The following is a 128222-nucleotide window of genomic DNA, read 5'->3' on the forward strand; positions in this document are numbered from 1 at the left end:
AAATCTCCTTTCCCTGGAGATATTATGGGATGAATACTGTGGCTGTGTAGAGACGGCCTCCTCTGTCTAGTATCATGAGACAGAAGGCATTGTAAATCGGCCCTTCTGCCAACGTTGGTTGTCATGCTAAATGAGAATCAGTGTAATTACCAAAGCCCCTACCCCGGATGTTTATTTGAATCAGTATAAAATGTCATCAGTGAAACTAAAGGACATAAAACAGTCTTGAGTTTGAAATACCCATAATACATCTCAAGTGATGTTTCACAAAAGCTCTAATGATGGAGGCAGTGTCCAGACGTTTCACAAAAAGTAGAAATAGGGCGCAAAGCGCAAGGACCGGCGTAAGGATCCTGGTTCGAGTCCCCAACTCCGCACCTGCTGGGGAGTCGCTTCACAAACGGTGAAGCAGGTCTGCTGGTGTCTCTCCCCCTCTGTCTTTCCCTCCTCTCTCGATTTCTCTCTGTCCTATCCAACAATGACAACACAATAATAACTACAACAATAAAACAACAAGAGCAACAAAAGGGAATAAATAAATGTATTTTTTAAGTATAAATAGGGAGTCTGGCAGTAGTGCAGCTGGTTAAGCGCAAGGACAGGCAGAAACATCCCGGTTCAAGTCCCGGCTCCCCACCTGCAGCGGAGTAGCTTCACAGGTGGTGAAGTAGATCTGCAGGTGTCTTTCTCTCCCAGTCTGTCTTCCCCTCCTCTCTCCATTTCTCTTTGTCCAATCCAACAATGACGACATCAGTAACAACAACAGTAATAACTACAACAACAATAAAAAAAAAGGGGCAACAAAAGGGAAAATAAATAAATATAAAAAAATTTAAAAAATAATTAGAAATGGTTTATTTAAGAATATGCTGCTGCATGGGAGTCGGGCAGTAGTGCAGCTGGTTAAGCGCACATGGCAGGAAGCACAAGGACCTGCATAAGGATCCCCGGTCGAGCCTGGGCTCCCCACCTGCCCGGGAGTCTCCTTGCAGGCAGTGAAGCAGGTCTGCAGGTGTCTATTTCTCTCTTCCCCCTCTGTCTTCCCCGCCTCTCTCCATTTCTCTTTGTCCTATCCAACAACAACGACATCAATAACTACAACAATAAAAAAGGGCAACAAAAAGGGGAAAATAAATAAATATAAAAAATTTTTAAAAGATTATGCTGCTGCCTTGTGCCAGAACTCAGCAGTATTCAGGTGAGAATATTCAATAATAAGTACACAATAATAAGTAAATAAACATCTCATAATAAATAAATAAATAGGGGCTGGGGGCATAGCACAGTAGTTTGTGCAACAGACTTGCATGTCAGAGGCCTGGAAGTCCTGGTTTAATCTCCAGCACTATACTGTAAGACAGAATTGAGCAGGGCTCTGGTCAAAAGAATAATAAACGAATGAAGCTTTCTCCTCCTCCTCCTCCTCCATCTCCTCCTTTTCCTTTTTCTTCTTTGTATGATCATACTATTTTGTGGTATGCAAGGAGGGACTCACAGAAAACCCCTTTCCCCTAATGCCAACTTTGGAACTACCTAAAGAGCTCCTAGATTCTCTGATCACATGGTCACTTAAGCGTGCTGCCCTAAGAAGCACTCTCTGTTGGACAACAAAGAACTTCTCGGGTAATGGACTGTAGTCTCAAACTGAACAGACAGCATCTTGTTGGGAGGATCACGCTCTGGCTGAAGAAGGCACAATGCTATCAGTTCAGCAGGCTGAATTGCATGTTGTGTAGTGGAACATGTGTGGTGGCGGGAGATCTGGCCAGTGTCAGGCAAAAGGGCAATAGACAACTGGACGATGCAAGGAACTTGTCTGAGTTTATAGAATGTGCTAAAGTCAGACATGTTGGTGACCACCAGAAGAACTTCCTTCAAAGCTTGCAGTCCACCAGTGCTTGTCCTGGTGTGCTTGCTTGAGGTCACTGCCTAGGTTTGTGAAATGAATGGAAGTGGGTGCACTACAGCAGAACAGAGATGAGCAGAGGTTAGCATAAAATACCGACAAGAGCACTTCTAAATCTTGAGAGAGGGGCCCAGGCGGTAGCACCGTGAGTTAAGTGCATGTGGTGCAAAGTGCAAGGACCGACGTAAGGATCCTGGTTCGAGCCCCTGCTTCCTACTTGCAGGGGTGTCACTTCACAGGCAGTGAAGCAGGTCTGCAGGTGTCTGTCTTTCTCTCCCCTCTCTGTCTTCCCCTTTTCTCTCAATTTCTCTCTGTTCTAACAACAGCAATAACAACAACAACAAGGGCAACAAAATGGGAAAAATGCCTTCCAGAAACACAGTACCAAACCGGACCACTGAATCACATTTCTCTTCACCAGGGATCACATTTTCATCCTCATACTACTGCCTTGATGGGGGACTGGAACAAATAGTGGAAATGTCTGAAACAGGGAAGCCAAGGCATGATGGGCTGATTTCCACACCTTCACAGGTATGTGCTCACCTGCATTATTGGGGAGGGGGTTCCAGGGAGAAGTCCCACTTTTCTGGAGGGGGGTGTAGGGGTATGGGGAGGGTGAAGGAGGATGCTGGCACAATTAAAGTGTTTTTCCCACATCATGTAACTTTTTCTTTTCCTACCTCATTGCAGGGTCAGGTCTGTGACGGGGTGCCAGAAGAAGAGATGGTTCCGAAGCAGTGAACTGTGACTCTACCTCAAAATCTTTGTAGCTGCATCACCAAAGAACCAGTGGGTTGAGGAGTCAGGTGGTAGCACAGCGGGTTAAGCGCATGTGGCACAGAGCGCAGGGACCGGCGTAAGGATTCCAATTTGAGCCCCCAGCTCCCCACCTGCAGGGGGTCGCTTCACAGGCGGTGAAGCAGGTCTGCAGGTGTCTATCTTTCTCTCCCCCTCTCTGTCTTCCCCTCCTCTCTCCATTTCTCTCTGTCCTATCTAACAATGACACCATCAATAACAACAACAATAAAGCAACAAGGGCAACAAAAGGGAATAAATAAATAAACATTTTTTTTAACAAAAAGAGCCAGTGGGTTGTGTCCTCCCCTCATCTGGCAAAATCATGGCTAACTGTGCACAGGGTGGATTGCCTAATGGTTGAGGTAGCCCTCTGGTCCTGTATCTGCACAGTCCTGCTGCTATGCAGTGGGGGAGGGAGCATTTACTAGACTAACATAGAGAAGTGCACTCTAGATCGGCACAGCAGCCAAGCCTAGCATCCCTTCCAAAGGTGGAAAAGATGGAAAGTGTAGATAGCATAATGATTATGCAAAGAGACTCTTGTTCCTGAGGCTCAGAAGTCCCAGGTACAATATCCCTGCACCACTGCGAGCCAGAGCTATCAATGCCCTGGGTTAAAGGGGGTGGGGGGGCGCAGGCAGTGGCGAACCTGGTTAAGTGCACACATTGCAGTGCTCAAAGACCGGGGTTCAAGCCTCAGGTCCCCACCTGCAGGAGGAAAGCTTCATGAGTGGGGGAGCAGGGTTGCAGGTGTCTCTCTGTCTCTCTCCCTCTCTATCTTCCCCTCCCCTCTCAATTTCTCTTTGTCTCTATCCAATAATAATAATAATCCTACTTTAGGAACTAGGTAGTGGTGCACCTGGTTTAATGCACACATTACAGTACACAAGGAACTGGGTTCAAGCCCCTGGTCCCCACCTGCAGGGGGAAAGCTTCACAAGTGGTGAAGTAGGGCTGCAGGTGTCTCCTTGTCTTTTTATCTCTCCCTCTCCCTCCCTTCTTAATTTTTTTTGCCTCTATTCAATAATAAGTAAAATAAAAGTATTTTTAAAAATTAAAAAAAGAAAAGAGGGAAAAGAACACTAAATCAAATAAAAGAGAATTATATAAAAAAGAAAAGATTGGATATGAGTGGAGAAAAGGAGAAGATGTAACTGAGTGTAAGGAATGAATAAATGGGCTATGCAGTGAGGGAAATGCAGTTTACATGGATGCGTCAAGAGGCTTAGAGCAAATGGCTATGTTGTCTCTTAGCTCAGTGATGCAGGATGCCTGAATGGGTGAGCTGGGCATTATTGAGACAAGTTCTGCTTCTTGAACCCAGCAAAGTCAAATGAAAGCCTGCCAGTCTGAATAAACTTGATGTAAAATACATTGTAATAGGGGGCTGGGGAGACGGCTTAATGGTGATGCAAAAGGCTTTCATGCCTGAGAGTCTGAGGGCCCAGGTTCAGTTCCCAGCACCACCATAAGCCAGAGCTGAGCAGTGCTCATCTCTATCTCTGTCTCTATCTCCACCTCTCTCACTAAAATAAATAGATAAATATTTTTAAATGAATTTGAATAGGACTGGCAAAATAGCTCACACATAGTGAGTGCTGCTTCACCACTTGTGTAGCCCAAGTTCAAGTCCAGCCCCCACTACATTGAAGGAAGCTTCAGGGCTGTGGTCTCTTCTACTCTTTCTCTGCCTATGTCTCTATCTTCAAAACAAAAAAACAAACAACAAAAAGTTACTATGATTATATAGTATGATGATGGACTAGCCATTCATGGTTCAAGGTGATTTTTAATTTTTGACACCTGCAGACCTGCTTCACCACCTGTGAAGGGACTCCCCTGGGGAGCTGGGGGCTAGAACCGGGATCCTTTTTTTAAAAAATTTTTTAAATATTTATTTATTCCCTTTTGTTGCCCTGTTGTTTTATTGTTGTGGTTATTATTATTGTTGTCATCATTGTTGGATAGGACAGAGAGAAATGGAGAAAGGAGGGGAAGACAGAGAGGGGGAGTGAAAGATAGACACCTGCAGTTGGGGAGCCAGGGCTCAAACCGGGATCCTTACTCGGGTCCTTGCACTTTGCGCCACCTGTACTTAACCAGTGAGCTACAGCCTGACTCCCTCAAACCGGGATCTTTATGCAGGTCCTTGCGCTTTGGGCCACGTGCGCTTAACCGCTGTGCTACCGCCTGACTCCCTCAAGGTGATTTCTGTAGCCTGCCAATATGTTTTGATTCTTGCTCTTTAGGCTATGTCTAGTTTACTATGCAGAACTGTGTTGCCGTGTAACACTAAACTCCTTGCTAAAACTCAGCTACCTCGTGTAAGCAGGCCTTCTGATAATATTGCTACTATGAGGAACCCCAAGTTGCCTGGAAACTGCATGTAGGGCAGAGGTCCTCAACTGACAGCACAGCTGAGCTACCTAAAAACAGCAGCACCAGCTGCCCGCCACGCCCACGACCAGCTTAAATGACTCATTACATGTGTGGAGAGAGGATGGGCTGGCAACCAGCAGAACATGAAATTACAAATGGTTATTGCTTCCAACCACTGAACATTGAGGGTATCCTATTACCTAGCAATCAATAGACAGAACATCTGTTATTTAACCTCCCTTTCTTTCTTCCTCTCTCCTCCGTTTCTTTTTTCTTTCTTTGTCCTTTCCTTTCTCTCTCTCTCTTTCTTTCTTTTTTTAAAAAGAATTTATTTATTTGTTAATGAGAAACATAGGAGGAGAGAGAAAGAACCAGACATCACTCTGGTGCATGTGTGGCCAGGGATTGAACTGAGAACCTCATGCTTGAGAGTCCGATGCTTTATCCACTGTGCCATCTCCTGGACTTCCTCCCTTTCTTTCTTTCTCTCTTTCTTTCTCTCTTTCTCTCTTTCTTTCTTTCTGTTTCCAGACAGAGAGGCAGAAAGAAAGAGTGAGAGGGTGTAAGAGGCCACAGCACCAAAACTTCCTTCAGTGCAGCAGGGGTTGGGCTCTAGCCTGGGTTGTGCACTTGGCAAAGCAGCGCACTATCCAAATGAGCTATTTTGCTGGTCCAATGCCTGTTATTCAAATTCCTAAGACTTCCACAGTTCTGCTATTTTTTGTTATTCAAATTCTTAAGACTTCCACAGTTTTGCTCTTTATTTTTTTAAAAAGAATTTATTTATTTGATAGAGACAGAGGAGAAATTGAGAAGAGCAGGAGAGAGAGAGACAGACACCTGCAGCACTGCTTCATCACTTGTGAAGCTTTCCCCCTACAAGTGGGGACTGGAGACTTGAACCCAAATCCTTGAGCACTGTAGCATGTGCGCTCAACCCGGTGCCTGCCCCCTGGCTCTGCTCTTTTGATGTCCATTCTGCCAGCACTTGGTTTTGAGTCCTCTTTTCTCTGCTGAGTCAATTACTTGTTTTTCCCCTGCCTTTCCTTTCCTTTTCTTTTAAAACTTATTTAATTTTCATTAATGAGAGAGAACCAAAACATCATTCTGGCATTTGTGGTGTCAGGAGTTGAATGCAGGACCTCATGCTTGCAAGCCCTGTATTCTGCTGCTGAACCCTTTCCTCGGTTGGCAGTCACTGTGTTTTGATAGCCAGGCAATGATTCGGTCATAGGGCACCTGTCCTGTATGTGTGAGGCCTTGGGTTTGACTCCCAGCCCCACACAAGAGCAACAAAGAAAACTATCTCTGTGGATGGTGGTGTAGTGCTCTGCTCTGTTTTTGTGTCTCTCACTCTTCATATTCTGATTAAAAATGAATAAATAGGGAATTGGGCAGTAGCGCAGCTGGTTAAATGCACATGGTGCAAAGCGCAAGGACTGCAGTAAGGATCCTGGTTCAAGCCCCCAGCTCCCCACCTGCAGGGGAGTCACTTAACAGGCGGTGAAGCAGGTCTGCAGGTGTCTATCTTTCTCTCACCCTCTCTGTCTTCCCCTCCTCTCTCGATTTCTCTCTGTCCTATCCAAGAATGATGACAACAATAACTACAACAACAAGGGCAACAAAAGGGAATAAATAAATATTAAAAATAAATAAATAGCAACCTGGCAGGCTGCACAGTGGATAAAAAATTGTACTTGCAAGTTTGTGCAAGCTTGGTCCCATCCATCTCCCTGTGCTCTCACCAAGCTTTCTAAGCACTGTCCAGTGCCATTCCCCCAACTTCCAGGAACGGGGACTGTTTTGTCTGTTGACCCTCAACCCTCATGCCAGACTGGTCCTGTCCTCAGCCTCATGTGACCCAGTACTGCCAACCTATCACCTCCCCAAGTGACTTAGATGCTTAAGCACGGACTGAGCAAAGTCAATCTGATGAACACCAGGTGACCCAACTCAGACTTTCTTAAAGCTAAGGGGGCGGGGTGGGGGTGGGTAGGGTCTTTGCTTATTGGATTAAAGGACATAAGTCTGGAAAGATGGAAAGTCAGAACCACTATGGTCACTTTACCACTATAAGAGGAGGGTTCAGAACACATAAAATCAGAAAGGAGAGCAAAGGTGAACCCTGGGAAGTGGTGTGAAGGGGTAGGGGTTGTTCACTCCTTTTCCTAGCTGTGCTTAAAGTAAACCTTGTTCCTCATGCTTTCAATTCTCTTAAGAACTCCTACCTTGGGCTGTTTGGTCTCCTGGCCCTTACTGAATCACTGAAAATCTTGTTAAAAGGTGGTACAAAGAAAGAAACATCTCTTCATCTGTAGTCTATAGTGCCATCTGGTGGAGAACAGTTCTCTCAGCCATAGTATAGACCTTAATTTCAATACACCGTGTGTCTTCATAATTGTTACGCAGTTAGGCATTTAGAGTATCTTTTCTAGTTCAAAGAATACATACTTGCTGTTATTTATAGCCCTGATCACAGTCCCTGTCCTATAATATTTTGTAGTTCAGAGCTATAATCCTGAACAAAATTTGTCCCAAATCATGCCGTGATTTTAGAATGTTCCAGGTCATGACAGATCCACTTTTTTTTTCTTTATTGGGGGGATTAACGGTTTACAGTTGACAGTAATTGGTACATGTGTAACATTTCTTAGTTTTCCACATAACACTCAAACCCCATACCCAGGTCCTCTTCCGCCATCATGTTCCAGGACCTGAACGCCCCCCACCCCCCAACTCCAGAGTCCTTTACTTTGGTGCAACACACCAAACCCAGTCCAAATTCTGCTTTGTGTTTTCTCTTATGTTCTTATTTTTCTTTTTAAAAAATATTTTGTTTATTTATTAATGAGATGGCTAGGAGAGAAAGAACCAGACATCACTCTGGTACATGTGCTGCCGGGGATTGAACTCAGGACCTCTGCCTGAGAGACCAACGTTTTACCCACTGCACCACCTGCCAGACCACCTGTCTTTATTTTTCAACTTCTGTCTAGGAATGGGGAGAGATGCACTTTTACAAATATCAAAAAAGGGAGTCGGGCGGTGGCGCAGTGGGTTAAGCGCACGTGGCGCAAAGCGCAGGGACCGGCGTAAGAATCCCGGTTCGAGCCCCCGGCGCCCCACCTGCAGGGGAGTCGCTTCACGGGCGGTGAAGCAGGTCTGCAGGTGTCTATCTTTCTCTCCCCTCTCTCTCTGTCTTCCCCTCCTCTCTCCATTTCTCTCTGTCCTATCCAACAACAAAGCAACGTCAACAATGGCAATAATAACCGCAACGAGGCTGCAACAACTAGGGCAACAAAAAGGGGAAAAAATGGCCTCCAGGAGCGGTGGATTCATGGTGCAGGCACCGAGCCCAGCAATAACCCTGGAGGAGAAAAAAAAAAACAAAAAAACAAATATCAAAAAAGAGAAAAGGAAGAAGGAAGATAGAAAAAGAAAGGGCAAGAGAGGAGGAACAACAACAAAAAAACCCCTCTATTGTGGTAGAGTTTTAAAATCAAGTCAAGTAGGTCTAGAGAAATAAGTAGGTCACCAAATAGGACATGAGCATATTACCTCAGTTCACACCCAGCATCACATGGAATTACCATGGCATCACAGTGCCGTGTTATCTCTTTCTCTCTCTCTGTCTCTTCCCTGTCTCTATATCTAAATGTAAAAGTGGCCCAGGAGCAGTGAAACTGCATGTGTGAGGCCTTGTTCCACAAATATAATAAAGGCTAACATCACTGACTTCTGGTTTGGGGACTCCTCCACACATTCACCTCTCTCTTATCTCTATAGGCCTTGGAAACTATCAAAGAGAAAAATATAATAAGGTATTTTTAAAAAGTCATCTGTTCTGGCTTATTGCACCAAAGTAAAAGACTCTGGGATGTGTGTGTGGGGAGAATACAGGTCCAAGAAGGATGACAGAGGACCTAGTGGGGGTTGTATTGTTATATGGAAAACTGAGAAATGTTATGCATGTACAAACTATTGTATTTACTGTCGAATAGAAAACAATAATTCCCCCTCCCCCCAAAAATCAACTGTTCTAGGGTGCGGAGAGGTTATTCAGCAGGTAGAGCACATGTCTTCTGTGTGTGAAACGGTGGGTTCAGCTCTTTGCAACACATGAGAGCTCCAAGTTTGGGGATGAGCAAAATGCAGTCTTTCCTTTCCTTTCCTTTCCTTTCCTTTCCTTTCCTTTCCTTTCCTTTCCTTTCCTTTCCTTTCTTCCTTCCTCTCTTTATTTCTCTTTTTTTCATTTTTTCCTTTTTATAGAGACAAAAATTTCGGAAGTCCATCTCCCAACCTGTAAGGGGTGAAATGCTGCTTCAGGATATGACACAGGTGAGGCCCAGGAGGTGGCACAGAGGGTAGAGTGCTGAACTTGCACTCATGAGGTCCCAAGTGCCTATATCAGGTTGATGCTCTGACTCTCTCTTTCTGTTAACTTAACTTGTGCTAATAAATAAATGTTTGAAGAAAGATATGACACGTGTGAGCCCTTAAACATTATGCTAAGTGCAATAAGTCAGACACAAGACAGATATGGTATGAGTCTACCTCTCTGAGGTCCTGAGAATAGGCAATTTTATAGAGACAGAAAGTAGAAGTTATTTCTTTGTCTCTCTCTATCCCTATCTTCCCCCTTCACTCTCAATTTCTCTGTCTTTATATAAAATAAATAAAATTAAATTTAAAAAGAAATAACGTAGAACAGAGGTGGTCAGGAGTCGGGCGGTAGCACAGTGGGTTAAGCACACGCGGCGCAAAGTGCAAGGACCCGCGTAAGAATTCCGGTTCGAGCCCCCAACTCCCCACCTGCAGGGGAGTCACTTCACAAGCAGCGAAGCAGGTCTGCAGGTGTCTATCTTTCTCTCCTCCTCTCTGTCTTCCCCTCCTCTCTCCATTTTTCTCTGTCCTATCCAACAACAACAACAACAATAAAAAACAAGGGCAACTAAAGGGAAAATAAATATATAAAAAAGATTTAATAAAAAAATTAAAAAGAAGAATAGAGGTGGTCAGCAAACTTGAGGAAAAGGGAACTGTTGTTAGATGGGTATAGAGTTTTTGTTGGGAATGATGAAATTTTTGGAATATGTCAATAGTGACAATGATTACACAAAATTTTGAATGTACTTAATGTCACTGAATTGTACACTTAAAAATGGTGAGGGTTGGTGGTCTGGGAGATGGCATAGTAGATAAAGCATTAGACTCTCAAACCTGAGGTCCTGAGTTCAGTCCCTAGCAGCACATGTACCAGAGTGATGTCTAGTCCTTTCTCTCTCCTTCTATCTTTCTCACTAATAAATAATTAAAAAGTGACCATTAATTCCCTTAATAAATAAAAATGGTGAGGATTGTACATTCCATGTTATGACTATTTTACTACAAGAAAAGCACCCCTCCAAAATTTAATCTATTATAGAAAAAGAAGCAATCCGAGAAGAAAAGACTTTTTTATTGTTTAAAAAATAATTTTTATCTTTTTTATTTGCTGGCTAGAGACAGTCAGAAATTGAGAGGGAAGAGGGTGATAGAGAGGGAGAGAGACAGACACCTGCAGCACTGCGTCACCACTTGTGAAGCTTTCCCCCTGCAGGTGGGGCCTGGGGGCTTGAACCTGGGTCCTTGCACATTCTAACATGTGTGCTCAACCAGGTGCGCCACCACCCGGCTCCCTTTCTCCCTTTTTTTTTTTTTTTTTTTTTTTTTTTTAAGAAATTTAACCTATAGTAGCAAAAAGGAAAACCTCAGAAGAAGCATAGAATTAGGGAACAGAACAGATACCTCTTTTAAACTTGTGTAATTTAGAAGATCAGCCAAGGAATGTTTGTAGAACATCTGTGAGAACTCTTGGATTTATAATTATTTTCGCTCTTAGTCCTAGTTCCAAACAAGCCTGTGGTTCATTTTATCATCAGGCCTGAGCCAGAGAAACAGCATAGTGGTTTATACAACAGACTGTCATACCTGAGGCTCCAAGGTCCCAGATTCAATACCTGGCTGAGCCAGAGCTGAGCAGTGGTCTAGTTCAAACAAACAAACAAACAAAACCAGACCTATTAATGTTTATTCCACAGCCTAAGGAAACATTCCTTGCGCTGTACCTCAAGACTGAGTGAAGAGGCTTGGAGTTCCTGAGAACTCTAAGTGATGGGGGAGGGCTGGGGGAAGCTCCAGCTAAGAGTAAAGGCTTAACCTTGGGGTCAAGTAATGGTGCACACATGTTACCATGCTCGAAGGCCTGGGCTCAATCCCCTGGTCCTCACTTGCAGTGAAGAAGCTTAACAAGTAGTGGAGTAGTGCTGCAGGTCTCTCTCTCTTTCTTTCTGTCTCTCATTCTCTATCAAAAGAAGAAGGGGGGGGTGTTATCAATAACTGGTTAAAAGAAGGAAAAGAAGGAGGAGCAGAAGGAGAAGCTTAACCTCTTCTTCGAAGTGAGCAAAGTTCTGCTCTTTGGGCCCTGGGGTTTTGAGGAAGCCAGGCACACAAATGTTTCTTCTTCTTGGAATTCAGGGGCCCTGGTACAACACTCCTGTCAAGTGGGTACGGGGGAACTTATAAAGACAGACTGGGGGTCACTTCAAACTACGAGACACCCCTTTGGAATCCATGCCCCACAGGGATTTGCACAAGAGTATAGAAGAAGTAGAGGGAGGAGGGTGAAAGAAAGAGTCAGGAGATAAAACATTGGATTCTCAGCCATAAGGTCCCATGTCTGATTCCTGCTATGTGCCAAAATGATGTTCCAGTTCTCTCTTTCTCAGTAATAAAGAAATTGAAAAAAATAAAAGTGTGCTTACAGCTTCTGTTTTACTCAGCAAGGGGTGCATTGGATCGACCTTCTTGTGGTGCATCCCGTGAGTACCCATTCATTGGGGAAACTGACGATCCTTCCTAGCCGACTGAATCCACATGGATCCCAGTCACTTTCAAAGTCAGCAACAAGCAGCTCCTGACAGCTTTCAACCTGACGCTGTTGACTGGCTATGGAAGAAGGGCAAACGCTAGAACAAGAAGAAGCAAGGGGTGTGGATCATCTCTGCTGAGAAGACTACCTTGAAAACAACTGCATACTGATTCCAGAGAGGCGTTCTTCATCTTTTTAAAAAATTATTTTATTGGGGAGTAAATGTTTTACATGACAGTTGCTGACATATGGGTACAATTTCTCATCTCCCTATGACAGGTGTCTGCAAAACATTCTTACCCCCACCTGGGCCCTTTTTCACCATCATGCCCCATCCCCACCCCCGCCCAGCTCTCCTCCTTCCCTCCTTCCCGAGAGCCCTTTGCTTTGGTGCAATACAACAAACTCAATCCAAGTTTAACTTTGTGTTTTCCATTTTTGTCCCTGTTTCTTAAGTTCTGCTTGTAAGTGAGATCACTCGCTCTTCATCCTTCTCTTTTTTGGCTTATCTCACTTATCATGATTCCTCAAGTTCCATCCAAGATGAGAAGAGTTCTTATCTGAAGGGGACAGAGATTCCATTACCATCAAATAAATGTCCTTTCTTCTGCTGCCAGCATGAGAAAGGAAGGAAGAGCAGACCAGGCAGGGCATAAAGTGTCCCCATGGGCAGCATCTCCAGGATGTGAGCACATTTACATCATTCCTATACAAACACAGCTCAGAATTAGCAGCACAATAAAGGGTCAGATATGACAAACAAGAAACAATGGTGAGAAAGGAAACCATGAGACATGTGGCTAAGTCTTCACTGCTTTTCTTAAATATTTCAGGATTTAAGGCAACTAATCAGAAAGGATCAGGGAAATAGAATGGACAAGGCATTGCAAAAATAACAGACACTGTTAAAAAAAAATCAAAACTAGAATTCTAACATACAGAGTCTTTTTAAACTTTCTGATTGGAGGTGGGTAAGTACAGAGGTGGAAAACTTGCAAAAACAAGCCAAACCAACAAAACAAAAAACCAACAATGAGCTATCACTTCTTAGAAAAGCATATATATGAAATAGATAACTGGGAGATAGCTCAACCCATAGAATGCACTTTTACCATGCGCGAAGACTCAAGTTCAAGCCCCCAGCCACCACCTGGGAGCACCATAGGAAAGAGAAGCTTTACTAGTAGTGTGGCAGTGCTGTGGTGTCTCCCTTTCCCTTCCCTTCCCTTCCCTTCCCTTCCCTTCCCTTCCCTTCCCTTCCCTTCCCTTCCCTTCCCTTCCCTTCCCTTCCCTTCCCTTCCCTTCCCTTCCCTTCCCTCCCCTCCCCTCCCCTCCCCTCTCCTTCCCTTCCTTTCCCTTCCCTCCTCCTCCTCCTCTTCCTCTTCCTCCTCCTCCTCCACCTCTTCTTCTTCTTCTTCTTCTTCTTCTTCTTCTTCTTCTTCTTCTTCTTCTTCTTCTTCTTCTTCCTCCTCCTCTCTCTCTCTCTCCTTTTCTGTCTTTCTCCTGATAGTTATTGGGGGTTAGGGGGAAGCCCTCCAGGAGCAGTGGAATAATGTTAATTCCAGATTTGTTTATTTATTTATTTATTTATTTATTTTTGTCTCCAGGGTTATTGCCAGGGCTACAGAGGTCTGGTGGTGGGAATTGGGCGAAGTTGTACCCCTCTTACCCTATGGTTTTGTCAGTTTCCTTTTTATAAATAAAAAAAATTTTTTTTTAAAGAGGGCATTTTAAGGTTATGAACTGTCCTGTATTATAGGGTAGTGGTTACAGTGTCCTGTATTATAGGGGTAGTGTATATTTTGTCACAGTCCCATCAAATGTATATTTAACATAGATGCATTTACTGTTTGTGGATTAGACTTCAATAATTTTAATTAAAATATACAGAGAACGCTCCCCTTTGCTACACCTTTGTTCATGAAGACTCAGGTCTCTCCACTTGACCAGGCCTTTGGAACCATCCTCATAGTGACGTTTCCTCAGGGCAATCAGACCGCTTGCACGTGGCTCTATGAGCCAGGCTGAGGAGGCACCTAGCTTCACTTGTGCCAATAGTCACAAAGTCACCTGGATTCAAAGGGACAGACATAAACGTTGCTTCTTAAAGGGAAAAGTGTCAAGGTTTCAATGTGTGGCCATCTTTAGAAAATGCTATCTGTTGGCGCGAAGTGCAAGGACCAGCATAAGGATCCCGGTTCGAGCCCCCGGCTCCCCACCTGCAGGGGAGTCACTTCACAGGCGGTGAAGCAGGTCTGCAGGTGTCTATCTTTCTCTCTCCCCCTCTCTGTCTTCCCCTCCCCTCTTCATTTCTCTCTGTCCTATCTAACAACAATGACTACATCAATAACAACAACAACAATAATAACTACAACAATACAAAAAAAGGGCAACAAGAGGTAAAATGAATAAATAAGTAAATATAAAATGCTATCTGTTCCAGCCCATCTTCAATCCACATTCCTCTCGTTTACAAATTCACTTCTTGGGTTGACAGCTTCCCAACTTTTAAAAAATATTTATTTATTTATTTATTCCCTTTTGTTGCCCTTGTTGTTTTATTGTTGTAGTTATTGTTGTTGTTATGGATGTCATCGTTGTTGGATAGGACAGAGAGAAATGGAGAGAGGAGGGGAAGACAGATGGGGAGAAGAAGACAGACACCTGCAGACCTGCTTCACCACTTGTGAAGCGACTCCCCTGCAGGTGGGGAGCTGGGAGCTCGAACCGGATCCTTAGCCAGTCCTTGCACTTTGCACCCGTCTCCCCACATCCCAACTTTTTAATTTTAAGAATATTTATCTTGCTGGAGAAGTAACGAAATGTTTGAGCATAGGACTTGTATGCCAGACATCCCAGAGGTCTCAGGTTCAGTCCCCAGCATACTATATACCAGAGCAGAACCATACTCTGGCTGCTCTCATTCTGTATCCTTCACAAAATTACAGAAGTCCTTTTTTTTTAATATTCTTTTTAAAATTTTTTTTATTTATTTATTTATTTTCCCTTTTGTTGCCCTTGTTTTTTGTTGTTGTAGTCATCATTGTTAGATAGAACAGAGAGAAATGGAGAGAGGAGGGCAAGACAGAGGGGGGAGAGAAAGATAGACACCTGCAGACCTGCTTCACCACTTGTTAAGTGACTCCCCTGCAGGTGGGGAGCCGGGGACTCAAACTGGGATCCTTACACTGGTCCTTGTGCTTAACCAGCTGCGCTGTCGACGACTCCCCAGAAGACTTTTTAAAAAGAAGTGCAAGATTAAAAGCAAATTGTTTTATGGAAAATGGGAATGCTGAGAAGATAACTTTCATACATGTTTTATATGTGATAAATATAAAATATCTTTACCCACAAGAAGATGCTTATAAAATTTAAGATTTAAGATGGTTAGGCATGAGGTCCTAAGTTGAATATCTGGCATTGTATGTGCCAGAATGATGCTCTGGTTCTTTCTCATAAATAAAGACATAAAGAAATACAGAAATAAATTTATTAAAGATGGGGGCCTAGTGAACTGTATATGCAATTACTTTAAAAAGGAACAAAGTTCCAGAAATATGTTTGTCGGGCTAGCTTTGCGGGCGGGAGAGAGAGACGACCAGGGAAGGGGTCTTAGAAGCAGAATTTAGAAGCATACCAACATATGTTATTGGATATTGAGTCTAAAATACAATCTATTAAGACTTGCTAGCAAATATATTTGACAATATATTCTTTTGGGAGAGAACCTTTCTTATTGGCTAGAAGTCTAGTGTGTCCACAATAGACTCCATTCTAAGTTTTTAGTCCTGCCATATACAATAGTATCAAATGGTATGTAATAGTTTCCATGACTATCATAACAAAATTTACCATAGACTTTATGACTTAAAACAGCGTACATTTATTCTCTTACAGTACTGAATTTCAGAAGTCCAAAAGCAGTTTCAATGGGGTAAAATTAAGGTCCTGGTAGGACAGTGCTCTCTCCAGATACTTTGGGGAGAATCTATTTTTGGTATTTACTAGCTTCCAGAATTTCATTTCTTGTTTTCCTTGACCATTGACCCCTTTACCCACCTTCAAAGTCAGCAGCAAAGAATCTTGCTTCTGTTCTCACAAAGCCTTCTTCCTCTGTCTCAAATCACCCCTGATTCCCTCTTCTAAGAATAGCTGTGATGGCATTTAAGATCCTCCCAGGTAATCCAGGATAATCTTCCCATCACAAGTACCTTTCCTTTATGTACACTATAAGATGAGAAATACAGTTTAAGGAAACAAGGTAAACCTATATTCAAGAACCTAGGAAAAATGAGGAATATCTATCAACACATGCAAACACCCAGGGTATATTGTAAAAAGAAAAACAAAAAAGCGGGAGGGGGTGTCAAGCGGTGGTGCACTGGGTTACGCGCACATAGTACAAAGCACAAAGACTTGCTAAAGGATCCGGTTCGAGCCCACGGCTCAGCACCTGCAGGGTGGTTGCTTCACAAGTGTCAGAGCAGGCCTTCAGGTACCTATATCTTTCCCCCTTCCCTCTCTATTTCTCTCTGTCTTATCACATAAAATGGAAATTTAAAAAAAAAAAGGCCACCAGAAGCATTGGGTAAAGCATTAGTTGGAAAATAAAACAGAAGTCCAGCAAGCAATCAAGAGATAAAATACCCTCTAATAGGGAGTTCAGCGGTAGTGCAGCGGGTTAAGTGCAGGTGGCACAAAGCGCAAGGACCATTATAAGGATCCTGGTTTGAGCCCCCGGCTCCCCACCTGCAGGGTAGTCACTTCACAAGTGGTGAAGTAGGTCTGCAGGTGTCTATCTTTCTCTATCCCTCCTTTCTCCATTTCTCTCTATCCTATCCGACAATGACAACATCTACAACAGTAAAACAACAAGGGCAACAAAAGGGAATAAACAAAGAAATATTTTTTTAAAATACTCTCTAATAAAGAAAAGTTTAAACACTGCAGACACTAAAATTACACTTGAGCTAGTCAACATAAGGTCATATATATATTTTTTAATTTAAGAAAGTATTAATTAACAAAACCATAGGGTAGGAGGGGTACAATTCTACACAATTCCCACCACCCATTCTCCATATCCCATCCCCTCCCCTGATAGCTTTCCCATTCTCTATCCCTCTGGGAGCATGGACCCAGGGTCATTGAGGGTTGCAGAAGGTAGAAAGTCTGGCTTCTGTAATTGCTTCCCCGCTGAACATGGATGTTGACTGGTCGGTCCATACTCCCAGTCTGCCTCTCTCTTTCCCTAGTAGGGTGGGTCTCTGGGGAAGCGGAGCTCCAGGACACATTGGTGGGGTCTTCAGTCCAGGGAAGCCTGGCCGGCATCCTGATGACATCTGGAACCTGGTGACTGAAAAGAGAGTTAACATACGAAGCCAAACAAGTTGTTGAGCAATCATGGACCCAAAGCTTGGAATAGTGGAGAGGAAGTGTTAGGGAGGTACTAACTGCAAACTCTAGTGTACTTCTGCTTTCAGGTATATATTTTGCAGTAGTTTACGGATACATGTGAACATATGCTCTCTCTCACAGAAACTGGTGTATATCTAGGTTTTGGGACTTTGTTAGAAAGTGAACCACCTGAGATGGAATTAGAGTATACTATGAAAGGATATAAGGTCATATTCTTATGTAAAAGATTCAGCTGCATTAAATTTAAAATTTCCATAATTTTTCAGAGGGAGAGAGAGAGGGAGAGAAAGAGAATGAAGTGACTATAGCACCAAAACTTCCTTCACTGCAGTAGGGGTCAGGATCAAAGAATTTTACATCAATAAATTTGTGACTTTGAGTTGGGCAGATAGCACGGTAGTTACCAGACTTTCATGCTTGAGGCCTCAAGCTCCTAGGTTTAATCCTCAGTACCACCGTAAGCCACAGCTGAGCAATTCCCTGGTGAAAAAAATAAAACAAACAAAATTTGTAAATTTAGTGCAATAACAATGAAGGTGTGTATGTTTTAAGCAAAACTAAATTACAAAGACCACAAAACTTAATTTATAAGAATATCCAGGAAATTTCTAGAAAAGAAGACTAATGAATCAAAGGGTGGAGAGCAGTTCTATTGATATTAGTTATTTAAAAGTACAATATTTCAGCCTGGGAGGTGATACAGGGAATAAAGTGTTGCATCCTCACACATGAGGTGTCCAGTTTAATCCCTGTCAATACATATGCCAGTGTGATACTCTGGTTCTCTGTCCTCTCTTTCTCATAAGTAAATAAACAAATCTTTAATAAATAAATAAAAATAAAATTTACAATATTTCAGTAGTGAAAACAGTATGGTATTGTTCTACATTGGACAGACTGACCAATGCAAGAGGAAAGAAAGGTCAGAAATAGATGCAAATACTTTCAGGAGTGTCGTTGATGATGGATGGTGGGTAGGAGATAAATTATTGATAAATTATTCAATATATAGTAATAGGACACTGGCAGTCAGCCAGAAGTACTAAGGAGGACCCATATCCGATGCTTCGCAACAGGGTAAACCCCAAATGGCTCATAGAGTTAAATAAACACAAGCTATGAAACTTAGTCACTGAAGAAAACATTTTTATTTTTAATAAAAAAATTTCATCATAGCTGAGGTTTCACCTCTATGGGTAAACTTTCACACACACACACACACACACACACACACACACACACACACACACACACACACACACACACATAACAGCACTGAAGCTTTTCAAGTGTGGTGGGCAGCAGAGTTTGGACCAAAGAAAGCACTCCTACCAGATAAGCTATTTTGCTAGCCCATAATATTTTTTATAACCTTATCATGACAAAAGCTTTTAAAACAATGAATTAAAATAAAAAAATTAGGGGAGTCGGGCTGTAGTGCAGCGGGCTAAGCCCAGGTGGCGCAAAGCACAAGGACCGGCATAAGGATCCCGGTTCGAACCCCGGCTCCCCACCTGCAGGGGAGTCGCTTCACAGGCGGTGAAGCAGGTCTGCAGGTGTCTAGCTTTCTCTCCTCCTCTCTGTCTTCCCCTCCTCTCTCCATTTCTCTCTGTCCTATCCAACAACGATGACATCAGTAACAACAACAATAATAACTACAACAATAAAACAATAAGGGCCACAAAAGGGAATAAATAAATAAATAAATAAATAGTCCTAAATATTGCAAGAAAAGTACTTTGGTTGGAGATAACAGCATAAAGGTTATGCAAAAGACTTGCCTGCCAGAGGTGCTGAAGTCACAAGTTCAATCTCCTGCTCCACCAAGAGTGAGAGCTTTGGTTTTCGGGCAGAAAAAAAACACGAAATAAAAAGGAGCCAGGTTGGAGGAGGGCACCAAAGTAAAAACCCTGGGTGGAGGGTGAGAGTATGTGCAGCTTCATGGGGTGGGGGGAGGCACAGTCTTTTGGTGGTGGGAATGGTGTTTGTGTGCACTCCTATCAATTCGTAGTTTATAAATCACTATTTAATTAATATGAGAGGGGAAAAATTGAATGTCGCAAACTTTTTAAAGCACAGACTGAGTCTTTTTAATACATAGGCTGAGTCTTTGATATGTTGACTCTTAAAAGCTTAGTCCAGGGAGAACAAAAGCAACCGGTGGCACAGCTATATGCCAACAATGTCAAAGGACATAAAATATGGTGAGGGTGTGTGTGTGTGATACAGAAAATCCTAACAAAGGGATTCTTCAAAGCTAACCCAATTGCCAAACAATGTGATTATTGCAATAACTATCTATTGTCTTCTTAAACCCTAAGACAACAGAAATCTCCCACTTCGTCTATAGAGCCTATGTTTCTCCCAATCCTGGAACCTCTGGGGTGGGGTTCACTTCCCTGCATGCTTCTCTCAAGTCATAACAAGTGATATTGCATCCACCGATTCCAGCCTAATCAATGCAACGAGTACCATCTCAGCATGCTTCGCCTCAGACTGTGCACAGAGACGTCAGGCATGGAATGCCAACCCTTCACCCTCATCACTCGGGTGAGACCTTTCCTTTCATGGTATTCTCTAATTCCATTCCAGGTGGTTCACTTCCTAACAAAGTCCCAAAACCTAGATATAGGCCAGGTCCCATAAAACAGAGCATATGTTCACACGTATCCATAAACTAGGGCAAAATATATACCTGAAAGCAAAAATACACAGTAATCTGTAGTGAGTCAGTATAAAGTTTATAATGAAATAGTGTCCACTTAGTTAGATACCCTCCTCACCTACTTCCTATTACAGCTCTCTCACTCACTCCAAAGCTAACCTTATCAAAGCAAGGACTGCAAAAGCTGAATAAGGGCAAGAGACTGGCATACTTTAATGATGACTCTTTAGTCACTATCAGGTCACTCCACCAGCTGGGGCCCTAATTGGGGAGTCCTGAGACTCCCAAACAGACTTGATGGGCCAAGAACTCGAATAAATCCCTCTCTCCATTGTTACCGGTCATTTCTTTCAGGAGCAACAAAACAGACCCCTTTGTGGGCCCCCATAGGACCTTGCCCTCAACCTGGATCAACAATGGTAGAGAATGTTCCATCCTCCGATGGGAGGATGGACAACATAATCTATGCTACACCTGAGGAAGATGGGTTGATACTGGGGCAGCATGGAACGTTCCTACTCATGACCACAGAATGTGAGCTCAGATCTAGAGGGATGTAGAGGTCACACAGGCTCCTAAGCTAATTATGGGCCCCAGATCACATCAAATCAATGGGGTTTACAGTCAACAATATTTATACCCCTTTCCCATATTAGGGAGCTACTACTCTCTTCCCTGATCCAGATTTCTGGTCCTTTTCCCAGCCATGACATCATCTCCCCCAACAATAATTAGGAACCACCTGCATATCAGATTTCAGGCTCAGGCAAAAAAATAAACAAACAACACTAGTATAGCTACAGGCCATTTGAAATATAACTAAAATATGCCTAGTAGCTATCTACAAAATAGAGGAACCCCCCACACACACTTCATCTGCACTATTCCAGCCTATGGTGATGACTGTTCAATAATTTGTTTGGCTTCATATATTAACTCTCTTTTCAGCCACCAGGTTCCAGATGCTAGCAGGATGCGACCAGGCTTCCCTGGACAGACAACCCCACCAATGTGCCTTGCAGGTCCGCTTCCCCGGAGCCCTACCCCACAACCCTTCCCCACTAGGGAAAAAGAGAGACCGGCTGGGAGTATGGATCGACCTGTCAACGCCCATGTTCAGCGGGGAAGCAATTACAGAAGCCAGACCTTCTACCTTCTGCATCCCACAAGGATCTTGGGTCCATACTCCCAGAGGGTTAAAAAGTAGGAAAGGTATCAGTGGAGGGGCTGATATACGGAGATCTGGTGGTGGGAACTGTGCAAAGCTGTACCCCTCTTATCCTATGGTTTTGTCAATGTTTCCTTTTTATAAATAAAAAATAAAAAAGGAGCCAAGTTGTGGTGCATCTGGTTAAGAGGGAAGACGAGAGGGAAGATGGAGATAGAAAGGGAGAGAGACAGAGAGACACCTGAAATCCTGCTTCACCACTTGCAAAGCCTTTGCCCTACAGATAGGGACCAGGGGCTTGAGCCTGGGTTCTTGTGCACTATAGGATGTGTGCTCAACCAAGTGCACCACCACATGGCCCCTAAATAAAAGTATTAAAAAAAAAAGCTAGGGCAGGGGTAGATAGCATAATGGTTATGCAAAGAGACTCTCATGCCTGAGGCTCTAAAGTCCCAGGTTCAATCCCCTGCACTACCATAAGCCAGAGCTGAGCAGTGCTCTGGTAAAAAAAGAAAAAAAAAAAGATAAAAGGAAATAAAAGGATCAGTAACACAATGGAAAAGTAAACACAGATTATAAACTGAGAGTTCTCAGAAAAAGGCATAAAAATTACTTACAAATATGAAAATATAATGTTTCACACTTAAAATGAATAACAAATTTAGATAATGCCAATATATTTTATGTGATTTCTGCCCACACCCTCCCATAAATATCAAATCAGAAATCTAAAAAAATAAAAAATTGAAAAAAAAAAAGTGGAGTCTATCCAAACTGTGAACAAAGTGACACTCTTGCTGGTGGTCTGTGTAGCTTGGTATCATGGCCATATGGGACAAGTTGTTGACTTCTAATTATTTATAGTGTATGTACATCAATGTCTGGCAATTTGCCCTACAGGTATACTTTGACACACACACAAATGAAGGCTCTGTATAGTTATTTATTGGAGCAGCACTAGTTAGAGCAAAAATAATTGGTTAACCAGGCTACACATCTATAATCATCTGTCTGTGAAGAAACTGAAAGACCTCTGAGACAAACTGTTAATGTGAGTAGCAAGGAACAGAACAGTGGACCGCCATGTGGTCTAAGGGTATGTCCTTATTCATTTATGTGTGCTGAGGCCCTCTAGTGGACACATAAAAATCTAACAGTGATGACCTGAAATGAAGGGGGTATGGATGGCAGGGAGACTTTTCACTATATTACCTACTTATTTTTAACCATGTAAATGTATTATTTTTAAAATATTTATTTATTTACTTATTCCCTTTGTTGCCCTTGTTGTTTTATTGTTGTAGTTATTATTGTTGTTGTTGGATAGAGAAATGGAGAGGGGAGGGAAGACTGAGAGGGGGAGAGAAAGACAGACACCTGCAGACCTGCTTCACCGCCTGTGAGGCGACTCCCCTGCAGGTGGGGAGCCGGGGGCTTGAACTGGGATCTTTTACGCTGGTCTTTGTGCTTTGCGCCACCTGAGCTTAACCTGCTGAGCTACCGCCTGACTACTGTAAATGCATTAACTTTCTATACATCAAATATAAAATGATATATTTTTAAGAAGGGAAGGAAATTGAAAAGCAGTAAATAATCCCATCAGCAGGGGTCCAAGTGAAGGAATCCTAGGATTCCCCCACAGATATGATGGGCCTAGACTTCTAACAGACTCCTCTCTCTACCATCAGTCGTCACTTCCATGAGGAATGTCACCATTAGCCCTTTCAAGGGCCTCTCTAGGACTTTACCCTCACTATAAAGTACCAATAGAAAGTAGTAGTCTGCCCCACTCTCAGAAAGGAGGCTTCAGGACCACACAAGGAAAACTGGTTCTGAAATGAGTGAGAGCCTTGAATGTTCCCAGCTGTGACTATAGACTTCGAGCTCAAACTGACAGGGACTCGGAAGTTACTAAGTCTCCTGTATTAAATACAAATATACATGGGCCTTGGGTCAGATTAATGTGGTAAACAATTGTCTTCAAGTTTGGGAGCTACTCTCTGCTTTCCTAACCCAGCTTTAGAGTTCTATTCTCAACTCTGAATAAAATCTTCTGAGACAACACTTTATTGTCTCCACCTCCATGTTAAATATCAAGCTCAGGCAAAAACCACTAAAGTTATGGGCATCAAGGAATATATCTAAAATAGACCTTCTAGCTTCTTACCAACCTAAAGTCCCTGTTCTCACCTGCTTTATTCCTACTTTCTGCTTCCTATTTATTAAACATTTTGTCCTGGGGCTGGGTGGTGATGCACCTGACTGAGCCCCTGGTCCCCATCTGCAAGGGGAAAGCTTCATGAGTGGTGAAGCAGGGCTGCAGGTGTCTCTCTGTCTCTCTCCCTCTCTATCACCCCTCTCCTCTTGATTTCTGGCTGTTTATATCCAATAAATAAATAAATATTAAAAAAAACATTTTGTCCTGACTCATAACAGACTGCTTTTCAGACACCAAGTTGTAGATGCTACAATTTCATCCTGAACTCCATAGGCAGATGACTTCATCAGTGTGCCCCAGAACCTCACCTTTCCAGAGCCCTACCAGACCAGGGAAAGACAGAAACAGGCTGGAGGTATGGATCAACTTGCCAGTGCCTATAGAAGCAATTACAGAAGCCAGACCTCCTGCCTTCTGCACTCCAATAAGAACTTTGGTCCATTTCTCCCAGAGGGGGAGAAATGTTAGGGAAAGATGACTAGAGGGCTTTGAACTCCAATTCCATAAGGACCCAGACAGGGAAGAGGAAAAAAGGAAAGACATTTGGAAGTAATAATATATGTAAGTGTGACTTCTAATGGAAGAGAAGGCAGGGCCATAGAAAAAACTGGGGGGAAATATATAGAGAGATAGACAGATAGTTATAGACATAAATAGTTAACACATAGCTGTGACCTTAGGAGAAATACTGTAGTTTCCAATGGAGGACACTGGTGGTAGGAACTATGTGAAATTGTACCCCTGCTATACTGTAATTTTGTAAATCACTAATAAAAATAATAATAAAATTTTAAAAAGAAAAGAGGTACACAAAATGACTTATATACATTTTAAAAGACATTAGCAGTGGTTATTATTGTAGGGCTTTCCTTTTTACTTACAGCCTCCCTTTCTTTCTCTCCTTCCTTCCTTATTAGTACCAGTGTTATCACTGGAGCTTGGTGCCAGCTCTAAGAATCTACTGCTCCTGGTGGCTGTTTTTTCTGTTTTGTTTGCTTTCCTTTATATTTTATTTGGTAAGACAGAGAGACATTGAGAGGAGAGGGAGAATGGAAGCAAGACACCTGCAAACCTGCTTCACTGCTCTTAAAGTGTCTCCCTTGTAGATGGGGAGTAGAGGTTTGAACCCTGGTCCTTGCACATAGTAGCATGTGCATTAAACTAGATGTGTCACCATCCAGCACCCTACTTGCAAATTTTTGTATGTCACGATCTGTACAAAAATATATTGTTGAGGAACACAGAACTTTGGTGGTGGGTACAGTGTGGAGCTATACCCCTGTAGTTTTTATAGTTTTATAAACCATTCTTAAATGACTAATAAATAGAGGAGAATAAATCACTAATAAAAACGTATTATTTTGTAATCAGGAAGGACAAAAGTAGCATATTTTATATTTCTGATACAATCTAACAAGGAATCATTTTTATCTGTCTTCATCCCTACCTCACCGTCCTGTAATTACAAACTGCAGTTTCAAGAAATCCTGGGTTTTGTTTGTTTTTTAAATATTTTTTTCTTTTTAATATTTATTTATTTATTCCCTTTTGTTGCAATTGTTTTAATGTAGTTTTTATCATTGTTATTGATGTCATCATTGTTGGTTAGGACAGAGAGAAATGGAGAGAGGAGGGCAAGACAGAGAAGGGGAGAGAAAGATAGACACCTGCAGACCTCTTCACCGATTGTGAAGCGAGCTTGCCTGCAGGTGGGGAGCCGGGGGCTCAAATCGGGATCCTTATGCCAGTCCTTGCATTTTGCGCCACCTGCGCTTAACCCGCTGCGCCACCGCCCGACACCTGAAATCCTGGTTTTTTTTAACTTCTATTTTAAATTCAGCCTTCATTTCTAACTCAGTTTGAATGATGCTTTAAGAATCAGTTTTTCCAGGGGCTGGACGGCAGCGCAGCGGGTTAAGCGCACATGGCACAAAGCACAAGGACCGGCATAAGGATCCTGGTTTGAGCCCCTGGCTCCCCACCTGCAGGGGAGTCGCTTCACAGGTGGTGAAGCAGGTCTCCAGGTGTCTGTCTTTCTCCCTCCCTCCCTGTCTTCTCCTCCTCTCTCCATTTCTCTGTCCTATCCAACAACGACAACAATGTTAACAACAACAATGATAGACTACAAGGGCAACAAAAGGGAAAAAAGGTGGCCTCCAGGAGCAGTGGATTCGTGATGCAGGCACTGAGCCCCAGCAATAACCCTGGAGGCAAAATTTATTATTTTCAATCTCCCTTTTACTCAATTAAACATGTGGAGATGGTGTACTTGGTCGTGCGCACATATTACCATGCTGGAGCCCCTACTTCCCATCTGTAGGGAAGATGCTTCATGAGTAGTGAAGCAGGTTTGCAGGTGCCTAACTTTCTCTCTCCTTCTCTGTCTCCTCATTCCATCTCAACTGCTTTCTGTTTTATCAAAAGTAGAAATAAAGAAAGACAAAGGAGAAAGGGGGGATGGCTATTGGGAGCAACAAATTCGTAGTGCCAACACCCAACCTTGGTAGCAAATAAAATAAAATAAAAACTCCCCCATGGGGGAGTCAGGCAGTAGCACGGCGGGTTAAGGCAACATGGCTTAAAGCTCAAGGGTCAACATAAAGATCCCGGTTCCAGCCCCTGGCTCCCCACCTGCAGGGGAGTTGCTTCACAATTGGTGAAGCAGGTCTGCAGGTGTCTTTCTCTCCCCCTCTCTGTCTTCCCCTCCTCTCTCCAGTTCTCTCTGTCCTATCCAACAATGACAGCAGTAACAACACCAGCAATAATAACTACAACAATAAAACAACAAGGGCAACAAAAGGGAATAAATAAATATTTAAAAACTCCCCCTTGTCTATTGCTGCAGTGACTCCTAAAACAGAAACTTCTTTTTTAAAAATTGATTTAGTAATGACCCACAAGATTGTAGGGTAAGAGGGGTACAGTTCCACACAATTTCCACCACCAGAACTCCGTATCCCATCCCCTCCATTGGAAGCCTTCCTATTCTCTATCTCTCTGGGAGCATGGACCAAGGATCAATATGGGGTGCAGAAGGTGGAAGGTCTGGCTTCTGTAATTGCTTCTCTGCTGAACATAGATGTTGGCAGGTTAATCCATACTCCCAGCCTGTTTCTATCTAACTACTTCTCCTTCTTCTTCTTCTTCCTCTTCTTCTTCTTCTTCTTCTTCTTCTTCTTCTTCTTCTTCTTCTTCTTCTTCTTCTTCTTCTTCTTCTTCTTCTTCTTCTTCTTCCTATCTTAATTTCTAATTCCTTCTGTCAACTCCAAATTTCCTGATCTTATGGGAGAACCGGTAGAGAGTTAAACTCCCATAAGAAATGTATTTTCCAGGAATTGGGCGGTAGCACAGCAGGTTAAGTGCAGGTGGCACAAAACGCAAGGACCAGTGTAAGGATCCCAGTTTGAGCCCCCGGCTCCCCACCTGCAGAGGAGTCGCTTCACAAGCAGTGAAGCAGGTCTGCAGGTGTCTGTCTTTCTCTCCCGTCTTGCCCTCCTCTCTCCATTTCTCTCTGTCCTATCCAACAATGACGACATCAGTAGCAACAACAATAGTAACTACAACAATAAAAGCAACAAGGCCAACAAAAAGGAACAAATAAGTATTTTAAAAATGTATTTTCCCTATTCCTCTAAAGAGGAAAAACCAAGGCCTGCCAAAGGAGGAGTGCCAGCCGTAGCTGAGGTTATTTATAGGGGTGGGATTTAAATGTAATTCTGTCCTCTGACAACTCCAGCTGGGCTGACCCTGCCCTTTATGTAAGAGGCAGTATTTTGCTAGAGTGAACTATAGAAGGATTACAAAGTGAGGAGACAGCAGATGAGAAACACAAATGTGCTCTGGCATGGGTCACTGTGAGAGGGGCAGAAGAGTAACTTTGCGTTCTGGCTGTGTAACCTTGGCAGGCAGGCAGGCCGGCAGGCCAGGTCAGATCTAAAATATGCTGTCATTTCATCATGAAACAGTACAGCAACCACTGCAGAAAACAGGATGGCAGGTCCTCAACAAAGTTAAATGAAATGATGATTCAGTAAATATATATATATATATATATATATATATATATATATATATATATATATGAATTGAAAGCAGGAACCGGAACAGATAGATGTATACCCATGTTCACAGCAGCACTATGCATAATAGCTAGGTGGGGGAAGTAGCCTAGCGTCCATGAATGGATGAACAGACAAATAAACTGAAATGGGGAGATTTGGAAGAAATAACCTCAGAGTAAGTAAGAAGTCCAGGATTTCTTAATGAACACTAACTAACACTTCTCAGATTCTGAGGCTCTATTGCTGCTTAGATATTTACATTTTTAATAAAAAAAATTAAACTATGGAGGTGGGAAGTGACTCTGTGGGGAAAGTGCATGCCTTCCATGCTGGCACTCTATTACTTCCAGAATAACAGAAAGGCCCTACCTCATCAAGGTCATGGAGAAGTAGGGTCAGTGAATTAAACATGGGCAGTGAGAGAAGAACGGCAAGAACTGCACCGGTTTGGTTTTGGTCTCTTGGGTATCTAGACAATGCCAGTCAAGGGACAGGGAGTTGACTGGCAGAACTAGAAAGGAGACAGGATCGGTCACCTACAGGAGTCCACGGTACATCTCGTCTCTTTGCAGACTGCAAGGTAGTGTGTATACTTTGGGGGCTGGAGGCTGGGTTGATGGTGCAGGTACTTTCATGCAGATGTCGGTGATGGGGGTGGGTGGGAGGCTGATGGGGTATGGTGGAGAGAGGACTTGGCTAACTGCCTGGAAGCCAGGACAGATCCCACCTCAAGGAGCCCCACCTCCACCAGCCCCTCCTTTCCTGATTAAGAGACCCTAATCAGCTTGGGTGAGATTAAGGGCTCTGGTCAGCTGTTCCCACACCCACACCCACACCCTGGACCTGGCAGAAGAAACCTGTGGGAGGGCAACAGAAAGAGGACTGGTCCTGTGACCTTTCACCCCGGACCTGGGTCCGAGCCCTGGACTCTCGGGTGAGTGGCTAAGTACCCTCCACAGGGTCACCAGGCCCCTTCTGGCACAGACTTGGGCCTGTACGCAACTGACCAAGCAGCTGGAGGAGGGGAAGGCGGGGCGCAGCGGGTAGGCAATGACCTTGACCCCCGCCAACTACTCGGATCTGCGGAGGGGAGCCTGGAGGTCCAAGTGGGGGTGTCCACCACCCCCCGGTCCCTGGGGTTTGAGAAGCTGCAGGTTTCGAGGCTTCGTGGGCGTGCAGGGGTCGCCGAGCCACGCCGCGCTGTTTCTTCTCCCAGGAGCCGCGATGACCGAGCGCGCCCCCGTGTGGCGGAGCCTGCCCGGGCCCCGGCTGCTGCTCTGGCTGCTGCTCCAGCCGCCCCCCGCGCTCGCCGCCGTCTTCTCCGTCGGGGTGCTGGGCCCCTGGGCCTGCGACCCCATCTTCGCCCGCGCCCGCCCGGACCTGGCCGCCCGCCTGGCCGCCGCCCGCCTGAACCGCGACCCCGCGCTGGCGGGCGGCCCCAGGTTCGAGGTGGCGCTGCTGCCCGAGCCGTGCCGGTCGCCGGGCTCGCTGGGGGCGGTGTCGTCCGCGCTGGGCCGCGTGTCGGCCCTCGTGGGCCCCGTGAACCCCGCCGCCTGCCGGCCGGCCGAGCTCCTGGCGCAGGAGGCGGGGGTCACGCTGGTGCCCTGGGGCTGCCCGGGGACGCAGGCGGCGGGCACCACGGCCCCCGCCGTCACGCCCGCGGCCGACGCCCTGTACGCCCTGCTGCGCGCCTTCCGCTGGGCGCGCGTGGCCCTGGTCACCGCCCCGCAGGACCTGTGGGTGGAGGCGGGCCGGGCCCTGGCCGCGGCGCTCAGGGCGCGGGGCCTGCCGGTCGCCCTCGTGACGCCCATGGAGCCCGCAGACCTGTCCGGAGCGCGCGAGGCGCTGAGGCGGGTCCGCGACGGGCCCAGCGTGCGAGGTAGGCGCCCCCTGCCGGGCGCGGGGAGGACGGCGGCCCGGGGCGCCGCGGGGCGGCCGCTGAGTGCAGCGTCCCTGTCCGTGTCCGTGTCCGTGTCCCTGTCCCTGTCCCTGTCCCTGTCCCTGTCCGCAGCGGTGATCATGGTGATGCACTCGGTGCTGCTGGGCGGCGAGGAGCAGCGCAGCCTGCTAGAGGCCGCGGCGGAGCTCGGCCTGGCTGATGGCTCCCTGGTCTTCCTGCCCTTCGACACGCTCCACTACGCCTTGTCCCCGGGCCCAGAGGCCTTGGCCGCGCTGGCCAACAGCTCCCGGCTGCGCCGAGCGCACGATGCGGTGCTCACCCTCACGCGCCGCTGCGCCCCGGGAGGCAGCGTGCTGGGCAGCCTCCGCACGGCCCAAGAGCACCAGGAGCTGCCCCCTGACCTCAACCTGCAGCAGGTAGATGGGCCGCAGGGGACCCCAGTATGGGGGGGGGGCGGGTCATGGGAGAGAGGAGGACAGAGTTCATGGAAAAGAGGAGGATGCCGTGGGAGGAAGATGGAGTCTGGGAAGGAGGATTGAGCTGTTCTGGAGTTGCCTGGGGGAATGGAGAAGCTCCGATTTTGCTTAGAGCATGTTAGTGTACTGAAATGTCTTCCAGAAGACAGGCAATGACCCCCTCCTGCCCTGCTCCAAGGACTAAACTTTAGTGAATTACAACATTGTTTACAGTTAGATTCAAGACAGACCCGCTCCAGCACCACCACAAACATGATAAACAACTGGCATTCTCAAGCAGGAAGGCGGGCAGACAACCTCCATATCCTATTCAAAGGGGCTTCACTCATAGTCTTGACTTTCTGAGGGCTGTGATAACTTGTGCAAAACAGAAAGGTCTCCAGGTGCTTCCCTAATAATTTAGATGCACCGTTTATTTGTATAATCTGCCAGTATGCAGGATTCCCTGAGGACACAGAATCCAAGTTCATGTCACCTAGTTCCATCCATTCATAAAAAGGAGGAGCTAGAAACCCCTGGGAAGAAGGGGATAGAGATGTCAGTCATCAGTAAACCACCACAAGGTCCTTCCTCAAAAGGGAGCATAAGAGAGAGGGCTGTAAGTGACTAGAAGTTAAAGCAGCCCTTATCACAGTCCCTAGACTTTGTGGTGGACAATGGGGAGGAGAAAATAGACAAGAACAGGACAGCAAAAGTCAGGAATAGTGGCAAGTTGGGATGGTGGGTGGGGAAAGTAGAGAAAAAAGCTCTTCAGTGCTCAGGACAGAACATAGCCTTTCAACTAGTTGCCCAAGTAAGATCAAAGACAGTCATCCTAGATTCCTCTATTCCTACCCCCTGCCCCCTGCCCTTTGCCCCCCACAACCAGACATCAGCTCTTGTCACTTTACTTCCTAAAGATCATTTAACTTCATTTCTTTAGTCTTGCTGTTACTGCCCTGCCTCAGGCCTTAGTACCCGAGGCCCAAATCCACAGACCAAGTTTCCCAAATGACCTTTGCTTCAGCACTTGCCTTTCCCAGCCCTTTCTCCACCCCCCACTCAGAGTGAGCTTTAGAAATCTGACAGATGTGACTGTGTTGCACTCAGCTTCAAAGCCTCTCTGCTCTCACCCTGACAGGCAGGGGGTCCTTTCACATGTCTTCCTTTTCATGTCTTCCTCTCCCTTCCATCTGCCTTGAGCTTCAGCCAGCCTGAGCTTCTCTGGCCTCCCTAAAATCATCTAACTCTTTTTGTCTTTGTGTTGCTGGGTGTTCTATTCCCTCTCTCTTTTCTTTTTGCTCCTGGGGATAATTCTTACTCATCCCTTAAGGGCTGGTCACTCCCTCTGTTTCTTTTCTTTCTTTCTTTCTTCATTTCTTTTTCTCTCTTTTGACCAGGATATTATTTTATTACTGTGATTATTATTATCATTAACCAGAGGACTGCTCCACTCTGGTTTCTGGTGGTGCTGGGGACTGAACCTGAGATCTCAGAGCCCCAGGCATTAAAGTTTTTTTTTTTTTTGGTATTATCATTATGCTACCTCCTTCAGCCCTTAAACATTTAATTACTTATTTATGAGAGAGAACTAGAGGATTACTCTGTCAAACACAATGCTGGGGATCAAACTCAGGACCACATGCTTGTGAGTCCATCACTTTATCCAGTGCACCACCTCCTCCTGAACTGGACACTCGTGGAAACCTCCTCCTCCAGCCTGGGTTTTTGGCTCTTTACAACCTTCAGTCACAGGGGCTGGGTGGTGGCGCAGCTGGCTGAATGCACATGTTACAGCCCTCAGTCACCCCAAGCACTGCTTGAACATCCCTGTGCGTCTCCCCCACCGCAAGATGCCTCTGCCCTGTATGTTTCCTTCATGCAGCACTGTGGGAGATGGGAACTGGGAGTGATAAGTTGCATAGATGGAAGCTTTGAGGAAACAGGAAACAGGGGAGGGGGAAGACAACCAAAATTTGGGAAAGAAAGCTTTTAGGGGGCCAGACAGCAGCGCAACCAGTAAAGACCATGTTGCCACGCACGAGGACTTGGGTTCAATCCCCCAGTTGTCACCTAGGAGGCTTCACAAGTGGTGGAGCTGCAGTGTCTCTCCCTCTCTCTTCCTCTTTCCCCATATCTCTCCCTGCCTATGTCTCTCATAATTGAAAATAAACAAAGAAATGTTTTCAGATGAATCATAGGTGGTAAAACTAAATAGCTATGCAGGACAACCCACAGGAAAGGGAAAGGTGAGGATAGGTAACTGAGAGTTAGAATTTAACTGATGGTGAGAAGATTCTAAGAATCCTAAAAGAAGAAGAAGAAGAAGAAGAAGAAGAAGAAGAAGGAGAAGGAGAAGGAGAAGGAGAAGGAGAAGGAGAAGGAGAAGGAGAAGGAGAAGGAGAAGGAGAAGGAGAAGGAGAAGGAGAAGGAGAAGGAGAAGGAGGAGAAGGAGAAGGAGAAGAAAATGAAAGGTTGAGGGGGAGGGGGGGAGAGAGGTGGTGGGGAGAAAGGAATCATCAAAGAGGAGGGAGGAACAGGTGGTCCAAGAGAAGGGATATGGAAAACCACTAACTAGGAGGTCAGAATAGGCAACACACCAGTGAAAGGATACCTGCAACCAGTGGACTCCCCCCACCCCATTTATGGTCCATTAGCCTGAATCCTTGAGCCCTCCCTCTGTGCTTCTTCCAGGTATCCCCACTCTTTGGAACCATCTACGACTCTGTCTTCTTGCTGGCGGGCGGTGTAGCAGGAGCATGGGTAGCTGCAGGTGGCGGATGGGTGTCAGGAGCTGCTGTGGCCCGCCATGCTCGAGCCACCCAGGTGCTAGGCTTCTGCGGGGCCCTTGGAGGAGGCGAGGAGCCCCCGTTTGTGCTGTTGGACACAGATGCAGATGGGGACCGACTGTTGGCCACATACACACTAGACCCCACCCGGGGCTCCCTCCGCTCTGCTGGAAACAGGGTGCATTTCCCTAGAGGGGGTCAGGGGCCTGGATCTGACCCGTCATGCTGGTTTGACCCAGACATCATCTGCAACGGAGGTAAGGCTGAGCCCCTCCCCCCCACTGACACAGACACCCCCCAAAGTGTTCCCTTCTAGGCCTCTGACTTACACAGGAATCCTGTCCTACTGAGTGAGCCCCCTCAACCTTCTCAGAATTTCCTCAGATGCCTACGTGCTTTCCTTTGTGAGATCCATGACCTTTTTCTAGATGCCCTACCCCTGTTGCCCACCCCCTTTCCTGGACCCTGCAGGATTTGCCATAACTACATGCTCCCCAGAGGGGCTGCTTCCGCCCAGCCGCATCCTGAGTGGCCCCCCTTTCGCTGCCCCTCTAGGAGTAGAGCCAGGCCTGGTCTTCATCAGCTTCCTCTTGGTGGTTGGGATGGGGCTGACGGGAGCTTTCCTGGCCCATTACGTGAGGTGAGTGGAGAGTGAGGCTATAAGCCTGGCTCTGCATCTGCTGGAAGAACAGCTGTGCAGCAAAGGTGCAGACAGGGCCTAGTTCAGAATACAACGGTGTGTCCTCCTCTTCCTCCTCCTCCATTTTTTTTTTCTGGTGATGATGGTGGTGGCCCTGGGTGGTTGACAGAAGCCCAGGGAGCGTCTTGTCTTTTCCTGAGTCAATTTTTTAAATAAATTTTTTAATATTTATTTATTTTCCTGTTTGTTGCTTTTGTTGTTTATTGTTGTTGTTTTGGATAGGACAGAGAGAAATGGAGAGAGGAAGGGAAAACAGAGAGGGGGAGAGAAAGACAGACACCTGCAGACCTGCTTCACTGCCTGTGAAGTGACTCCCCTGCAGGTGGGCAGCCGGGGGCTTGAACCCGGATCCTTACGCCGGTCCTTGCGCTTTACACCACCTGCGCTTAACCCGCTGTGCTACCACCCGGCTCCCTCCTGAGTCAATTTTATCCCCTGCTGGCCTCTTGTGGATTTCCTCCCCTTCCTTTTTTTTTTTTTTTTAAATATTTATTATTTTTAATTTGATAGGACAGAGAGAAAATGAGAGGGAAGAGGAGACAGAGAGGAAGAGAGAAACAGAGACGCCTATAGCACAGTTTTCCCCCTTGAAGTCTCCCCTGTGGGTGGGGGCTAGGGGCTTGAACCCAGGTCTTTTTTTTTTTTTTAAGATTTAATTTATTTATTAATGAGAAATATAGGAGGAGAAAGAGAAAGAACCAGACATGACTCTGGTACATGTGCTGCCAGGGACTGAACTTGGGACCTCAAGTTTGAGAGGTCAATGCCTTATCCACTGTGCCACCTCCCCTCCCCCCCACGAACCCAGGTCTTTACTCATGGTAACATGCATACTCAACTAGGTGTGCTGCTGCCCAGCGCCCTTCTCCTCTCCTTTGCGGAGATAATCTCCTTTCCTTATCAGATACCGGCTACTTCACATCCAAATGGTCTCTGGCCCCAACAAGATCATCCTGACTCTAGATGACATCACCTTCCTCCATCCGCGAGGGGGCAGCTCACGAAAGGTGGGGAAGGCAGGGGCTGGACACCAGCTGTCTTCTCTTGGTGTGTCTGCTCCTCCCCACCCCCCATCCCACTCCCACCTGGGAAGGCCTGGTTTCTGCCCTAGCTACATTCTAGCTCTGCCCTCTGGGGACCAGTCCCCTCCAAGGTGCAGTAAGGTCACAGTCCCTGTGCCAACTGCTTTCCTGGGTCAGTGTGGAGCTGCAGCAAGAAAAGTACTGTTTTGTGAATTCTACAGCACGCCTGGGAAATAATGTCATTCTCACCTTCCCTAATTAATATTCCTTCCCATCCCTACTTTAATCTCTGTAACTCAGCTGGACCTCAACCCAAAAGACACCACCGTGTATTTTGACCCTTTGCAATGACCTTTAACCTCCAGATGGCCCAGGGGAGTCGGTCGAGTCTGACTGCCTGCAGCACATCAGACATTCGCAGTGGCCCCAGCCAGGCCCCAGAAGGCTCCAACATTGGCCTCTATGAGGTGAGCCTGACCTCCAGCCAGGCCTACTCCTGTTCCAGAAGGGACAGTGAGAGGAGAAGGGTCAGGGCCCACGCAGAGAGGAGGCACTGCCTCCAGGGAACATGCAGTAGTGCCATCCTGCAGGCTCCAGGAAATAGGGACAGGAGCCAACAATAAACTCTAAGAAGAGGTTTTGAATTTCTCCAAGAGAGCAATGGGGGACTTCACCCAGCCTGCCCTGGAATTGTCCCTTAGCTACTGTCCACTGAACTGACGGCCACTGAGGCTACCCCTGCCTTGTTGGGAGCCCCTGGTCCTGATCCCAAAGTGAGACAAGTCCTTTTACTTATTTATTGTTGGGTAGAGACAGAGAGAAATTGAGAGGGGAGGTGGAGATAGACACCTGCAGACCTGCTTGACCACTCATGAAGCCTTCCTCCTGCAGGTGGGGTCAGGGTCTTAAACCTATACCCTTATGCACTGTAAGGTGTGCTTAACCAAGTACACTACTGCTGTGTGGCCTGGTGATACAAATATTTAAGTGTATTATTGAAAGGCACAGCCCACCCTAACCCTGCTCCCGAAAGTCTAGGGCAGAAGGGCATCTGAAATGTGACTTCATGGTCACAAAAGGAAATATCCAAGATGTGGGTTGTTCAAGATGAGGAATTTCTAGATGAGGCTCTCCCAGAGTGAAACTACACCTATATGTGGGCTTCTCCCAGAATTAAAAAAAAAAGAGAGAGATTTGTTGATTTATTATGAAAGAGGATGAGAGAGAGACCGGAGAACTGCTCAGTTCTGGCATAAGGTGGTACTGAGGATCCTCCCAGAATCTCTCCCAAATTCAGATCAGATTCAGGAAAAGCAGGCTCTAGAGGGGAATAAGAAAGTCACCACAAAACAAAACAGAAGAGTTCTCGCTTCCAGGGAGATTGGGTTTGGCTGAAGAAATTCCCAGGAGATCGACACATAGCTATCCGCCCAGCAACCAAAACAGCCTTCTCCAAGGTGAGAGCTGGGCCCATACTGAGGTAGGGGGTGGTCATCATCCCCCTCCCCCTTGCCTTCTATTTGCTGCTGAGTACAGAGCCGGACCCCAGTGTGGGAGAAGCCAAGAGACCTCAGTGAGGTGTCCTCTTCTCTAAAACCTCTCACAACACTAGCTGAGCTTTTGTCATTCTACCTTTATCTGTGTGCTGTTTCTTCCTTATCTGCCCCTTCAGTTGTCTGTGAGCTGAGTCAGGGTTTCCCTCAGTTCTCTCTACTGTATTCCTTGCACTCAGCACAGTGCCTGGAATGGTAGAAAGACTCAATGAATGTTTGTTGAGTGAATGATAGTGACTAAAAGTAGAGTTTCTACTTCTGCCAAAGTGCGAGTGCAGAATGGCGTAGTTGAGGCATATTACATGCAGCAGAAAGTTGGTGAGGAGGCTGTAAACTGGCTTGTTCTGATCCTTCCAGGCATGAAGATTTGATCCCCAGTCTGGTATCCTCTACGGTCTCTGTGGAATTTTTTGGTCACAGAATGACTTAAATTGGCTACCAGTTTGGGCCAATGAGCTAAAGTAGTAAATTTAACAAGTATTTAAAATGCAAAGAAACCCCTTACTGTGGACCATGTGGACCAAAGATACGCCACTAGTGGGGAGACCGTAGCGCATAGTATGAAGCTCAAGAACATGTGCAAGGATCCCGGTTCGAGCCCCCAGCTCCCCACCTGCAAGGGGGGGGTCACTTCACAAGCAGTGAAGTAGGTCTGCAGGTGTCTTATCTTTCTCTCTCCCTCTCTATCTTCCCTTCCTTTCTCAATTTCTCTCTGTTCTATCCTATAAAAAGAAAAGAAAAGAAAAGAAAAGAAAAAAAATGGCCTCCAGGAACAGTGGACTCATAGTGCAGGTACAGAGCCCCAGTGATAACCCTGGAGGCAATAAAAGAAATAAAAGGTCTCTAGTCACCTGCTAGCTCCCCTCCCCCTCTTTCCCAGCATGCCCAGAGCACAGGGTCATTACAATGGTATCTGGTAACTTTCCCTCTCTCAGCTCCGGGAGCTGCGGCATGACAACGTGGCCCTCTACCTGGGGCTCTTCTTGGCAGGGCCAGCAGACAGCGCGGTGGCCCTTGGAGAAGGCATGCTGGCTGTGGTCTCAGAGCACTATGCCAGGGGCTCCCTCCACGACCTCCTTGCCCAGAGAGACATAAAACTCGACTGGATGTTCAAGTCCTCCCTTCTGCTGGACCTCATCAAGGTGTGTGTGTGTGTGTGTGTGTGTGTGTGTGTGTGTGTGTGTGTGTGTGTGTGTGCAGGAGTACAGGACCACAAGGGCTTAATCTAGCTGCACATTAACCCATCTCACCCCATTCCAGGGGATGAGGTATCTGCACCATCGAGGTGTGGCCCACGGGCGGCTGAAGTCTCGAAACTGCGTGGTCGACGGGAGGTTCGTGCTTAAAGTCACAGACCACGGTCACGGTCAACTGCTGGAAGCGCAAAGGGTGCTACCAGCGCCTCCTTGCGCGGAGGGTAGGAGTCCCTGGCTGCCTGAATCCCGTTATTTCAGGGGCCTTTCCTCCCTCTATCCTTCTGCCCTCAGTGTTCCGGGCATCTTTCAGATACAGTGCCTGTGAAGGAAGTCTTGTGGCCGGAGCTGGGAGAAGGGTGGGCCCTGTGTCAGGGGAGGCAGGACCGCTTAGAAGCAGGAGCCCACGTGTTTGCAGAGAGTCTCCTTACAGTGGGGCTTGGCCTGAAGGCGGGGCTTGTGCTCAGGGGGCGGGGTCTTTCTCCGCACCTCAGTCTGAAGGGCGGGGCCGGTTTGTGTCTGTTAGTGGCTTCGGGGGCTAGTTGCAGGCTGCGGTGTCCACTCCGGCTGGGGAAGGGGGCAGTTGGTGAGTGGGTGTGAACCTGGCAGTGCTACTGAGGGTGGGCGGGAAGGTCTGCCCCCGGTAACCCCCAAAGCTCCCCGTGTGCCCGCGTCCCCTTTCCCGCCTCCAGACCAGCTCTGGACAGCTCCAGAGCTGCTCCGCGACCCGGTCCTGGAGCGCCGCGGAACACTGGCGGGCGATGTCTTCAGCCTGGGCATCATCATGCAGGAGGTCGTGTGCCGCAGTGCCCCCTACGCAATGCTGGAGCTGACGCCGGAGGGTATGGTCGCACCATGGAGCATACAAGCCAGAGAGCACTCACTCAGCTGTCATGAAGAGCCAGGCCTGATTTAGTCTCCCCCTTCTTCCTAAAGCCTAGTGCTGAGACTTAGCTGGGCTTCACTTAAAGCCGAGATCGGAAAGATCCAGGCAGTGCAGAGCCAAGGGGTGTGAGTGGTTTTTCCCAGCCCGGCTCAGACCTGGACCCAATCTCTTCCCCTCAACCAACAGAGCAAGTTCCTCCTTGGTTCTTATGGGCCTCAAGGAGGCAACAGGGTCAAGGGAGAGTGGGTAAGGAGGGATATTTGGATCTAGTTCACATTCATCTCTTATAGACTACTCAGCAAGCTACTTTGTCCTCCTGTCACCTTTAAGAAACATCTTTTGGGAGTCAGGCAGTAGCGCAGCAGCTTAAGCGCATGTGGTGTGAAACACAAGGACCCGCATAAGATTCCTGGTTCAAGCCCCTGGCTCCCCACCTACAGGGGAGTCGCTTCACAGTTGGTGAAGCAGGTGTCTATCTTTCTCTCTCCCTCTCTGTCTTCCCCTCCTTTCCCCATTTCTCTCTGTCCTATGTAACAGTGATGACATCAGTAACAACAACCATAATAACTAAAACAACAAAGGCAACAAAAGGGAAAATAATTTTTTAATTTCTTTATTGGGGAATTAATGTTTTACATTCAACAGTAAATACAATAGTTTGTAAATGCATAATATTTCCCAGTTTTCCATATAACAATACAACCCCCACTAAGTCCTCTGTCATCCTGTTTGGATCTGTATTCTCCCCACCTACCCACCCCAGAGTCTTTTATTTTGGTGCGATATGCCAATTACATTTCAGGTTCTACTTGTGTTTTCTTTTCTGATCTTGTTTTTCAACTTCGGCCTGAGAGTGAGATCATCCCATATTCATCCTTCTGTTTCTGACTTATTTCACTTAACGTGAATTTTTCAAGGTCCATCCATGATTGGCTGAAAACAGTGAAGTCACCATTTTTTACAGCTGAGTAGTATTCCACTGTGTATATAGACCACAACTTGCTCAGCCACTCATCTGTTGTTGGACACCTGGGTTGCTTCCAGGTTTTCGCTATTACAAATTGTGCTGCCAAGAACATATATGTACACAGATCTTTTTGGATGGATGTGTTGGGTTCCTTAGGATATATCCCCAGGAGAGGAATTGCAGGGTCATAGGGTAGGTCCATTTCTAGCCTTCTGAGAGTTCTCCAAACTGTTCTCCACAGAGGTTGGACCAATTGACATTCCCACCAGCAGTGTAGGAGGGTTCCTTTGACCCCACACCCTCTCCAGCATTTGCTGCTGTTACCTTTTCTGATGTATGACATTCTCACAGGAATGAATTGATATCTCATTGTTGTCTTTATTTGCATGTCTCTGACAATCAGAGACTTGGAGCATTTTTTTCATGTGTTTCTCAACCTTTTGGATCTCTTCTGTGGTAAATATTCTGTCCATGTCCTCCCCCCATTGTTGGATGGGGTTATTTGTTTTCTTGTTGAGATTTGCAAGTTCTTTATATATTCTGGTTATTAGCCTCTTGTCTGATGTATGGCATGTAAAGATCTTCTCCCATTCTGTGAGGGGTCTCTTGTTTGGGTAGTATTTTTTTTAGCTGTTCAGAAGCTTTTTAATTTGATGTAGTCCCATAGGTTTATGCTTGCCTAAGTCTTCTTTGTAATTGGATTTGTTTCATTGAAAATGTCTTTAAAATTTATTCAGAAAAGAGTTCTGCCAATATTTTCCTCTAAGTATCTGATAGTTTGTGGTCTAACATTGAAGTCCTTGATCCACTTGGAATTTACTTTTGTATTTGGTGAAATATAGTGATTCAGTTTCATTCTTCTGCATGTTTCAACCTATTTTTTCCAACACCATTTGTTGAAGAGATTCTGCTTTCCCCATGTAATAGTCTGGGCCCCTTTGTCAAATATTAGATGTCCATAGGTGTGAGGGCTTACTTCTGGGCTCTCAGTTCTATTCCACTGGTCAGTGTGTCTGTTCATGTTCCAGTACCAAGCAGTTTTGATGACAATGGCCCTATAATACAGTTTGAGATCTGGGAGTGTGATGCCTCCAGTTCTGTTCTTTTTTTCTCAAGATTGTTTTGGCAATTCTAGGTCTTTTCTGGTTCCAGATAAGCATTTGTAGCATTTGTTCTATTCTCCTAAAAAATGTGTTTGGAATTTTTAAATTTTTAAAAATTTATTCCTTTTTTGTTGTTGCCCTTGTTGTTTTAATGTTGTAGTTATTATTGATGTCATTGTTGTTGGGTAGGACAGAGAGAAATGGAGAGAGGAGGGGAAGACAGAGAGGAGGAGAGAAAGACAGACACCTGCAGACCTGCTTCACCGCCTGTGAAGCGACTCCCCTGCAGGTGGGGAGCCAGGGGCTCAACCGGATCCTTAAGCCGGTCCTTGCGCTTTGTGTCACCTGCACTTAACCTGGTGCGCTACCGCCCGACTTGACTCCCGTGTTTGAAATCTTGATAGGGATAGCATTAAATTTGTTATGGCTCTGGGTATAATATTCATTTTGATTATGTAATTCTTCCAACCCATGAACATGGGATATCTTTCCACTTCTTTTGTCTTTCTCAATTTCCTTGAGTAGTGACTTATAATTTTCAGTATACAAGTTTTTCACTTCTTTGGTTAGATGACTTTTGAATGTTAATTTTGTGGCCTGACACCTTACTGTATTGCCTGATGATATCCAGAAGCTTCTTGCTGGATTCCTTAGGTTTTTCTATGTATATTATCATGTCATCTGCAAATAGGGAGAGTTTGACGTCTTCTCTTCCAATCTGTATGCCTTTAATTCCTTGCCCCTGCTTGATTGCTATGGCAAGAACTTCCAACACTTTGTTGAATAGTAATGGTGATAGTGGGCAGCCCTGTCTAGTACCTGATCTGAGGGGAAATGCTCCCAGTTTTTCACCATTGAGCATGATGCTGGCTGTAGGTTTGCTATAGATAGACTCCACTATCTTCAGGAATTTTCCATCTATTCCCATTTTTCGTAGTGTTTTGATCATAAAGGGATGTTGTATTTTGTCAAAGGCTTTCTCTGCATCTATTGATATGGCCATGTGGTTTTAGGTCTTGCTTTTGTTGATGTGGTGGATCATGTTGATTGATTTACATATTTTAAACCAATCTTGCATGCCAGGGATAAACCCCACTTGGTCATGATGAACAATCTTTTTATTTTTTATTATTATTTTTTAAAATTTATTTCTTTATTGGGGAATTAATGTTTTATATTCAACAGTAAATACAATGGTTTGTTCATGCATAACACTCCCCAGTTTCCCATTTAACAGTACAACCCCCACTATGTCATTCATCATCCTTCATGGACCTGTATTCTCCCTACCCACCCACCCCAGAGTCTTTTACTTTGGTGTAATATGCCAATTACATTTCAGGTGTTTTCGTTTCTGATCTTGTTTTTCAACTTCTGCCTGAGAGTGAGATCATCCCATATTCATCCTTCTGTTTCTGACTTATTTCACTCAACATGAATTTTTCAAGGTCCATCCAAGATTGGCTGAAAACAGTGAAGTCACTATTTTTTACAGCTGAGTAGTATTCCATTGTGTATATAGACCACAACTTGCTCAGCCACTCATCTGTTGTTGGACACCTGGGTTGCTTCCAGGTTTTCGCTATTACAAATTGTGCTGCCAAGAACATATATGTACACAGATCTTTTTGGATGGATGTGTTGGGTTCCTTAGGATGTATCCCCAGGAGAGGAATTGCAGGGTCATAGGGTAGGTCCATTTCTAGCCTTCTGAGAGTTCTCCAGACTGTTCTCCACAGAGGTTGGACCAATTGACATTCCCACCAGCAGTGTAGGAGGGTTCCTTTGACCCCACACCCTCTCCAGCATTTGCTGCTGTTACCTTTTCTGATGTATGACATTCTCACAGGAGTGAAGTGGTATCACATTGTTGTCTTTATTTGCATGTCTCTGACAATCAGAGACTTGGAGCATTTTTTCATGTGTTTCTCAGCCTTTTGGATCTCTTCTGTGGTGAATATTCTGTCCAAGTCCTCCCCCCATTTTTGGATGGGGTTATTTGTTGTCTTGTTGTTGAGTCTGGCAAGCTCTTTATATATGTTGGTTATTAAACTCTTATCTGATGTATGGCATGTAAAGATCTTCTCCCATTCTGTGAGGGGTCTCTTGGTTTGGGTAGTGGTTTCTTTTGCTGTGAGAAGCTTTTTAATTTGATGTAGTCCCATAGGTTTATACTTGCCTTAGTCTTCTTTGTAATTGGATTCGTTTCATTGAAAATGTCTTTAAAATTTATGCGGAAAAGAGTTCTGCCAATATTTTCCTCTAAGTATCTGATAGTTTGTGGTCTAACATCGAAGTCCTTGATCCACTTGGAATTTACTTTTGTATTTGGTGAAATATAGTGATTCAGTTTTATTCTTCCGCATGTTTCAACCCATTGTTTCCAACTCCATTTGTTGAAGAGATTCTGCTTTCCTCATTTAATAGTCTGGGCCCCTTTGTCAAAGATTAGATTTCCATAGGTGTGGGGCCTCATTTCTGGGCTCTCAATTCTTTTTTTTAAATTTAATTTATTTCTTTATTGGGGAATTAATGTTTTACATTCAACAGTAAATACAATAGTTTGTACATGCATAACATTCCCCAGACTCCCATTTAACAATACAACCCCCACTATGTCATTCATCATCCTTCATGGACCTGTATTCTCCCCACCCACCCACCCACCCCAGAGTCTTTTACTTTGGTGCAATACGCCAATTCCATTTCAGGTTTTACTTGTGTTTTCTTTTCTGATCTTGTTTTTCAACTTCGGCCTGAGAGTGAGATCATCCCATATTCATCCTTCTGTTTCTGACTTATTTCACTCAACATGATTTTTTCAAGGTCCATCCAAGATCGGCTGAAACTGGTGAAGTCACTATTTTTTACAGCTGAGTAGTATTCCATTGTGTATATAGACCACAACTTGCTCAGCCACTCATCTGTTGTTGGACACCTGGGTTGCTTCCAGGTTTTCGCTATTACAAATTGTGCTGCCAAGAACATATGTGTAGACAGATCTTTTTGGATGGATGTGTTGGGTTCCTTAGGATATATCCCCAGGAGAGGAATTGCAGGGTCATCGGGTAGGTCCATTTCTAGCCTTCTGAGAGTTCTCCAGACTTTTCTCCACAGAGGTTGGACCAATTGACATTCCCACCAGCAGTGCAGGAGGGTTCCTTTGACCCCACACCCTCTCCAGCATTTACTATTGTTACCTTTTCTGATGTATGACATTCTCACAGGAGTGAAGTGATATCTCATTGTTGTCTTGATTTACATTTCTCTGACAATCAGAGACTTGGAGCATTTTTTCATGTGTTTCTCAGCCTTTTGGATCTCTTCTGTGGTGAATATTCTGTCCAAGTCCTCCCCCCATTTTGGATGGGGTTATTTGTTTTCTTGTTGTTGAGTTTGGCAAGCTCTTTATATATGTTGGTTATTAAACTCTTATCTGATGTATGGCATGTAAAGATCTTCTCCCATTCTGTGAGGGGTCTCTTGGTTTGGGTAGTGGTTTCTTTTGCTGTGAAGAAGCTTTTTAATTTGATGTAGTCCCATAGGTTTATACTTGCCTTAGTCTTCTTTGTAATTGGATTCGTTTCATTGAAAATGTCTTTAAAATTTATTCAGAAAAGAGTTCTGCCAATATTTTCCTCTAAGTATTTGATAGTTTGTGGTCTAACATTGAAGTCCTTGATCCACTTGGAATTTACTTTTGTATTTGGTGAAATATAGTGATTCAGTTTCATTCTTCTGCATATTTCAACCCATTGTTTCCAACACCATTTGTTGAAGAGACTATGCTTTCCCCATGTAATAGTCTGGGCCCCTTTGTCAAAGATTAGATGTCCATAGGTGTGGGGGCTTACTTCTGGGCTCTCAATTCTATTCCACTGGTCAGTGTGTCTGTTCATGTTCCAGTACCAAGCAGTTTTGATGACAATGGCCCTATAATACAGTTTGAGATCTGGGAGTGTGATGCCTCCAGTTCTGTTCTTTTTTCTCAAGATTGTTTTGGCAATTCTAGGTCTTTTCTGGTTCCAGATAAACATTTGTAGCATTTTTTCTATTCTCCTAAAAAATGTGCTTGGGATCTTGATGGGGATAGCATTAAATTTGTAGATGGCTCTGGGTAACATATTCATTTTGATGATGTTAATTCTTCCAACCCATGAACATGGAGTATCTTTCCATTTCTTTGTGTCTTTTTCAATTTCTTTGAGTAGTGACTCATAATTTTCAGTATACAAGTCTTTCACTTCTTTGGTTAGGTTTACTCCTAGATATTTTATTGTTTTGTTGCTATAGTAAAAGGAATTGATTTCTGGATTTCAATTTCTTCTAACTTAGTGTTTGCATAGAGGAATGCCACTGACTTTTGAATATTAATTTTATAGCCTGACACCTTACTGTATTGCCTGATGATTTCCAAAAGCTTCTTGCTGGATTCCTTAGGTTTTTTCCATGTATACTATCATGTCATCTGCAAATAAGGAGAGTTTGACTTCTTTTCTTCCAATCTGTATCCCTTGAATTCCTTGCTCCTGCCTGATTGCTATGGCAAGAACTTCCAACACTTTGTTGAATAGTAATGGTGATAGTGGGCAGCCCTGTCTAGTACCTGATCTGAGTGGAAATGCTTCCAGTTTTTCACCATTGAGCATGATGCTGGCTGTAGGTTTGCTATAGATAGACTCCACTATCTTCAGGAATTTTCCATCTATTCCCATTTTTCATAGTGTTTTGATCATAAAGGGATGTTGTATTTTGTCAAAGGCTTTCTCTGCATCTATTGATATGACCATGTGGTTTTTGGTCTTGCTTTTGTTGATGTGGTGGATCACACTGATTGATTTATGTATATTAAACCAACCTTGCATGCCTGGGATAAACCCCACTTGGTCATGATGAACAATCTTTTTGATATACTGCTGTATCCAGTTGGCTAGAATTTTGTTCAATATTTTCGCATCTATGTTCATCAGAGATATTGGTCTGTAGTTTTCTTTTTTTGGTTGTGTCCCTGTCTGCTTTTGGTATCAGGATGATGTTGGCTTCATAGAAGCTGGCAGGGAGTATTCCAGTGTCTTTAATCTTCTGGAAGACTTTTAAAAGTAGAAGTTTTAGTTATTCTTCGAAGGTTTTGTAGAATTCATTTGTAAAACCATCTGGTCCAGGACTTTTATTTTTGGGAAGATTTTTGATAACTGTTTCAATTTCATTAGCTGTGATGGGCCTGTTCATGTTATCCACTTCCTCTTTACTTAGTTTTGGAAATTGGTAGGTATCTAGGAAATCGTCCATTTCTTCCAGGTTCTCTAGCTTGGTGGCATATAGTTGTTCATAGAAGCCTAGCATGATATGTTGAATTTCTGCGGTGTCTGTTGTGATATCTCCTCTTTCATTTACTATCTGATTTATTTGGGTCTTCTCCCTTTTTTGTTTTGTGAGTCTGGCTAAAGGTTTGTCGGTTTTGTTTACTCTTTCAAAGAACCAACATTTACTTTCGTTGACCTTTTGTATGGTTTTCCTATTCATGTTTTAACCATTTTATATATTATGTTATGAGTTACCTTTATCAGTACTTTTCAAATTATTGGTCACTATTGCCTGGATTGACTTGTGTCTAAGTAAGTTAATTAAAGGGTTTACAGTGGTGAAAGTTAACAGTTGTTTCAATCCCTGAGTTGGAGCTCAGTGGTTTAAAAGCCTCTTTTGTGCTTTTTCTTCCCTGTAGGCTATGGGAGCCTGAGGGCTTTTAAACTATCAATAGGCTTCTTAGCTTAATCACTAACTCCTGAACAAGAGATAAAGCAGGATGTGGCAGAGATAATCCAGTGGTTATGCAAAGAGACTTTCACAGCCCCTCAGCTATGCCACCGAGGTATAGGTCTTCTCCTGAGTTTCCCGGTTAGATCTCTGTCCCCTGGTGTCCCTCCCTGCCACTGCTCCAGATTCTGAGGGTAGTAGCTATGGAGACTCAGAGTTGCACTTGGTGAGTCTCTGGGGAATCCTCTCCTCCCTTAAGCTGTCCCCTTGTTGGTGGAGCAGACTGGAGGTGGTGTCTCAATTGATAAACTGCTGAAGTGTTAGCAGTCACTTAATCTCTCCTTAGGCTCCTCTCTCCTCTCTGTCACCAGCCACACGTGTTTGTACTCACTGGTGATTTACTGGGTTCCTGTGGTCATTCTAGTCCTGTCTTGTTTCGGTCCCGGGTGGTCTCTTTTGGTATTCCTGAGGAGGCAGCCTGCCTAACAGGGCTGGCAGCGCCGTGCACAGAGAGGAAGAAACTGGAAACCACCCAGATGTAGAACAATGAGACATGAATTATGTCTCAACTAGACTAGGAACAGAATGACAGGAATTTATGCTTTGCTGATCCATAAAGGGCATACTCTGCACAGTCTGGCGGCCGGAGTCCCCCTCAGAGTCCCGGGGCTTGTCCGCACCTGCACGTCACTTGGTACCTGACCTGTTCGCTGGGCTCTCAATTCTATTCCACTGGTCAGTGTGTCTATTCATATGAACAATCTTTTTAATATACTGCTGTATCCGGTTGGCTAGAATTTTGTTTAATATTTTAGCATCTATATTCATCAGAGATATTGGTCTGTAGTTTTCTTTTTCATTGTGTCCCTGTCTGCTTTTGGTATCAAAGTGATGTTGGCTTCATAGAAGCTGGGAGGGAGTATTCCAGTGTCTTCAATCTTCTGGAAAACTTTTAAAAGTAGAGGTATTAGTTCTTCTTTGAAGGTTTTGTAGAATTCATTTGTAAAACCATCTGGTCCAGGACTTTATTTTTGGGAAGATTTTTATAACTGTTTCAATTTCATTAGCTGTGATGGGCCTGTTCATGTTATCTACTTCCTCTTTACTCAGTTTTGGAAACTGGTAGGTATCTAGAAAATCGTTCATTTCTTCTAGGTTCTCTAGCTTGGTGAAATCCTTGCATGATATGTTGAATTGCTGCGGTGTCTGTTGTGATATCTCCTCTTTCATTTACTATCCGATTTATTTGGGTCTTCTCCCTTTTTTGTTTTGTGAGTCTGGCTAAAGGTTTGTCGATTTTGTTCACTCTTTTGAAGAACCAACATTTACTTTCTTTCTTTGATCTTTTGTATGGTTTTCTTATTTTCAATGTTATTGATTTCTGCCCTAACTTTAGTGATTTCTGTCCTTCTGATTGCTTTAGGGTTCCTTTGTTGTTCTTCTTCTAGGTCTTTAAGATGTGCAATCAGGCTGTTTATTTGTGCTTTTTCTTGTTTCCTAATGTGTGCTTGTATGGCTATGAACTTCCCTCTCAGTACTGGCTTAGCTGTGTCCCAAATATTTTGATAGCTTGTGTCTTCATTTTCACTGAACTCTTGAAACATTTTGATTTCTTCCTTTATTTCCTCTTTGATCTAGTAGTTTTTAAGGAGTGTACTGTTAAGCTTCCACATTTTGGGACTATTCCTAATCTTTTGTTGATTGTTAAGTGTTAGTTTAATTCCACTGTGGTCTGAGAAGATGCTTGGGATGATTTCAATGCTCTTGAATTTGCTGACGCTGTCTTTGTGGCCTAATATATAGTCTATCCTTGAGAATGACCCATGTGGACTTTAGTAAAATGTGTATTCCAGTTTCTTGGGATGAATGACTCTGAAAATGTCCAATAGTTCTAGTTTATCTATCTCCTCATTTAGCTCCATTTTGTGTTTATTGATTTTCTGCCTGGATGGTCTGTCAAGTTGAGAGAGTGGGGTGTTGAAGTCCCCTACTATAACTGTGTTGCTGTTAATATATTGCTGTAGCTCTTTCAGTAGACATTTGATGTATTTAGATGGCTTCTCATTGGGTGCATAGATGTTAATAATTGTTAAGTCTTCTTGATTGAGTGATCCTCTGAACATTAAGTAGTGTCCATTCCTATCTTTTTTTATTTTATCTATTTTAAAGTCTATCATGTCAGATATGAGAATAGCTGTTCCTGCCCTTTTTTTTTGGCCATTGGCCTGTATGATAGTTTTCCATCCTTTCACTTTAAGTCTGTGTTTGTCTTGTTGAGTTAGGTGGGTTTCCTGTAGACAGCGTATTGTTCGGTTGTGTTTTCTGATCCATCTTCCTACTCTGTGCCTTTTCATAGGTGAATTCAGGCCGTTGACATTTATTGATATCAAAGATTGAAGATATTTTAACGCCATTCTTGTAGAGTTTTAGAGTGTTTTGATATATGGCCTATTTGTGGTGATCTGATTGTTTATAGGAGACCTTTCAGAAGTTCTTTCAGGGCAGGCTTGGTCATTCCTTCAACTGTTGCTTGTCTGAGAAGGTTTTGATGCCTCCATCTAGTCTGAATGACAGTCTAGCAGGATATAGTATTCTTGGCTGAAAGCCTTTCTCATTGAGCACTCGATAGATACCTTGCCATTCTCTTCTGGCCTGTAGTGTTTGTATGGAGAAGTCTGCTGCTAATCTTATGGGTTTTCCTTTGTAGGTGACTCTTTGTTTTTCTCTTGCAGCCTTCAGGATCCTTTCTTTATCCTTATTCCTTTCCATTCTAAATAGGATGTGTATTGGTGTCTTTAAGTCTGGGTTAATTCTGTTTGGGACCCTCTGGGCTTCTTGAATCTTTATGTCTTTTATGTTGTCTAGACTAGGGAAGTTTTCAGCTATTATGGCCTGAAGAATGCTTTCTTCCTCTCCCTCTCTTTCTTCCTCTGGTAAGCCAATAATGCGTATATTATTACTTTTGAAGTCTTCCCATAGGTCTCTGTTGTTGTTTTCAGTATATCTTTTTGAGATCTCTTACTTCTTTTTTAGTTGTCTCTAATTTGTCCTCAATCTTGCTAATTCTGTCTTTAGTCTCATTGATTCTATTCTCTCTCCCCTCTACTGATTTCTGGAGTTCATCTATTTTATCACCCTGTTCTGATACTGTTTTAGCTTGTTCAGCTAGTTGTGTTCTTAGCTCAGCTATTTCACCTTTCAGTTCTCTAATAACCTTGAGATAATTAGTGTTTTCTTTCAGAGTCTCATTTGTTGTTTCTGCATTTCTGGTGACAATTCTTTCAAACTCTTTACTTACTCCTGTGATTATTTCCTTAACTAGTGTTTGGATGTTGACCTCATTATTTTGTGCTTCACCCTTTGGGGAGCTTTTAGCTGGACTCTTGTCCTGGTTCATCTCTCTAATATTTCTTCTTGTTGGTTTAACCATTTAATATATTATGCTATGAGGTCCCTCTCTCAGTACTTTTCAAATTACTGATCATTATTGCCTGGATTGACTTGTGTATAAGTAAGGTAATTAAAGTGTTCACAGTTGTGGAAGTTAACAGTTGTTCCAATAGTATTTTAATCCCTGATTTGGAGCTCAGTGGCTTAAAAGCCTCTTTTGTGCTTTTTCTTCCCTGTAGGCTATGGGAGCCTGAGGGCTTTTAAACTATCAATAGGCTTCTTAGCTTAATCACTGACTCCTGACCAAGAGATAAAGCAGGGTGGGGCAGAGATTATCCAGTGGTTATGCAAAGAGACTCTCACAGCCCCACCACTATGCCACTGAGGTATAGATCTTCTCCTGAGTTTCCTGGTTAGTTCTCTGTCCCCTGGTGTCAGCACAGGGCCTCCCTGCTGCTACTCCAGACTCTGAGGGCAGTAGCAATGGAGACTCAGAGTTGCACTTGTTGACTCCCAGGGGAGTTCTCTCCTCCCCTCAGCCGTCCCCTTGTTGGTGAAACAGACTGGAGGTGGTGCCTCAACTGATAAACTGCCAGACTGTTACCAGTCACTTAATCTCTCCCTAGGCTCCTCTCTGTCCACCAGCCACAGGTGTTTGCACTCACAGATGATCTGATGGGTTCCTGAAGTCGTTCTAGTCCTGTCCTGTTTCGGTCCCAGGTGGTCTCCTTTGGTATTCCTTATTGATCCGGGAGAGGAGAGGAGAGTAGAGAAACACATCTGCTGCTGCTCGTAGCCATGCCTGGGGAAAATAAATTTTAAAAAATTTAAAAAAAGAAACATCTGTTTATTTTGACTGGACAGAGAACAATTGAGAAGGGAAAGGGAGATAGAGAGAGACACCTGGGGGCTGCGTGGTGGTACACCTGGTTGAACACACACATTACAGTGTGCAAGAACCCAGGTTTGAGCCCCCAGCCCCCACCAGCAGGGGAAAGCTTCACGAGTGGTGAAGCACTGCTGCATGTGTCTCTGTCTCGCTCTCTCTCTATCTCCCCCTTCCTATTGATTTCTGGCTCTCTCTGTCCAATAAATAAATAAAGATTATACAAAACAATTAAAGAGAGAGACCAGGTGGGGACTGGAGGCTTGAACCTAAGTCCTTGCCCATGGTAATGTGTGCACTCAACCTGGTGTGCCACAGCCCAGCCCTATCCTCTCACCTTTTTTCATGTGCATTGAACGTTAGCCTGTCCCCTCATATTGTCCACTGTACCCCAGGGTTCAGGGTTCTCTTGTAACTCCCAGCCAACTCTTTCCATACTATATTTCCCACTGAAACTCTGACTTAAAAGTCCCCTTTCCAGCAACCTCCCCCCACCACTCTCACCCCCCCACACTTTGGATTTCAACTATCAGGGTAGAGGGAGAGGTGGCTTTTGTCCTGGTCACCACCTCTGTCTCTGATGGGGCCCCTTGATTTTTCCAGAAGTGGTGCAGAGGGTACAAAGCCCCCCTCCACTGTGCCGACCCTTGGTGTCCATGGACCAGGCGCCCATAGAGTGCATCCAGCTGATGAAACAGTGTTGGGCTGAGCAGCCAGACCTTCGTCCCTCCATGGACCGCACCTTCGACCTGGTCAGGGGCTAGGGTTGGGCAAGGGCTGGGCTGGCCACTTCTTAGCAACTCCAGAAGCCGCAAGAAGGTGGCTGGCAGGCCGTCTCCCCACAGACTACTCTCTAAGGGGCTAGCTTTAGGACTCAGGTGGGGTAGAGGCCTAGTCCAAAGGGGCAGAGAAAGCCTTTGACTTAGAAGATGGAACTGTAGTTAGGGTGGATATTTAACTCAATTCACAAGTGGCATTTTTGACATCTAAGTGTGTGTGTGTGTGCTTAAATTGTGTGGCAGAAAGACCCTTGGCCAGTCCAAAGGCTGTATTGCTTCCAGAGTCCTGTCAGTTACTAGTTGAGGATAGCTGACCAGTCAGAATCCCCTTCTCCATGTGCCTCATGATGTTAGAAAACACTGTACTCAGCTCCCTGGGGATATTTAATGAGGAGACAATGAGAGAGAGAGAGAGAGAGAGAGAGAGAGAGAGAGTGTGTGTGTGTGTGTGTAGTGTGTGTGTAGCGGGGGGGCAGGGATTGGGCATAATACAGCCCCATGAAAAAGGGATGGTAGCTCTTGTCTTCAGCAACTCCACCAACTAGCTTCCTCCCCTTGCTAGTTCAAGAGCATCAACAAAGGCCGCAAAACCAACATCATCGACTCAATGCTGCGGATGTTAGAACAGTACTCCAGTAACCTGGAAGATCTCATTCGGGAGCGCACAGAGGAGCTGGAGCTGGAGAAGCAGAAGACAGACCGGCTGCTCACACAGATGCTGCCTGTGTGGGTACTGGTGGGGAGGAGAGCAGGATGGTGGGAAGAGCAGCTAGAACCGTCAGGTGACATCCCTGCCTGCCTGCCTGCCACCCCTAGATCTGTGGCTGAGGCTTTGAAGATGGGGACTCCAGTGGAGCCGGAGTACTTTGAGGAGGTGACACTGTACTTCAGTGACATCGTAGGCTTCACCACCATCTCAGCCATGAGTGAGCCCATCGAAGTGGTGGATCTGCTTAATGACCTCTACACACTCTTTGATGCCATCATTGGCTCCCATGATGTCTACAAGGTGGGGTGTGTGGGGAGGCTTTCCTCCTCTAAGGGGACCAGCCTCCAACCTAGCCCTGCTCACCTGAAGCCTACCTTAGGGGACCAACCCAATTCTTTTTTTTTTTTTCAAGATAGAGACAGAGGTGCTTAGGTGGTGGCATACCTGGTTAAGTGCACTTGTTATCATGCGCAAGGACCCAGGTTCAAGCCCCCAGCCCCCACCTGTGGGTCAGTGAGCAAGTGTCTCTTGCTCCTTCTCTGTCTCCTTTTTCCATTTCATTTTGTCTGTCTTTATCCAGCACATAAATTAAAAATATTTTTTTAAATACACTTTAAGGGAGTCGGGTGGTAGCACAGTGGGTTAAGCGCAGGTGGTGCAAAGTGCAAGGACCCTTGTAAGGATCCCAGTTGGAGCCCCCAACCGGGTGAAGCAGGTGAAGCGGTGAAGCAGGTCTGCCGGTGTCTATCTTTCTCTACCCCTCTGTTTCCCCTCCCCTCTGCATTTCTCTCTGTCCTATCCAACAACGATGCCATCAATAACAACAATAATAACTACAACAATAAAACAAGGGCAACAAAAGGGAATAAATAAATAAACAAACAACAAAAAATAAAATACACTTTTAAAAGATAGCGATGGGGAGAGAGAGACCACATTATCAAGTCTTTCTTCAATACCCAGCCCAACCCTTATGCCCAGCCCTGTACCTTATCTCTTCTTCGGGTTCTGGGCTCAGTCTCCCAAATGCAAGACCCTCTCCCCCTCCCCCATCCCCAGGATCTCTGCAGTAACCCCACTTTAGACCTTTTGACAAAAGACAATCACTTTGGGAGAATGGGGTGTCCTGTGTTGAATGCTCACACCACCTGTCTCCAGGTGGAGACAATCGGGGACGCCTACATGGTGGCCTCCGGGCTGCCCCAGCGGAACGGGCAGCGGCACGCGGCAGAGATCGCCAACATGTCCCTGGACATCCTCAGCGCGGTGGGCTCCTTCCGCATGCGCCACATGCCCGAGGTGCCAGTGCGCATCCGCATCGGCCTGCACTCGGGTAACTCCGGCCCTCCCGGGCTCCCCCTCTAGGACCTGGCAGCGAGACGAGCGGGTGGGGTGGGGGTGCCCGAGACTGGTCTGGAAGCTGCTTGTGTGTATCCTCCGGCACTCTGTTGTCATTAAAAGGTTAAGCTTGGGAGTCGGGCGGTAGCGCAGCGGGTTAAGCGCACGTGACGCAAAGTGCAGGGCCTGCCTAAGGAGCCCGGTTTGAGCCCCGGGCTCCCCACCTGCAGGGGAGTCGCTTCACAGGCGGTGAAGCAGGTCTGCAGGTGTCTATCTTTCTCTCCCCCTCTCTGTCTTCCCCTCCTCTCTCCATTTCTCTCTGCCCTATCCAGTAATGACGACATCAATAATGGCAACAAAAGGGAATAAATAAATAAATAAAAGGTATTTTTTTAAAAGGGTCTGCGTCAGGGGCTGGGTGATAGTGCACCTGGTGAGCGCGCATGTTAATATGCGCCAGGACCCAGGTTCAGGGTCTCAGCCCCCACCTGCAGAGGGGAAACCACATGAGTGGTGGAGCAAGGTTGCAGGTGTCTCCCTTTCTGCTCTCTCTCCCCTCTCAACTTCTGTCTCTATAGTAATAGTAATAATAATAATAATAATAATAATAATAATAATAATAATAAGGCTTGAGAGGGCTTCCTTGGGGAACTGGTGGAAATTATAGGTGTTAAAGTTCCCCAAGGCCCTAGGTGCGGCCCAGCCTCCGAACCCGCACGTCTCTGCAGGCCCATGCGTGGCAGGTGTGGTGGGCCTCACTATGCCGCGGTACTGCCTTTTTGGGGATACGGTCAACACTGCCTCTCGTATGGAGTCCACTGGGCTGCGTAAGTGTGCCAGGCCAGAGGGGCGGGGGAAGGTGGGGCCACCTCTTGGGGTTGTGTGCTGGTGAGGGATACATGGGTGGTGAGTTCAGGCTCATAGACTCCCCCATCCCACCCCCCCTGTCCCAGCCTACCGCATCCACGTAAACATGAGTACCGTGCAGATTCTCCGCGCTCTGGATGAGGGCTTCCAAGTAGAGGTGCGAGGCCGAACGGAGCTGAAGGTGAGGCTGCGTCGAATCCCCTCCTGGACAATCTCTGAATGCCTGACCTCAGCTCACTGAGTTTCACAAAGACCTGGGTGGCTATCCACCCTCCCTCCTCTAGCCCGCTAAGCCTGCAGCTCCCCCTGTCTCTCCAGGGCAAGGGTGCTGAAGAGACATACTGGCTGGTGGGCCGAAGAGGTTTCAACAAACCCATCCCCAAGCCACCTGACCTGCAACCTGGGTGAGGCACATTATGGAGCACAAGTCAGATCTGCCCTTCACCCCTTCTCCCTGCCTCCTGTCTTATGTTGGACCCCACCCTGTGAGAAGCAGCTATGACTTGGGTCCTGTCAACCTACCTCTTGCCCCCTGCTCTGAGGCTGCCTCCTTCCAACCCCGGTAGGGCCAGCAACCACGGCATCAGCTTGCAGGAGATCCCCCCAGATCGGCGCCTGAAGCTGGAGAAGGCCAGGCCAGGCCAGTTCTCTGGAAAGTGACAACGTGCAGGTACTCCCCCCACCCCCTGTTGCCAGTCCCCCTTCCTTCCCTCTGCGGGGTACAGCAGCCTTCCACAGCCCAGGGTCAGCCAGTGCCTTGAGCATTTCCCACCCAAGTCAGGGGTTCTGGCCCCTTTCTGATTTCTGATTTAGTGAAACCAGGCTAGTTCCGAAAGCCAGGAGATATCGGGGGGGTGGGGGAGAGTGGGGTGTGTAGCACCACTACCAATAGGGATTGGGCTCATTTGGTCTAGAAAAGTGACGGTGGGCGTCCGGCGGTGGTGCAGTGGGTTAAGCGCACGTGGTGCAAAGCACAAGGACTGGTGTAAGGATCCCGGTTCGAGCCCCCGGCTCCCCACCTGCAGGGGAGTCGCTTCACAGGCAATGAAGCAGGTCTGCAGGTGTCTATCTTTCTCTCCCCCTCTCTGTCTTCCCCTCCTCTCTCCATTTCTCTCTGTCCTATCCAACAACGAACAGCATCAACAGTGGTAATAATAATAACCACAACGAGGCTACAACAACAAGGGCAGCAAAAGAGGGAAAAATGGCCTCCAGGAGCAGTGGATTCATAGTGCAGGCACTGAGCCCAGCAATAACCCTGGAGGGGAAAAAAAAAAAAAAAAAGAAAAGTGACGGAATCAGGGCTAGGTGATGGTGTGCCTGGTTAAGCACACACATTACAATGTGTAAGGGCCTGGGGTTCAAGACACTGGTCCCCACCTGCAGGGGGAGTGGTGAAGTAAAGCTACAGGTGTCTCTCTGTCTCTTTTCCTCTCCTTTCCCTTCCTTCTCAATTTCTCTCTGTCTTTATCTAATAAATAAATCAATGAATAAATAAATGTTAAAAAGAAAGAAAAGTAAAGGAATCAAGACTTGAGGAGCCGTGCATTCATGACCTCCTGTGGCCTCTCCTTTGATCCCTTATTGCTTTTTTTAAAAAAAATATTTATTTATTTTCCCTTTTTTGTTGCCCTTGTTTTTTTATTGTTGTTGTAGTTATTGTTGTTATCGATGTCGTCGTTGTTGGATATGACAGAGAGAAATGGAGAGAGGAGGGGAAGACAGAGAGGGGGAGAGAAAGATAGACACCTGCAGACCTGCTTCACCGCCTGTGAAGCGACTCCCCTGCAGGTAGGGAGCCGGGAGCTTTGCGCCACATGTGCTTAACCTGCTGCGCTACAGCCTGATTCCCCCCCCCCCATTGCTTTAACCAGGACCTCTCCCTGCCCCCTCCATGTGTCTCATCCCCCACCCCCCAGGCTGTGCACTATGTGCTGAGCACAAGTTAGAACTCTAGAGGGCAACATTCACCACAGGACAAGCTGAGCAAAACCTTTCAAGTTCCCTTAGAGCAGAAGGTCTGCTTACTGCTTTCCTCTCAGAAACTCTAATCCATGGCCCTCCCCTTCTTAGGTAAACCACCGGCATCCTTTCCCCTGATTACCTTTTAAAACACTCTTATTTTCCTCAGGATGATTCCAGAATGCCATTTTCCTGAAAGTTGCTGCTACAGCAAGTCTGGCTAAGACCAGTGGCTTCTGTCCAGCTCTGCCTCAGAGGATTCTGGCACCTTACAAGAGCTGGATGCAAACCAGCCGTGTGACTTTGGGAGAATCTCCCACATTTGCTGGGAAAATTAGACTGCGCTGGCTGGCTTCCACACACCCGCAGCTTCAGAACTGTTGGCCTTTGGTGGTGGTGATGGGTGTGTGGGTATGTGTACTGGGTGTGCGGCTCCCAGCACCAGGGACCTCTCCAGGCTTGGTGGAGGAGAATCTGGGCTTGAACACCCTAACTTTAGAGGAGGCAAGGCTTCCTGTTCTGCCAGATGATAAGACCACATTGCCAGAGGAGGCCTGGGATTCTGTTTAGCCTCAAGTCTCTTTCCCTTCTCTCCCCTAGACTCCTAGGTGTCTCTCCCCCCAGTCTGAAGCTGGCTCTTTTTCTTGTGAGCATATCCAGGCAGTTGGCCCAAGTGCAGAGGAAAACTTACTCTAAGGCGTTGGAGAAAGGAAAGTGAACACACTGCACTGAGCCTTTAGGAACCAGAACACTCACAGGATGGTAGCAGTCGTTGTTTAACTGGGCACTGTTGAGTGGGGAGTAGGACAGAAAACCCTCTCTGCACCAGTGCAACCCCCTTCCTGGCAACTCCCCAGCTGACTTTGATGATTCAGGGCTGAGCCTGGGTGAGGGTGACTCCAGGTACCCTTCACAGCCTGGCAGAAGTTAGCGGCAGCTGTAAGCACCCAGGCTGTCACCCTAAGTAGTGAACCTTCTGTCCCTGGAGGTGCACAAGCAGAGCTGAATACCTCATTGACCAGGGAGATACCAGTTGGAGGAGATGCCTAGGGAGACAATGAGTTATCTCCTCATGGTGCAACATGTGGTTGGTAAACCAGCAGCCCTGCCACATTGCCCAGGAGCTTGTTAGAAATACAGAATCTCTTCTGACAGCTAATCACTGAGTAATTAATCTAAATAAAAGGAGAACTTAAAAAAATAAGATATGCAGAATCTCAGGACCAGTATTGGATAGAGACAGAGAGAAACAGAGGGGAGAGGGAGCTAGAGACAGACACCTGCAGCCCTGCTTCACCACTTGTGAAGCTTTCCCTCTGCCGGTGGGGACCAAACGCTTTAACCCGGGTCCTTGCTCACTATAATGTGTGAGTTTAACCAGGTGAGCCACCTCCTGGTCCCTTCCCCCAGGGTACTTTAATGCACATCAAAGCTCCAAAATCTAGAACAAAGTGATCCCACACCACCTAGAGTCTCAGAATATATATGTTTTTTTAATATTTTTGTATTTATTTATTTCCTTTTGTTGCCCTTGTTGTTTTATTGTTGTAGTTATTATTATTGTTATTGATGTCATTGTTGTCGTTGTTGGATAGGACAGAGAGAAATGGAGAGAGGAAGGGGAAGACAGAGAGGGGGAGAGAAAGACAGACACCTGCAGACCTGCTTCACCGCCTGTGAAGAGACTCCCCTGCAGGTGGGGAGCCAGGGGCTCGAACCGGGCTCCTTACGCCGGTCCTTGTGCTTTGCGCCATGTGCACTTAGCTCTCTGCGGTACCGCCCGACTCCCATGTTTTGTTTTTTTTTTAAACCAGAGCACTGATCAGCTCTGGCTTATGGTTGTGCAGGGCATTAAACCTGGGACTTCAGAGCTTTAGACCGGAAAGTCTTCTGTGGAACCATGATGCTGTCTCCTTCCACCACCACCAAGTTATATACATTCTTAAACACCTCCCTTCAGATTTTTCTCTGCACTTAGCTTCCAGGAATTGAGGGCCCTGTTTTGTTGGAGCTGGACCTGCCAGTATAACTGTAGCTCTCACCCCCCTGCTTCTTGCTTCTCTTCTTCACCCCACCCTTCTCTCTCCTTCCTTTCAGCCAGTGAGGGACCTGGGGTAGCTAATGGGCTGTGATTCAGGGTTGTCTCAGAAAAGAATCAGCCGGGATCTAGGTGTAAAAAGATTTGTGAGGACAGGCTAGGACAGGACATCTCCAGAGGAGGAAGAAAAACTCATGGGACTGAGTAATCTCTTCCCACTCTCAACTGTGTCTTGTTCCCAGACTTCAATCTCACATGAGCCTATGCAGCTGAGGGAAGAGCCTGGCAAAGGACATTCCTGTCATGTCCGCTCCCCCCACCCCCAGCCCCAGTTAGAAGAACTTTAGAATCTCTCAGCCTAGAGTTCGCACAGGAGGGGACAGGTGAAGGCTCAGACTCCTCTCTGCCCCTCCATCCTACACTTTCTCTCAGTCTCCTTTTTCTGCCCCCACTGTCTTCACTCTGCCCAGCAGTTTTCACTACCTTTTTCTCCAGTCCCCCCATGTCTGTGGAACCTTTTTCCTGGACTCAATGAATAATAGTGATGATAGCCCTCAGCCTACTCACCCTCGTGGTCCCCTAGTTCAAAAAGCACCCCTCCCCCACTTTCAGATGAGTTTACACTGCCTCTGCCAGCTGGCCCACTGTTGGGGCTATTCTGGTCTTTGGGGTGGCCCCACAGCAGGATTAATAATGACTTAAATAGGGACCAGCCATTGCTGTTGCTTTGATCCCATAACTGGGACTCCATAATGGTGAGTCCTAAGGCTCACCTGAAGCCTTTTCTCCAGACTCAAGGTCCTGCTCCCCACTCCCAGCAGCAGTGAGCCTGAGGCACCTCCTGAGGGGGGCAGTCTGTGATGCTGCACTGGGAGCCGTGTTTGCTGGGACCTTCTGGACTGTGCACTAGGACGTCAGGCCACATGCTGTGGTCCTGGGAGGCTGGGGGCTGAAATAAAGGTGTGCTTTCTTCTAGTTCATGGCGTGTGGTACTTTTGCCCTGGGTAGTATGAAACCCCCATCCCTAGAATTCTGAACCCCGGCTTTGCCAATGCTAGAGATGACATAGGCAGAAGAAAATAAATTGAGGTCACCTCACCCCTACCCCACCCCTTTCCCAGGAACCTCATTACTCAGAGATTCTGCTCAAAGGGGACCAAGGCAGGAAGTCTCAAGCCTTTCAGGTATCAAGAATAGACCAGGGTCTCTGAAGCTCATACATCAGATTCATCCTTCAACTGAAAGCAGAAGAAAGGGAGAGAAGGGAGGAACTTGTCATCCCCTGGGACTCATGGAAGCCATAGTCCAAAACTGAAGGAATAGGTATCCCAGATGGAGAAGTTGGGTCTACTGATGCCTGGGCAGGACCTCGCCAATAACCTATAGTCCACCTCCAATGTCTGAAGGGTTTGCCACTGGGGCATTAGAATGGAACAAAGCCACCAGCCCATTGTTTACCCATTCTCCTTGAGCCCAACTGCTCCTGCCCTAGACCTGTTTTCTGACATGACAACTTCTAGTGGACATTCCTGGCTATTCCTGTCTTCCCTGCATCCATCCTGCTCACAGGGACAAACACTCCCACCCCATTCTTGGTTGCCATGGAAGTGGGCAGAACTAGCCCCACACCTCCTCCTCTAGCCTTGCCAGACCATCCACTGAGATTGTTTTGGGGACAAGCAGGTGACCTGGATGGCAGGCTTGGTGCTGAGACATTGCTAGAAGCTGAGTGAAGTTGTCTTTTTCTGGAGGATACACAAAGGACAGGGCACTGAGCAGCCTTCTCACCACAAGGGCAAGGAACAGAAGTGACCCAAGAGAAGAAATTTAAGTCCTGCTGTCACTGTTTGAGTCTCTTTTATTTTACTTATTTTATTTATTATTAAAGAGAAATTAAGAGGGGAGAAGGAGATAGAGAGGGGAAGAGACAGAGAGACACCTGCAGCCCTGCTTCACCACTCATAGAGATTTCTCTCTGCAGGTGGGGACTAGGATCTTGAACCTGGGTCCTTGTGCACTGTAGTGTGTGTGCTTAACATGTTTGAGTCCTTATACCTTTTGGCCTCAAATCAGACCTTAAGTTAAGGTTGTTTTCTTTGCTTAAGCAAAAATTGAATTAGGATTTCTGTTCTTTATAGTCAAAAGTATCTTGACACTCACCCAAGGTATTATGAGATCCAGTGAGTGTTAGACAGGTTTAACAAGAATGAAAAGAAAAATATTGCTGCTTTAGGAGGGAAGAGGGACATTAAGATTAATCGTCAAGATTAATGATTGAGAGAAATTCTCTCTAAACCCTTGAGCTTTAGCTTGGTGGACTATGGGCGCAGCTATATTCTAGGTTTCTCCAATCAGTGTCCTCAAAAGTCCCACCCGTTTGAAACCTCCAATGCCATGTCTGTTATGTATACCATTCTGTCCTCCTCCCTATGCCCATCAGGTACCTAGGGATAGGATGTGTGTGAGTGCAGACTGCCTGTCTGTTCCGTTCTGCTTCCCCCAACTCTGTCACCTTGGTCAGGAGGGGAGGATGATGGGGGTATGATTTTGACCCCTGCCCACTCACTCTTTTTTATTTTATTTTATTTTGTTTTATTTTATTTTATTAGTGACTTAATGTTGACTTACAAAACTATGTGATGACAGGGGCATAATTCCACACCATTCCAACCACCAGAGTTCTGTGTCCCATTCCGTCCACTAGAAACATCGTAGTTTTCCCAAGGTCACAGATATGGGTTGGGTATTATTTCTATATCTGTCTATATTTATACATATTTACTTATTTTTTCTATGGTCCTGTCTTCTATTCCTTTCTGAGTCACAGCAACACTTATTACTACTTCTGAGTGTCCTTCCTTTTTTCCTCTTCTGTCTGCGTTCTGATGGAATTGGAGTTGAGAGCCCTCTGGTCATTTTCCCCTAACATTTCTCCCCCTCTGAGCATATGGGCCAACATTCTTTTGGGGGCACAGAAGGTGGGAATTCTGGCTTCTGTAATTGCTTCTCTGCTGAATAGGAACATTGGCAGATTGATACGTACCCCCAGCCTATTTCTATCTGTCCCTACCCACTCCTCCCCACTTTTTTTTTTTTTAAGCAGGACTTTGGAGCCTCAGGCATGAAAGACTCTTTACATAACCATTATGCTATCTACCTCAGCCTCTCACTCACTCTTTATATGAGGATTATAGTGGAAATGTGTCTAGTCACCAGTTAGGGGTTTCCCTTGCTTTGGCTCAGATGTTACTGACAACAACTGGGGGTGCAGTCCCAGCCCACAAGGGCAAGTTCACTACAAAGTGAATAAAGGTGAAATTACACGATCCCTCACCTGCAACCTCAGCATGTCACCCTTCCCATTCTTGAATTATTTCTTTTTCAGTATTTATTGATTTTACGAGAGAGGAGAGAGATAGAGCCAATGAATGACTATGACATGTGCAATTCTGGAGATCAAACCTGGGACCTCATCTTTGAGGGTCCAACATTTAATCCACCACACCACCTCTTAGGTCTCTGTATTCTTTTTTTAAGTAATTAATTAATTTACTTATTAATTTATTATTGCATAAAGATAGAGAGAAATTGAGAGGGGAAGGAGATTAGTCAACAATTACTTCTGGGGAGTCGGGCAGTAGTGCAGTGGGTTAAGCTCACATGACGCAAAGCACAAGGACTGGCGTAAGGATCCCAGTTCAAGCTCCTGGCTCCCCACCTGTAGGGGAATCACTTCACAGGCAGTGAAGAAGGTCTGCAGGTGTCTACCTTTCTCTCCCCCCACCCCGTCTTCCCTTCCTCTCTCCATTTCTGTCTGTCCTATCCAACAACAACAACAGCAATAATAACTACAACAATAAAACAACAAGGGCAACAACAAAAGTGAATAAATAAATAAACAAATATTTTTTTAAAACAACTAGTTCTGCTTTATATCTTAACTGTTTTTCAGCCACCGGGTTCCAGATGCTACTATGATGCCGATGGGACTTCCCTGGGCATACGACCCCCACCATGTGTCCTGGAGCCCCGCCTCCCCAGATTCCTTCCCCACTAGAGAAAGAGAAAGACAGGCTGGGAGTAGATTGACCTGCCAATGCCCATATTAGTGGGGCAACAATTACGAAAGCCAGACCTCCCACCTTCTGCACCCCATAATGATCCTGGGTCCATACTCCCAGAGGGATAAAGAATAGGGAAGCTATCAAGGTAGGGATCGGATACAGAGTTCTGGAGATGGGAATTGTGTGGAATTGTACCCTCCTGTCCTATAGTCTTGTCAATATTTTCATTTTATATTTATTTATTTACCAGGGCACTGTTCATTTTTTTTTCTTTATTGGGGGATTAAATGTTTTACCGCTGACAGTAAATACAATAGTTTGTACATGCATAACATTTATCATTTTTTGCACAACAATACAAACCCCACTAGGTTCTCTGCTATCCTGTTCCAGGACTTGAACCCCCACCCACCCACCCATCCACCTCAGAGTCTCTTACTTTGGTGCAATACACCAACTCCAGTCCAAGTTCTGCTTAGTGTTTTCCCTTCTGATCTTGTTTTTCAACTTCTGCCTGTGAATGAGATCATCCCATATTCATCCTTCTGTTTCTGACTTTTTTCACTTACCATGATTTCTTCAAGTTCCATCCAAGATGGGCTGAAAACTGGGAAATCACTATTTTTACCCTGAAAATGTCCAACAGTTCTACTTTATCTAAACAAGTTCCATTTATAGTCTGTAGGTTCTGAGGCAATAATTCACCATGTTCTCATCAGGAGAACAACGTGGAAAGGCTCCCACTATACAGCCCCACTGCTAGACCACTGGGGTGTAGATCTTCTGCTGAGTTTCTTGGTCAGTTCTCTGCCCCTGATGTCAGCACAGGGCTTGCCCCTTGCTGCTCCAGCCTCTGAGGGCAGTGGCAATGGAGACTCACATTGCATTTGGTGACTCTTAGGGTAGTCCTCTCCTCCCTCCAGCAGTCTTTTTGTGGGTAAAACAGACTGGAGGTGGCTCCTCAACTGGCAGACTGCCAGAATGATACCAGCTGCTTCGGAGTATAGGAGTATATATGGGCCCCAGGAATCTCTCCTTAGGCTCCTCTCTGTCCACGAGCCACACGTGTTTTCACTCACTGGTGACTTGGTGGGTTCCCAAAGTAGTCCCAGTTTCATCTTGTTGCAGTCTCAGGTGATCTTTGATATTCCTTGTTCTTTAGAGAAGTTTCTCAACTAGGTAGAGCTGGAGGTCTGGGCAGAGCTGTGGTCTCTGGATGCTCTGATGATTTGATGGGTTTCCAAAGTCGTTCTGGTCCTGTCTTGTTGTGATCCCAGGTGGTCTCCTTTGATATTCCTAGTTGACCGAGGAGAGGAGAGAAACGCAGCTTCTGCTGCTCTGTAGCCCCACCTCTGGAAGTCTTAATATTTCCATTTTACAAATAAAAATTTAAAAAAGAATTTCATACAATAGTGGACAGTGTTAGAGGCAAGACCCTAGTTTGTGTGGGAAAGACATAGAAATTATAGCTTTATTTTTCCAATTAAGGCCAAGTTGTAAAGTCACTCCCCTTCTGGATAAATTGTGACTAAACTCCCTGTCATACTAGTGTTCTTGGCAGGTTCATCACTTTGACTCCTAGTTATCTCCCCTCTGTCCTAACAAGGATTGGGACCTACAGATCTTGCCAGGTGGAGCTTATAGTAAAAGGTTACAAATCCATTTCTGAGAAGAGGTGCTTAGCTAAACAAGTGCTGGTTTTACTCACCTTTTTAAAAAAATAATAATTTCTTTATAAAATAAAAAATAGAAAATATTGACAAAAATATAAGATAAGAGGGGTAAAATTCCACACATTTCTGACTACCAGAGTTCCATATCCCATCCCTCCACTGGAAGCTTTCCTATTCTTTATCTCTCTGGGAGCATGGACCCAGGGTCATTATAGAGTGCAGAAGGTAGAAGGTCTGGCTTCTATAAAATTTGCTTCTCTGCTGGACATGGGCATTGACATGTCAGTTCATACTCCTGGTCTATTTCTATCTTTCCCTAGTGGGGCTCAGGAGAGGTGGGTTCCAGAGTACACTGGTTAGGTTGTCTGCCGACGGAAGTCAGGTTGGCATCACGGTAGCCAACTTGGTCTCTGAAAAAGCATTAAGACATAAAGGAGGACAAACTGTTTAGTAATCTGGAAACTAAAGGCAAGAATATAGCAGTGAATTTTTATTTGGGGAGTTATCCATCTCTCCTTTCAACCCACCTAGTTTTTTTGCTTGTTATTGCCGCCAAGTTTGTTGCTGGGGATTGGTGCCAGCACTATGAATCCAAGGCTCCTGGAAGTCAATTTTTTCTTTCTATTTTATTTTTGTTTGACAGGACAGAGAAATTGAGAGGGGAGGAGAGATAGAGAGGGAGAGAGAAAGTTAGAAACCTGAAGATCTGCTTCACCCTCCTGAAGTATCCCTCCTGCAGGTGGAGAGGGCAAGCTCGAATCTGGACCCTTGCTCCTGTGTGTGCTGCAGGGGCCGCCATGCGAGCTGCTTGACACGGTACCAGCTTCGCAGGAAGTTCAGCACGGCTGGACTCTCCAGGCCAAACTGAAACCATCTCGCCATGTATAGGGCTTGAGATTAAGCTCCGTGTGGTCTTAATAATATTTACCTATGGCCAGGCTTAGAGCCTGACCAATGACAAAATAATGACAAAACCTGCACTGCACTCTGTAAGATTGATCATAATGGAACACGCAATATCAGTTATGCAGAGTTTCTCAGGAGACTCCAAGAGGAAGAATTGTTTTCCCCTTTATCTACATCACTTCCTTTAGTATTCCCCCTAAAATATAGAGAAAGATTGGTGGTTCCCACAGTGGTGGGGCCACCTTACATAGCGTAATTAATTAATGGAAAGTTATGGCACCTGCCTAGATACAATGGGCCCTTTAATCTACCACCCACCACTGTGCTCCCACTTCCTTATGCAGGAATAGTACACAAGAACCTAGGTCACATAGTGAGCACACACAGAAGATGGATTCCAGCTAGAGAGCTTAACTTTATGGAGAGGCTGGCCAGGTCAGCACCACCTTGGTGCCTTCTCAGTAAGGAACAAAACAAAACTCCTTGATCAAACAATGGAACATATTTTATGAAAAATGGGCTGCTCCATGTGTTTAAGACCCCTAGAAACATAACAAGCTTGAACTTTCTATGAACCATTGGCTTCTGATGTATAGGGGCAAGAGAATGGCATAAACATACAGGTAGAGTATTAATCTTAATCAATAGAACATTTGCCTAGCACACAGGTACAGGAATAACAAAAGACATAGAAACTGTGATGTGATTTCTAGGGAGAAAAGTGGCCCTCGAATGTGAATGTTCCACAAAGCAGGAGGTGTTCCCTACCTGTGCTGTTCTTACTTGGTGATTTTTGTATTAATAATCAAAGCCTTGGTGATTTTTGTTTTAATAATCTACACCTTGGTGATTTTTGTTTTAGTGATCTAAGCCTTATGAGATTATAAAAATAAAGTTCTGCTTAAATAAGACAGAGATGTCTGCTGGAGCTTGATTCAGCATCAACTCTCATTCCTCCTCATTCCGTGCTGACTCCTCTTTCAGGTTACCCTAATTACCTGCTGGGGCTGGGCCCTGGCACATATGTGCTTAACGGAGTGCACCAATGGCTAGCTCCACAACCCACCCAGTTTGTACTGGATTAACTCTGATACCAGATTCAGAGAATGTGACCAAGGTTAATTCAGTGAGGGAGAGCCTCAGGACATTTGCTAACCACAGTAAGGAGAGACACCATTTTGCACAAGGGTTGCTAAAGTTGACAGGATAGAAGCCCACAGCTGTTGTTGGTAGCCATCCTGGCAGTACTTGGGATGCATCTTTCTCAGAATGAGTCAATACAAAAGAAACACAGAATAAATCAGAAATGAAATAATGAGAGAGAGAGAGAATAATTCCTGACATATTTGGGGCACTTGGATCTGTGTAGGCCTGAAGCCAGTCACTCCTAAATTTTCCAATTATATAAGCATATAATATATATATATTGCTGTTTGTTCCATTCTGCCTATTTGAATCACATCAGTTGTTATAAACATTTTAAAATTACCTCTTGGGAGCTGGGTGGTAGCGCAGTGGGTTAAGCACACGTGGCACCAAGTGCAAGGACCGGCTTCAGGGTCCCAGTTTGGGCCCCCAGCTCCCCACCTGCAGGGGAGTCGCTTCACAGGCAGTGAAGCAGGTCTGCAGGTGTCTATCTTTCTCTCCCCCTCTCTGTCTTCCCCTCCTCTCTCCATTTCTCTCTGTCCTACCTAACAACGACGACATCAGTAACAACAACAATAATAACTACAACAATAAAAAAGCAACAAGGGCAACAAAAGGGAAAATAAATAAATATTACAAATATTTTTTTAATTTTTAAAAGTTAACCTCTTACAAGAAGACTTCTTTAATTTTCATAGGGGGTATTTATTAATTGGGTCTTTCTGTTACCCAGTAATTATCTCCCTAAACACTTTTGAAAAATCCCTTACATAGCCTGTAGCTTCTCAGTGTTGTCAATATGACTGGGGAGGACACAGAAAACCTGGCTTCCATGTGTGGTTGCTGCCTTCCACACAGAGGTAATGAGACCACTGGTGGATTTCTCTCCCAAATTCAGTCAATGAGACCCTCTTTGCTGGAAAATTTACCGCTTCAACCAAGAAACTCTAAATCTGTCTGATATTCCCCCTAGAGAATATAAAGATATGTTTTATGTAGCTACCATCTCTATTGTGTGGGCTGGGAAGCAAAGAAATGGTCAAGGGAGAAGAAAGAGACAAAAATAAGACATGCAGAAGCGAGGGGTGAGAAGAGATTTTCCAGAGTTCCTACAGAGCTTCAGTTCCTATCTCGACTATCTCTCAGATGCAACCATATCCCTTACAATAAATTCTCCCGTTTTGTTCAAGTTTTTATTTAGGGTGGGGGTTGATAGCATAATGTTTATGAAAAGAGACTCTTGTGCCTGAGGCTCCAAAGTCCCTGATTCAATCCCCCACACCACCATAGACCAGAGCTGAGCAGTGATCTAGTTTTTGTGTTTTTTTTTTAAAAAAAATAGTGTTACTTACAAATGAAAAGTTCTAATTAAGTGAATCTCCCCAATCTCTAGAGGAGTGTATTCCTGTCTCCCTTTATTCTGGATCCACCACATTGCCTCAGGCCATACCTTACCTCAAGGATGATACCAGATCTCATCTACATATCAACTTCAATCAGTTGGCTGTTCCTACGTGACAACTCTAAAACCACTTCTGGGCTTAAGAAAAAATATATATGGATTGACCAGTCATGTTTGCCATAGGCATAGAATGAGAAGGGGCAAAAGATGTGCCATGTCTGCTCTTCATTCTCACAGACCCATCCCTTCCCAGGTAGCACCCACTCCGGTGCCTCAGCTAAAGTCAGCTCATAAACTATATTTATTGAATGGATACGATGATACGATATAAATGCTAACACAAGAGAGCCACTTAGAGAGGTGAACAACAGGAAGTGGATGATGTGAAGATGAGTAGGAAAGGTGAGACTGGAGGCACCTGCTGATCTCATCTTAGGAACAAACTTACAGGTTTGGTAGGTGGTGGGATTTACACAGCACTCTTCTCAGCCCCATCCAAGTCTTGCACATCCTATAAAATTCAGTGTAAGTATTCTTTCCCTAAAGGAAGCACTGGAGAATTGTTCCCTTATCATTTCTTAGATGAACCTCTGTTTTTCAAAGGTATTTTTATTTAGGGTGGGGGTTGATAGCATAATGGTTATGAAAAGAGACTCTTGTGCCTGAGGCTCCAAAGTCCCTGATTCAATCCCCCACACCACCATAGACCAGAGCTGAGCAGTGGTCTAGTTAAAAAAAAAAAAAAAATAGTGGTGGTGGGGAGAGCTGGGTGGTGGCACACCTGGTTGAGTGCACATGTTACAATGCACAAGGACCCAGGTTCAAGCCCCCAGTCCCCACCTGCAGGGGGAGAGCTTTGCAAGTGATGAGCAGGAATGCAGGTGTCACTCAGCCTCTCTTCCTCTCTGTCTCCCCCTTCCCTCTCTATTCCTGACTGTCTCTATTCAATAAATAAAAAAGATAATATGTCTTTATTTACTTGTGTGTGTGTGTGTGTGTGTGTGTGTGTGAGAGAGAGAGAGAGAGAGGACACCAAAGCATCACTCTGGCACATGCAATGTTGGGGATTAAACTGAGAAAGAACCTCATACCTGAGAGACCAATACTTTATGCACTGTGCCACCCACCTCCTAGGCCAATGAACCTCTCTGTTCCAGTCAGGATTCTGCTGACTGAAAGAGTTCACTATTCTTATAAAGAAAACATCATGGAGCCCAAAAGACCATGAATATTATTCTCTACTTTCATGGCTATCTCCATACTATGTACTACTCAATTCTACTTTCTTCTGTGTTTTCTCCATTTTCTAAAAAGATTTATTTACTGACAAGTAAGAGGAGTGGGGAGAGAAAGAAGCATAGGTTAGGATAACTAGCACATGCGATGCCAAGGATTGAACGCAGGACCTCATGCTTGAGAGTCCAACACTTACCCCATAGTGATACTTCCTAGGACACTTGTTTTCATTTCTTGGGTGTTTTTAAAAATATTTTATTTATTTATTAATGATAAAGATAGGAGGAGAAAGAGAAGGAACCAGACAGCACTCTGGTACATGTGCTGCTAGGGACTGAACTCAGGACCTCCTGCTTGAGAGTCCAGTGCTTTATCCACTGCGCCACCTCCAGGACCACAGAAATGACCAGAAGCAACCGTCAGGATTATTTATATCCTATTATCCTTAGTAATTCTTGAGAAATGAGAGTGTGTACAAAAAATTTAACAACAACATTAAGGGCTGATACTTATTGGCCTGGGCAAGGTCATCAATCTTCTCTGAGTCAATTCCCAAACTCTGCCCAAATCTTTTTTCTTTTTTCTATTGGGGGGATTAATGGCTTGTAGTCAACAGTAAAGCACACTAGTTTGTATATGTGTAACATTTCTCAGTTTTCCACATAACAATTCATCCCCCTCTAGGTCCTCCTCTGCCATCATGTCCCAGGACCTGAACCCTCCCACCCAACCAAAGTTTTTTACTTTGGTGCAGTACACCAATCCCAGTCCAATTTCTGCTTTATATTTTCTTCTTCTTCTTCTTCTTTTTTTTTTTTTTGCCTCCAGGGTTATTTCTGGGGCTTGGTGCCTGCATTATGAATCCACTGCTCCTGGAGGCCATTTTTTTCCCTTTTGTTGCCCTTGTTGTTATCCTTTTTGTTATTATTACTGCTGTCATTGTTGTTGGGTAGGACAGAGAGAAATGGAGAGAGAAAGAGAAGACAGAGAGGGTGAAAGATAGACACCTACAGACCTGCTTCACTGCTCATGAAGTGACGCCCCCTGTAGGTGGGGAGCCAGGGCTCGAACCAGGACACTTACGCCAACTGGTCTGTGTGCTTTGTGCCACCTGCACATAATCTGCTGTGCTATCACCTGGCCCCCTTGTATTTTCTTGTATTTTTTTCTTATTATTAGTGATTGACAAGATTATGGGATAAGAGGGGTACAATGTATACAGTTCCCACCAGCAGCATACCATATCCCATCCCCTCCATTGGAAGCTTCCCTATTCTTTATCCCTCTGGGAGTATGGTCCAAAATCTTTATGGAATGCAAAAGGTCATAGGTCTTCTGCCCAAATCTTTTAGGACAACAGTTGATTATGAGACCCCTATCCCCACAGTCAGAGTCAGGAGGTGAATTTAGTTTAACTGTCATTATGTAAGAATGAGGGAAGGACTTGCTATTGAAAATAAGGTGTTGTCGCCAGAATGATGGGCAGGGAGGGTTTCACCATCACCGGGGATTTTCTGTCAAATAAGAAGCTCCTGGAGGGGAGTCGGGCTGTAGCACAGCGGGTTAAGCGCAGGTGGCGCAAAGCACAAGGACCGGCATAAGGATCCCGGTTAGAACCCCAGCTCCCCACCTGCAGGGGAGTCGCTTCACAGGCGGTGAAGCAGATCTGCAGGTGTCTATCTTTCTCTCCTCCTCTCTGTCTTTCACTCCTCTCTCCATTTCTCTCTGTCCTATCCAACAACGACGACAACAACAACAATAACTATAACAATAAAACAACAAGGGCAACAAAAGGGAATAAATAAATAAAATAAAATATTTAAAAAAAAAAAAAAAGCTCCTGGAGAGTAAGGACTTTATCCTGTTTATCCTGTTACCCACCTTACGGGTAACCCAACATGCAGCACTAGTCTTAACACAGAAGATTCCCCCAGCCACTCTCAGCCCATGTCTCAGTAACACAGCATGATGGGAAACATGTCTTAGCTCTACTGTTCTGTTGCCCAGCCTTTATTTCTTTCCTTCTGGTACCATTCCCTCACTTTTCCTTTCTGTAATCACCCAGTCTCATCTTTAGTGAGGGATTTTGAGTGTCACTGACCCATCCCTATCCCAGTTTCTAGGGATACAACTTGAACGATTTTAGTTACCCAGTGTGTTCCATTCTCCTAGATACATCAGTCATTTCGTGAATTGTAGTGTGACCCTTCCAAGGCAATAAAAATGGAGGTAACTCCTAGGTGAATGCAGCTGGGTGACAGACTCTAAATGATACCACATAGAGCCTTATCCAAATTGCAAAACCACCAGAGCACAAGTATTTTTTCAAATTATAAGCAACTGTGGTTTGGGATGGTTTATTCTGCAGTATATTTGATAAAGAAAGGGACAAGACTACCTTACATTGATAAATTGGTTTAAACAAAGGGTAATAATTCTGTTTGTTTGTTTTTAACCAAAGAACTGCTCAGCTCTGGCTGACGGTGGCTTAAGGGATTGAACCTGGGACTTTGGAGCCTCAAGCATGAGAGTTTGCAAAACCATTATTCTATCTATCCTTCTCCCAAGGGCAATAATTCTTTTTTTTTTCTTTATTTTGCTTTTTTCGTTGTTATTACACTTTTTTTTTATTGTTGTAGTTATTATTGTTGTTATTGATGTTGTTGTTGTTGGATAGGACAGAGAGAAATGGAGAGAGGAGGTGGAAGACAGAGAGAGGGAGAGAAAGATAGATGCCTCAGACCTGCTTCACCGTCTGTGAAGCGACTCCCCTGTAGGTGGGGAGCTGGGCCTCGAACCGGGATCCTTATGCTGGTCCCTGCACTTTGCGCCATGTGCGCTTAGTGCGCTTAACCTGCTGTGCTACCGCCCAACCCCCAATGGCAATAATTCTTTAAAAAAAATTTTTAATATTAATTAATTAATTTATTTATTTATTTTTCCCTTTTCCCCTTATTTTGTTTTTTAACCAGAGCACTGATCAGCTCTGGTTTACAGTGGTGCAGGGGATTGAACCTGGGACTTGGAAGCCTCAAGCATTGACTATTTTTTTTTTATTGTTGTGGTTATTATTGCTGTTGTTGTTGATGTCGTCATTGTTGGATAGAACAGAGAGAAATGGAGAGAGGAGGGGAACACAGAGGGGGGAGAGAAAGATAGACACCTGCAGACCTGCTTCACCACTTGTGAAGCAACTCCCCTGCAGGTGGGAAGCTGGGGGCTTGAACCTGTCCTTGCACTTCAAGCTATGTGCACTTAACGCATTGTGCCCAACTCCCGGCAATAATTCTTATCCAAACTGTTTCTTTACAGGGACTGCTCTGCAGAGACAATAAATATGCTACAAGCATTTTGTAAGTAGAAACTCATTCAGATACCCATCTCTCTATTCCTGTTTGCCTTTTACCTTCAAAACAGTCTGTAGAGTCTCACACCTGTTACAAGTTATGCCTTAGCAGGCAATACACAAAAAATACACCATCATCCAAGAATTCAGATGATCTGATAACTTCCAGGCCCCTGTTCTGTTTATACAGAAGTTCACATCCTGATTTTCATGAAGTAAAATAGAAGTTTCTAGTCTTCCTTATCTTTTATTTCCTAAGACAAAGGAACTGGGAAGTAGATCTGAGTTTTCCCCTATCTTCTTTATACTCCAAAGTGCAGTTAAGAAAGCCATATTCCTTTTTAGCAAAAGCTTATATGACAGTGCTTGACTTCTGGGGCAGATGTTCAGCTTCAGTAGCCCAAACAAGTCTATATCACAGTATCAAGAAATAATTAATCCAAGATACCCTGTCATTAATAGCTTCAGATAAATAAGAAAATACTTCAGCTATAAAACATTAATAAGACACTATTAAAATATATACATAGAGCAAAACTAGTTCTTGAGATTAAAAAATATGACAGGGGGAACAAAAATTTTTTATTTGCTTTTTTTTTAAAGATTCTTCTTTTTTAATATTTATTTTATTTATTTATTCCCTTTTGTTGCCCTTGTTGTTTTATTGTTGTAGTTATTATTGTTGTTGTCGTTGTTGGATAGGACAGAGAGAAATGGAGAGAGGAGGGGAAGACAGAGAGAGGGAGAGAAAGACAGACACCTGCAGACCTGCTTCACCGCCTGTGAAGCGACTCCCCTGCAGGTGGGGAGCCGGGGTTCGAACCGGGATCCTTATGCCGGTCCTTGTGCTTTGCGCCACCTGCGCTTAACCCGCTGCGCTACAGCCCGACTCCCTTTATTTGCTTTTTTAAAAAATTTTTTCTTTACCCCCAGAGTTATCACTGGGGCTCAGTGTCAGCACTAAGAGTCCACTTCTCCTGATGGACATCTCCCCTGCTATTTTGTTGGATAGGATGGAGAGAAATTGAGAGAGGAGAGGGAGGCAGAGGGGAAGAGAGAAGATAGACACCTGCAGACCTGCTTCACCACTCGTGAAGTGCTCCCCCCCAGTTGGCACAGGGGCTTGAACCTGGGTCCTTGCTCACGGTAACAGGTATGCATGATTGGGTGTGCCACCTCCAGGCCCCAAGAACAAAAACTTAAAGAAATATTAGAAGGAAAAGTTGAGGAACTCTACTAAGAAAACAAAGAAAAGGAAGAAAAAAAAAAACAGAAAATGATGGAGAAAACAAAAAAAGAGGAAAAAAAAAAACTCAGGTGTCCCAATATCTGAGTCACAGAAGTCAAAAAACAAAAGGACTATAGAGACAACGAAGAGATGGGAATGACTGTGAAATAATTCACTGGCGAAGGGCTTGAGTTTTAAGACCAAAGGACTTCCAGAGGGAGCACCAGGTTATATGAGAACACCAGAGGCCCGAGTGGCTTTAGTCTTCTTTAGAGCAACACTGCTTCCAGTGAAGCAAGTTTTTAACAAGAGTTATACCCAAGCCATTGTTCAAATGTGCAGGTACATTAAAGGCCTTTCCAGACATGCACAGTCTTAAGCACAGATATATCCATGCACACATTCCTCTGAAGTAACCATTGAAAGGTGTTCTCCATAGACATGAGTAAGTAAGTCAAAAAAGGAGAAGCCATGGGTAGAACAAACAGAAGCTCTGGAGTAACCGAGGAGAGAGGCGTCCTTGGATGACAGCTCAGGTGTAGGCTAGGGAGTGAACAGTGTAGGCTGGACACAGTGGGACACTCATACCTCCTCCTTGACCTCTCTCTCTCTCCTCACTGGTTTCCTGCTTTGTTGGCTTCCTTCCTCTCACACCTGACTATTACCCTCCAAGAGGGCCAAGACTAGCTGGTCTTGCCTGGGGCTGTCATCACAGTACCTGCATGTAGTCCTCAGAGCTATTTACTGAATGAAATAAAATAATGAATGCAAGGGTAGGGCCATGCACACGTGGTAGAACACACGCATCATAGTGTGCAAGGACCTGGGTTCAAGCCCCCCACCCCACCTGCAGGGGGAGCTTGTGAGTGGTGAAGCAGTGATATAAATGTCTCTCCTGGGGCCAGGTGGTAGAGCAGCGGGTTAAGCGCACATGGCACAAAGCACAAGCACTGGCATAAGGATCCTGGTTCAAGCCCCAGCTCCCCACCTGCAGGGGAAGTCGCTTCACAAGCGGTGAAGCAGGTCTGCAGGTGTCTATCTTTCCCTCCCCCTCCCTGTCTTCCCCTCCTCTCTCAACAACAATAAACAAGGGCAACAAAAGGGAAAAAAATAGCCTTCCGGAGCAGTGGATTCATAGTGCAGGCACCGAGCCCCAGCAATAACCATAGAGGGAAAAAAAATGTTGGGGGCCGGGTGGTGGCACACGCAGTTGAGTGCACATGATACAATGCATGAGGACTCAGGTTCGAGTCCCCGGTCCCCACCTGTAGGAGGAAAGCTTCACGAGTGGTGAAGCAGTGCTGCAGGTATCTCTCTGTCTCTCTTTCTCTCTATCCCCCCCTTTCCTTTTGATTTCTGGCTGTTTCTATCCAATAAATAAATAAATAAAGACAATTTTTAAAAAAATGTCTTTCCATCTCCCCCTTCCCTCTCAATTTCTCTTGATCCTAGATAAATAAATAAATACAAATGTCTTCAACAATATTTAATAGTTAAAAAATATAATGAGTGTAGGCCGAGAAAAGTTATAGGAGATGGACAGCTGATCCTGTATGGGTTTGCAGAGACTAAGGAGGCAGAGCAGGCCAGGCCACGGCTCACCTGATACGGTGCACACCTGACAGTGCGTGGCAGCACGGCACACTCAGGGAAGTTCCACGAAATGATGTGGCACTAGTATCATTGCTTCCCTATCTTTTCCTCTCTGTCAGGATGTTCAGTCATAATGGGGTGTGGAGTGGACTGTGCTGGGAACAGTGGTATCATGCAGCCTGGGGGGAGGGTGCATTGAAACAAAGAGTGAGTCACATGCAGGCCTGTCCCCAGGGTCCCTTGCTAACTTTGCACCACCACTGAATGTGCCAATTCCCCTCAATTTCAGGATCCCCAGCCTCCCCACTTCCCAGTACTGCCCAGCCTCACTCTGCATTGCTCCCCTCCACTCCCTCAGTCAGTCTCACACTCCACCCCCACCTCACCCTGCCCTGAGTCAGAGCATACTTTTTGGAGAATAGGGTTCCAAGGCACTGAGAGATGCAGACACTGGGAAGCCCCGCCTGAGAGGGGCTGGGTGGAGCAGGGCTGGGCCAGTGAAAACTCAGCTGTCCCAGCAGTGGAGAGCCAGGTGAGGGGAGGCACCATGATCAAGTTCAGGATGAGGGTATCCACTGGGAAGGCCTTTGGGGCTGGCACATGGGACAGAATATCTGTCACCGTCGTGGGGACGCGGGGGGAGACATCCCCACTTCCCCTGGACCATTTCGGCAAGGAGTTCAATGCCGGTGCTGTGAGTGCGGGCTAGGGAAAGGAGAGGATGGGGGGGGGGGGGACTTGGGGTAAAAGGGTCGGTCCTTTTGGGTGCCAAACCTCCCCGCCCCCAGGAGGAGGACTTTGAGGTGACAGCCCCCCAGGACGTGGGCGAAGTGCTGCTGCTGCGCGTGCACAAGGTGCCCCCCGCGCTGCCCCCCCCGCTCGGACCCTTGCCCCCCAATGCCTGGTTCTGCCGCTGGTTCCAGGTCACGCCACCAGGGGGCGCCCCCCTCCGCTTCCCCTGCTACCAGTGGCTGGAGGATGCAGACAATCTGGAGCTGCGACCCGGGGCAGGTGAAGGGGGTGGGCAGAGAAGCGACAGACAGAGGGAGAAGGCTGGTTGTTGTGGGGAAGGGCGGGGAGAGTGGGGAGGTGAGCACTGGGCGGAGGTGGGGGGACCGGTAAGGGTGGAGGGAGAAGCAATGATAGCCCCTGCTGGAGAAACCGTATTTGGGGCACAGGACCTGGCAGGGGATGCCCGGTGTGGCAGGGGGCGTGGCTGAGGTCAGAAGTCAGGGGGTTCTCTGACCTCCACCCTCCTCACCTCCCACAGCGAGGGTCTCCTGGGCAGACCAGCACCCTAGGCTCCTGCAACAGCGCTTGGAAGAGCTGCAGGCCAGGCGCCATAAGTACCGGTGAGGAGGGAGGGCCCACTGTGGGGGAGATGAGGGCTGTCACCCTCGGGATGATGGACAGCCCGAGTGTCCTTCCTGGTGGTCCTCAGTAAAGTCTTTGCCTGGGTTTTCTGATCACAACCCCCAGAAATGCCAAGCCCCACCCCCGACATGGGCTTGTGCAAGACCCAGGCTAGCCTGGCCGCACTATGGCACACTGGGGAGAGACTTCAGAGCTGTGATGCTTTTTCTTGTCTACTTCTGCTCTTGTCTGTCTGTTTATCTGAAAGTCACCAGGAGCTTCACCAAAGCCCCCCTGAGGTGGCTAAATAAATAAATAAACAAAGTCAAGAAAATAATGCCAAATCCGTCAGGCCCACCGAATCATAGGTATTGACAATGGGGGCAGCAGCATTGTTAAACCTTCCAGGTGAGTCTGATGCTCACAGAATCTGAAACCACTGCCCTAGATGTCTCCCTTTTACTGGCATCTTCACTGCCCGACTTTGTCAGTTTTCCACACACCAAACAGGTGTGTCTTCCTAGAAATATGGGTGGCACTAGGAATACACCACCCCAAGCCCCAGAGTGGGTAAGGGATGATAGGGGGATCTTCCTCTACTGTGGGCTCAGTGCTGCTGGAGGGAAGCTGGGATCCAGGTCCTAGAGTCACCTTGAGTGGAGGCGACATGTATGTGGTGGTTGAAGGGCTGGTGGGGATGCTTAAGGTAAGAAGCCTTCAACCAGTACTCAGGTGTTGGTTTTCTTTCCCTCCTCCTCCCCCTCCCCCTCCTCCCCCTCCTCCTCCTCCCCCTCCCCCTCCCATTCTTCCCATTCTTCTTCTTCTTCTTCTTCTTCTTCTTCTTCTTCTTCTTCTTCTGTTAAGGAAGATTTTGTTTATGACCATCATGACAGATTTCAAGACCTTTGCAATAATGGAGAAAGATAAGGCTCAACTCCAAATTCAGCAAAGACAGTCAGCATAAAGAGGGAATCAGCAGATGGGAATTGCAATAAAGACACATTAGGAACAGAGAATTCTTGCTAAACTGATTTAACAGGCTTCTCACTGGAGACACGTCAGAGTCCTCAGATGTGAAGCATGGAGGAGTCTCTAGATGGTCTTGGCAGGATTCTGGCAATACAGACATAATCAGTTAGGTTAAGACCAGGTGAACAGGTGTCAGTTTTCAAAAGGGTCTTGGTCTGGTCAACTCAGTTACTGTCTGAAGCTTGCATGATAGACTCTGCTCCAGCTCTCTGGGGACATGGTTGCTGCCAGCTCATCCCATTCTTACTGGAAACGTTGCACCAGATCTGCCAGCAGCAGCCTTAGGTGAAGAAACAGATAAGGAGGTCTGCGGTGCCCATGGAATGGCATTTCTTCTTTCCTTGTCAAAACAAAGACACTTACAGGCAGGAGACCCAGTTACCAGTCTACATCCTGCCAAAAGCAGCTGTTAAGTCTTTTTTTTTTTTTTTTTTTAATGCAGGCCAACTTTTTTTAGAAAGAGAGAGATGGAAAGAGCTACTGCAGCATGGACACTCCCCCCAGAGCTGTAGTGCTTTCATGTGATGTACCTGGGGCTTGAACCTGGGTTGAGCACATGACAAAGCAGTTGCCCTCCCAGATCACCTATCCCCCAGGAGCTATCCAAAAGCTTAAGGAAACCATTTAATTTATTTGTTTATTTGTTTATTTTGGCAGAACTTGGACCTCACACATGCACAGTTTCATCACTAAGTGTGACTTTCTCAATCAGATGAGAGGACCACAGGGAACTTCCTCTGGTGCCATAGCATCTCCCATGTGATGCCAGGACTCAAACCTAGAAAGCTATATAGATCTCCAGTCCTCATTGAACCTCTTTGATCTCTTTTTTTTTTTCTGCAAAGCTCCTTAAAATACCAATATCACTCAAATTGTTAAGAAGGTCACACCCTGTGTAGATATGGACCCTTATTGCTATCCAAGCTGGCTCTCAACTGCCCCTGCTGTGTCTACCCTCAATATACTTAAATGTGAGGTCTAAGATCCACAGCTTAAGCACCCCCTGGGACGTTTCAGAAATATCTGTTTTGGGGTCCTCCCACCACAGATCCACTAAATCAGAATCTGCATTTTACCAAGATCTCTATGTAGATCCTGTGTGCATTAAAAATCTAAGAACCAAGAGATGTGTCTACCATCTAGTGGCCATGTCCTTTAATTGCAGATTTTTCTGTGAACATTTAAATACTAAGGCTAGGATTGAATGGGGTTGGAATGAATTAGGCGAAGGTTGTCTGGGGGTCCTCGGCCTACCTGCTCACTCCAAGGCCTTTAGGCTGTGCTTACTGCTTGATAGAGAGCCTGAGAAGTGTCTTAGACCAGCGCACAGTCAATTACTGCTGCCTACCCCGCCCCCAAGCTACTGGGACTGAAGTGGCTCTCCAGGGGACACCTGCCAAAGACACTCCTACTTCAGGACAGCCTCTGCTAGATGCTTCTATGTTAGCTGGAAATTTTGCAATAGCGAGAACAAAAACCACACTAGTTAGCAGACAGGAAAAAAAATAAAGAAAAAGAAAAGAAAAGAAAAAGTGATGCATGATCAGGATACAGGGGTACTCACGGAAGTGAGAGCCAGGGTGTAACCAGATCTCACGGGACCCAAGCAACTCTCTCCTTCTCTCTGGGACCCATAGGTGCTTCTCTCCTCTGCTTCAATTCTCTCTCCAGAATAGTTCTCTGATTTCCACACCATGAGAAATGGCAAGAACTAGCCGTCCCTATGCTTACTTGTTTTGATCCCAATATGTAGAGAGAACTCTCCAGCACAACCCCAGCCATCAACTCCTTGGGAAAGTTTCTTGCTGACACCCTCCCTGCTCCTCCCTCTAGCTGGAAGACCTACATCCCAGGCTGGCCTCACTGCCTAGATGAGGAGACTGTGAAAGACCTGGATCTCAACATCAAATACTCCTTCACCAGGAATGCCAGTTTCTACCTGAAAAGCAGCTCTGTGTGAGGACACCAACTCTCGCTTGCTTCTGGGCTTCAGATGAGGACCTTGCTTTTCCCCTTCACTATCTAGCTGCCCACCACCAGGAATGTGGGTCACGCGACTCCACCCAGGGCACAGCCTCTTCCCACCACCATTTCCATAGATAGGGCTTTGGTTTCCTAAGGGCCAGTGACTACCTCAAGTCCTGGGGGTTGGCCTAATGTCCTAGAAGGATAAGACTCTGGCAGGAGGGTCTCCCAGGGTTTCTGGCCCCCTCCCCACCTTTCATATTCTCTGTTAGTTTTGCAGAGCTAGGACTCAAAGGGATACTGAGCCGCAGAGGACTCTGGAAGAATCTGAAGGAGATGAGAAATGTGCTCAACTTCCAGAAGACCCCAGCTTCTGGTGAGCAGCTTGGGCCTGAGTGCCACCCTAGAGTATCAACTTTTGTGGCTGTCAGGAGTCTCAGGAAACCATATTCCAATTCACTGTGTGACTCTAGGCAGGCCCCTGTCCCTTGGTAGATGTTCCTTTATCCACAGACATGAAAGAGAATGTAGACTGTGGGCATCCCTGGTGTTCCAATGCCTTTAAGAGAAGCAGACACTGGGTGGAGGATATGGATCTTGTCCCCACAGGGCACACTGTTGAATAGACAGACAGACAAGTCAAATACTGGTTCTCAGTTGTGGAAATTACTCATTGGCTCCCAGGAGAGAATATAAAAAAGGAAAACTGCCCTAGTCTAGAAAGGAGCCCTGGAAAATTCTCCCATGAAACTGGCTTTTATGTGGAGCCCTCAAAGTTGAGTACCGCTGTGGTCAAAGACAGCTGAGGCAAGAAAGGGAGATAAGTGACGGAACCGGGAAGGTGTGGGCTCTGAACTGTGCAGGACCATGTAGGCCACAGAGGGAACTGGCCCTCTTCTAAGTGCAGTGGGAAGATCTGACTGGTCACCAGATGGGGTATAGCTAGGGCTGGCTTGTTAAGAGATAAGAGGAGAAGCAGGAGGATCAGTTACAAGGCTCTGGCTCCGGTCAGCAGAAGATGGTGGCCTCAGTAAAGCAGTGACAGCAGAGATGAAATAGACATGTAGTCCAAGAGGTCCCCAGATGGACAATCGGTGGGACTTTATGGGAAAAGCAAGAGGAGAGAGCTGCAGGAGAGGTTGCCAGGCAACGAGGAGGATGGAGCTGCCCTTCACCAGGGCAGTAGGAAATGGGAGGGTCAGGGTCAGGGGTGTTAGGTAATTGGTCATGGGTAGGCTAGGGACTAAGATCTGCTGCTTGGTGAGTGGACAAGGAATTTTAAAGAGAGAGAAAGGAAGGAAGGAAGGAATGGAGGGAGGAAGGGAGGGAGGGAGGAAGGAAGGAAGGAAGGAAGGAAGGAAGGGAGGGAGGGAGGAAGGGAGGAAGGAAGGGAGGGAAGAAGGGAGGAAGGGAGGAAGGAGCAGAAGATGGGCCCAGGAGGAACTCCACCAGGAGATGTGAGGGAGACCTCAGCAGGCAGGGCTACCCTGGGTTCATCACCCTCACACCCCTACAGAATACACATTTGAGCACTGGCAGGAAGATGCCTTCTTCGCTTACCAGTTTCTGAACGGCTTCAACCCTGTCCTGATCCGCCGCTGCCACTGCCTCCCAGAAAACTTCCCAGTCACAGACGCTATGGTGGCACCAGTGCTGGGTCCCGGGACCAGTCTGCAGGCTGAGCTGGAGGTTAGTGGTGCAGGAGCCCAGACTTTGGCTCCCATCTCAGTGCTTCTGGCCCGTCTGCCCCTCCCCAGCTGGAGAGGGACTGCACTCACACTCCTTTGTTAGGGAGCAACTGTGTACCCACCACGTGCCAAGAGTATTCTGTCCCCCTGTCCTATGCACACCCCCTCTCCCAGCCCCAAATCCTCTCCCTTCTCTTGACCCTTTTGGAAAGCCAACCAGCAGCCCTGGATTCCCTTCTCTCTCCCACAGAAGGGCTCCCTGTTCCTGGTGGATCATGGAATTCTCTCTGGCATCCACACTAATGTCGTCAATGGGAGGCCTCAGTTCTCTGCAGCCCCCATGACACTGCTATACCAGCGCCCAGGGTGTGGGCCCCTCATGCCCCTCGCCATCCAGGTCAGCTGCCACGCAGGGGCCAAGGCCTGGGAGGGTAGGGGAGGGGTTTGACTGAGTGTTTGGCAGGCACTTATAGCTGCTGCTCCCCCACTGGCCTTGCCTACAGCTCACCCAGACCCCTGGACCCAACAGCCCCATCTTCCTGCCCAGTGATGACAAGTGGGACTGGCTGCTGGCCAAGACGTGGGTGCGCAACGCAGAGTTCTCCATCCACGAGGCCATCACACACTTGTTGCAGGAGCACCTGCTGCCTGAGGTCTTCACCCTGGCGACCCTGCGTCAGCTGCCCAGCTGCCACCCACTCTTCAAAGTTAGTGGCTCAGCAAGACTGTGGCCTAAGCCTTGGCTTGCCCCTCGGGGCACCCCTTCTAAGCAATCCCCCATGTTGCCCCTTCCAAGCTTGGGTGCAGAGTCCCCATCTTGCTTTAGACATTTCTCCCTGGACAACATCCCTGGAAGCCTGTTTTTGGCTAGTCTTGAACTGGGATGAGGTGCCTGGGGCCTGGGGTGAGGACAGGGACTGTGTGTACACTGACAGGTTCCCTTCATATTTGAACACAAGCCATCGCAGAAGCCCATCCCTGTGGAAGGAGTGGAGTGGGTCTGGCAGAGGCCAACAAGTAGGCATGGCTTTGAGGGACCAGTAGATTTTCTTTTTCTTTCTTTCTTTCTTTCTTTCTTTTAAATTATCTTTATTGGATAGAGACAGCCAGAAATCGAGAGGGTAGGGGGAGGTAGAGGGGGAGAGAGAGACAGAGAGATACCTGCAGCCCTGTTTCACCACTCATGAAGCTTTCCCCCTGCAGGTGGGGACCAGGGTCTTGAACCTGGGTCCTTGTGCACTGTAACATGTGCACTCAAGCAGGTGTGCCACCACCCAGCCCCTTTCTTTTCTTTATTTAAATGGGTGAGAGATGCCAGAGCCTCTGGCTTATAGTGTTGTTGGGATTGAATCTCAGAGCCTCAGGCATGAAAGTCTTGCTCAGGGGATCATCAGGTTCTCTGCAGAGATGGGGATCCCTGCAAGGGAGAGCTCGGAGACCTTTGTCACTAAGATGGGTTTTGAGAGTGTCCTGGGCTCTACTACACCTTCAGAGAATCCAAATTTATTTCCCCCAGGAAACTGAGGCACCTGCTCTAGAAGGGACAGAAATTCTCCCAACAGGGTCCATGACTGTTGTCATTCTGATTCTGACTTGCACAGCCTCTTGGGCCCTAGGTGCAGGCTCTTCTCTGTAGACCCACTCTGCTGATTCTTCCTGCCTATCTGTGACTCCCAGGGCCCATCCCTGAGGGCTGGGCTCTGGGAGATGGGTCCACATTGCCAGCTCCATGGGCCCCAGTCTTCATGGTGCTGTGCCTGTCCAGAGCTTAGCAAATCACAGGATGCCACAACTTGAAGGCTCACCCACATTGGCACCCTCTTCTTGCTCAAACTCTGATATCCAAAGAGAGGAAGGTGCATGCCCAAGATCACAGAGCGGGATGCTGGTAAAACCCAGTTGCCATCACTGGGCCTGGAGTTTTGATCCCAGTCCCAGGCTGTCCCTCTGGTCCTGCCATCTCTTTCCTTGAGCGATGTACATGGCTGGGTGCTTCCGTGGGGGCGGGGGGAGGACTGGAGTCAGAAACACTCAGCCTTCACAGGGCTCTGCCTCTTCTGGCCCCTACAGTTGCTAATCCCACACACTCGACACACGCTGCACATCAACACGCTAGCCCGGCAGCTGCTCATCTCCCCCGGGCATGTGGTGGACAGGGTAAGAGCTGCTTTGGGGTGGGGGTGGAGGGGTGGGCAGCATAGTTCTTCTGTTTGAAGAATTTGGGGGCCTGGGATGAGAGTGACCCTTTCACCCTCCAAGCAGCTCTACCACCTGCTTCTGGGGCAAGGGTCCTGGCACCCAGGAATCCCACCTCCCAGTCCACAGGTCTTGGCATCAGAGGCTTCTCTGAGCTGATACAGAGGAACATGGAACAGCTGACCTACTCCACCCTGTGTCTGCCTGATGATATCCGGGCACGAGAAGTTGAAGACATCCCAGGCTACTATTACCGGGACGATGGGATGCAGATTTGGAGTGCAGTGGAGCGGTGAGGGGTGGGGGGTCATTGGCAGAGAGCTGGGGGATGGGAGGGAGGCTGGGAGAGTGGAAAAGGAGGAGAGGGCATTACAACTCTGGGTGGGGCACTCCTCAGAGAGGCTGAGGGCTGCAGGCTGGGACTAAGCCCCGAGCACCTTGCAGCTTTGTCTCTGAAGTGATTGAGCTTTATTATCCGAGTGACGTGTCAGTCCGAGATGACAGTGAACTCCAGGCCTGGGTGTGGGAAATCTTTGCTGAGGGCTTCTTAGGCCGGAAGAATTCAGGTAAGAGGACCTTGATCCTTGGGTCCCACCCTCAGACGTCTGTAGCACAGTCATATAGACCCCTGTAGCCTGATCCCCAGCCCAATTTCCCCTGCAGGGGTGCCCTCCTCCCTGGAGAGCCGGGAAGCCCTGGTCCAGTACATCACAATGGTGATATTCAACTGCTCTGCCAAGCACACTGCCGTCAGTTCAGGACAGGTGAGAGGAGAGCAGCAGGGATGGCAGGAGGGTGAGAAGGAGCTGGTTCAAAACCCCACTCTGCCCTCTCTCCCTTCAGTTTGACTCCTGTGCCTGGATGCCTAACCTGCCACCAACCATGCAGCTGCCACCACCCACCTCCAAAGGCCAAGCAACACTAGAGAGGTTCTTGGCCACCCTCCCGCCTGTCAATGCTACAGGTGATGTCATCGGTGTCCTCTGGCTGCTGAGCAAGGACCCTCCAAACCGAGTGAGTTCAGGGCTGGGAGCCAGTCCAGTTGGGGAGTGGAGGGGGTGTTAAGAGAAGGGGTCCTGTTTATCCTTGCTGGCCCTGACCCCACTCTGTCATTAAGGAACTGAATCCCATCATCACTGAGTCTTCCCAGGAGGACACTGGTGCGTTGGGACATCTCATAACAGTCAAATGAGAGCAAAGTCACCCTTAGCTACGAGACAACCCGACTGTGCCCCAGGGCAGCTGCCCCTCTCAACAAACTCCCACACCAGCTCTCTTTCTCCAAGAGCTTCCCACAGTGACCCTCCCTCTCTGCTCAGGGGAAAGGGACACAGAGGAGGCTCAGTTGGAAGCTACTTCTTCTCCCCCAAGGTGGAGGTGAAAGGTTGCTCAGCAGCCCCTTCACCCAAACTTGTGGTTGATTCCCAGCGGCCCCTGGGCACCTACCCTGATGAACACTTCACCGAGGAGGCCCCACGCCTGAGCATCACCGCCTTCCAGAACCGCCTGGCCCAAATCTCTCAGGACATCCAAGAACGGAACCAGAGCCTGGAGCTGCCCTACACCTACCTGTACCCGCCCCTCATCGAGAACAGTGTCTCTATCTAAATCCCCTGAGCAACCGGGCCTTGAAAGTCATCGCTTTGACAAGCTGAGCAGTGGCATATCTGGTTCAGTGCACAAGGACCCCAGTTAAACCTTTGGTCCCTATCTGTAGGGGACAGTGATGCAATGTCACAGGTGTCTCTCTTGCTCCCTCTCTACCTCCCCCTTGCCTCTCAGTTTCATTGTGTCTCTCTCCAGAATAAATAAACAGAACTAAGATATTTCTTTGACTTCACTGCTGGAGGCTAATCACCACCCAAAGAAATGGAAACCCCAGAAAACCAATCCCCCCCTTCCATCTGTCTCTTTGAGACAGCCAAACCTCACATATTTTGCCTCACATAGTCAACAGAACAGAAAGAAATGCTTCCAAAGAAAGGTCTCACAGTCTCAGCCACCACGATCTTTGAAGACTCCCAAACCTTAAAATGCATATCCATAGTCCCCTTAATGTCTCTCTCTTCCACTCTGTCTCTATTTTAAGGAATAAATAAAATCGGGGCTGGGTAGTAGCACACCAAGTTAAATACACATAGTGTGAAGTGCAAGGATCCCGGTTCAACCCCCCCCCAGCTCCCCACCTGCAAAGGGGGAGGGGTTCGTTTCACAAGCCATGAAGCAGGTCTGTGGGTGTCTATCTTTCTCTCCCCCTCTGTCTTCCCCTCCTCTCTCAATTTCTTTCTGTCCTATGCAACAACAACAGTAGCAACAACAACAATAACAGCAACAACGATGAAAAAAGATGGTTGCCAGGAGCAGTGAATTCATAGTACAGGCACCAAGCCCCAGTGATAACCCAGGAGGCAAAATAAATAAATAAATTAAATATTCTAAAATAAAATTAAATAAGACTTGCCTCAAAGTTGTACTTAAGGTTTATATGCTATAAATTAGACACTTATTTCATTAACTGTATAATGCCACCTAGAGTTGATCCTCAGTGATGGAATTCCAATATTCCTTTTTTAAAAATATTTATTTATTTATTTCCTTTTTATTGCCCTTGTTTTTATTGTTCCTGTAGTTATTACTATTATTGTTGTTATTGGTGTCATCATTGTTGGATAGGACAGAGAAAAATGGAAAGAGGAGGGGAAGACAGAGAGGGGGAAAGAAAGATAGACACCTGTAGACCTGCTTCACTGTCTGTGAAGCGACTCCCCTGCAGGTGGGGAGTCGGGGGTTGGAACCGGGATCCTCACGCCAATCCTTGCACTTTGCAGCATGTGCGTTTAACCCGTTGTGCTACCTCCCGTCTCCCTCTAATATTTCTTATTCATTCTTTGTGTGGTGCCAGGGAATGACTGAGGGATTCACACATGTGTAATATCAGTGAGTGACCTACTCAGGCCAGATTTTGTTTTTAATTCTACTCTAGATTCAAAGAGGAGAGACAGAGAGAGGAGAGGAATACCTCAGTGTGTGTGTGTGTGTGTGTGTGTGTGTGTGTGTGTGTGTGTGTCTATCTGTTTGCCTTTCACCTTCTACCAAAAAAGAAAAATAAATAAATAAACAAATAAGTGACTGCTGGGAAACAGCAGAGTCATCATGCAGGAACTGAGTCCCAGCAATAACCCTAGTGGAAAAAGATAAAGGAATTGGCACCCAGTTGAGCACACATATTATCTAATGTTCAAGGACTCAGCTTCAACTCCCAGTGGCCTCATCTGTGGGAGAAGCTTCATGAGTCATGAAGCAATGGTACAGGTGTCTCTCTCTCTCTCTCATTTCCCCTTTGCCCCTTCATTTCTGTCCTATCAAATAAGAAAGGAAGAAAGGTGTCGTATGCTTTACATTGGTTTGTTCTAGCCCTCCCCCGCCAAGAGAATTGGATCAGTCCTGTTAATTTCGCGGGCCTCCTTGGCCCCGCCCCGAGGAACCCTGAGAGAGGGTTCCTGAGTTCCTGAGTTCGAGAGTTTCAGAGTTACAGAGTAAGAGAGAGTTCCACAGTGGAAGAGTTGCAGAGGGTTCCCCAGTACGAGAGTTCCAGAGTGCCAGAGTTGGAGGGTTCCTGAGTTCCTGAGTTCGAGAGTTTCAGAGTTACAGAGTAAGGGAGAGTTCCACAGTGGAAGAGTTTCAGAGGGTTCCCCAGTACGAGAGTTCCAGAGTTCCAGAGTTGGAGAGTTCCCAAGTTCCAGAGTAAGAGAGAGTGCTTGTGCCGCCGCAAAGAGACAGCAGAGTTCTGTTTGGTGATTAGTTTGTCTTAGTTTATGAATCGTGGTTCCTGAATAAAGAAATACAGCTTCCCTGCCCAGCCGTTGTCTCCGTGTCTCTGTTACCCGCCCGTGAAGCAAGCCAGCCCGGCCAGAGCCTCCGAAATTTTAACAACAAAAAGGGCCTCTGCTCTTTCTTCACGAGACTGTTTTGCTGTTTCTGGAACATTTATCTTTGGACCACTCTGTGGTTTCCACTCGCTCAGGCGAACTCAGAACAGCCAGCAGCAAGAGCCAGCGGGTGGGAGGCGAGGCGCGGAGCTGCCGTTTCCACCTGGTTAAACAGCCAGCCAGCCGGCTGCGCCCAGACAACCCTGCGTACCGCGCCCCGCAGCCCCGCAGCCCCGCAGCCCCGCAGCCCCGCATCCCGCAGGAGGCCAAAGCCAGCACACAAGAGCCCCTGGAGCCCAAGGCCAACACGCAAGAGCCCGAGGCCAACACGCAAGAGCCCGAGGCCAGCCCACAGGAGCCGGCTCTCCACCGCGTGGAGCAGGGCACTGGACGCGTGATCCCTCCACGCTGCTCGGCCACTGCGAGCAGGGCAGCAGACATGGCAGGGCCATGGGGCAGGGCCGTGGCCTATCATGGCCACCACCCCTGGACACCTAGGCTCACGCCTTCTACAAAACTGGCCTGCCTGCCCTCTTTCTATAAATTCTGGAACCATCCCGGGCCTCCCGGACCCCCGGGGCTCCCTGCCAAAACTGGGCACACGAGATCTCCAGCCGCCGGTCCGGTCTGAAGGCAGACAAGCTGGAGTAAGCAGAGATTTGTGCAGAGATCACAACCTGCAATTCCTAGAAGTGAAGCTGCTCAGGAATGGAGCTGCGCGGGAAGCCACCTCCGAATGGTGACCCCCCCCAACAACTAAGACAGTACAGATTTAAATTCGTGTTTAAAATGACATGTCTTCGTAACAAAGGTTTCTCTCCTTGTGTATTAATGACCATGTTTATGTGTATGTTTAAAGTTTGGTAAACAGTAGCTTTAAGGCTAAATTCTTACTAGTCAAAGTTAAATGAAAAAGGTTTTCAATGTAATTCTCATAAAGATAAAATTAACTTACATTTAAAGTCTAAGGTAAAAATTAGTTAACAATCAATATATTTTAACTAAGTTAGTCTAAATAAAAGGTTAAATAGACTTGTTGATATGTAAAACTCTCCGTTACCTTCTCTATTAGAAATGGTAGATCGCACAATGGCTATGCTAATTATTCTCATGCCTGAGGTTTCCTCTCTGGCCCACACCTAGGGTGTGTCTCCATCTTGAATGGGTGTAACAAAAGGTTAGAAGACGTTGTTGATATGTAAAAGTCTCAAATTCCTTCTCTATTAGAAACGTTGGATCGTGCAGTAGATATGCTAATAACAAGTTTTGTTTCATAATAAGTAAGTTGCAGCCAGCTGCCTGTGGGACTCTAGGCCGTTCCCTGCCCCCATGCAATTGCCCGTCGAGGCAAGTAGCCCTCCAGAGGCAAAAAATGTTTTTTTTCAGATATGGCCCCCTCAGGCCTTCCCTTGGCAACATGCTGGTTTTTGTTATATATGTTTCTGTTCACCCCACACCCTTGATACTATAGTCATTTAGTTAAAAAGAAAAGGGGGAATTGTCGTATGCTTTACATTGGTTTGTTCTAGCCCTCCCCCGCCAAGAGAATTGGATCAGTCCTGTTAATTTCGCGGGCCTGCTTGGCCCCGCCCCGAGGAACCCCGAGAGAGAGTTCCTGAGTTCCAGAGTAAGAGAGAGGGTTCCTGAGTCCAAGAGTTCCTGGGTTCCTGAGTTCGAGAGTTTCAGGGTTACAGAGTAAGAGAGTTCCACAGTGGAAGAGTTTCAGAGGGTTCCCCAGTCCGAGAGTTCCAGAGTTCCTGAGTTCGAGAGTAAGGGAGAGGGTTCCTGAGTTCGAGAGTAAAAGAAAGAGTGCTTGCGCCGCCGCAAAGAGACAGCGGAGTTCTGTTTGGTGATTAGTTTGTCTTAGTTTATGAATCGTTGTTCCTGAATAAAGAAATACAGCTTCCCTGCCCAGCCGTTGTCTCCGTGTCTCTGTTACCCGCCCGTGAAGCAAGCTAACCCGCCGGCAAGAGCCTTCCGGAAATTTTAACAACAGAAAGGAGAGAAGAGGGGCAAGAGAGAGAGAGAGAAGAAAAGAGAGGAAGGAAGGAAGGGAGGGAGGGAACCAATAGACGTTCTCTTCAGGCACTACCTTCAGAACGATGATTCGTCTATCATTTTTTCTGTCCTTAAATTATTTTCCTGGATATTAAAATTCCATGAAGTAAACTGTTAGACTTAATATGGAAAGGAAGAAACTGCTAGTTGCTATGGCAGGAAAAGTTTTCCCCCACCCAAGACTGCTTCCCAACAGTTCCCATCCTACCTTTCAGTTGAGGTGGGGTCACATGACCGATGCTGACCAATGGACTGTGAGAGGAAGTAAGGTGTACCTCTTTTATGCTCCAAAGGCCATTTACCTTCTTTTTGTCCTCAAAACCACTGTGGAGGCATGTTCCAGAAAACAAGATCCCATTCTTCCTACTATCACTGGACTGTAAACTAGGACAATGTCCATGATGGTCCACCATAGTGACATATACTTCAGGTGCCAAAAAAATCAGTTCCTAATGAGGGCATTCATACACAAATACTTCCTAAAACCCTTCTGTGACTTTTGTTATACTGGGTTGTCAGAAATGTCATGACATGGGGCCAGGTGGTGGCGCATCTGGTTGAACGCACATGTTACAGTGCACAAGGACCCAGAGTCGAGCCCCTGGTCCCCACCTGCAGGGGGAAAGCTTCACAAGTGGTGAAGCAGGGTTACAGGTGTCTCTCTGTCTCTCTCCCTCTCTATCACCCCCTTTCCTCTCAATTTCTGACTTTCTCTATTCAACAAATAAAGATTTTTTTTAAGTTAAAAAAAAGAAAAAGAATTAAAAAAAAAGAAACGTCATGACATATTTTTCTATGTTTTTCTGTGCAAAAATACATCCTGGTTTTTCTAACAAACTCAACATATTTTTGTGTGTCTCCCCAATAAGACCATGAGATTTTTATAGGTGGGAGGTAGGTCTCACTTAACTCTATGTACCTGCTGCCCAGCCCTGTGCTGACACATGAAAGATATCCAACAAAATTTGTTTTAATGTTGGATGTAAAGACAGAATAATCACATGTATTATGTGTGAACTAGTGAGGAGGAAAACAGTTTTGGCCCTGTCAATAAACTGGTATTTGTTGTCTTTCAGGATCAGTGTCTGCTTTCTGTCTCTTAAAGAAGCTGGATGGCCTGAGGCAGCTCTGTAGTGGTGATCCAAGCAATCCGTCAGTTCCCGACTTTACTGAAGACTCCACCACCACCACCTCCACCACCACTCCGCTACCCCGATGCTGTGAATCTCTCTGATTCTCTTCTCTTCCTTTTTTTTATTTAAACACGGCATATTCATTTTTTTAAATTTTTTTATTATCTTTATTTATTGGATAGAGACAGTCAGAAATCGAGAGGGAAGGGAGGGATAGAGAGGGTGAGAGATAGAGAGACACCTGCAGCCCTGCTTCACCACTTGTGAAGCTTTCCCTCTGCAGGTGGGGACTGGGGGCTCGAACCTGCGTCCTTGCGCATTGTAACATGTGCGCTCAACCTGGTGCGCCACCACCCAGCCCCGGCATATTCATTTTATTCAACAACAGATTTGAAAATGAAGCTTCCGTACTCTAAGGGACATTTCTTCCATTTGTCCTTTGCTCTTTTTCCACATGTATCTGTCCTTTGCAAGACAGAGCTTGATGCAAAAAAAAAAAAAAAAATTGTCCTAGATATACACAAACTTTCAGGGCACAGTTTGGAGGTGCAGTTGCACAGATCACTTATAAAAGTAGGACAGCAGAATTTCACTGTAGCCCACAAGGAAATAGAACTTATGTGGAGGCAGCTGTCTGAGGACCAAGGCACAGATGTCCAGCTGGTTGGCAGCCTTTTCAGGACAATCTGGTCTGGTTGGCCAGGTAGCCTGGGAAGGTGTCCATTACGAACTTCCACAGGAACACAACTACAGTTCTCTCTGGAGCACAGTCCTCTCCGCCCAGGTTTCCATGTGTAGCGACAGGTGGGCAATGCAGTGCACGTGTCCCCTCATAGGTCACGGGCTTTTCTCCCTTGCTCAATCCAATGCGGTTCTTAGCGCAGATTGCGGAGGTGTGCAGGGCGATTTTGGTGCAAGGCCGCTCAAAGTTCCAGGACAGCACCCTCGACAGGAGCACCTGGTCGCACTTGGGTGCCACCATCTTCTCTTCACTTTCACTCTCTGTCCATCCATGTCTCTCTGTCTCTGTCTCTCTCTATCTCTCTCTCTCTCTCTCTCACACACACCTGACTCTTGGCAGTAAGAAGAAGAGGTTGTTACAAGTAACATTCCCTTCTAGGGGATATCCAGTCTCCCCTAGGGGGCATTCAGCATCATGGCCCCCTGGCCTAAGAAGGGGATTTACTCATGGTCAATGAGGCTTTGGGCAGCTAGGTCCCCAAAGTCGTGCTATGTGTTGGGAAGGGATATCTACAGAGTATATATCCTTTAAAAAGTGGTGGCACACCTGATTAAGTGCACATGTTACCACGAGCAAGTACCCAGGTTCAAGTCCCCAGTCCCCACTTGCAGAAGGGAAGCTTCATGAGTGCTGAAGCAGTGGTGCAGGTATCTCTTTCTATCTCCCTCGCCCCTCTCAATTTTTGTCTGTCCTATCAAGCAAGAGAGACGGAGAGATAAAAGAAGAAAGAGAGGAGAGTCGGGCGGTAGCACAGCGGGTTAAGCGCATGTGGCACAAAGCCAAGTACCGGCGGATCCCGGTTCGAGCCCCTGGCTCCCCATTTGCAGGGGAGTCACTTCACAGGTGGTGATTGCAGGTGTCTGTCTTTCTCTCCCCCTCTTTGTCTTCCCCTCCTCTCTCCATTTCTCTCTGTCCTATCTAACAACGACAACAACAATAATAACTACAACAATAAAACAAGGGCAACAAAAAGGAATAAATAAATAAATAAATATTAAAGAAGAAGAGAGAGAGAGAGAGAGAGAGAGAGAAAGTGGAGAAAACCAGAGAGGCAGCTCAGTGGGTTGAGTGTGTTTGATCTATGACTAGATCCACTGTATGCCAGTGTATGCCAGAGCAGTGCTCTAATATATCTCTCTCTTCTCTCTCTTTAAATCTTTTTTTTAAAATAGAGACTGTTGAGGTCCTGCGGTGGTTGAGTACACATGTTGCAGTGCACAAGGACCCAGGTTCAAACCCTCCAGTCCCCACCTGCAGGAGGAAAGCTTTGCAAGTGTGAAGCAGTGCTGCAGGTGTCTCTCTGTCTGTCTCTTCTATCTCTCCCTGCCCTCTCCATTTCTGGCTGTCTTTTTAAATTTTAAATAGAGACTGTAACCTCCATCTGACCTGCAACCTGACAACTGGAATTCTCCTCCTTCTCTTCTTGAATGTGCAGTTATTCAATAATTTGCTTCTTAACTCCTAGCAATTGCCCCAAAGACAGACTTAAGAGAGTACTGTGGGCCAGGGGGAGACAGCATGATGGTTATGCAAACAGGCTCTCATGCCTGAGGCTCCAAAGTCCCAGGTTCAATCCCCTTCACCACCATAAGCCAGAGCTGAGTAATGCTCTGGTAATAAAAAAGAGAGAGAGAGTACTGTGGTGCTGAGACTACTTGGATGGCATACAGGAGTCAGGTCCCTATTTTTAAAAAAATTAATATTTGACAGGCAGGTGTGAAGATAAACTCTGCTCACTGGTGCCCAAGACAAGCCTCATAGGTTTGCTCCCTTGTTTGTTAAAATTGCCACCTCCCTATCTGGAGTGACCTGCCCCTTCTGTCTCCTCGTTGTCCTCTGCATGGAATGGGGTCAAGAATAGGGAGTCCAGATTATATTCACAAGACGCTGAGGTAATTGTGGATCAACACTGGAGATGCCTGTCCCAGTTTAGCCAGCTGGCCAGAGGGGTAAGACTAACGCCTTCTTTACCATTCCAGACTCTTGATTCCACCATCACAGGTCTTTCTGTTAAGGAACAAGATGGGCTCAAGACAAGAGACAAGAGGGAAATCTGTAGGGTGAGAGATGGGACAGGAGCGCAGTTTACCCCTAAATGCCCCTGCCCAGGGGCCTAGGACGAGGCATGGTGAGTTGGGAAGGAGCTGTTAAGGAGGTGGAAGCGGAGCCAGAAGCCTCTAAGACATTAGCAGGGAAGGCATTAACAGGTCGATGCCGAGGCAAGAATTGACAGACAAAAAAATATAAATAAATAAAAGCAAGTAACCAATAGAACCATTTATGAAGGCTAGTAAATGAAAGGCAAACAAACAAATAGTTAATATCAGAAATATATAGTGAACTTTAAAACATTAATAACCAAGAGAAAAGAGGGCATGTCTGAGGCCCCAGAGTTCCAGTCCACAGCACCACATATGCCAGAGCTGAGAAGTGTGCTGGTCTCTTTCAAATCAATCAATCAATAAATAAACCTTTTAAAAATAGCAAAGGGGGGAGTCAGACGGTAGTGCAACAGGTTAAGTGCACGTGGCGCAAAGCACAAGGACCGGCGTAAGGATCCTGTTTCGAGCCCCCAGCTCCCCACCTACCGGGGAGTCACTTCATAGGTGGTGAAGCAGGTCTGCAGGTGTCTGTCTTTCACTCCCCCTCCCTGTCTTCCCCTACTCTCTCCATTTCTCTCTGCCCTACCCAACAACAACATCAGTAACAACAACAATAATAACTACGACAACAATGAAAAACAACACAGGCAACAAAAGTGAAAATAAATAAATAAATAAATATAAAAAATTAAAAAATAGCAAAGGGAAATGGAGTTCATAAAAAAACTTAGATATCTAATAAGCATGTGAAAATATGTGACCTTACTAGTCACTTCAGAGGTGTGTTCATCATTTTGCAGTCAACTATAAACTATTAATCCTCTCCAGTAAAGACCAAAAAATAAACTAAATAATATACTGTGAGAAAAAAAAAAAGAAGTGGATTCACTGATGTTAAGGGTATGAAACAGCACCACCCTAGATTAATGGTTGAAACTTTGGAGAAGAACTCTTTGGAAGGCTCAATCAAACTTTAAAATTCAAAAATACAAGATAAAAACAACAAACCATTCATGGAAAAATGTTCTGCTGAAAACTCCCATATTTTCACACACACAAAAAGTCTATAGCAATATTGGCTTTGGTGTACTATTTATAATAGGGGGGAAGCCTTCACAAACTTATATATCCATCAAAAAGAAAATATTAAATTAGAAAACTGCTCTTCTATGAAAAACACTGTAGCTTCTATGCTGCTTTGCCTGGTGTGCAACACAGGCAGGAGCCCAATCCCTACTGTATTGAAGGAATCTTTGATGCTGTGGTGTGTGTGTGTGTACATATATATATATATGATTCTAATAACTTCAGTCTTAAATTCTGACATAAAAATATCCATAATGAGTATGTTCTATAAGTAAAAAGCAAGTCATACGATGGTAAACATGGTATGATCCCTTTTATGATAATATATATATATATATATATATATATATATATATATATATATATATGTCAACACAAATGGTAAAGAAAAAGTCTTGAAGCATGCATACCCACCTGTTGTTTGAGAAAGGAAATAGATTTGTGCAGCAAGAGCACCTTCATGAGGAGTGAGGGAATGAGAAGGTAGGGGAGATAAAATCTAGGAAAAGGGATTTATTTAGTTGCCTGATACACTCAGAGAACAGCGTTTCTTTAGCCTTGCTAAAGAATCTACCATTACTTGGTTTGGGTGTTTATTTTTAATAAAAGTCACAGTCAACATGATATTTAAGTAATTTCTATCTAGTAGAGAGGCTCATGATACCTGCTCAGAAGAAAAAAAAAATCTGGACACTGGGTTGATCTCACATAGTGTGAAGCTCAAGGACCAAAGCTGGGATCCTAGTTCCAGCCCCCAGCTCCCCACCTGCAAGTGTGTCGCTTCAGAAGAGGTGAAGCAGGTCTGCAGGTGTCTATCTCCCCCACCCCAGTCTTCTCCCCCTCTCTCAATTTCTCTCTGTCCTATCTGACAACAATGACATCAATAACAACAATAATAACTACAACAATAAAAACAACAAGGGCAACAAAAGGGAATAAATAAATAAATATTTTTAAAAGAATGGGGGAAAGATGGCCACCAGGAGCAGTGGATTCATAGTGCTGGCACCGAGCCGCAGCAATAACCCTGGAGGCAAAAAAGAAGAAGAAAAAAAAATCCAAAAAGGAGTATTACCTTTCTAGTTTTGTATCTAATCCTAAAATCCCTTTATAAAGTTGCCTAGAGTTTACTCAGCTCCTCAGTTCTTGAAACTGAGCACTATTTGCTTTGCTTAGTTGAATTAAAGCTTTTATTGTGTTCATTCTAATGTGTATGAATCATGGTTTTTGGCTTTTTCATCATACTTTGACGGACAGAAGGGCGGCCTCCTGGGCCCCATCTTTGCAGTACCTGGGTGGAACATTCCCTCACTGCTGGGTCCTCCTCCAGCTTCTTTTCTGTGCCCCCCACCCCCTACACACACACCTAGTGACACTCACAGCACCTACGACCTCCACCGAGGGCCCACTGACTGGTGTCCTGTACTGTGCGGTCTTGGGGCACAGCTTCTTCCAGGACTGAGAGTGACAACGCAGATGGGCAGAGAAGGAGGTGCCCTCAGTTCTTCCTCTGGGCTCCTGGAGGGGGCGGAGTCGCCTGGAGGAGGGGACCAGGGAGTGTCGTCGAAGCCAAAAGGGGCCCAGACCCTTTTGGAGTTGGAGGCCAGTGCCAGAATCTGAGGTCAGTGCGGAGCTGAGTTTGGGATGGGGGGGGGCGGGCAAGGGCTTGGGTTCGTGATCCCAGCGGGGTGCAAGGGGGGGTCTCGGGGCCGGGACGCTTCGGGGCTGCCCGGCAGGGTGCTGGATCTCCCTGCGCTGCTGGAAAGCGCCCTGGGGGGACCGGCCTGGGAGCCGGGCGCGCACGGGGCTCCGCACCTGCTCCCCACGCAGCCCGCGCCCCCAGCCTCGTCTCCAGCGCGGCTCCCCGACCTCTTCATCCGCAGGCCATGAGCGAGTACCGGGTGCGTGTGGCCACCGGCTCCTTCCTGGGCTCGGGGACCTGGGACAAAGTGTCTGTGAGCCTGGTGGGAGCAGCAGGTGAAAGCCCGGCCCTGCGGCTGGACAACTTTGGGAAAGACTTCCGTCGGGGCGCGGTGAGTATGCGCCCCGGGCAGCCGGGTCCCACCAACTCGCGTCCTCACGCCCCGCCACAAGCCTTCTGCATCACCCCCTTCCCGCCCCCAGGAAGAGGACTTCGAGGTGACAGCCCCCCAGGACGTGGGCGAAGTGCTGTTGCTGCGCGTGCACAAGGCGCCCCTCGTGCTGCCCCGCCCGCTTGGACCCTTGGCCCCGGACGCCTGGTTCTGCCGCTGGTTCCAGGTCACGCCGCCAGGGGGCGCCCCCCTCCACTTCCCCTGCTACCAGTGGCTGGAGGGCGAAGATAGCCTGGTGCTGCGGCCCGGGGCAGGTGGGGTGGTGGAGGGTAGAGGGGAGGGTGTGGGGGCAAAGGAGGGTGCAGGTGTGGCCATAGAGTGGGAGGTGAGGACAGAGGAAGAGAAATCGGCTAGAGGCAACTTGAGGGGCAGGGAAGGAGAAGGGGGACTGGTTGGAAAGAATCACACCTACTGATTGGCAGTGGGGATGCTGTTGGAGTGACCAAAGGGGAGAGTAAGGGGTAATTCTAACCCGAGGAGGGTGGGGGCAATGAGTGGAGAAGGAAGGGGCTAGTGGGAGAAGGACTGGCGTGGGGAGGCAGGCAGCTGGAGCCCCGCATGAGGGTGATGGCTAGGATCCCTCCTTCCTCCTGTACTGCACCTTGACAGCTTCTGGTCCCTACTGTTGAGTTGAAGCTGATGAGTTGGAGCTCCTTCTCCAACCTGCTTCCCCCTACTTCTGCCCCAGGATCTGCTTTGGTTGGGTGGGAGGAGGCATGAACAAAGACTTTTCTTTGAGGACAGGGGAAGTGACACAGACCAAGAGGCCTATTGCAGGTGATATTCTAGTTCAGAAATGCCCGCACAATTGTGAGGAGAGCAAAGAGGGTAGGGGGAACTGAGATGTTGAGGTCTCACCGCCTCCTCTCTCCCCCAGCCAAAGTCATCTGGCAAGACAGCCACCCTCTGCTCCTTGCCCAGCGCCAGGCAGAGATTAAGGAAAGGCAACAGAAATACCGGTGAGCAACAGTGAGGACTTGGAGTTGGTGGCCCCTAGAGTCCCCACGTCTTAGTCTTCTGGCAATAAAGGGGCTTGCTTTCCGACGTCAATGAAACCTCAGAGCTGAGCAGGAACAGCATGCTTGTGAGGGCCATCAAATCTTCCCACAGCACCTCACTGCCCCCAAGCCCTCCCCACACAACCAGCCTTATCCCTTGCAATCAAATGGTGGGCCCCGAACCAACCACTTGCGCCCACCTTGTCTCTGCTGCTTACAGATGGAGTGAGTTTTTCCCAGGGATACCCCGCTGCCTGGATGCAGAAAACCTGAAGGAACTTGATCCCAACCTGCGCTACTCAGTCAGCAAAGAAGTCGCCCAGAAATCCCTCCTTGTCTACCCGTGAGCCTACTTGACCTCACCTCAGGTCCCCCAACACTGCACCTCCTCACCCTCCCAGCCTAAACCACTCTTTCTCTCTGCAGGAATATTGCACTGGCACTGAAGGCTCTGCTGACTAGCCAACGGCCCTGGAGAAGCCTGGATGAGATTCAGCAGACCTTCATCTTCCCCAAATCACCCACATCAGGTCTGGGGTGTGAGGGAGGCTGAATAATCACCTGGTGGACTGAGAACCAGGGAGTTGAGATTAGAACATTCTGAGACTCACAGGACTCATCACCCCACTACATTGTGGCTAGCTCCTTCTACCGCTTTTCTCAGTACCCCATTCCCAACTCAAGAAGAGTAGATAAACTTTCTGCACCCACCCTCACCCCCAGGGTAGCCAATAGGGGCATTTCAGGGCTGAGTGCGACAAGGAGACTGCCCTGTCCCAAATGTCCTCCCTCACCATGGCCTAAGGCCCACACGCCACTAAGCCATTTTCACTCATTAGGACTTCAGCAAGAAGTTGAGTTCTAACAGCTCTACTTCTTTATTGAGATAAGTAGGTGTGACAACCACTTCCAGGCACAAGAACTTTTTTTTTTTAATTTATTTATTCGTGAGAAAGATAGGAAAGAGAGAAAGAACCGGACATCACTCTGGTACATGTGCTGCCGGGGATTGAACTCAGGACCTCATGGTTGAGAATCCAATGCTTTAGCCACTGCTCCATCTCCCAGACCACTTGTTTATTTTTTATAAAGAACATGTATGAATTTCATATATATCATTGGATAGAGACAGGGAGAAGTTGAGAGAGGAGGAGGAGAGGGAGAGAGATAGAAGACAGAGACACCTGCAACACTACTTCATCACTTATAAAGCTTCCGCCCTGCAGGTGGGGACCAGGGGCTTGAACCTGGGTCCTTGGGCACTGTACTGTGTGTGTTTGACCAAGTGCGCCACTGCCTGGCCCACTGTTTTTTTTAGTAGAGCCAGGACAGTTCCAGGACGAATTCTCAGTCAGATAAAGACAGAGGTGGAAGGAAAGACATCACACCTGCCAGGCATGAGGCTCCCATGTAGTGCTGAGGGCTTGAACCCAGGTCCTCAAGCATGGTAAAGCGCACTCTGCCTAGTGCTGGCCCACAAGCACTCCTTTTAAACCAACTCTGGACACCTGCGCCTCTGGCTTGTAGCAAATTAAGTTTAAATGCTGGTGAATGAAGTTAGGGATTTGGTCGCTGTTATCTGGTCATCCATGTCCACTGACTTCATAACCTCAGCTTCTCCAACACTAAGTTACTCTAAACAATTGAAAACATCTTTCTCATAGACATCTTCAGAAAGTCAGGACAAAATCCCAAACAGCGGAGTTTTTTTGTTTGGGTTTGGTTTGGCTTGGTTTTTTTCCCCCATTCAGAACTGCTGCTTCCCTGTTGGGACCTGCTGCTTCTCAAAGAGACTTGAAAACCAGACTAAGTCAAAGGGTTCAGAAGTCTCTCCTCTCCAGTCACCTGTCCCCAGACTGTGTATCTTGACAGTCTGTTTCCACTATATTTGTTGAGCTTCCATTCAAAAATGTTGATATCAGAGCCACGTTTCCAGGTGACGCAAACTTTTTTTTTTAATTTAACTTTTATTTTTGTTGTCACTGGGTTTTCACCTCTCAGGTTGACTTTTGCAGATAGACAGAGACAGAGAGGAAAGCAGCACAGCACTGAAGCTTCCTTCAGTGTATGTGTGGGGGTTGGGGGGGAGGCTTGAACATGAGCTGTGCCAGCCAGTACACTATCCAAGTGACAGTGAGCTATCTTGCCAGCCCTCTTACTCTTTAGATGATCTGGATAACACATTATCCAGAATGTCTCATGGCAGAGTTACAGGAGATTGGGAGACAGGTTGGTAATTTTAGTAGGGAATTTGAGGGACCCTCAGAAAGCATAGAGTCAGGAAGGATGGGTTAGAAGAATGAGCTCTGATGGGATCCAGCGCTCCCAGTGATTTCTGTTTGTCTGTTTCTGTTGTTGTTTATTTTATTTATTTATTTTTTTTACCAGAGCTCTCTCTGCTCAACCCTGACTTATAGGAATTGAACCTGGGACTTGGGAGCCTCAGGCAGAAGACTTTGTTTGCATAACCATTACGCTAACTCCCCCCACCCCCAGGGTCTTCTAATTTTCTGGGATTCTACTAGCATCCTGGCTGCAATCTTAGTACACATCACAGATCACCTAATACTGCCCCCGCCACAGGTGGGGCTAAAGGAGTCATGACTTCTCAGGTAGAACCCAACCACTCTAATCCCTTCCTTTCCTCTCTGAGAAACTAGTTGGGGTATGAGAAAGGGAGCATCAGGGAGTGACCATGCTGGAAAGCTGGACTCTGAGTCCTTGAGAGGTGACAGCACTCAAGTCAGGGGACCAGAATAACACTCCCCATACCTACCCTTACAGAGTACACATTTGAGCACTGGCAGGAAGATGCCTTCTTCGCTTACCAGTTCCTGAACGGCTCCAACCCTGTCCTGATCCGCCGTTGCCGCTGCCTCCCAGAAAACTTCCCAGTCACAGACGCCATGGTGGCACCAGTGCTGGGTCCCGGGACCAGTCTTCAGGCTGAGCTGGAGGTGAGGAACCTGGGGTCCAACCTCATTTCTCTTCCCTCCCAGTGTCTTCAGGAGCCAGATGCCAAAACTCCTAGGCCCCCTGATTCCCTCACTTCCACCAAACCTCTCACCTGCTCCCTCTCCTGTGAAACCTCTTTGCTCAGCCCCTTCTCATCCTTCTAGCCCATCCTTACTGACTATGCTTTCTGAGGGTCCCTCAAATTTTCTACTGAATGTTCTGGGATAGTAAGGGCTGCAAGTCTAAGTGGAAAAGGTGCTCTCCTGCTACATGGACAGGATCAGTGCATTTGCCAGGACCACACAGCTCAGATTCATCTGCGAGGAATGCCCTGCAGTCAGTCAGTTGGTCTCTCCCGTCTGCATGAGCTGGGTGAGCTGTGTCCCAACCCCAAGAAAGAGTCTTTTACAGCTAGGGGGCTGTCCTCCAGAAAACTCACTTTTCTGTAGCTGTCTGTCTTTGAAATTTGGGCCTGGCTACAGCAGAAGCCCCTCCAGAACTTGAGGCTAGACTGGAGTCTCTTTCTTTGGAACCAGTAGGTTGCTCTGGTCTGTAACAAGATTCCTCCTTTTTTTCAAAGTTTTTGTTTGTTTGTTTGTTTATTATTTTTATTTGATTGAGACATCCAGAGGGGATATAGAGAGAGAAATGGACAGAGAGGCACCACTCATGAAGCTTTCCCCCTGCAGGTGGAGACCAAGGGCTTGAACCCTGCTCCTTGGGCATTTTAACATGTGTGCTCAACTAGGGGCACCACCACCTGGCCCCACAAGATTCCTTTAAGCAAAATATCCTCAGGCTTAGAGTAACTCTGCTTCCCTCCCCCACTCCCAGTTTCCCAGAACTGCACAGGGCTGGGCCTGCCTCACGCCTCCTCCTTCCTCCTCCCCCCAGAGCGGCTCTCTGTACCTAGTGGACCATGCCATCCTCTCCGGTCTCCACCCCAGAGCCATTGATGGACAGCCCCAGTTCACAGCAGCCCCCTTGACCCTGCTGTACCAGTGCCCTGATGGGACCCTGCTGCCACTCGCCATCCAGGTCAGCAAGGAGGCAGAGCCCTGGGGTGGGCTGAGGTGGTGTTGGAGGTGCAGGGCTGCACATCACAGCCTGGGGGTGACTGTGACTGAAGGGTTGCCCCCTCCCAATGCTGTTATTACAAATGCTCAACATCACTCTCCCCTAATCCTGCAGAGCCCTTGCCTGGGTTGTCTTTTTCCTGGCTTTTCCCTCTGGTCCTCTTGGCTGTCTGTCTTGATGGAAAGACTGCCCTGTTCAGTGTCAGAGAACAAGCTGTACCCTGGCGGAGGCTTCAAGCGACTCTCCTGAGTCATATTTCACAGGCAGTCTGCTCCGCCTTCTTCGCACCCAAACTCATCACCCTTTCTGGGAAATGTCGCCACACCATCCTTTTCCACCTTTTCAATCTCAGTTCCTCACAACCAGGGCCCTGGCTGACTTTGGCTTATCCTTCAGTGCTCAGTGATTGTCTCTAACCCAGTGTCTTAAAGTGATCACAGTAAGAAGCATTCCCACAGTGCTCTGTGTAGTTCTAGTACTTCCTGGCATTCGCTTCTATAATCTTCAAAACAACCCCAGGAAGAAGCATCACTCTTGTCTCACAGACGAGACGCCTGAGTCCCAGTGGGGTTGATTAATAAAGGAACTGATGATGTGATCAGCCTTATTGCTGCGGTGATGGGCCGCATTCCCTGTGGCCACTTCTCCCTGATTCCTGCCCTCCTCTGTGCCCCCCACCCCATACCAGCTCTTGCAGATGCCAGGCCCAGATAACCCCATCTTCCTGCCCAGTGACACCGCTGACGACTGGCTCCTGGCCAAGACCTGGGTGCGCCACTCAGACTTCCTGGTGCATGAGATGTTCACGCACCTGCTTCTCACTCACTTTGAAGTGGAGACCTTTTCTCTCTCGTTGCTGCGGCAACTGCCCATGTGCCACCCCATCTTTAAGGTAGGAGGACCCCTCTTCTCAGTGCTCGGAGCCCCCGCAGGACCTAGGGGAGCTCCTCTGACCTTTGACTCTGGTTCTCGCCAGCTGCTCCTCCCTCACTTCCGATACACCTTCCACATCAATATCCTGGCCCGCACTGGGCTGTTTGCACCTGGAAAGCTCATTGACCAGGTCAGGGAAACTGGGGTCCTGGTGGGGGGCTGGGAGAGGGCTGGGATTTGGTCCTGAGCTTCCAACTCCTGGCAGCAAAGGACTCTCTGTTCATTACAGACAGTCTCGCTGGGACGGGTGGGCTGCCTGGAGCTGATGGCCAAGGGGCTGGAGACCGTCACCTACCGATCTCTGTGCCTGCCCCACCAACTGGCTGACCGCGACGTTCATGACCTTTGCCAGTACTACTATCGAGATGATGCGCTCCAGATCTGGGCAGCCATAGAGAGGTGAAGCTCCCTGGAGCCTGAGGGCTCTGGACCTGACCTTGGTCCCACCTATGTGGGTTTGTTCCTCACTTCAGTCGTGAAACCTCTCCTGCTTCCTTTCATTTCCCAGCTGTGTGACCTCAAGCAGGCTTGTTGAACCTCTGTGTCTATTCAGAGACTGTCGCAGCACCTACCTCAGAGGTTATTATTATGACTGCATGTAATTCCCCAGGAACACGTGCCCCAGGTGATGGGCAGTGCTGTCTGGACACTACATAGCTTTTCATAGTATTAGCATTCTCCCCGTAGATAAGAGCCTCCAGGTTGTCCGGTGACTCTCCCTCATGGGAGACCCCTCGTATGTAACGCCAGGCTCCACCCCGGTGGCCAGATGCGCTTGATGTTTGGCCTCCTGTGGGACCTCATCTCCTGCCATTACCTGAGCACTGAAATTTCTGGTGGTACTGCCCCAGTATTTTTGTCTGCTTTCATTTGCTTTTAAGCAGAGCACTGCTCCACTCTGGCTTATGGTCGTGCAGGAGATTGAACTTTGGAGCCTCAGGCATGAGAGTCTCTTTATATAACCATTGTGCTATCACCCCTGCCCAGCTGCCCTGGTTCTCTGTTTTTGTTTTTTAATAATTTATTTATTCATTCATGGGAAAGATAGGAGGTGAGAAAGAACCAGACATCATTCTGGTATATGTGCTGCCGGGAATTGAATTCGAGACCTCGTGACTGAGAATCCAATGCTTTATCCACTGTGCCACCCTGGTTTTCTACCACAGAAAATTCAATGATCACTGCAGCATCTCAGACCCTCTCCCCTGACACACACACACACACACACACACACACACACACTCACACACACACACACTCATTCATTCATTTTTTAATTTTTTTAATTATCTTTATTTATTGGATAGAGACAGCCAGAAATCGAGAGGGTAGGGAGATAGAGAGGGAGAGAGAGAGACACCTGCAGCCCTGCTTCACCACTTGCAAAGCTTTCCCCCTGCAGGTGGGGACTGGGGGCTCGAACCTGGATCCTTGAGCCCTGTAACATGTGCTCAACCAGGTGCACCACCACCCAGTTCCCCTTTCATTCTTTTTTTTTAAAAAAAAAAGAATTTATTTATTCATGAGAAAGATAGGAAAGAGAGAAAGAACCAGACATCACTCTGGTACATGTGCTGTTGGGGATTGAGCTCAGGACCTCATGCTTGACAGTCCAGTGCTTTACCCACTGTGCCACTTCCCAGACCACTCATTCTTTTTTTTAATATTTCATTTATTTATTTATTTTGGACAGAGACAGAGAGAAGTTGATAGGGAAGGGAAAGATATATATAGAGAGACACCTGCAGCACTGACAGGCACCCTGACTTCCCATCCTCTGCCCCATACAAATACTGCCCCTTTAAGCCCAGCTCATGCCCTGCCTCCTTCAAGTGCTCAGGAACAAGCCCACTGTGGCTGTGGCTCATTTACCCTTCAAGGGCCCTGTGAGAGCAGGAGGTCAGTTCTGGGCTGAGCAAAGCAGACTCAATTTAGTCTGCCCTTTGGGAGCCAGTGGAGATGAATGCAATGTCCTAGTGCTGACCCAGGGGCCAGTCCTGCCCAGGGGCTGCTTCAGCCCAGTAAACTGGAAGACAAATGTCTGCAGAGAGCCAGGTGGCAACAAAAAGCTCCGCTGGTTAGATTCATACTTGGAATGTCCAGGGTGAGACACTGGCCAGTGGCAAATTCATGTTTGTTTGATGGGGATAACGGTAACCCAGTCACGATTATAACTAGGTCTTTAGATAGTTTTTAAGAGAAAAATAGACAATATTTAAACACTGATCACTGATTCAGCTTAAAAAAGAGATAAAAAATTAAACAAAACAAACACACTGGGGCCAGGTAGTGGTGCACCTGGTTGAATGTACATGCTACAATGCACAAGGACCCAGGTTCGAGCCCCCGGTCCCCACCTGCAGGGGGAAAGCTTTGCAAGTGGTGAAGCAGGGCTACAGTTGTCTCTCTGTCTCTCTTCCTCTCTGTCTCTCCCTTCCCCTCTTGATTTATGTCTCTAGTCAAGAAAGATAATAATAATTAGAAAAAAGCATACTTAGCAGTCAATCAAAACATATCTGCAAACCAACTGACTCCTGGGCCCTCAGATAGCACCCTCAGGTAGAGAGCTAAGCTTCTAGATAAAAAACAACTTATAGGGTCTGGGGATATGACATAATAATTATTTTAGGGATGGGAGTAGACAGATAATGGCTATGCAAAGAGATTTTCTTTTTTAATATATTTATTTATTTTCCCTCTTGTTGCCCTTGTTTTTTGTTGTTGTTATCATTGCTGTTGTTATTGATGTCGTCATTGTTGGATAGAACAGAGAGAAATTGAGAGAAGAGGGGAAGACAGAGAGGAGGAGAGAAAGATAGACACCTGTAGACCTGCTTCACCTCCTGTGAAGTGACTCCCCTGCAGGTGGGGAGCCATGGGCTTGAACTGGCATCCTTACACCCGTCCTTGTGCTTTGCGCCACCCGCGATTAACCTGCTGCGCTATCGCCTGACTCCCACAAAGAGACTTTCATGCCTGAGGCTTCAAAGTCCCAGGTTCAGTCCCCTACAACACCATAAACCAGAGTGGACCAGTGTTCGGGTAAAAAAAAAAAAAAAAAAAAAAAACCACTTTAATGTGTAAGGCTCCCAGGTACCAGGTTCAGTCACCATAAGGCAGAGCTTAGCAGTACCCTGATTTGAAGAAGGAAAAAAAAAAAAAAAGAGCTTGTAGGGGCCCAGAAGATAGCACACTTTATCAAGGAAAATGAAATAGGTTCAAGTCCTTGACCACCAAGCAAAGGGGAAGTTACACAAATAGTGGGGTGTTGCCTTGAGGCCTCCCCTTCTCTCTTTATCTCTCTTCCCCTCTGTCTCTCACCCTCTATCTAGAAAAAAAAAAACTTCATTGGGAGTGGTATACTCATGTAGGCACTGAGTCTCAACAAAGTCCTGCTTGAGAGAGAAAAGAAAAGAAGAAAGAGAGAAAAAAGACTTGTAGTTGGTGATGTGGTTGACTGCTTTCCCTTTGGGGAAGCTGGTCTCAGCGGCCTTTTCCAACTCACACTCCTGGACATTATATCCCTGGGTCCCCAGCTTTGTGTCAGACATCGTTGGCATCTACTATCCAGATGACAGTGCAGTGAGCAGGGACTCAGAGCTCCAGGCCTGGGTAATGGAGAACTTCCAGGAGGGTTTTCTAAGCCGTGTGAGTTCAGGTGAGTGTCCGTCTTCTCTCCTGCTCTCTAGACCCCACGTCCCCAGGGCAGCAGCCCTTAGGTTTGAGCTCCGTTGCCTCCACCCTGCATCCATCTAGGGGTCCCTTCAGCCCTGGACAGCTGCACTGGCCTCATTGAGTATCTCACCATGATCATCTTCAACTGCTCTGCCCAACACTCTGCCGTCAACAGTGGCCAGGTGAGCCAATGCCAGGGTCTCGGGGATTAGCTGACTTCCCACAGTGGACTTAGCAGGACCACTGGCAGCCCTATCTTTACTAAGTTTTTTTTTGGGGGGGGGGTATTTATTTATTTATTTATTTATTTTTGTCTGTCTGTTTGTTCTGGGAGGTCAGTTTGAATTCAGTGCCTGGATGCCCAATACTCCTACCACCATGAGGCTCCCACCACCCGCTGCCAAAGGCCAGGCAGACCTGGTGGCCTCACTCCCTAAGGTCAACACCACCTGCCACGCCCTTGTGCTCTTCTGGGGTGTCAGCCACGAAACGGAGGACACTGTAAGCAAGGTCCATGGGGGAGGAGATAGTTTCCAGAAAAGTGGGTGTGGTGAAGAAGGGCCCTGGGGACAATGGGCTCCTTGGAGAAGCCACCTAGAAGGCCCGGCTGCTAGGTGTGCAGGGCATGGGGTGATTTAGGTTACTGGGCATATGTTTTAGGGTAGCGTGGGTTCCTAGCAGGTGAAGGTTAGAGTGGCCTGGGTTCCACAGTGAGCATGGCTTGAGTGGTTGGGGATTCTGATCGAGTTGCCTTTTGCCTAGATGGATGGGTAGTTTCTGTTTCAAGTTGCACACGTGATGTATAATTTCACTCCCTAGGTGGGCAGTGGGTTTTCTGGTGTATTAGGACCCTGGGTGGTCTGGGTGCCTAGGGTGGAGGCCTCAGATGCACTAGAATCAGTTGACTTGTAAGCTGGAGCTGAGATACTGTGGGGGCTCGAGGTCCCAGACATCTTTTCCGCCCATCACAGCGGCGCCTGGGGACCTACCCGGACCAGCACTTCACAGAGGAAGCCCCGAAGCAGAGTATCGTCGCATTCCAAAGCCGCCTGGCACAGATTTCACATGACATCCAAGAGCGGAACCAGGGTCTAGTGCTACCTTACACCTATCTGGACCCCGCGGTGGTGGAGAACAGCGTCACCGTGTGAGTGCGCAGCGCCCCCTAGTGGCCAGTCAGGACAGCGCAGCGCCACCCCCAGAATGCCTCCCCGCCCCCCCCCCCCCCCCCACTAAACGTGTGCACCGACACACCCAGGACTGGTGTTTGAAGTGGCTTTTTCTTTTTTGGAAAATAAGCAGGCGGGGAGGGATGTCCTAGATGGAAATGCTGTTCTCGATGAGCACGGGGTCCAGGTAATAATAGGGGATGGGCAGGCACTTGTTGCGCTGGCGGATGTTGTGCGAAATCTGCATCAGGCGCTGGCGCAGGGCCTCCATGCTCCTCCGCGGAGCCTCCTCCACGAAGTGGATGTCGGGGAAGTGGCCCAGGGGCCGCTGAGGGCATGGAAGAGGGCAACTGGGACCCAGCAGGCCCCACCCCTCCATCCTTCCCAATCACCCAGACACTCCTGCTCTGCTGCTCCTGTTGGTGCCCCCTCCCCCAGCTCCCAGCCCCATGCCTGTACTCCCACCTGCAGCCAAACCCCCAGCGCACCTTGTCGTCAGGCTCCCTGCTCAGGGTCCAGAGTACCAGCAGGACGATGCATGTGGTCTTCACGTCGGGCAATGTGTCCATGAACACCTCCTCAGTGGTCAGGCCCTTGACCTGCATCGGTGGGTTCCTCATGGATGACGGGAAATTGGGCATCCAGGAAGTGAACTCTAGCTGCAAGTGGGGTACAAGAGCGACTCTGAGTCAGAGAGAACCCCAGGACTCTCAGGGTCAAGTGAGGCTGGGATGGAAGGTGCCACACAAGTTGAGACAGGTCCCCGATGGACGAGGATTTGTGCTGAGGTCAGATTGGAGCTTGGGACTGGGGCTGAGCCGGGGGCCAGGACAGGGGCTGGTAAGCACAGTACCTGTCCTGTGTTGACAGCTGCATGCCTGGCAGAGCAGGTGTAGATGACGATGGTGACATATCGGATCAGCTCCTGGACCGTTCTCAAGCACGTAGGGAAACCTGAGGGATGGAGATGGGGGTTGCTGGAAGTGTAATTCTTGCCCTGCTTCTGGTTGGAGGCCAGAGGAAGATCAAACCCAGTCCCTACCCCTTGTCTTTTGCCAACGCTCCAAGCTGCCACATCCCTGCCCTCATCCTGCCTGCTCTGCCCTCTAGTGGACACAGTTGTCTGACCCCCTCTTTGGGAGGGGAACTCCTCTGTCCTTGACCAGATGTCCCTGGGGCTTTTCGAGGCACCTGCCTAAGGTGGGGGGACCTCAGGTGGCTCCTCTAGTTCCCTTGGGCATGGGAGCATGGGAAGGTCTCTTTGGTCTCAACCCTAAGGGGGGAAAGGCTTCAGAAATCTGAACTGTATGAACACCTACAGTTGAGCACACACATTACCATGCTCACAGACCCATGTTCAAACCCCCCAACCCCACCTGCAGAGAGGATATTTCACAAGCAGTGAGGCAGGTCTGCAAGTGCCTTTCTGTCTCCCCCTATATCTCCCCTCCACCACTCAGTTTCTCCTGTGCTATCAATTAAAATAGAAATGGGGGAAGGAAAAATGACTACCAGAAGCAGTGGATTCAAAGTGTAAACACCTAGCCCCAGTGATAACCCTAGTGGCAATGGGGGAAAAAAGAGAAAGAAGGGAAAAGAAAAGAAAAGAAAAGAAAAGAAAAGAAAAGAAAAAGAAAAACCCTGACTTCCCTGCCCTGACTTAGTGTAGTACAATCTTCCACCCACTACCCCCCCTTCAAAGTTCTGCACACACCCCAGCTGGCTTTCAGTGCCACATCTGACCCAGCTGCTAGTTTCTCTTCCCCACTGCTGTAAGTGAGCAGCCCACACTGACTGCAGTGTGGACCCCAAGTTCCAAAGCACAACAGACCCATCATCTCCCTCCCCTTCCACATTCTCAGCTCAAGTAATGACACATAATGTCCACCTAGTAGCAAAAGCCAACATCTGGCAGACACCATGGGGCCCTCCCTCATCCCACCTGGCCCCAATCACTAAGCCTAACCTCCTCCCCACCCTGCCAGGTTCTGTCACTTCTGCCATCTAGCTCTGAAATCCTCTTCACTCCCAAGCCCCCAACTTGTCTGGTCCCTTTCACCCTCTTGGACACCACTACAACTCCCAGACCATCTCCCTGCCAAAGGCCCTGCTTGATAGTCAAATATACAGGTCTGACCTCCTTTTAAATGTGTCAGCCAGTGATTCCACACTTCATAACCAGGCTGCCCAACCTGCCCCAGCTCGTGGCTTCAGTCCAGGCTACCCAGCTTCCATCCTAAGCTCCAGGCCAAGGAGCTGCCAGAAGTCACTGTGCTCACTTCGGCTTTTGGAGTCCTGCCACTCAGAACTCTCTCACACCACCTCTCCTCCACGACTACTCTCCCCACACTGTAGATTTGTTGATATTTATTTTGTTTGCCACCAGGGTTCTTGCTGGGGCTCAGAGCCTGCACAATGACTCCACCACTCTAGGTGATTTCTCTTTCTTATAGAGAGACAGAGACAGAGAGAGAAAAAGAGATCTGCAGCACTGCTCCACTGCACATGGAGCTTTCCTCCTATGGGGGGGGGTTGAACCCAGGTCCCTCACACATGGTCATCTGTGTGCTCTACTGGGCATACCACTGCCTGGATTCCACATCCTATAAACCTTTTCTAGATATTGGGCAGGATGTCAGAACCCAGCTAGATAATAGCTGGTTTCCATTCTTCCCGGCTCTTACTAGCCCCAAAGGCTCCAGCAGACTCTGCCCTCTCCAGTGTGAGTTCCCACCCCATTTCTTGGTCCACAGAAGCCTTGTTTCTGGGCTGGGAATGGGGCCTCTCCAGGCTTCTGCAGCCCTGGCACAGGAACCTGTGGGGTGTCACACTTCCTTTCCCAGCATCTCTAAGATGCCACTGCTCCTGGAGTTGGAGAAGGAACCTGTCAATATCCCAGGGCAATGATTTTCCCCTCTTCATTCCATAAGGAGAATGATACAGGCCCTCACTGGGAGGACCCATCCCATAGCCCCAGCCCCTGCTGGGTGGCCTGGGCCAGGCATACCTGAGCTCTCACGGCCCAGAAGGCACTCCTTGAATATGTCCTGCACCCAGCACTGCAATTCCGGGTCTCCCTCCACAGCTGCATCACACGGGTAATAGTAGGTGATGACCTCAGTCACATACCTGACCAGGGGACAGGGGTCTCAGTTTGAACCCTCCCCTGGTCTTCCCAGCCTTGCCTCACCCAGCTGTCCCCGGAGATTCTGACTGGGACTAATTTAGAACAGACTGGCAAGAGATGTGGGGCAGAGGTGGCATGGGTGACTTGGGAGAGTGATCCCTAACAAGGGAGAGGAGAGGTCCACAGGCAGCTTAGAACCCACAAAGGATCTGACTGGTGGAGACGGATTGGGATCCAAGAAAAGGGGGGGGCCTCCTTAGACTCCACCCAAAGTGTAAGGACACATGTGAGTATGACAGACACACAGACACTAGACCTTATTCCCAAGCCCAAGTCCCTGGGTGACACCACAACCAGGCTCAGGTCCTTAAAAGCTTCCCACAACCCCTCTAACATCTTGTGGTGCTAACCCCTAGTGCCACCCCATACCGTCCCAACCTCACCTCTCCAGTGCGTCCCACACTGCCAAGCTGTCATCACGGAAATAATATCCTGGCAGATCCTGAACCCCACGCTCCACAAAGTCGTTGGGGACATAGAGGCTGTCATAGGTCATCTCAGACAGAGCTCGCACCATCACCTCAGCGAAGCCCCCCAGACCCAATGACATGCCCTGTGAGAAAGCAAGCAGACCATGGAGCCAGGGGTTTCCCACAGGTGCTGTCCTCTGAGGTCCCCTCTGAGGACCACCACTGCCTCACACACAGCCTAGGGGGTGCTTGCCTAGCCCCCGCCCAGGCTAGCACACCCAGCCCCTGCCTCTGTGCCTTGTGGACACAGCACCCACTTTGAACTAGTCCTTACCCCTTCGTGGTCTAAAGACAGCTGGGAGGTTCTGCTTTGGGTCTAACTAGGAAGGCCAGAAGGAAAGCAAATTGCAAGGTACCAGGAACCGGGGACAGAAATCTTACCCTGGCAGAGAGCCCCCCTTCGTTGAGCAGGAGGGCCCTCCCGATGCTGTTGATCTGGATGGTGTACCGCGTGTGAGGGACAAGGAGCTGCGGCAGAGAGCAAAGTCTGAAATGGTCTCCCAAAGAACCTCAGAACGGCGCTCTCCTGTGTCAGAACCCCATTAAGCAACATCAATCCACCCCCACCCTCAATTAGGATGTCCCACTGCAAGCTTCTTTTGTGGGCCCCCATCTGACTTCTCAAAGCAAAACTAGCATCTCTCTGAGAACTGAATGAGTCAGTGACTTTCTGCCCAAGACCATACCTTATAGAGGGGGTGGCATAGGGGAAGCTGCCTTATAGTGGCCAGGCAGAAAGCCTCGGCTATGAGGTGGGTCTCCAGCAGGTGTGAGATTGCCTCGTGGCAGTAGAACTCAGCGTAGCGTACCCATGTCTTGGCCAGAAGCCAGTCCCACTCACAGTCGCTGGGCAGGAAAATAGGGCAGTTGGGCCCTGGGGTCTGGCTGAGCTGGGGGTGGGGGAAAGGATCAGCTGAGGGAACAGACATATGTACACAGGCCACGATGGCAAGAGCAAGGTGCATGGAGCCTAAGGAGGTAGACGCTCCACCACTGGCCATGTTTTAGCCTCAGTGATCCCCTGAGCACACCAGGGCCTTCCTTCCCTCCTCAGAGTGGTTCTTGCTCTCTCCTCTGCCTCAACCCTCCCCCTTGTAGCTCCTGTTCCTTCCAGAACCAACTCAAGAGCTGCCTCCTGCTAAGGTAGAAGTTTTCTCTACCTTAGCTCACAGCTGCCACATTCCAGCTGTGCAGGTTGTGCGCTACACAAAGGCACTCCAGGGAAGGAGGGAGTCACTGGGATCTATTCTACACTGCTTCACAAACTAGCCAGAAGCATCTGGACCTGACTGATCCCCACCCCCAGAAGGGTGTATTTTTCTTTTTTTTTTTTTTAATATTTATTCCTTTTTGTTGCCCTTGTTTTTTTTAATTGTTGTAGTTATTGTTGTTGTTGTTGTTATTGATGTCGTTGTTGTTAGATAGGACAGAGAAAAATGGAGAGAGGAGGGGAAGACAGAGAGGGGGAGAGAAAGATAGACACCTGCAGACCTGCTTCACCGCCTGTGAAGCGACTCCCCTACAGGTGTGGAGCTGGGGGCTCAAACCAGGATCCTTTACGCCGGTTAGGCAGCTGGAACCCGCTGTGCTACCACCCGATTCCCTGGGATGTATTTTTCTAACATGGACATGGCCATGATGGAGACCCGGGAAGACAGCACTTCACTTCCCATTCTTGCTGCACCAGACTCTGCTCAATCTGGTCAGCGAGCTGACTAATAAACACATAATTAAAGCTAGAGGAACAAATGCCTCCAAGCACATTCCCATTTGGTCACATCTGTGCATATGCACACAGCACTCACACTTCACACACAAGTGGCCCCCACCCCCAATTGGACATGCAGACACACAGTGGCAACACAGGAGTTGCCCAAGGTCTACACATACCAGGTTCACCTCTGACTACGCAGACAGGCACAGACACAGAGCTATTCTCCGATGCACGCATGGAGATACATGCTTACGGGACCACACATGTGAACACAGACATGCATGTTCACACAGGCACAAGCTCTTGCAAACAGGTGAGCACTCACTGGCAGATACACACTGAGGCTGACATGGAGACCACACATGCTCAGGCAGACAGAGGCAGCCTGGCATGCAGGCTCGCCGACCTGAGTACACACACGCTCTCATGCGCACACAGAGGCCATGAACTGGCAACACGCTCACTCAGTGCCCAGGTACCTGGATGGCAATGGGCATCAAGTTCCCCTCGGCGTCAAAGTGCAGTAGGCACATGGGGGCACAGTGGTGCTGCTTCTGGCCGCTGAGTTCAACAGTGGGGATGCCCTCCAAGATGCGGTAGTCGGCCAGGTAAATGTTCCCCTTCTGGAGGGGAGCCGAGATGGGCGGAAGGGTAGATACCAATAAGAGGCACCCATAGCCCACACCTAGGGCTCAGAGTTCTGGGATCGCCCCCTTCTACCCCCCCCCAGGGTAACCAGTAGATGTAGGGATGCAGGCAAAGGAGGGAGGTGGGGAGCATGGTGGGAGTGCCCCAGAGCAGGCCTCACCTCCAGCTCTGCTTGCAGGCACGTTCCCTCACCCAGGAAAGGTGCCACCATGTCATCTGTGACGGGGAACTTGTCTGGGATCTGCGTGCAGCGGCGCAGCAGGCTGGGGTTGATGCCGTTGAGGTATTGGTATCCAAAAAACCTGTCCTCTGCCCAATGTTCCACCACATATTCTGGGGGGACAGCACGGGGGTGTCACAATGCTACCCAACCCCCCAACACACACACACTCAGTGATAGGGAGCCTATGGGGCTGAGCCCAGGAGCAAAGGAAGGCAATGCACAAGAGGGAGAGATTGGACAGAGGGGAGAGGGGAAGGTGAGACAGGGAGGGGAGAAGAGGAAGGGAAGGAAGAAGAGGGAGGGAGAAACAGAGACAGAGACAGAGGACTGGGGCCAGTCAGTGGCACATCTGGTCAAGCACACATTACAGTGTGCAAGGACACAGGTTCAAACTCCTGGTCCCCACCTGCAGAGGGAAAGCTTCACAAGTAGTGAAGCAGAGCTGCAGGTGCCTCTCTGTCTCTCTCTCCCTCTCTAACTCTCTCTCACACCTTCTCAGTTTCTCTCTGTCTATATCCAATAGTAAATAAAAAATATTAATTAATTAATTAGAATTTTTTAAAGAGGGAGAGAGACAGAGGACTAAGCAGGAAAATCAAGCCCCTAGCCTCCCGCTGAACTTCCAAGGCCCCGGGGCGACATTCCACGAGGAGCCGCCAGAGGGCGCGCCCGCCTTAACTGCGCTTCCTGCCTCAGCCTCGCTGCGCCCTTGTTCCTTGCACCACTGCTGGCCAGAAATCACTTGCTCCCCCCAGGTTCCATCTGGGGGTGCCCAGTTCATACCGGAGATAACGCTTTTGGTGGCAGGGAAAATTCTTTTAATATCCTTCAGTCTCTTCCACGAACGTTTGTTGTCGATCAGACCACGGACTTTGAAGGCCAGGGCCCTAGAACATGGGGTCCCAAGGGGTGGGGGGGGGTCTTCAGAGAGGGCTCCACTTGCTGGCAGGGACCAACACAGCAGCCCCATACAGCCGCCTGGCTCTCTGGGAATCTCTGAGTTTGTTCTCTGGCTCTTGGGGTCTTTCTCTGTCTATGCCTGTGAGTGTCAACCGTTGGGTTTTCTCTGTCTTTTCAGTATCTGCCTCTCCTCTCCCCTCGCTCCACTTCCAGGCCAATCCAGGAAGGCCTGGGACTGTCTCTACACTCACATGGGGCCCAGGCGAAGAAAGAAGGAGGCTGTTTTGATGAAGGAGTAGCGGAGATTTGAGTTCAGGAACCTGGTGGCCTTAATATTGATGAGGATCGGGAATCCTGGGATGTAACCATTCCACCTGTGGGGAAGAGTGAGAGCTGGGGCCAGGCACCTGGGGACCAAGGGAACAGGAAGGTGGCAGCCAGGTGGCAGCCAAGGGGAGGAGACCCAGGGCAACTTCCTTACTCAGGCCTATTAGGGTTTCTCCGGACTGGAGGGCGGTAGCTGGGGATGTCCACGTAGTTGGGCAGGCCGGGAACAAAGACCCTCCAGCTGTAAAAAAAAAAAAAATCAGAGATGGTGGGTCTGAGTGTCCATACACCACCCCAGGGCACAGAGGACAAAGCCGTCACTGGCTCCCTGGCCACCCATGGCCCTCTCGCCCGCTGCTCACTGGTACAAGTCCTGCTTGGCTCTGATCTCCTCCCGGCGGTGCTCCTGAAGGATTGGGAGTGTGTCTTCCTCAGGCCTCTTTCCTGTGGGAGGTCAGAAAAGAAAAGGCTCGGGGTCTGACCAGCACCCCACCACCACCACACATACATACATACACCTGCCCCTGCCCACTTCAAGAACCGGAATTCAGCTTCTGGGCTGGGGGATGGCTCACTCACTAGAACATACTCCTGGCTGAGGCCCTGAGTCTGAGAACCAGCACTGTGTAGAAGCACCATGGACAGCACTGGGGAAGTTCCCTGGGTGGAGACACAGTGGTGTGGTATTTCTCTGTAATTCTCCCTCTCCTCTCTCTCTCTCTCTCTATTTCAGCTTCTGCTCTTAGGTCACCTTTGGGAATTATTCTCTACTAAGGATGGGGAAGATTTATCCTAGGAAAGGGAAGGTGTGTCTCCTCCCCCAAAGGATCTTGGATCACCATCCTCCTCGCTCCCCATCAAGCTGGGCTCTGCTACTGCATGGAAAGAATGCATATGTATATTAGAGTATTAGAGAGAGAGAGAGAGAAAGAGAGAGAGAGAGAGATCACAGCACCAAGGCTTTCTCCAATGCCTTGAGGGCCAGGCTCAAACCTGGATGGTGCACTCAGCGAAGCAGCCCACTACCCAAGTGAGTTATCCCACCAACTGGAAAGCACTCTTCTAGGTCCAACAAAACATGAATAACAGTCAGTAAGCACTTGCTAGGTAATAGCCCTTTCCAGGTGTTTATATTGATATTTTAGTCCACAAAAGAACAATGTTATAATGAAAAAGGAAGGGGAAAAATGAGACAAATGATTATTATCTCCCCAGTTCCAGATTCCCAAAGGGAAAGAAGTCAGGTTTCCTTCTTCACAAGCTAGGCACGGATTCTTTGACTGGTCAGACCTGCTCAAAAATTTCCTGAGGTTTCGTCTAAGTCTTATTTAATTCACTTGATGTAAGTATTTAGAGGTAGTATTTGCTACAGAAACATTAGTATATTTGATTAGGGAGGCTCTTCTTCTTCTAGCGTTTGCCATTAGGGAGGTAATATAATATAACATAATATATATGGTGTGTGTATATGAAAAGTTACATATATGTCACATATACACATATATGTGAAGATATATGTGTATATATTTTTTAAAGTTATTTATTTACTTTGCATAGATATTGAGAGAGGAGTGAGGAGATAGAGAGAGAGACGCCTATATCACCATTTGAGTGCTTGTAAAGCACCCTGCAGGTGGAGATTGGAGGCTTGAACCCAGGTCCTTGTGTATGGTAAGGTATGCACTCAAGCAGGTGTGCCACCACCCAGCCCCGCATTTTTCTTTTGGAAAAAGCAGAATGTGACCACTGGCTGACCCACAAGCTGGCCCAGGGAACTCAGAAGCTCTGTACTCCCTCTCTATTCTTGAACTGTACACACTGCCCACCATTCCTGTGGTAGGGGCATTTCCAAGGACTCAACCTTGAGAGTGTATTGTTGAGACCTTCTGTGTGACCAATTAAAGCCTCCATATAAGCTCATGATTCTGACAGGTGCAGAGACCGACTCATCTCAAAGGTTCTTGAAATAAGTCTCGTAAGTCAGTTCTCTTGCTTGTTGAACCTGCCACCCACTGATCTGGAAGGATCTGTCCTTTTCACAGGTCTCATTTTGTTCTCCATGTATATAGGGCAACTTACAAGCCAACGATTTCACTCTCTCTCTCTCTTTCTCTCTCTCTCTCTCTCTCTCACACACACACACACACACACACACACACACACACACACACACACACACACACACCTGAATTCCAAAGCACCTCTGGTTTTAACTAAGCGACTGTATCATTGTGCTTGGTTAGGTGGAGGAAACAGACAATATGACAGAGAAAACAGTGAGCTGGGATCTGAACCAAGGTCATCTGCTATGACCACTCATCCTGAGCCCACCAGCAGTTAAGTCTTTTTAAAAATTCCTTTTTTAAAAATCTAATTCTTTCATTAGATTCTCACATCAACCTAATGGAATGGGTTCTTTTTTTTTTTTTTTTTTCAGCTAGAGATAGAGACACAAAGAAAGAGAGAGAGAGAGAGAGAGACCACAGTACTGAAGCTTCCTTCACTGGGATAGGATCCAGGCTCAAGCATGGGCTGTGCACACGGCACACGGCACATGGCAAAGCAGCGCACCGTCCAAGTGAGCAGGTTTTGCTCTTCGTCCAGTGCTACAGATGAGGATGCTTAGATCTACAGAAGCTTAAACTAAAAACTTGGAAATGTGTCCTGCTGCCCAGGAGGATCCAAGTCCAGACCAATGTCTCTCCAGGGTCCTGGCTGGTGAACCCAGGCCGCATTCACATATAGCTGTGGCAACACCATGTACCTCCAAGGCCCCCTCACCACACTGCCTGTCCTTGTTCTGCCTCAGATCATGTGTTCTGGATGAATGGTGCCTTCTGGGGCTGCATAAACCAGAAACACAGTTTGGCTTCACCTCCACGGAGGGAGCCTGACTCCTTGAAGGGCCCAGCAGGTGACTCAGGTCTTCCTGTGATGGTACTGCCTGGCACTGCCCCACCCACCCAACCCCATTTCTTCCTGGCCAACCAGCATCACTCTGCCCTGCCCCTGCTCCCATGCCGCTCAGACCAATCAGTGTGGGAAGAGCCTCTGCACCCCCATCAGCCTGCCCTGGGTCTTCTTCATGCTACCTCGGTCTCTCTTTTCCCAGACAGGGTCTCTGCTCCCTACACTCATAGGAAATGAGTGACAGAGAGTGGTTGTCAGCCACCAGGAGGGTAGAACTCCAGGCCCTAAACCCCCTCTGCTCTGCCCTCCACACCCATCTACTTTGAGGTAGAGCCAGGAGGACACACAGGGACAGGTTTCTGGTCCCTGCGTAACAAGTCACCTACAAGGAAACTGAGCCAAGCCCACCAGATGAGGGATCCAGCAGGGGTGGGAGAAAGGAGCTCAAGCACTCAGAGCTGTCTCTCTTCCAGGGGAACAACCAAGCAACTGAGGAAAGATCTAGACCACAAGGATCGGCCACTATGAAAGCCCCCAACAGTCTGTATGAGTAACAGAGAGAAATGCAGGCTGGGGGCTGAAGGGTTAGAACAGTAGTGAATTCTGTTAGAGAAATGAAATGGGGGACCAAGTGGTGGTGCACCTGATTGAGTGTATATGTTCCAATGCACAAGGACCCAGGTTCAAGCCCCAGTCCCCAGCTGCAGGGGAAAATATTTGCTAGTGGTGAAGCAGTGCTGCAAGCGTCTCTCTTTCTCTCTCCCTCTCTACCCCCCCCCCACTCTCTCAATTTCTGGCTGTCTCTATCCAATAAATTAAGATGATGAAAGAGAGAGAAAGAGAAACCAAATGGTTAGCCATGCACATGACCCATATTCAAGCCTAATCCCCACCATAAAGATATTAACAGAGAAACAGAATTTCCTATTGGGGCAACTGAGAATCCTTTGGAGCAAAAGAACATCCCTGAGTTCTTAAAAAAGAAAGTTTTAATGCTCAGGGTTACGGTAGCTCAGCTAATAGCGTGCACACATTGCCATGTGCATGGAACTGGGTTCAAGCCCTGGGTCCCCACATGGGACCTCCTACAAGGGGGAAGCTTCAGGAGTATTGGAACAGTGCGCCGCAGCTCCCTGCCTCTCTGCCTCTGCATCTCTGTCTCTCACCCTCTGTCTAATAAATAAATTATTTTAAATTCTCAGCTAGAAAAGCAGGGCCTAAGGTGTAAGTTCTCCTGTTTGATGCCATGGACAGAGCCGAATTAATAAGGTTTCTTCAGGAACTAAGAGGCAGCGGTTACAATAATGGGGCATCCTGTTAGGGTAGCAAGGCATTCTGTCATAACAGAATCCTGCTGGAAGAAGGTTTTGAAGCAGCAGGGCACATGGCTCATCATCAATAGCATATCCTGGGCTCTTTGAGGAGTCAGAGGAGGGATGCAGAGGTAACACAGCACTTGCAACCAGACCAGGACCCTCCCCTCAGCAGCCCTAGGCCTGGCCAGTCCCTGTCCCACCAGGGGGAAGCACCATGCAGGGTGGCAGTGACTGAGGGGGACAGGAGTTCCAGGAGTCTTGCTGGAGCTTTCTGTGAGGTCCAGGTAGCACTAGCTGGCTTGCTGGGGGCCCAGAGTGATCTTGCTGGGGAAGTCAGGCCAGAGCGAAAGGACTACTGTCCCGGTAAGGGGTGGTGAGTGCTTGCCTGTGGCTTCCCGAAGTGCCAGAGTCTCATAGCCATCCATCCACTGGTAGGCGGGGAAGTGGTAGATGCGGCCATTGGGTGCACAGATCTGTACGTAGTTGCAGTACCAGGAGTTCTTGGGAAAGAAGGAGTAGCGCTCCTTGTACAGGCGGATGATGATGAGCTCCCCCAGGTCCTGCTGGCACTGGACAGTGTACTCGTCCACCTGGGCGGGGCACAGGCTCCACTGAGTGGGCTGGATCCAATCCTGCACCCCCAATCCCCACCAGAATCTAAGGTATCTCACACCTCAGAGAACTGTGTTCCAGTCCGTCTCTTTTGCTCCCACTTATCACTGAGGTAGATGTGCCAGGGAGGGCGACCTCCTAAGGTCATGTGGCAGTGGGGAGCAGGGTGCTTTCCCTCACAGAACAGGTTGGTCCCAACCAGGAAAGCTGGTCTGGTGCCATTTTAAGTGACAGAGAATCCGACAGAACCTTAAACCAGTTCTGATGCAATTTAGGGGGAAATGAATAAGAATGGGAGAGAGGTGTGAAGAAGAGGTAGAGGGGCAAAATGGGGAAAGGGTGAGAAAGAAAGCGTTAGATGGCAGGGAAGGCTCAAGAGGTGAGGGTTGTGGAGTGAGGGATGGCAGAGAGCGAAAAGGGGAGAAAGAAGGGAGAAGGGGGTGAGGAATGAGAGGAGAGGAAAGAGAGATGACAGACAGGGATGAAGAGGCCTGGCCTGGTGAGCAGGGAAGTGGGTGCAGGTTGGAAGCTAGGACAGCTTCCTGGAGACGGAGGCCTCCTGACCCAGCTCTGGAGCTCCGCTGCTTTTAGCTTCTTCCAAAGCTCAAACCCTCTCCAGGCCGAGCTCTGCCTTCCTCCTCTGTATACCTCCATCCCAGCTGTGCTTTCCCCACCACACACACACACACACACACACACACACACACACCATGCACACACTCCAACATACACATATACACAGACACACACATACCACACACATTCCGGTGGACATCACAGGCATGCACCTATACACTCACCGCCCCGGTTGCAAAGTCTCTTCCAAAGTGGTTCAGCAGCTGTTTGTGGCTCTCTCCTTGGGTGCCCACGATGACCAGAGAGATGGAGTCCATCGTTCCTGACAAGAGGTCAGTTCCTGTGGCCACCTTGACTTTGTAGGTGGCCATGGCTGCTCTTCAGGAAATGAGTGAGGGCTCAATTGCAGATGCTGTGGGGACCACACAGGGGCCCAAACCACCCAGAAGAAAAGAGCCGCAGAGAGGATGGGGAGGGCCAGCTTCCCAGGCAGGCAGGCAGGCAGGCAGGTGAGGCAGGGATGACTGGTCCACGGGTGGCCTGGTGCCTGGAGAAGCTTAGCTACCCTGGGAGAGCTGGGAGGTGCAGACTGGGGCAAGGTGAGCTCCCGGAGAGAGCTGGCTTCTGAACTGCTAGGCTGCTGGCAGCCAGCAGGAGGAAGAGCAGGCAGGGCACAGGGCCTGCCTTCTTAGAGGGCGGATGGAAGATGTCTCTCGGATGAAGGAGCCTGCAGGGTGGGGAAGCCAGTCCAGCCTGAGCCAGGGCCCCAGGGAAGTTGGGGGAGGGGGAGCCCTGGGCGGGGTCCCCAGATCTTTATCAGACTAATAAGCTCCTTACTTCTTCCCGCCCCCATGGGCTGCAGCGCTGGGCACTGCTGCTAAGCAGGGCACATAGGGATGTGATTCTGAGGCCCCTGGTGGGTGGGACTCAGGGGAGGCATAAACTCCCTGTCTAGCTGGCCTGTTGCCATTCCTGTCTGAGAAATGGGGCCAATCACTGCCAGAGCGAAAAGGCTGGCCCCAGGACAGGTGGATTTCAGGACTTCAGGACCCTAGGGTGCTGAGAGGCTCGTGGGAGAGATGAGCAGGGGTGGAGGAAAGAAATCTGTTGTTTCTAGGAGGACCAGGATCAGCAGAGGAGGGACTGGGATTAATTACAAAAGTAGAGGAAGTTGGGGCACCTATAGACTTGGCTAGAGTGCAGATAAAGAATATGTAGGTTAATCATAACATGGGCTTCTTTTTTTTTGTTTTTAACTCATCTTATTTTTATTTTATTTTGTCAGAACTTAGCTCTGGTTTATGGTAGTGCTGGGAATGGAACCTGGAACCTGGAGGTCTCAGGCATGAAAGACTTTTTGCATAATCATTATTCTATCTTCTCAGCCCAACATGGAATTCTTTAAACAAAACAAAAATTAAAAAAAAAACTGTGACTAGATGAATTGTACAAAGATTGTATTGAGTGAAAAAAACTGTTACACATGAAAGAGTTCAAGAGTGATACAACATTCAAGAGTGAACAAAATTGAACAAAGAGGAGACATGAGGAGCTCTGGAATGGGGTCTAGGCTAAGCTTTGCCAGGAAGCAGGAATGTTCTGTTTCTTGACCTAGGTGGAGTATAGACTCTGTGTGTCCTGCTGAGTCTATGTTTCCCCTCAACTGTACAAAGTACTTGTCTGCACCTGAAGGGGGGAAAAGAAACTGAAAGAATGAAGCTAGGATGAGGCGTGGAATCAGGGTTGGGCTCTAATGGAACTGGGTTTGTCAGGAACCAGGTCATTCATTCTTTCATGCCTTCATTCATTCAACAAATGTTTATGGGGCATACACAGTGTTCCAGGTAGTGAAGATACAATGAAGAAATACAAACAGGGCAGTAGCAGCCGAGAACAAGTGACTCTGTGAGTAGAGCAACAAACTTGCAACCGTGAAAGCCCAGGTTCCATCCCCAACACCACACATTCCAAAGTGGTGCTCTGGCATCTCACTCTTATCGTCTGTTCCTCCCTCTCATAAATATTAGTACATTTTTTTAAATTTATTTATTTATTTATTTATTTGTTGCCTTTTGTTACCCTTGATGTTTCTTTTTATTGTTGTAGTTACTATTGTTGTCATTGTTGTTGGATAGGACAGAGAGAAATGGAGAGAAGAGGGGAAGACAAAGAGGAAGAGAGAAAGATAGACACCTGCAGACCTGCTTCACTGCTTGTGAAGCGACTTCCCTGCAGGTGGGGAGCCGGGAGCTCGAACCGGGATCCTTACACCGGTCCTTGCACTTTGTGCCACCTGTGTTTAACCTGCTATGCTACTGCCCAACTCCCAAAAATGAGTACATTTTAAGGGGCTGGGTGGTAACATACACAGTTGATTGCACACATTCCCCAAGTGCAAGGACCCAGGTTCAGGCCCCCCAGTCCCAACCTTCACAAGCTGCACAAGCAGTGAAGCACTGCTACAGGTCTCTCTCCCTCTGTATCTCCACCTCTCTCAATTTCTCTCTGTCCCATCAAAATAAGAAATTAAAAAAACATAATATAATATAACATAATATAAAAAAGACATAAAATTTTATCCAAGTGAGTACTTTAAAAAAGGAAACAAAATACAATTATTTGTTCGCTATAATTTTGAATGTTTAATTCTAGGTAAGGCAGGAGATTGAGACTGGGGGCTGATTTCTGATAGGATCAGAGAAACCAGTCATCTAATTTAACCTCAGAGTGGATGAGCGAGGCTCCGAGTTTTACTCTCAGCTGACAGTATTGGGACCCAGGGAGAGTGAGAGAGGCACATTGCTCTCCCCTCTTTCTGGACCTGCCCTTTTCCCCCTGCCTCCCAACCGCAACTCCTGCTGACAAGGAAGTGCATACCCAGGTTTCTTCCCTGGTGGCACTCTTCTCTCACCGTTGAGGGAAGGTCACACAGCTTCTAGGCCACCTTAGAAGCAAAGGTGATAGAAAGAAGGTTCTAAAAAATTCAAAATTTGTAGAGGAATGAGGATGGTATTGCAATTCAGGTTGAGGTTAGGGAATTAAATTTCCTTTTTAAGGCCCAAATCTGTTCCAGTCACACTCTATTTCCTCCAACCTCAGCTCACAACTAACAATGGTTTCCTCCTAGCCTTTGGGACAATAATATTATCCTTTCCTGTGACACCCCCCACCCCCAGTGCCTACTTCTCTCCTACAGAATTCTCCTTAGTCACTTGTCTAGAACCAATCATCTTTCATTCGTCCATCAGCAGACACTAATCGAGTCCCCATTATGTGCCCTGCACCTGTATCAAATCTTAAGAATACAGTATAACCAAGTAAATCCCTGCCCACCCCAATGGATTTTACATTTTAGTAGGGAAAACACAATATTACCAAATAAACTCAGTACTGTTAGTGCTAAAGAAGGAGGAAAAAAGGAGGAGGGGAAGAAAGAGAAGGAGAAAAAGAAAAAGAAGACGGGGTGCCAGGTGGTGGCACACATCACAGTGGACAAGGACCCGGGTTCAAGCCCCTGGTCCCCCACCTGCAGAGGGAAAGCTTCATGAGTGCTGAAGCAGGGCTGCGGGTGTCTCTCTGTCTCTCTCCCTCTCTATCTCTCCATCCCCTCTCAATTTCTCTCTATCTCTATCCAATAATAAACAAAAATTTTAAAAAGAAAGATAGTAGGGGGCCAGGCAGTAGCGCAGCAGTTTAAGTGCACATGATATGAAGCACAAGGACCTGTGTAAGGATCCTGGTTTGAGCCCCTGGATCCCCACCTGCAGGGTGGTCGCTTCACAAGTGGTAAAGCAGGTCTGCAGGTGTGTCTTTCTTTCTCCTCTCTGTCTTCCCCTCCTGTCTCCATTTCTCTCTGTCCTATCAAACAACAATGACAGCAATAACAACAACAACAACAATGGTAAACAACAAGGACAGCAAAAGGAAAAAAATAGCCTCCAGAAGCAGTGGATTCACAGTGCAGGCACTGAGCCCCAGTGATAACCCTGGAGGCAAAATAATAATAATAATAATGGTAATAGATTATTATAAAAAGTACAGGAAAGGGGGCTGGGTGGTGGTGCACCTGGTTGAGCACAAATGTTACAGTGTGCAAGGACCCAAGTTCAAGTTCCTGATCCCCACCTGCAGGGGTTAAGCTTTGTGGGTGGTGAAACAGGCCTGCAGGTGTTTCTCTGTCTCTCTTCCTCTCTATCATGCCTTTCCTCTGGATTTCTGGCTGTCTCTATCCAATAAATAAAGATGATTTTAAAAAAATCTTTTTTTAAGTACAGGAAAGTAACCTGGGAGGCGGTGCAGTGGAGAAGGAATTGGACTCCCAGACACGAGGTCCCGAGTGAGATCCATGTGTCAGAGTGATGTTTTGGCTTTCACTCACTCTCCCTTCTCTACAGTAAATAAACAAAATGCTTTTAAAAACAAAGTATAGGAGAGCAAATTTTCGATACAGAGTGTCCAAGGAAGAGTTCTTTGAGAAGCAGATTTTTGAGGAAAGGCATGAAGGAAGAGAAGTCAGTGCCTTTTAACCACAGGGTCTTTGCAGAGGCTGTTTCTGCTCTTCTTCCTGAACCTGGCTAATGTTTCCTCTTCCTTCTGATGTCAGCTTACTCATTGCTCCAAGGAAGGCCAAATGTAACTATGAATAGCTCTCACATCACTGTAGCCCACATAGTTGATTGATGTCTGTCTTCCCCACTAGTTAGACGATAAGTTGCTCTGGTTTTTCACTCCACTTCCTGGTGCTTGGGAAATTCAAAATATGATTCCTAATAGTTGAGTGATCAATGAGTGACTGGATAAAGAAGTTACAGGAGGTATAAAAGAAAATTAGAAGAAGAAAAAAAAAAACCTATGCACACCAATTGTCACAGCAACAGTTTTTAATAGCCAAATTTGGAAGCAACACAAGATGCCCAACAACAGATGAATGGATAAAAAATTTTGTGTTACATACCCCTAATGGAATACTATGTAACTATTAAAAAATGAGGTCACTGGGCCAGGCGGTAGCGCAGCGGGTTAAGTGCAAGTGCGCAAAGCGCAAGGACCAGCCGGCATAAGGATCCTGCTTCCTGTCCCCGACTCCCCACCTGCAGTGGGGTTGCTTCACAAGTGGTGAAGCAGGTCTGCAGGTGTCCGTCTTTCCCCCTCTGTCTTCCTCTCCTCTCTCAATTTCTCACTGTCCTATCCAACAACAACGACAGCAATAACAACAATAATAGTAACAGCAACGATAAACAACAAGGGCAATGAAAGGGAAAAAATTGGCCTCCAGGAGCAGTGGATTCGTATGTGAAGGCACCGAGCCCCAGCAATAATCCTGGGGGCAAATAAAAAAAAAATGAGGTCATCACCTGTGCTATATGGTGGTCAGAACTCCAGGGCATCATGCTGAGTGAGCCTAAGGAGATAAAGACAGGCCAATACAGGGGCTGGGGGGTGGTGCACCTGGTTGAGCGCACAGGTTACAATGTGCAAGCACCTGGGTTAGAGCCCCCAGCCCCCACCTGCAGGGGGAAAGCTTCACAAGTGGTAAAGCAGTGCTGCAGGTGTCTCTCTCTCTCTCACCCTCTCTGTCCCTCCCTTTCCTCTCGATTTCTGACTGCCTCTATCCAATCAATAAATAAAGATAATAATAATAATAAGATAGACCAATACAGAATGATCTCACTTATGGATGGAACTAAAAACAAAGAACAGTCAGGGAGAACATAAGATGAAACTTTGGCTGGGTGTGGTGTAAGGCATCAAAGCAAAGGACTCTTGGAAGGGAGAAAAGGGAGATGAAGGAATATTGATATCTGGTTGTATCTGTGCATTGAAGACTATATTGTAAGCCATTAATCCCCCAATGAAATAGGAGACAAATATAGGTGCATAGTATCCTGGCAGGTGTCGGATTGTCAACATGTGCCAGAGTGACTCTCTGGTCCCCTCTCCTCTTATTAATTAGAAAAAAAATCATATATATTTCTATATACTAAAGTATAAAACTGAAAAGTTGCCATAGAAAAATCTAAATTTTAATAAAACAGGAATGTTTGGTAATAGTTGTAAAATAAAAGATAAAACTGAAACCAAAAAAGAAGTTAATAGGATGCATACTCAGTAGACTACTACTTTGCAATTAAAAGGATAATATTAGTCCCATAGGACCAAATGGATGGAAATGGAGATCATGCTTAGTGAAGTAAGGAGGCAGGTGAAACATAACCACTGCGTGGTTTTGCTTATATGTAGAGTATATAGAGAATTGGAACATGAACTTTTAAAAAAAAGAGAGAGAGAGAAGAGACAGAGAAAGAAAGAAAGGAAGGAAGGAAGGAAGGAAGGAAGGAAGGAAGGAAGGAAGGAAGGAAGGGATGAGGAAGGGAAGGGATAAGTAGCTGAATTGTCTCCAAGATTGTGAGAACTGTGGAGACTGGGGTGGGGAGTGGGGAGCACAGAACTTTGGTGGTGGGTGCAGTGTGAATCTACCCCATGCCATAACCTTGTGACTCATTATTAAATCAGTAATAAAATTATATTTAAAATTTTAAATAGATTAATGATGAGAATGTTGGTGGGGGTAGGAACCGAATCAAGAATTGGGTCAGAACTGGATTGAAGATTCAGAGGAGAGTTAGATCAGACGGTGGTAAGGTGTGGAATGGGGAGTGAGATACGGGAGGGAAAGGGTTAAGGGGGTGAAGTCAAGATGGGGGGGCCAGGTAAAGGTAGTTTGTTCATGACTGGTGACTGATAGGGCTTGGTCACATAGTAGGCTTCGTCACAGTACTGTCCCTGGCAGAGGGACAAGAGCTGTCAGGCCGGTCAGGCCCGCCTTCCAGCACTCTGTTCAGCCACCCTATGACTCTTGGGGAATGTTAGAAACCGGATGGTGTGAATTTGCATCTTAAAATGCAAATTTCTTGCAAACTCTCCAGGAGTCCTGCTTTCAAGCCACTACCCCTTCCTTCCCTTGGGACTGTGGCCCCAGAGGGTTGCTAAATTTCTGTAGTAAGTGAGAATCTAAACTCAGAAGCCTGAGGTTGGAGGCACGGTTAACCACACCTCCAGATCCCTCTGGGATGGTTCTTAGGGGCAGTGAGGGTTGGGGCCCAGCCTTCACATTCCAATCTAGTAGAAGGGATGGGCAAGAGACAAAGGGACACTGGTAAACTGGAAAGGTGTGGAAGGACTTGAGGAAACAAGGAAAGGAGTTCAGGGCATAGAAGAGTTTGGGTGTAACCACACACACACACACACAAAAAAAAAAATCCATCTACCTCTCTCCTCCAAAACCTGCCTCCCCAAACCAAAACCACTCTCAATAGGTCTTCCTGCAGCCAATTGCTCTCTCTCGCCCAAAATGAAGGAATCACTGCTAAAGGTTTCATCATGTATCCGATCTGGGGTGGAGATTAACTCCCAGAGGAAAACAAAGGAGATGGAGGGTGACAAGGCTGTGAACTTGACTGGGGCTGGGGACAGATGGGATTAGGCATCAGGATGTAGAGATGACACTCCCCACCTATAACTTAAGTGTGGACACTTAACTCTGAGTAGGTGCTCCACGTGCTGAAGGACTGGTTCTCCTGGGCCAGGGCAGACTTGGGGAGCAGGAGGCACCACTGGTAAGGATGCGAGCTCTCTAAGGGTTGGACTCACAGTGGGTCACCGACACAAGAAGCTGAGTACTCACTGCTGGGGCGCCCCCCATCATTGCCTCACCCCAAGTCCTACAAGGTAGGGAACCATGCCTAAGGCCATACACCTCTAGAATACAGAGGGGAAGAAAAAAAAATCAAATGGGGTCCAAATCAATTCCAAGGACTCCAGGATGGACTGTAGGGCTAGCATGACCCAGCTTCTGTGCTGTGCTCCTCACCTGATTCTCACTGTTCTAGCCTTCTGGGTCCCTCAAACACACACCCTTCAGAGCCCTGCACTTTCCCTGTGTCCCTCATTGTTGTGTTCCCCCAACACATACACACACACACACACACACACACACACACACACACCTTTTCCCCAAGCTGCTTCCAAGTCTTTCATTCTTTTGTTCTTGTCACCTGGGACTCAACCTCTCACCTCATGTCCTCAGGCCCTCCTTGACCCCCTGACCTAGTTTCCCCCTACCCAGCCTCCCCAATCTTGCTTCCACATAGCCTATTTTTACCTCCGGACTGTACATGCAATCACTTGAAATAACTTATTTATTTATGTTTATGTGTTTGTTGTCAGTCTCACTGGAAGTCGATGGGAGCTGGATGGGTGCCAAGGTGTCAGGAGAGTTCACAAGTCATAGTTGTTTTCCCCACAGCTCCAACAGTGTCTCAGGAAGCAGAAGTTACAAAGTAAGCAGATCCTACAATGTCAATGCTACGTGAAATTTCTCAGGTCTCTTCATCTTTCTCACTTAGCTGACAGATTTGGGCCATCAAGGCACTGATCTAGCTCAGGGATTTGCTCAAGACCAGCCATGGAAAGAGACCTGGCAAGATTCTCAATCCCCCAGTTACCTTCCAGGTTATCCAAAGAACCTAGAGGGATCTAGAGATCAAGTGGGAGAGGAAGACACTTATCTGAAAGCTGAGCGTTGCCAGACCCCTTCCCCATGTCCTTGCCCCCAAAGGTGCCTAGTGCCCATGCAAAATTCTACCTCAATAAAACTCCTCCCAAGCTGGCTTTCTGGAAAAGCAGATTCCAGTAATTCTTCCGGCCCCTCCCTTTCTGGCTTAGGGACATTTTTTAGGATGGGCCTC

At 47.2% G+C, this 128222-nt stretch overlaps 4 protein-coding genes and 1 long non-coding RNA gene across 11 annotated transcripts in view; 4 read left to right on the plus strand and 1 right to left on the minus strand.

Annotated features, from left to right (window-relative positions):
- LOC132541750 (uncharacterized) overlaps positions 1 to 2921 on the plus strand; it is a 9762-nt gene extending 6841 nt beyond the window's left edge. For all 3 annotated transcript variants that reach the window (XR_009552846.1, XR_009552848.1, XR_009552847.1), the window contains exons 2-3: positions 2328 to 2440; positions 2600 to 2921. This is a non-coding gene — a long non-coding RNA (uncharacterized LOC132541750). The remainder of the gene's footprint in view (positions 1 to 2327; positions 2441 to 2599) is intronic.
- A 25628-nt stretch (positions 2922 to 28549) lies between these two features.
- Positions 28550 to 56103, plus strand: GUCY2D (guanylate cyclase 2D, retinal). 2 transcript variants are annotated; one of them, XM_060204364.1, is made up of 19 exons: positions 28551 to 29405; positions 29538 to 29842; positions 32576 to 32927; positions 33226 to 33310; positions 34275 to 34377; positions 34758 to 34859; positions 35769 to 35849; positions 36881 to 37087; positions 37206 to 37362; positions 37831 to 37980; positions 50728 to 50876; positions 51466 to 51629; positions 51720 to 51912; positions 52771 to 52945; positions 53679 to 53777; positions 53904 to 53998; positions 54136 to 54221; positions 54384 to 54487; positions 55949 to 56103. In XM_060204364.1, exons 1-18 carry the CDS (start codon positions 28577 to 28579, stop codon positions 54475 to 54477), a joined length of 3426 nt encoding a protein of 1141 aa, XP_060060347.1. In that variant the 5' UTR covers positions 28551 to 28576; the 3' UTR covers positions 54478 to 54487; positions 55949 to 56103. The 2 variants fall into 2 exon arrangements, with proteins under 2 accessions (XP_060060348.1, XP_060060347.1); XM_060204365.1 differs by lacking the exons at positions 54384 to 54487; positions 55949 to 56103 and having other exon boundaries at positions 28550 to 29405; positions 53636 to 53777; positions 54136 to 54222.
- Positions 56104 to 74949: 18846 nt separating this feature from the next.
- Positions 74950 to 84482, plus strand: LOC103112877 (polyunsaturated fatty acid lipoxygenase ALOX15B-like). 2 transcript variants are annotated; one of them, XM_007522348.3, is made up of 14 exons: positions 74950 to 75105; positions 75200 to 75422; positions 75682 to 75763; positions 78627 to 78749; positions 79031 to 79134; positions 80275 to 80447; positions 80697 to 80843; positions 80950 to 81153; positions 82517 to 82603; positions 82765 to 82934; positions 83087 to 83208; positions 83306 to 83406; positions 83486 to 83656; positions 84071 to 84482. In XM_007522348.3, the coding sequence occupies exons 1-14, from the start codon at positions 74959 to 74961 to the stop codon at positions 84248 to 84250; spliced, it is 2034 nt and encodes a 677-aa protein (XP_007522410.2). In that variant the 5' UTR covers positions 74950 to 74958; the 3' UTR covers positions 84251 to 84482. The 2 variants fall into 2 exon arrangements, with proteins under 2 accessions (XP_007522410.2, XP_060060350.1); XM_060204367.1 differs by lacking the exon at positions 78627 to 78749.
- A 10680-nt stretch (positions 84483 to 95162) lies between these two features.
- LOC103112901 (polyunsaturated fatty acid lipoxygenase ALOX15B-like) lies at positions 95163 to 106689 on the plus strand. 2 transcript variants are annotated; one of them, XM_060204368.1, is made up of 15 exons: positions 95163 to 95313; positions 95576 to 95725; positions 95817 to 96039; positions 96663 to 96744; positions 97004 to 97126; positions 97210 to 97313; positions 99568 to 99740; positions 100633 to 100776; positions 101504 to 101707; positions 101792 to 101878; positions 101978 to 102147; positions 105285 to 105406; positions 105505 to 105605; positions 105763 to 105924; positions 106395 to 106689. In XM_060204368.1, exons 2-15 carry the CDS (start codon positions 95579 to 95581, stop codon positions 106572 to 106574), a joined length of 2022 nt encoding a protein of 673 aa, XP_060060351.1. In that variant the 5' UTR covers positions 95163 to 95313; positions 95576 to 95578; the 3' UTR covers positions 106575 to 106689. The 2 variants fall into 2 exon arrangements, with proteins under 2 accessions (XP_060060351.1, XP_060060352.1); XM_060204369.1 differs by having other exon boundaries at positions 102068 to 102147.
- Positions 106685 to 120216, minus strand: ALOX12B (arachidonate 12-lipoxygenase, 12R type). 2 transcript variants are annotated; one of them, XM_007522384.2, is made up of 15 exons: positions 119700 to 120216; positions 118673 to 118877; positions 114424 to 114505; positions 114216 to 114302; positions 113986 to 114108; positions 113618 to 113721; positions 112772 to 112944; positions 112443 to 112586; positions 110936 to 111139; positions 110631 to 110717; positions 110163 to 110332; positions 109600 to 109721; positions 107446 to 107546; positions 107081 to 107251; positions 106685 to 106920 (listed from the first exon to the last, which is right to left on the minus strand). In XM_007522384.2, the coding sequence occupies exons 1-15, from the start codon at positions 119844 to 119846 to the stop codon at positions 106741 to 106743; spliced, it is 2100 nt and encodes a 699-aa protein (XP_007522446.1). In that variant the 5' UTR covers positions 119847 to 120216; the 3' UTR covers positions 106685 to 106740. The 2 variants fall into 2 exon arrangements, with proteins under 2 accessions (XP_007522446.1, XP_060060349.1); XM_060204366.1 differs by lacking the exon at positions 110631 to 110717.
- Between the last annotated feature and the right edge of the window lie 8006 nt (positions 120217 to 128222).

The sequence above is a fragment of the Erinaceus europaeus genome, chromosome 12 (genome assembly GCF_950295315.1).
Source record: "Erinaceus europaeus chromosome 12, mEriEur2.1, whole genome shotgun sequence".
Lineage (NCBI taxonomy): Eukaryota > Metazoa > Chordata > Mammalia > Eulipotyphla > Erinaceidae > Erinaceus > Erinaceus europaeus.

What these genes read in the sequence shown, in the direction of transcription:
- GUCY2D (XM_060204364.1), top strand. Translation starts at nt 28,577, where the DNA reads ATGACCTTGACCCCCGCCAACTACTCGGATCTGCGGAGGGGAGCCTGG. An exon ending in CTGACCTCAACCTGCAGCAG is followed by an intron (nt 29,843 to 32,575) that starts GTAGATGGGCCG and finishes TGCTTCTTCCAG; the next exon opens with GTATCCCCACTCTTTGGAAC. An exon ending in TTCTGCTGGACCTCATCAAG is followed by an intron (nt 37,088 to 37,205) that starts GTGTGTGTGTGT and finishes ACCCCATTCCAG; the next exon opens with GGGATGAGGTATCTGCACCA.
- LOC103112877 (XM_007522348.3), top strand. Translation starts at nt 74,959, where the DNA reads ATGATCAAGTTCAGGATGAGGGTATCCACTGGGAAGGCCTTTGGGGCT. An exon ending in GCCAGGCGCCATAAGTACCG is followed by an intron (nt 75,764 to 78,626) that starts GTGAGGAGGGAG and finishes TCCTCCCTCTAG; the next exon opens with CTGGAAGACCTACATCCCAG. An exon ending in GTCTGCAGGCTGAGCTGGAG is followed by an intron (nt 80,448 to 80,696) that starts GTTAGTGGTGCA and finishes TCTCTCCCACAG; the next exon opens with AAGGGCTCCCTGTTCCTGGT.
- LOC103112901 (XM_060204368.1), top strand. Translation starts at nt 95,579, where the DNA reads ATGAGCGAGTACCGGGTGCGTGTGGCCACCGGCTCCTTCCTGGGCTCG. An exon ending in GAAAGGCAACAGAAATACCG is followed by an intron (nt 96,745 to 97,003) that starts GTGAGCAACAGT and finishes TGCTGCTTACAG; the next exon opens with ATGGAGTGAGTTTTTCCCAG. An exon ending in GCCACGAAACGGAGGACACT is followed by an intron (nt 105,925 to 106,394) that starts GTAAGCAAGGTC and finishes CGCCCATCACAG; the next exon opens with CGGCGCCTGGGGACCTACCC.
- ALOX12B (XM_007522384.2), bottom strand. Translation starts at nt 119,846, where the DNA reads ATGGCCACCTACAAAGTCAAGGTGGCCACAGGAACTGACCTCTTGTCA. An exon ending in TTTCTTCGCCTGGGCCCCAT is followed by an intron (nt 113,722 to 113,985) that starts GTGAGTGTAGAG and finishes CCCATGTTCTAG; the next exon opens with GGCCCTGGCCTTCAAAGTCC. An exon ending in CACCAAAAGCGTTATCTCCG is followed by an intron (nt 112,945 to 113,617) that starts GTATGAACTGGG and finishes CTGTCCCCCCAG; the next exon opens with AATATGTGGTGGAACATTGG.